The 142,976-nt window shown below is 42.4% G+C and overlaps 4 protein-coding genes across 7 annotated transcripts in view; 3 read left to right on the top strand and 1 right to left on the bottom strand.

The window, feature by feature from the left end:
• Window positions 1–5,245, top strand: part of SLC25A33 (solute carrier family 25 member 33) — an 18,619-nt gene extending 13,374 nt beyond the window's left edge. Inside the window, exons 5-7 of the mRNA XM_062593509.1 lie at window positions 2,185–2,251; window positions 3,556–3,839; window positions 4,657–5,245. Of these exons, the coding sequence (XP_062449493.1) occupies window positions 2,185–2,251; window positions 3,556–3,839; window positions 4,657–4,859 (554 nt within the window). The 3' untranslated portion in view covers window positions 4,860–5,245. The remainder of the gene's footprint in view (window positions 1–2,184; window positions 2,252–3,555; window positions 3,840–4,656) is intronic.
• Window positions 5,246–9,695: 4,450 nt separating this feature from the next.
• Window positions 9,696–40,061, top strand: TMEM201 (transmembrane protein 201). 2 transcript variants are annotated; one of them, XM_062593321.1, is made up of 11 exons: window positions 9,696–9,796; window positions 16,634–16,754; window positions 17,388–17,582; window positions 19,561–19,737; window positions 20,350–20,741; window positions 21,238–21,441; window positions 32,085–32,302; window positions 33,365–33,436; window positions 34,328–34,615; window positions 35,118–35,249; window positions 35,693–40,061. In XM_062593321.1, exons 1-11 carry the CDS (start codon window positions 9,696–9,698, stop codon window positions 35,788–35,790), a joined length of 1,998 nt encoding a protein of 665 aa, XP_062449305.1. In that variant the 3' UTR covers window positions 35,791–40,061. The 2 variants fall into 2 exon arrangements, with proteins under 2 accessions (XP_062449305.1, XP_062449306.1); XM_062593322.1 differs by lacking the exons at window positions 32,085–32,302; window positions 33,365–33,436; window positions 34,328–34,615; window positions 35,118–35,249; window positions 35,693–40,061 and adding an exon at window positions 28,657–28,780.
• A 27,779-nt stretch (window positions 40,062–67,840) lies between these two features.
• PIK3CD (phosphatidylinositol-4,5-bisphosphate 3-kinase catalytic subunit delta) lies at window positions 67,841–101,569 on the top strand. Of its 3 annotated transcripts, none has more exons than XM_062593350.1 (23): window positions 67,841–67,915; window positions 74,984–75,147; window positions 76,680–76,908; window positions 77,319–77,548; window positions 78,386–78,565; window positions 79,000–79,149; window positions 79,868–79,957; window positions 81,108–81,329; window positions 84,400–84,496; window positions 84,911–85,041; window positions 85,952–86,011; window positions 86,237–86,404; window positions 87,381–87,484; window positions 87,646–87,789; window positions 88,563–88,662; window positions 89,598–89,776; window positions 89,972–90,081; window positions 90,774–90,852; window positions 91,734–91,901; window positions 92,744–92,867; window positions 94,475–94,620; window positions 95,709–95,841; window positions 96,397–101,569. In XM_062593350.1, the coding sequence occupies exons 2-23, from the start codon at window positions 75,007–75,009 to the stop codon at window positions 96,532–96,534; spliced, it is 3,123 nt and encodes a 1,040-aa protein (XP_062449334.1). In that variant the 5' UTR covers window positions 67,841–67,915; window positions 74,984–75,006; the 3' UTR covers window positions 96,535–101,569. The 3 variants fall into 3 exon arrangements, with proteins under 3 accessions (XP_062449334.1, XP_062449333.1, XP_062449335.1); XM_062593349.1 differs by having other exon boundaries at window positions 87,363–87,484; XM_062593351.1 differs by lacking the exon at window positions 79,000–79,149 and having other exon boundaries at window positions 87,363–87,484.
• A 167-nt stretch (window positions 101,570–101,736) lies between these two features.
• CLSTN1 (calsyntenin 1) lies at window positions 101,737–142,675 on the bottom strand. The gene is made up of 19 exons (XM_062593384.1): window positions 142,602–142,675; window positions 132,457–132,579; window positions 125,289–125,318; window positions 123,593–123,788; window positions 121,028–121,236; window positions 119,965–120,114; window positions 119,674–119,859; window positions 118,270–118,518; window positions 116,414–116,535; window positions 114,704–114,866; window positions 112,416–112,466; window positions 110,521–110,678; window positions 109,703–109,851; window positions 108,964–109,190; window positions 108,368–108,538; window positions 107,604–107,749; window positions 105,928–106,063; window positions 105,049–105,233; window positions 101,737–104,331 (listed from the first exon to the last, which is right to left on the bottom strand). Exons 1-19 carry the CDS (start codon window positions 142,672–142,674, stop codon window positions 104,140–104,142), a joined length of 2,916 nt encoding a protein of 971 aa, XP_062449368.1. The 5' UTR covers window position 142,675; the 3' UTR covers window positions 101,737–104,139.
• Between the last annotated feature and the right edge of the window lie 301 nt (window positions 142,676–142,976).

Here is a 142,976-nt window from a genome sequence, read left to right as displayed (position 1 = left end):
AAAGCTGTTATTGTTGCAAGAGTTGTTCTCTTCCTCTCAGTAGTTGAAAAATTAGTAGAATAAGGCAGATACTGGATTTTTGGTCAGTCTATAAAGGACCTAGCCTAATAGGCCAGTCTACTCTGAGAGTTCAGGATAATTTTAGTATATGAATGAGTTCAGAGGCCAGTATTTAGCTTATTCTGGGAATGTATACTTGGTTTTGTATGTGCCAGGAGCTATTAGAATCTATTGCAAGGTACAGAAAGAATTTCTTTCTAAAAAATATATTTAACAATGGTCCCTATAAAAAGGTAAGATCAGGAGAGGTGATTGAGTTCACAAAACAATATGTAAAAAACACTCCTAAGGAGCCAAAGTTCAGAGACTATTTAAAAACAATCTACTAGGCTGGAAACAGCTATTCCTTTCAAACAAACAAAATGGGAGTACTTGGCAAGCTTGTTTAGGGACTGTTAAGGAATGCTCCTCTGAAGAACTGAAGTTGGTGTTTCATAGCATTACTAAAAAAAGTAAATCTGCTTTTCTGTAATACCTGAACAACCAAGTATCAGTGCAATCCAAAGAGAAGTTTATACGAAAAGGTTTTGCATGTGTGTTATGTAATGTAGTTGTAGAAAGCCTTCAGTATCTCGTCAAAAAGTCATTCAGAAGTATTTGAGGGGCAAAGGGAAGGCATGTACAAACTTTGCAGAAGAGCCTGACACCATATATATGTGTGTGTATATATATGTGTATATGAATGTGTATATATATATACACACACACACACATACATATATACATACATATACATACACGTGTGTGTATGTATATAGATATATAAAATATATACCATTTGGTGAACTCAGTACTTAATTGCTGACAATTGCGTGCCTTGTAGCTTTTGCAAGCCTATGGTCCCTAATTTCTGAGCCTTGCTGGATGTGAACATTGCCTGAAGTAATAAGGCAGTTTGACTAAAGACATATTGGTGGAGTTGGAAATCTGCTTAGTTTGGTCTTAGCAGAGATTTGTGCCAGCATACCCAACAGATTATACAGAGATACTCTGCTGGCTCACTACTTTTTATGGGTCTAATAGTACCACTGCGCATGAGTTATAGCAATCTTATATCTCTTGTATGGGAACAGACTTCACATTTCTACACTGTGTCCACATTGAATACTGCAGAGCAGCTGAAACTATAATCACATTAGGTGGGGGGTTTTTAATAGATTTTTTTTTTTGATAAGAGTAACATGAACCTATAGACAAAGTATTGCAGCTACAGAACATTGACTAGCAATGTGTCCTTTTGCCTGCCTGTCTAAAGGACAGTGACCCTTTGAGTGTTACTGGAAGTATATTAAAATCAACTTTTGGAGGAGGCCAAAGGCAGATTTCACACAGAGATCAATCCCAGGTCTTTACTAACTCCTAACTTACCTTGTTTAGAAAAACTGTTTTAGTGTTCAGCACTTTAAAAATGTATTTAAGTTGTTGGGTTTTTCTAATTTGGAGTAAGCTTTTTTCCAGCTGAAATGTTACAGTAATATTTCTCTAACCAGTAAGAAAATACTGATAGACACCAGCAAAACTTTGATATTGTTTTAGCCAAATTGTTCTAGTTCATTGTATTTTTTTTTCTCTCAGTAAGGGGAAAGTTTGTTGTGGGAAAATTATTGTAGGAGACTTCTTCTAGTTCAAGCTTCAGTCTTGAACTGTAATCATTAAAAACAATCTCTCCAATGGCTGGGTTTTGTTAGTGAGATGGCTCAGTGGCACCACCTAGAGCCTTTGGAGGGAGGAAACTAATGCACATGTATTTTCTTCATTGATTTCATTTCATCTCTTACTGTAAAACCCAGTCACTAAATAAGATACCTGGTCTACAGCAGTCTTCAGGTACATGAAGTACATATCAATACCAGACACAAACATGAAGCATCCTATAAGAAATTACAGGGCAAGTGGTCACTGCCTTCTGAAGTTCTGTGTAACATCATTCTGTAGAAAGAAAGGAGTTGTAAGCTACAAACCTGCATGTCTTTTGAAACTTATGGATAGAACTGGTAAATTGAACTATGCAGTGGAGGTTCATATTGGTTCATATTTTTTATATATTTCCTAAGATTCATATTTGCCACTGCAGTACATCAGCCTAGATTCAGCTATATTTTGTTTTTCCTTTCTGTCTTTTAGCTTTTATCACAAATTCCCTGATGAATCCCATATGGATGGTGAAAACCAGAATGCAGCTAGAACGGAAGTAAGTAATTGATTGAAAGAGACTGGATGGCTAAAGGAGAGTCTGGAAAGCTAGACTTTGTCCTTTCTACTCATGGCTCTTTGGTCTGTGGTAGAATTTGCTCTGTTGTTTCCCTGACAATCAATCTACCTTTCAAACCAACATCCTTTTACCTGTCCAGACTAAGGATTACAATTCTGGGTGTTGTACCTTAATTTGAGGCAGAGTTAGTATGGAGAAGAAAGTATAAATTGCCTTGAGTGCTGGGTTCAGTTTTTGTTTTCACCATAGATCTTAAGCCAATTGGGGCATAGCATTAATTTATTTATCCTCAGATCCCTGCTTACAAAATCTTCTGTACCTCATGGATTGATGTGGATGATAAATACATCAAGAACTGTGAGGTGCTTTGATACAGCAATAATAGAGACTATGGAAGTGTCAAATTAGCTCATTTGAGAGCCCTGAGCATGAGGTTGCAGTCTCCTTGACAACACAACTAGCACTGGTCCTAGATCATACAGATGTGTATTACTGCAACAAACCATGGTTATTAAGACACAGCTAGCTAACTGAACAGAAAGGGTGATGTTTTTAAAATTCTAATGAAGCAGGATTAGTTTTGTTTCATAAAACATTCTAGAGGCTGCAAGAATCTGTTGCAGTGGTTTAATGTTCTCTTGTATCCTTCAGAATTTTGTTACTGTTAACCATACATCCTGGAGGCAGAGAGGGAATTTGACAGTAATAGATTTTTGGTCCAGTGATCCATGGTCGCTGGCGGATATTGAAGCAATGAGGGACTCTTTTATCAATGGAGATTCCTTTCTGCAAGGTCATGTCAGATGAGATAAGAAGGATCCTTTAAGACACTACAATCTATAAATAATTTATAAGTGTTAATTCTGGCACTTTACAGGGTAGTACATTTGAACTGAATGCGGCCCCTTAAGCCAAAGGATCATTTCTCATGTAGGAGACCTGTGTCTTGGCCTACTGAAGATGGCCTTAAAGGGAATTGCCAGCTAATAGAAAGCAGTGTCTCTTCAGTGCTCGTTTTTTAAAGCAGTGGTGAACTGTGACTAGATAGGACTGGAGTTCTAAGAATTATTTTAAGTATGTATTAGTGGATTAGAAAAGCCAAGGGTGTGCTCTTAGTGTGATGGTCCTGCTCTATACACCAGATTTTTGGACTAAAACTAAGCAGAGAACCATTTGTGTAGTTACAAAAGCTATACTGAAAGCCATGAGGTTTTTTTTTTTATCTTAATTCTAAATCTGGATTCATCATGTGTTCTGTTTTGTTCTTATATTTGTTTTTTTAGAGTCAGAGGTTCAAAGCCTATGAATGCTTTGCAGTGTGCTAGATACGTTTACCAGACGGAAGGTATCCGTGGCTTTTATAGAGGCTTGACCGCCTCCTATGCTGGGATTTCTGAGACCATTATCTGCTTTGCTATTTACGAAAGCTTAAAAAAACACTTAAAGGAAGTCCAGCTGCCCCCTTCTTCTACTAATGGGACCGAAAGGAACTCCACAAACTTTTTTGGACTGATGTTTGCTGCTGCTGTTTCCAAGGGCTGTGCTTCTTGCATTGCTTATCCACACGGTATGTTAACTTTTCCACTTATGAGTGCAGTAGAACAGCTGTTGCTTCTAGTTTGAGTTGAATGATGATCTGTAGAGTTCTTCGTTTCAATGGCCAAGTGCATATTATAGAGGTATATGTATATACCTTTTTATTTTCAGTATTGGTCCCGTTATTCTTGATAAGCCATGTTGTTAGTGATTAGAACTTCCTGATCAAAAACAGCTCAAAAAATAAAAGAAATTGGATGCCTTTGACATCACTTCTCATTAGTAACCTCTAGCTGTGTCTCTACTGTGCTTGGGACTCTGCAAGCATGTATATATTTCTGTTTTTAGAAGGGCTGAAGAATAGTGCTGTATAGTGTGTGAAAGTAAGGGTTTTTTGCAGAAGAAATCGGTGAAGGTTTGTGTTCTGAAGATCTTGCTATCTGAATTCACATATGAGACAATGAGAACACAAAAAGGGTGCATGCAAAGTGGTGGCTCACACTTCTGGTATGAGCAGATTATTGTGTTTGGATAGGTGTAAAGATAGTCATGGTTATATAGAAGGACATTAGCAGTATGAGCAAATTTAGTTGTATAGATACTTGAGTGAGCAAATAATCTATTCATTCCCCATGAAAGGGAACTCATCTTTAACTTTCAGTCCTGCCTAAAGGGTGATGTATACAGGATTTCATAGTTTAAAATACTGCCTGGCAGACAGACATACTTTCTGGTCAAGAAGGTTTTGATAACCTTGGGCTGTGCATACTTTTTCCTGGTCTTGGTGTGTTTCTCAATAGGAAGATTTAAGTTGTATTAACTTTGGGCTCTTTTTCATTTTTCTGCAGAGGTCATACGGACACGGCTGCGAGAAGAAGGTACTAAATACAAGACTTTCATTCAGACAACACGTCTGGTAGCACGTGAGGAAGGCTATCTTGCTTTCTATAGAGGACTCTTTGCCCAACTCATCCGGCAGATACCAAACACAGCCATTGTGTTGTCCACTTATGAGTTAATTGTGTATTTGTTAGAAGACCATGCAAAGTAGCAGAACCAAGACTACTGTTATGGACTGTAGACCAATTTCTTCATTGAACAAATAGTCCTTTAAGACTGATGCTGGTGGCAGCACTGGCGAAAACCTATGAATCTCTGATTACCTGCTGGATATTTTCCTTTTGGAGTCATGCTTTCTGAAAGGTCTCAACTCATTAACGTTAATAGTTAATTATAACTTTTTTTTTTAACTTAATGATAAAAATTAAACAGCTACTAAATTAAATTACACTATTTAATTTAAGTATATGTTTGTCCTTTTCCTTAAGCACAGCCATATGTGGTCAAGGAATGTACCTTGTACTATCAAGTGATCTCTTGGACTGATGTTCATTAAAACTATTAAAACGGAAGAGAAACTGGTTTGGAAATTTGAAACTCGGGCTTCCTACCACTGGTGTCCTGTTGCTTTTTAGCACTATAATAGCATAATGCCCAAATAATTTCGAGAGTTACTCAGTGTTTACGTAAGGTGCACCATACCCATTACTGTAGGAACTTCTTGTGGTATCCAAGTGGGACAACTTTGTTACACTTCTAGTTTGAAGTGTTCACACCAGAATCTCTGGTACCTGCAGTGGCAATGTCACTGAAATGTAATTGTGGGAGGCTCTTCAGTAAAACTTAATCACTTACAGTACTGTGTACCTATGGACTTGGATACATGTTTGAGTTACTGTGTGTAAATTGATCTCTCCTGACTGATCACTCTTATACATTGCGTTTGTGAAGGGCTGAGAGCATAAGGACAGTCGGTGCTTGTGGCCTAGCAGTAATGAAGAAATTCTATGAGATGCAGTAAGTTGGTCATGTATCCTGACCCTAGCTTTTTACTGTTTTGAGTTCGTCTGCATTACATTTTCATTAAAACGTAAGGGGGACAGAGAGGCAGAATCATATAGGACCCAAATTTTGAGTATGAATCCGGTTTTGGAGTCTGCTTTACAGTATGTTGAGAGTGATTGAGAATAATCATTCTTGATTTGATATCCTTTTGTGGAGCAGTGCTTCAGGTGGGATTGAGTTACCCCATTGACGTGCCACTGGAGTCAAGACAAAAAAAAGTACACATCTTACGTAAATAGTTTCCTTTCATCATTACTGGCTTCAGTACTGAAGGAAAGAAGAACGATCTGCTGGTCTAGTGGAGAATAATTCCTGTATTTGTTTATCACAGATGCAACATCTGCCTTCTCCTCCACAGACTCAGTATCAAAGGAGTATTCTTCTACAGTAGTTTCCTTTACAACTCCTATTGCAACAGTACTTTGTGATGGAAGTATTGTCTACGTATAATTCCTGATAGTGCTGGAGTAAAATACTTTAGAACTTAAATGGTTAGATTTTTGCTTTGCTTTGGCCATGCTATGTGTATGTATTCATTAGTGTCATTTGCTTTGACAGCTGAGACATGCTACAACATCTGAGCCCAGTTTCAGTCTTCCCTGCTGTTGAACTGAACAATAAGCTTCTCATGACTTGAGCAGGTGTTGAGTTCTTGAGCATAAACAAGTGTTTATGGACATCTTTGACTTCAAGACACATACACAGCGGAGGTGTTGTTTGGACCTGGAAGGATCATGCAAAGCATTAGGAAGCAGCCTAGTAGTGAGTAGGGCTTTCTTTGACAAGAGAAAATTTTCAGGCTATTATTTTGTTGTAGAAATGTAATGGGTTGATAACTCGATTCAAACCTTCATGTTCGTTCTCATTAGAACCTAGCTGTGACTGGTACTTGGTGTCAGATATGACATCATATCAGGAGCACAGTGCAAAGAGGGAGTAGAGAGTGTGTGTATTTACCTCATAATGAGGCAAAAAAGTGCAAAAAATAACTGATTTCTACAATGCCTCACTGAAAAGAGAACATAACACTTTACCCTTAAGCTAAAATAAGAAACAGTTGAGTAACTAAAAATGAGCATGATTTTTTTTAAATAAAGACGATGAGCAGCAAAGGCTTTAAAGTCTCTTTATAGGAGTCAGAAACTGTCATACAGTGCTGTTTCTATTTTTGAGAACCAGGCCACTTGTGCTGCTGCTTTGTAACTTTTTCTGAGATTTGCTTTCTTAAATTAGCATTTCCCTTGTACTTGAAGTACTGTGGCTTGCTTTTACAGCATTAGTCAAATGTGTGGACTACTGATACTTTTTGAGAATGAGGGAAGGGAACTGAAGGACTCTTTTGAAGAGTTTGGGACTTGGTAAGAGAGAAAGCAAACAGATTTTTGCACCTGTGGAATCTGGCAGAAATTCAAGAATTCAGATGTATTTTTTAATACTCTTTGAGCTTTGTTACCAGCCTTGACAATCTTAATTTGATGGGGATTTGACATGCTATATTGAGAGCAAAGAGCATTTTTGAATTAGTGTAATTTATTCCTCTCTCCTCCTCTCTATTAGAATCCTAAAAATTCACTAAATCTTAATTCCTTAACCCTGTAAAGTTAACACATTTAGTTGATGTTCTGTGAGTTGTCCCACTGATGTCACTGAGTATGGAATAAGTGTGCTAATAGTGAGAAGGTTTGGGAAGTTTTTTCAAAGGGATATCTGAATTTAAAAATGTCCAACCTTTGGTTTTGAAAAATTTTGAAAAAAAATTCAAGCATTTTTCACTGTCCATGCCATTTATACAACTTCCCCAGAAAGTCAGTTTCATGGAAAGTAGATTGACTGGTCATTTGTTAGGTTTTCCTGGACATTTGCCCTCCAGGCTTGAGCTTCACTTCCAGCTTCTGTGTAACCCAGTTCTCAGGTGATGAAACCTTGGTCTAATCTGAAGCGATCACAAAGTTTCCATTAACTTTAACAGGACCAAGTCTGCTCCTGTTCAGAAACGAATGTTTAAATTCAAATTACAAATCATTGTTACAGTATTTTGAGCTATTCATGTTGACTAATTTAGCTTTGGAAGTATTTCTTAGTACTATTTCCTATTTGAAGATACAGGTATTAGTCTTGTGGGGTCCTTTCACTATAAAACTTTACAGTGTTGCTTTGGTATCCATGATTGCCTTGATACCCCTCAAAATTACCTGCATCTGCTGATTGCTGTGATACTTACTGTGTTGTAATTGTGCCCCTCATCAGGGTTTACAGTTGTTTTATACAAGTTCATCATTGGTTCCTTTAAGCCAGAAACTTTGGGTTAACAATAATGCATCTATGGTTGGTCTGATAGTACAGGCACAGTTGGGAAGAGGAGTGACTATGTAGGTAGAACAGACAAGCTTCCAGATACATGAGTTTTAGAGGCTCTGCAGAAGGGCTTGATGGGCCCAATGACACAATAATCACTGTTACTCTGTGTTACTCTTTTCCACAGTTAAATCTGTGGAGCTAGATATAAAACAGTTAGGACCCCACCCATATTTGGAGACAAGTTTAAAAATACAGCTTACTTCCAGTATAAATACTTGTCTATGAAGAGCTTTTTGCCACAGCTTAAACAGGATTCCTTAGTCAGTTTGAGCTTTTTAAAACACGATGATGAGACAACTTGGTTCCCCTCAATTTTAAACCATTTCTGTCCATAGTGCTGAGGATTTTTTTTGTTACTGTTTTTTTAATCAGGAAAACAGCTGTGCAATTTGAGGCAGAGCGAGTCTTATTTTTTGGAGAGGGCTTACCACTTACCTTCATGCAGAAAAGGGGCATGCATGTGAAACTACAAGCAGCTTCCACTTCTGTCAGAGCAGCGAATCGCATCAGCGTGTGCGGAGTGGTGAGGCACGAACAGGTAAGCATTGCTTTGTTTTCTTGGGGAGAGCTTCTGAACAAGCCCAGCCTGGGAATTACTCGCTCTGGAGACTTGAGAGCTTTCTGCAAAACTGTATTGTTCATCTACGTGACTGGGGAGAGTGGAAGTCTAGAGCAGCAGCCCTTGAGGCCTGGCTCACAGGTAGCAGACTGCTGGAAAGCCCTCCACTTTAATTCAGGCTCCACTGGATGTAACTACCCCTCAGCTGAGGTGAGATGTCTGCAGCACACGCCTTACTGGGTAAAGCTGCTCGGGGACACAGAAGGGTGGTAACCCCTGCTCAAAAACCACTGGGAAGGCTCCTGTCACGTCCGTGGAAGGGCTTTCTGCAGTTTGCTAGGTGGTACTAGTGTCACTGAAGTGCTGCTAGGAAATGACATCCAGCTGAAGCATCTCTTCTCTTGGAACGGCCTCAGATTTTGCTGCCGCCTCCTCGAGCTTTGCTGCCTTGCACTTCTGTAATCCTCTGACCAGGGCCTTGTTTTGCCCCCCCCCCCCACCACCACCACCACCCTTGCTTAAAAATTTGCATTCAGTTTAGTTGCCAGTCTGCTGCCTTCTCGCAGATCGTGTCTTTTCTCGTGTCCAGAGCCCACCTCCATTCGTAAAAGCGGTATTTTAAGCAGGCTCTCCCCCGGAGCGGGGCCCGCGGCGCTGTGAGTCGACGGTCGTGCAGCCGCCCTCCGTGCCTCGTCGTGCCGCCGCCCTCGCCGGGGAAGCGCTTCTGCCGCGCCGGGAGCGAGCGCGCAGCAGGGCCGCGCTCCGCTCGGAGTAACGCGAAGGGTCGGTCCCCCCCGGCCGTCCGCCCGCCCCGTGCGCGGCCCCGGGCAGGGCGCTCCCGGCGCCGCCCCCGCCCGCCGCGCCGCGCTGACTCACGGCGCCGCCCTCCCGCACGACCGCGGCCTTTCACGCCGCGCAGCCTGCGCGCCGCGCCGTGACTCACGGCGCCGCCCGCGCCGCCGCGCAGGGCCGGGGCGGGCCGGGGCGGCGGGGGCGCCCGCGCCGCGTACAAAGCGCCGCCGCCGCCGCCGCTGAGGTGCGCGCGGCGGCCCGCGGGCCCGCGGCATGGAGCGAGCCGGCGCGCTGCTGGCGCGCTGCCCCGCCGGCGCGCTGGGCGTCACCGTGTGCGCCGCCGCCGCGCTGCTGCTCTACCGCATCGCGCGGAGGTACGGGCCGAGGGGCCGCGCGGCTGCCTGCGCGGGGTCTGGGTGCCTGCCTGCCTGCCTGCGCGGGGTCCGGGCGGCTGCCTGCGCGGGGTCTCGGCTGCCGCCTGCCTGCCTGCCTGCGCGGGGTCTCGGCTGCCTGCGCGGGGTCCGGGTGCCTGCCTGCGCGGGGTCTCGGCTGCCTGCGCGGGGTCTGGGTGCCTGCCTGCCTGCCTGCGCGGGGTCTCGGCGGCTGCCTGCCTGCGCGGGGTCCGGGTGCCTGCCTGCGCGGGGTCCGGGCGGCTGCCTGCGCGGGGTCTCGGCTGCCTGCCTGCCTGCCTGCGCGGGGTCCGGGCGGCTGCCTGCGCGGGGTCTCGGCTGCCTGCCTGCCTGCCTGCCTGCGCGGGGTCTCGGCTGCCTGCCTGCCTGCCTGCCTGCGCGGGGTCCGGGCGGCTGCCTGCGCGGGGTCTCGGCTGCCTGCCTGCCTGCCTGCGCGGGGTCCGGGCGGCTGCCTGCGCGGGGTCTCGGCTGCCTGCCTGCCTGCCTGCGCGGGGTCCGGGCGGCTGCCTGCGCGGGGTCTCGGCTGCCTGCCTGCCTGCGCGGGGTCTCGGCTGCCTGCCTGCCTGCCTGCGCGGGGTCCGGGCGGCTGCCTGCGCGGGGTCTCGGCTGCCTGCCTGCCTGCCTGCGCGGGGTCCGGGCGCGGGCCGCGCTTCCCGCCGGGCTTGGGCGGCGCGGGGCGGGCGCTTTCCGCCCGCGGGAAGGCGCGGTCGCGGGGAACGGCGCAGCAGGGCCGCGGAGATTGCCTTAGTGTCCGGGGGCGCGTTGCTGAAATTCGGGAAGGTCGAACAGAAGTTGACGCTGCAAACACCAAAGTTGCTGTTTACCGACGAAAATTCTTCGGTCGTTTGGTTCTTCATTGGTTGGAACATTTATGATCTCAGGCAAACTTACACAGATCAGTTAAAAAAAAAAAAAAAAAGTTTAAAACGTGCCTGGAGAAAAGTCAGCATATAGGTTTCATGGAAAGAGTAGAACTCTGTTTGAAGGGCTTCAGTCTAGCATACCTTGAAGAGAATAGAGAAAAGCGTTTATGGAATAAGAGGCACTTTCAGGCTCTGTGGCAAAGCAGACTTCAGCAGTCTGCTCTTCTATGAAGTGTTTCTGCTGGAGTAAAACGCGGCCCCAAGGGCCAGTTGTGATGAGGTTCACTTACAGTTTGTGCTTTGAAATAGAAGCAAGGCATCTGCAATGAAATACTTCAAGTTCGCTGTAAAATGCTTGCAGTTTATACAATCATATAAATAGGCTGCTGGTGTAGTAGCCTATGTTCAATACTTGGTGTTTCAAATGCATGTTTTGAGCAGCTGAGAAATATTAGAGGCCTAAAGCAGTCCTCAGTGAAGCAGGCAGTGTTTCTTTGACCCTCGTGCCTTTTGAGGCAAGAGATTGAACTTTTTTTTTTTTTTTTTTTTTTTTGCTTGAGTTCATCAAATAGAAGGTCTCTGTGGAATGGAAAGAATTTCTTCCCAAGTCCTTGAAAAATACTGGTGAATTGTAAATATTCCCCGGAGGTGACCTTAATAGCTGTTTGGGGTTACATATTTGTGCTGCTCAATACTATTCTGACATTACCTAATTTCTTACTTTGCCTTAGTAAATGAATCTCTCGAAGTCATCAAGGGGCATGGATTTATAAGGGCCTGGTACAAATGCAGACATGATATTACTATTTTATTTGGTATTAATGTTGTGGTATGCCCCTGCTCTGCTCTGTTTTCAGAGTGAACGTGCTTATGTATCTGCAGCCCCTGTAGAAAAGAAAATATATCAGAATAACAACCTAGTGGAAAGTAGTCCTGCAGTAACTGTCAACATATGAAATTATATTACTTTAATAATGCCAGTGTACAAGACTGTGCTCTTTGTACCAGGGAGAAAAAAAACATATGATGTATGCCCAAAGCTCTTTAAACCTTATGAGTCCTTAAAACTAATGAGTTTTAAGGAAAACCTTAAAACGTTGATGGTCTTGCTCTTGAACTGCTGTGTTTATTGCATGTTGTTGGAAGTCTGGTTGCTGCATTCAGACCAGCAATTATAGCCACTTTGTCTTTTGTGTCCATCCTGATTTTTAGCTACTGACTTATTGCTAATACTAATATAAAATACCCTGTGAGGATCTCTTGCTTGGAATCTTTGGGTCGGTGGTAGCACAGGCCATTCATAAGAGTCTTTGTCATCTTCGACAGAGTCAGGATAAGGCATCACCCATTCTAAAAGAGGTTTGTAGGAATTTGGGAAATTGCCCTAGTGCTAGGTCCCTCACTTAGGTGAGCAGCCTGTCACAGAGATGAGAGAAAGGGGCATCCCTTCTGGAGGGTCCTCTCGTGATGCCTGGTCAACTTCAGTGTACTCTTGAGTATGAAAAGTTGTTGCCTCCTTTGCCCCTCAAAGCTGTAGTTTCACAAACGACGATATTTGAGATGGATAGCACTACCGCAGGTTGTGGCTGCAAGCCTGTGTCCTGCCTAGGTCCACTGAACACCTTTTTGCATGTTAAGAGGACAGTAGGCATGATTTTTAAGGAAGGCTGTGCTGCAAGGGAGGACGCTATTTGACTAGAGCTAGGAACCTGGCTGCGCAGCTAAATCTTCAGCCCTGTCTACAACCACTAGTTTGGGCAAGTGTGTCTGTGATAACATTTGCCTGCTGGTGTCTGGACAGCTGAGATGCTTTCTTCTCATGCTGGGAAGTGGAGTCTAGCATTGATTCTGCACTGGAAGACCCCTCTGTTGACAGGTGGTGGACCTCAGAACAGCATGGATTTGCAGCAGCTTAGTGAGTTGCCACCTAAGAGCTGAGCTTCGCTAACTGTGAGGTGAACACAGTGTCAGGTTCCTTGAACTGGTGTCAGTCAGTCGCACTGGACTGCGTGACCGTGCTGTGGACTTGGTCTGGCCTAGGAGCTTTGGCAGCTTGGTTATGTCAAGCTGCCATTGGATGTTCTGATCACAGCTGGTCTGTGCAAAGATCTCTTCACGGTTGTTTTTTCTTCAGATTTACTAACATAGCTGTTTGTGTAATTGCTTTGTGATCCAGTTGCGCCAGAATTAAGTGTTTGGCTTTAAATACTTTTGATGGAGAATTGCTGCTTGTTTTAATCCTTGGCAGAATATGAGGCTAACCCAGCTAAGACCTGCATATTCCCCTGTGAGCACCTTTAGGAATATGGAAAACCTCACATTCTCATCTTCTGGACATAGCAGTGACGGGGGGGGGGGGGAAAGCATAGACAAAAATATTTCTGAAACCTCTTTTTTGTTTTTGTTTTTTTGAAGGTAACTCATTTGGCCTGTGCTGATAATTAAATTGTATTTTGTTGTAATTCTGATGTTGTTCTGGCAGTCCCTTTAAGGTAGGGGCTTAAGGGTGACCTTAAATGTATGTGCCAAGGGGGAATGAGGGAGAGGTTTTGGGGGTCCTGAAGGCAACATTTTCCGTGAAGCTTGCCTTCTTATGTTACATGAGAGAGAAACTTGTCTGTGGCTGCAGTCTGATTTTGCAGGAACTGTATGCAGAACAGAAAACTTGTTAGCACAAATGAAGGAGTCCGTCCCTCACAAACATACATTTAGCATATTGTCTGAGCAGGATCAGACTTCTAGGTGTTGATCTCTTAATCAGGTTTATTCCAGGTATGGCCCCTAGTTGTTATCTTCAAGCGAAGACCTTCTGCTTGCAAAACCATTAATCCAAAGCTGGCAATTCTTCTAGCCTGATGGGATGTGCAGGCTACGTTTTGTGTTAGCTCAGCTAGTCAGCTGATGGAATCCCTCTGTGCAGTGATTTAATCACTGCTTGCCACTCAGGTTTTGTTTTGCAGGGTGGCTTTTTCTCCAATGAAGTTAATTCAAGTTAATACAGTGTTAGATTATAAAGTCCTTACAGATGGTCCACCTAGTGTTTTTGTAAGAGATTGAGCACATGGTAGATGCTTATATAGAGTTTGTCATGAAGGAGGAAATTCCAGTGTATTTTTTTAAACTTAATACAGATAAAAGCTAATTCATCACAACATTAAAATCAGTCTGGGATTTTTTTTTTTTTTTTTTTTTTTTTTTTTTTTTTGGTGCTCCTTGTATCAGCTGCCTTGAAGGATGGTTAGATTAGCAATAGGAAGAGCATTTTTAATGTGAATAGTGAATTATTGCCCAAAAGTTAGCGTTATCAAACTCCTCATAACAGAATTTCTGACTCTGGAAACAATGTATTTCCTAGCTTATAATGTTTAACCACTGCTTGAATTCAGTCAAGGTATGCATAGTTCCAAAGTCTCAGTTCTTGGAGTCCAGTATTTGAGAGTCTCTCCAAGTTAGGATTTGTTTTTGTTTTATTTTTTTAACTCCTACTGCGTTACTAGAGTATTAGCCTCTTACCTACATGTTCTTGCCACAAATGACCTTCTTTTCTTCTTGCCTTTTTGTATCCAGCAGGTTAGGAACTTCTGATTTTCCCAGCTGTTTCTATGGCAACAGATTATAGGCTCACAAAAGGGAGGATTATTGTTTTTTATCCTAAATAATCCAGGAGTTAAAGATTCCTTTTGCATACATTGTCAGAATGAAGGGCTGCTATTTAAACCTTAGTAGCACTTCCTTAACCACAAGAATGAGAGGTGGAATGCTATTTGGAAGAGTGGGAAAGGTCTTGAGTATACTAGCAATTCAATCTTTGATATTAGCAAATTCTCAGATAGGTTTGGTATTGGTTCTTTTCTTGTTTCACAGCATACATGCTTTGCTACTTTTCTGGCTTTCTGGTTCTATGTCATCCGTGAAATTAGTGCTTCTGTCTGCAGTGTTGTGTCATGAACGAGAGGGTAGATACGGATTCAGGTTTAGCATGTCTCATTTTCATAGATGCTAGAGGACAGCTCCACAGCAGCGTGAAGGTAGGGCTGTAGCACTTGGTATAGTACCCGTATGAGTTCAGGGACAGCTGGGCGTGTTATTGTGCAGTAACATACATCAGAGAGCAGAATTGAGGTGGTTCTTCCTATCGAATTGTGTGATCAAGATGTCAGGAGGATTTATATCCTGATGGTTAACATGCTGAAGCCTATGCATTACATTTTCATCGCTTTTGTACCCATGATAGTGAGATGAAACAAGCATTAGTAGATGTTACAGCCATTCCTTCATATTGCTGTGTTGACACATGGTCTACTTGGCTCTTTGACAGTGGTAGCTCATGGGTAGTTTAGACTAGCCACTTAGTTTCTTCTGTGATTTGGATTTTTTTTTCTGGTCTGCTTTAATGGTGATATTTTTAACTCAGATCAGCTACTGCTTTGAGCCTTCTTGGCAATGAACCAAAGAGCTGAGCAGAGAATATTCATCTCGAGAGGAGTGTGGGTGTATACATCTATTTAGAGAAGGGAATCTGTCACCCCAGTAGCTTTAGCCATTTCCCTTCAGCATCTGGCAGAGAGTCCTTTGTGTACTTTGGCTTTTAGGCTTCTGTTTGGTGCTTCATTTTAAACTTATCCGTGTCATTGGCGCTTAAACAGGAGGCGCAAGCACCCCTTGAGGATTAGATGTTTCAGGAACTGATTTTGTAATGGAAATGGGAGTGGGGAAGAATCTTAATTGTAGGCATCCAGCTGCAAAGGTGGTGGCTGAGAAAGATGTAAACTTAGCTAAGAGTAGGACCACCTGCCTGTTTGTTTGTAGTGTGCTGAATGATGTTTCTGTAGCATTCAGAAGATGTCTCCTTACAGAATATTGTAGTAGCAGAGAACATTTCCTAGAGCAGGAAGCAGATAAGTTGCTACCAAATTGTGTGTGCTTAAGCTGCTGTTATTTGCTTTCCATGCCCTCAGTGAGCCTTGCTGCTGAGTTATTTCAGTGCTGCTTTAGATGTGCCTGATGTTTGTCAAGCAGCTCTGTTTCTCCAGACATAAATCAGTGTCTGGGGTCCTGTTTTATCTGCTGGGCCAGCCTGGCTGCATTGCTTGACCTGCCAGCAAACTTTCTTTCAGTTATTACTGCTAGATTTAAGACAAATGCAGATGTTCCTTAGCAGACAGGGCCCAAGGCCAAATGGAGCCATATCACAAGTGTTTCTCTTGCAGTGATTGCTGTTTTAATGGGATTATTTTAAAAAACAAGGGGCTCATGGATTCAAGCATGAGTCTTTGTCCCCCTCATTTTTTTTGCCTAAAAATTAGGGAAGATATGTTGATTCCTCAATTCCTTCTTATTTATCTAGAGCTCTGTGAAGAAACCTCTTCTTACAGTGTCTGAACCTGGGCTAATTTGATTTGCCCTTGTCCTTTACAAATTCTGTAACAAACAGGGCAGACAGCATTGTGGCCGTGAGGTCACTTCCTAGATTTCTGAATATCATCATATGCAGTTCTTACAGAATAAGACTTCCATTTCCCATTGAAACTGTGGCAATCAAGAATGGATGCCAGAATTCTGTATCATAAGCTGCTGTCCTGTTGCACCTTTGATCTTTCACCTGCACTAATACTCGTGATCATGGAAATGATTTGCTCTGAAAAGCAGTGAAGTGAGTTATTCATGAGGTTGTTATTAAAGTTCTGGCATGTCCAGGTACTAGCACAGAGAAATGTTAGCATCAGGCAAAAATTTGTTTCTACTTCAGTAATTTTCCTTCTCATGCCTAAAATGATTCCTGTGAGTCGTGCTATTAAAGATGCTGAATGGGAAGTTTGATGCTGAACTGGTGATTGTTATTCTAGGCTCTCTTGCTTTTCCCTGTTTGAAAGCCATTTCTTTCCTTTAGATCAGGTAGATTCAGTGCTGATGTCTAACATGTTTCTGTTTCTAACAGGAAGAAGCCCACACATGTGACTGTGAACTGCTGGTTCTGTAACCAGGACACAGTAGTGCCATATGGGAATCGCAACTGCTGGGATTGCCCCAACTGTGAGCAATACAACGGCTTCCAAGAGGTACTGTGGCAAGTGTTGCTTGAAGGGTGGCTAGAAAGGTGCATGGTCTGTGGAGCAGCACCTGTGGCAAAATCCTGCTCCTAATTTAAGAGGGTACAGACACAGTGCAGATAGAATATCCAGCAATTTGACAGCTGGCAGCTCTGTGCTGAGCGCTTGTGAACTCAGCAGCTGAGTACTTGCTTAAACTTGAGCAAGATTCTGCGTGCAGAGGGAAGTGCTGACGCAGAATGGTACTGACAGATTGTCCAGCCCTGTTTCAAAGAACAGAGAGGGCCTTGATGTTTTCACCAATATCTCATAAGAGTCTTTCTGTGGAACCATTTTTTTCTCTGAGTTTGTGTTTGGAAACAGCTGAATTACTGTATTTAGACTATTAAATAGACAAAGTCTCTCTTAACCCAAAAACTAACAAGATTACCACTTGCAGTTGGTTTGCATAAGGGTGGATGAGGGGGGAAGACTTCCAGTGATTTGTCTTCTTTTCACTTATTTCTTCTGCTGTGAAAGTGTAGGCATGCAGTGCAGAGCTCTGGCAGAGCCTGCAGAATCTCTGCAGAGCCAGAGAAGACCTCGCTTTGATTTCATGAATTCACACTTGCTCCTTCCTCCCTCTCTTCTGCTTTTTGTCAGAATGGAGACTATAACAAGCCCATCCCTGCTCAGTACATGGAACACCTTAACCATGTTGTGTCAGGTGCTGCCACTTTCTGTGATCCTACCAAACCCCAACAATGGGTGAGCAGCCAAATTTTGCTTTGCAAGAAGTGCAACAACCATCAAACCACAAAGATCAAGCAGCTGGCATCATTCTCACCAAGGGAGGAGGTGAGTGTTGTTTAGGTCTTCTCATGACGTAATGTGCATGGAGGAGAGGGTGGTGGGGTCTCTCCTTCACAGTTCATGGCTTCCCACAGTTTCATGTGGGAATTCAGCATTTAGTGCTGTGGCCCTTAACTCTAAGGCTTGATCATAGCTGAAAGCTGTAAGGCTGCATTTTAGTGGGATGCATTCATTCTCTGGGTTGCCTAATCCTATCTGCTTTGTGTCATTGGAACATGTTTAATCAGGATGTCTCCCAGGAAACAGATTTAAATTTGATCATGCTTAGTGAGAACATCTTCTGGCCTCTTCCCTTCTCTCAGCTTTGTTTTGAATCCCTGCCTCTTGCCAGTCCTGTCCACTTGTTAGAGCAACAGCAGCCTTTGGGCTCTTTGTAGGTGTTCAGTGAACTGTTTCACCTCTGAAAGTGTGCAGTGTCAGCGCAGACTGACATGGGACCATGTTATCCAACATGGCAAGGACTGCGTGTTGGTGAAAGCAGTCACCTCTGCACAGCTGGCCTGTACAGTAACTGGTGAGCCTGCTGCTGCCAGTCTCTCCTGTGTGATTCTTTCTCAGTGCTGGCAGATGGAGCCCCTGCAACAGTGCTTCGGCAAGCTCTCAGATATCCGCAGTGCATCTTTCTGCTCTCCGTCTTCTAGAAGAAGCTGCTTATAACTGGCACAGAGAAGAATGCACACTGACCTGTTGCTTTTCCTTTGCACTCCCTCCTTTGCTAGTTCAGAGGCTGTGCAAGAGGCTCAATATTTGTCTATCCATGTGCCTGGAAAACGCTTTCTCAGTCAGAGCAGGAGGGGAGCACTTTGTTCTCTATGCTGTTACCAGCTGCAGCCTCACACAGAGCCTCCTCTGAAGGTCCAAGCTGCGAGATGTGAGGAAAGGACAGGGATGGGGTGTGCAAAACAGAAGTGTTCTCAAGAAATTTAGTTAGCATAACTGGAGCTCTGATGGTCTTCTGACACAGACACTTACCAGCGTGTGTGCTACAGTCGGCTCAATAACCTTTACTTCCTAGTGGCTTTGGAGAACATAGCTTTGAGAACACTTTCATGGCTAGTGCTGGCATTTTTGACTGGTGGTTTGGGAAGTCTTGGTCATAGCAGCAACTGCAAAAACTTCTCCCCTTTGTTACCCTGCTATCCCACCTCCACAGTAATAGGGGTGAGTGAGGAAGAGCCCCTATGGAAACCATTTAAAACTTGAAGTGGGGAGATGAGTACTTGTTGTGACCTTGCCTTGTCAAGCTCCTCTTCAGTGAAACAAGAGGGAAGCTGAGGGGAAGCAGCCCTTTCAGCTTGGCACAGGCTGGGAGTGGAGACTGTCCTGGAAGAGTCCTAAGAGCCTCTGTGATAAGCCATACATCCACTGTTGTGACAGTGATAAAAGTACTTACTGCCCTCCTCACTGGCTGTTTTGACAAATGCTAACAGTAATTTATGGAGCTCATCTCAGATGGACATTCGGGTTAGTGACAGCCTTTGAGACTGGAGGTGAGTTTTGGAAGGAGCTTGTCTATCCTCTTTCTAACAGGGTGATGTGGAGGGGCAACAGATCTGTTGAGGCCCCTCATGTTGAGGAGTGGAAAGGCAAATCTAGGTGGTGGATTTGGGGGTTTCGTTTTGTTTTTGTTTTGTTTTGTGTCCTCCTCACAGTGTTGAGTTCATAAGATCTGGACAATGACAGCAAAATTGGGCCACAAAAATTCAACATTCTTGAAAGAGCCACAACAGTCTCCTACAGGGGTTTCCATGGATTTTATTTGTCTCTTCTAGGACATGGAGGCTGGGTCAGCTGTATGGGAAGTTGGTTGGTTGGCTGGCCTCCAGCTTAGTCACTGTTCAGGCCTGGTGTCAGGAGCCTGTGAGTCTTTGGAGACTGGGACCATGACTCACTTGCACGTCAGCAGCATGGTAACTGGTGATGAACCTGCAGTTCTCACCTTCTCTTCCTTCTCTTTCACCAGGGAAAATATGATGAGGAGATAGAGGTGTATAAGCACCATTTGGAGCAGACCTACAAGCTGTGCCGTCCATGCCAGGCTGCTGTAGAGTATTACATAAAGCATCAGAATCGGCAGCTCCGGGCACTGCTGCTCAGCCACCACTTCAAACGTCGTGAGACTGACAAGACCTTTACTCAGGTATGCTGAGGGAGAGGTGAGGGGATGTAGGAAGAAGCTCAGTGAACTAGTTACCTCTGCACCTGGATTTGGTGCTAAGAAAGAGAAGCATTGCTGTTGGCAGCTATCAAACACTGGGAGTTTGGGTGCACAGCAGAAGTTGAGGGAAACGGAGTAGTTGCCATGGTTACTTCTTGGGATACCTTGAAGTTTTCCTCTCGCTGGTGTCATTTAGTGCAGTTTCCAGAAAGTAACTCTACTGTAAGGACAAGAGCAGAGTGGAAGAATGGTGGGACAGGCAGAGAAGGGGAAATAGGGAAGCTAGTTTATGAGGAAAGTACAGGAAGCTACAGAGTACAAATAAGAGGGAGTAAGTATGATAAGGAGGTGATTTATTCCTTCTCTTTGCTTTACCTTGACATGCCTGACCTTGGCTTCTGGTCACAGCTCTGCTGTTGCTTTTTGCTCCTTTACAACTTGTGTAGTCTCAGTCCTGTATAGATACTAACAAGGACTTGCACAAAGTTGTTCAGTAAATGATACAATCTAAAAATGTTTCATAAAGCACCATTCCAAGACCATATCACAGTTTATTCAGCGATGACAAGAGATGTTTCTCTATCTTCTTTGCAGAACTTGTGTTCATCCTCTTCTTCCACTTCCATAACCATCCCATCTCAGGTGATATTTTTGCGGTTCTTGGCCTTCCTCAGCTGTGCATTCCTGGTCCTGATGGCCTTGTATGGGTCAGGCAACCCCTTCTCACTTAGTGCTGAAGTCCTTGCTCCTGTTTCCTCTGGTCTGGCATCTATTCAGAACAGGACTGGCACAAGCTCACAAGCAGATTTGGGAAAGGATGCTTCCCTGACAGTGGCAGGATGGCAAGAGCTGCTCCACCTCCTCCCAGAACAGATGGTGCAGAACCTGAGTGTAGCGTGGACTTACGGGAAGAATCATCAGTTGGCAGTTGCTGTCCTTGGGCTGTTCACCTGCCTCTTGGCTATGATTTTGGCTGGGCGGATCAGGTAGGTGTGCTCTTGTTTCCTTCTGTTCCACTTTACTGGTTTATGGTGGGAAGCCTTTGGCCCTGATTTGACTCAATGAGCCAAGGGGCAATCCCAGAATGGGGAATGTAGTACTGAACAGCAATTTTCCTTGTTACTGTTTGGATTGCTAGCGAGCTGGATGGAGACAGCAGAGCTTGTTCCGACTCTGTCATGTTTCACTCAATCTAAGCTTGAATTACTGGGAATGAAAAGCTCCCCCTACAGCTCAGTGATCTAGCGGACAGTGGAACTATTCCACTTGGGTACTTAACGTAGCAGTGGGAAAAGCTGCAGATGGTATAACCATAGCGAGAGGTATTACAAAACTTGCCCCAGGCTATGTTCACAGAAACCTCCCCATCTTCAAACTGCCTTTTGCTCCTTTTCCCTTCTCTCTCTTCCCCCAGAATCAAAAGTTATGTTGTTATTTAAACTCTTACCTTGTGTCTTTTGGGGTTTCTTTTTGGCATTGCAGGCTCCGAAGAATTGATGCATTTGCTTCCATCTTGTGGTTCGTAGTGATGGGTCTGCATTTGGCTGAGAAGTACTTGAAGACAGACACACCCAGCTGGCTGGATACAGCCAAATTTGGCACCACATCCTTGTGCTGCTTGGTGGGCTTCACCGCAGCAGTGGCAACGCGGAAATCAACGGGCCATCGGAGATACCGGCCCCGAAGGTCAGAGCCAGAGCAGTGACGCTGGGGGAAGGAGGAAAAAAGCCATGTGAACTCTGTGCGACTGGTGCTTCTCTCTCCTCTTTTTATTTTCCTTTTTTTTTTTTTTATTAGATGAGCAGTGAAGATCTTCCCCCCCCCCCCTCCTTCCCTTTTTTTTCTCCTTTCATCCTTGCTTCTCTCTGTAATAGATGCTTGGAGCATTCCTACTACTGGTGCTAGCCCAGGAAGCTGCTCCTGCTGCCTCTTTTCTCCCTTCTTCCTGAATCCTCTGTCAGCAGTGCAAATACTCAATTTCTAAAGCCAGTTCTTCCAGCAACTGCTTCACAGACTGCTCCATAAATGCAGCTTCCTCCCCATTCTGCTCCTCCAGCCAAAGAAATTCTGGCTTCTCCTGTCCGTCCGATTCTTCTCACTGCCTGTCCATCCCTACCCAATCCCAGATGAATCCTCTGCCTTGATTCTCCATGGGGCCTGGGCTGCGTTCAGTTTTCTAATGGTGCTGATCATTTTAATTTTATACTGATGGGAACTTGTCTCTGGATTCCTAGTTCTCCTGACGTGTGCCATAGTAACAACACACAGCATAAGGGCATATGAGGAGGGGAGACATGTAGTCTGGTTCTTTTTTGCCTTCCACTGAGGAGCATCACTTAACTGCATGTACCTTCGCTCTGTCATTCTGCTATGACTGCTATCTTAAATGGAGCACGTTAAGTGCTTTTGACTGGAACTTCAATAATTTATGTAAAGGATGCTTTTAAGGGTTATGTAGCTCAGTGTGTCTTGATTAGATATCTGAAAATATTTAACTATTTTAGTATAAATCTTCAAATCTGCCAATGGCTGTTGCTTTCTATGCTGTTTTAGAGGTGAGTGGTTTTTTTTGTTGTTGTTTTTGGTTTTTTTATAACTTCAAGGCGCATTTGTATACAAGTACAACTGGAAAAAAATCCCTATGTTCCTCCACTCCTGCAGCCTTAGAAAAGAAATATGAGACTGACAGTAGCATTGCTATGTTGTATGATCAGCTTTTGTTGTACATCACAATTTTTTTCAGTCAATGTTTTCCTTAGCATTGAGAACATAAGTCAGGAGGACATGCTGGAGGAAACGGTGGGAGCTTCTGCAGTGGGTGCACACAGAGCTAGACAATGTTTGTTACCTGGAAGGGTTCCTTTCGGAAGTTCTGCAATTGGTGCTAACCCTGCTGAAGAAGGGGGTCTGGAAACTGTGACTTAGAGAGCATGGCAGTCCTCCACTGAAAGCTTAGATGACGGGGTGTTAGCGTGGGAAGGAAGGAGCTGTCAACTGCTTAGGTTTGTGTAGGACTAACTTGCTGGAGCCTCTTGGAATAAGTAATCTGGCTCTTCTATACTGGTATTGTTTGTTTGTTTTTAAGTGATTCTGCTGAGTTTCTTACCTGAACTCAGGCCTTTTAGCTAGAAATAGGCTTTCAAGAGGAAACAACATAGTTACAAAAGATACATCATTCTCTTCTATTCAGAATAGTTCCGTGGGACCTGCCATTCTCATAGTCTGATGTCCTGCTCTTCCTGTATACAAATTCTAAAATAATCAGAATCAAGCTCTTACTGGGAGATGCAGATATTTCCTAGTGAAAGATTCAGACACTACTGGATGCTGCAGATGCTGGTGAAATGACAGGAACTTCTCTTAAGGAAACAAAAGACATTTCGTAGCTTTTCATTGTTGTTTTTCAAGCCAGTATTCACTGTGAAAGCAGAAATGTAGCACAGGCAGAAGCTCTGTGGAGATCCAATGACAATAAGCCAAGTAAGCTGAGTGCATCCTGAGGAAGATACACTCCTGGCTGAAGAGCTGTCTGCCTGTAGTTTAGCACCTGGCATGGAAAGTAGACCCAAGAATCTGCTTGCCTTATGTACTCCTCCTTGGAAAATTCTTTTAACTGGTGCCTTCAGATAATTACCGTAGCCACCTCCAAGCAAACGAACACCTTTCTCGGTTCTGGTGCTCATGAACGATGCTGCTCTGAGAACTGCTTACCTTATTTCCAGAGAAGGGAGCCAACATTTGCACAGTCTGGTTCCTCCCTTTTTGTGCCCCTGTTACTTACCAGCCCTGATCCGAAAGAATTGTCTTCCAGCTCTCAGTCCAAGTTTGTTTCTTGTTTCATTCTTGGACTTTGGAAATGCTAAATAATAACCACTATGTCCTGTTTTACACTAGACAATGTTTTTTGAATTGGAGATTTAAAACAAGTACTCCAGGGGGCCCGTTGAGTTCATCTAGGCAGAAAAAAAGGCCGAAGTGTGCAGAATCCTCAGCCCTGGGCTAAAGACTTACGCAATTAGTCTGGCTCCTCTCTCTTGTCCTTCCTTAGGAAATATAGTAGGAAATGCACCTTAAAAATCCCATGTTTGTTTCCTCTAGCTGACTGTAGACTCCTCTGTGCTGTCAGCCTGCTGGAACAGGGAGTCTGGGGGCAATGCTCAGGGCAGTAGTAGGCTGGTGAAAAGATGAGAAGTGGCATTAAATAAAACAGTTTGTGAGTAAATGCGTAGTTACTGCTGCCTGTTCAGCCTTCCTGCAGTGCGGTGATTGCTAGCATGTTTTCATTCTCCAGAGAACTCCCCACTGCAGCTGTCCTTCCAACACCATTTTTGCCTCAGCCCATCTGCTTTTAAAAGTGGCTTAGACAAAACCACCTAATGAAATGGACACAGGAAAAAATCCACTGCCAGCGCTGCCGTTCTCTGAACTCGCTGTACAAAAGGCCCAACTGACCGTAAGCCGTTACGTCCATTAAGCCTCCCCTCAGCTTCCCCTTTTGCCTTTTTTTCCTCCTTTGTTCCTGCTTGAGTGCTTTCTACTTTTCCCATAATGTTAATTGTAGGAAAAGGCTCATATTTCTATTCAGCTGTGATTGTCTTCTGCCCTGACTTGGACGGATAAGTGCCTTTTAGCATGTGAACTTGCAACTAGCTGGCCTTGCAGAGATGAGCTGTTTGCTGTTGCTGCTCTGCTCTTGGATATGTTTGAATGATGAGGGGAATCTCATGGTTAGAAAGGTGCATCGAGGCTACTGCAAGGAGGAGGGCTGCAGGGTTCTGACAGGCTGTTAAAGTGTGTGGGGCTGGTCATGGTAACCTCATGCCATGATACGTGTTTTTAAAATAGTAATGTGCCTGATTTCTAATGGCAATGCGCTTTCTTTTTCTAACAAGAACTTTTAAAAAATCTGTCCAACTTTCCTGCCTCGCGGCAAGGAAACTCTCAGTGGCAGCTCAAAGGTGCCTGCCAGTTCATCAGACATTTTGCTTTCCAGAACTGGTAGTCAAGACTGTATCAGGTTTCCCTGGTCCCATTTCAAGTGCTCACATGGCTGTTCTGCGCAGCTGTTTTTCTCCCATCTTCTGTTTCTTTTAATTTAGGCATGACCCATCTTTGAGCCCTGGGGTCTAGCCCTTCATATGCTGTTTTGCTGTGAAGTGTCAGATAGTTCTATGTCTGATCTCTTCTCCTGTTCTGTTTTTTACTATGCACTGCTGTGGTGGATGGGATGTGGAGGATGCACCCTAGATACCAGAAGTGGGCAGTTGATAATCCTTCCCACAGGGGTGGGTTTATGCTGCAAAGTGAATAATACTGCTCAGAAGTACTTTAATTCTGTTTGCACAGCAAGTGCAAATCTATACTTAGAGTTTAAAATTGCTTCATCTGGAAGATCTGTTACAATCTACATGCAAGCAAGAAATCCATTTGTCTTTTGCGTTATGCAAATTAATACAAATGAAGTATATTTACAAGTCACAATTATGTTACATATCAGAACTTTAGAAAGCTACTTGTGTTATGGCCAAGCGATATTATTGAAGCCATGGTGCTTTGTTGAGGATCTTTTAGCTGAAGACCTTTTCAACTGCTTAATTGTAAAAAAATCAAATGGAAAACAAGATAATAAACAAATATTGGTGTGTGGCTGACTTCTGATGCCAAAGAAGCTGTTGTTTTTGCTCAGGTGTCAACTTGTTCTTCCACTCCTTGGTGCCTCAGCATGCCTATGCTGCCTCTTCCAAAAACAACAGACAAAATTCAGTCTCTCGAAAACCGGCTTGTAGCAACTGAAATTTTGGAGTTTAGTGACTCTGATGCTGACAGTCTTCTCGCTGTTTGCCTTTCTCTCATGCTTTGCCAGGCTGATGGTAGAGGATGCTAGGCCTTTTGGAAGGGGGGAAGTTAGGAAGGAAGGGATGGTTCCTCCAGAGGCACTCTGATTTATAAGCTGCTAGTATCAAATATATACCTGTTGTGTCTGCAGAACCACTTCTTGGATAATTTGGCCTGAAGGAGGTTGATTATCAGTTATCGGGATTTTACTGTTGAATGTTTCTGGAAAAGAGTTTTCTAGTTAAGTAAACCACGCCTTCCTCTACTGCGGCTGTTCCTGCAATACACGATTTCAGTGCCAGCTGGACTATTCTAAATGGGCTGTGCTGTGTAACTTCTGTAAGTAAGGTGCTTTGCCAACTTGACATTTTTGACTTGAAGTTCAGTTAGGAAATAGCCTAACAGTTAGATATACCATCTCTCTGTGCCTGTCGCCTCCTCTGCAGTAGGTTCAGCAGAAAAAAATGTATGCTTGCAGCTCAGTTGTTCTGGTGCAAGCCCAGAGCCAATATCCCCCTGAAGCTGAGGTGCTAAGTTTTGTGACACGTGAGTACATATTTCTTTCTGCTGAGGGTGACGGCTGACAAAGGGCTGGTAACATACTAAAAGTACTGCCACAAAAATGGCCCACTTGGTCATTGCTTTGAGCTTCTCATTTTCACTTAGCTGGACTCTCTATTTCAGACCGCAGAGGAACGTGTAGTAACCTGTGGTCACGAAGTGCAGCTCTATCATTTGAGGAGTCTTGACCCTGCAGGCCAGAGCGTACAAACACCTTAATTCAGCAGAACTGGAGAATTTTAGCCTAAAAGCCTCCTATTTCAGGTGCTTCTTTTTCACACTGGCCTCGTGCTAGTGTTTGGACCAGGGAACAGGACTACAGAATGGGGCAGGGAAAAATCGCACTGTGTAGCTGTGGTGCTCTGAGCAAGCTGAGGTGGTGAGGGATTGTTAGTGGGTTTGTGTGTCTTTTGAAATCAAATCTACTCCAGCCCAACATGGCTGGCTCTGATCTTTGCTCTCACCGTGGCTTTGGCTAGTCTGCCTGCTCAAGGCCACACTGGTAGTCTGCTCAGCAGAATTGGACGTAGTCTGAAGGGGCCTAGGTGGGTCCATTAAGTGCCTTTCCCTGGACAAGCTAACTTTTTGACAACACTATATTGCTCTGCTTCAGTGGAAATGATGCAGCTGCAAACTGAGACGCATGTATGTGCCTGTATGTCTACCAGGACATTGCTTTTGTCCTTTATTTGCCACTGCTGAGGTGGCTGGGAATGAGAAGACACTCAGACTGCACTCTTACATTTCTGACTCTGCAGACCCTTCTAGGGATGAGAAAGAACCCAGGGCTAGCAACTGAGTAAGCATCTCTGCTGCTGCTGCCCCTGGTCTCCCTGAAACCCTCACTGACGTCTCTGCATGCAGACCAACCCCTTTGTGGCCCTTTGTATTCTTAAATACGTTATATCCCATCCTTTCCTTCCTATTGACTGCTACTTGCTATGTCTGTGCTTTGCATGCCCTCGTGAACTTAGCTTGGGTGTGTCAAAGGATGAGAACAGGAGGGGAATGTAACAATGACATAGTGATGTTTTATTTTAGCTTTTATATTATTATTAATGTTATTTTTCAAGTAAGCTTGAATTTTGTGTGAAGCTAATAATCATGCTTAGCTACTGTAGCAGATTTATCTAGATGTATTGTAGAAGAATTATTTATGCTCTTATTATATAAATTAATATAATTAATAGCTGATTTAATTGCTCTAGATTGATTCCGCTCACAAAAGCGGGCAGGTGAGGTACATGGTTTTGTTCAGTTTTAAAAGAGGTGCCATTGGACTTCTGTGCTCTTGTGTATAACCTGCAAGTTCATCCCAGGTGTATCACCACCTGCAAGTACACCTGAGGCCTCTGTGGGCAATAGCCGATTCTCCCTTGTGAAAGGGGCAGTACTCAGTCCTGAAGTATACCTTAAGTTATTCCCTGTAAAGCATCATTTGGGACCAAAGGTATCAAGCACACAGACGGGAGAGAGGTCCTCTGAACAGTTCCATCATGCCAGCCAGTATGCCTTTTGTAGACATGGGAGGTGCACGCTTGCATATCTTTGTGCTACCTGTCAAGTGGGAAACCAAAACTGATGTCAAACATCCACCTGTACTCCAGAAGGTGTTAAGGGCAAGACCTAGCAACTGGAGCCTTTTCAGCTATATTTTACTGCTCCTTTTTCACCCAAAACAGGGTGACTTGTAGGAGAAAAGAATTCTAGGTCTGGCAACTAAACTTTCTAACTCTGTAAGACATATATCAAAATCTTAGTATGTTTGAGACCTGTGTCCTTTTATAACACTGCTCCTTCCATCCCTGTGCCAGTTATTTGCCATATTCTTCTTTACTCCTGATTCCTTCACCCTTGACCAGAAGCAGAAGTTATGGCACTGACTAATGGCTGGCTCCAGGCACTATACATGATGCAGCAAAGCAGACAGAGTTTAGAGACTTTTATATCAGGCCAAGTGACTACTTGTCAGCTCAGAGAAACTTGCTCACTTTGTTTCCACGCTCATTGCTAGCTGCAGTGAGCTGCTGCTGCAGTCTGGGCAGCATTACTACAACCCATGCAGCTCTGATAAATTGTGATGGGACCTTAAGTTCAGAGGAAACATTTTACCTTGTGACTGAGAAGATCCCTTGCTGCTTCCAGACACGCAAGCCTGGATGCATGCAGCAAGCTGCCTGACTGTGATTGCGTGTTACCTTCTTAGTCCGTGTACTGAGTTACCTGCTCTCAAGAAATGGGTCCTTTTATAGCCCAGCAAGCTGATCTCACCCATGTTCTCTCACATTTCTCTCTCTATCCCAGGGGTGATGCATCATCTCTGTGGTTAAAATGTGAATTAAAAAGGCACATGCTTACCATCTTGGCTTTGAATAAGAGGGAGATACTGGAACAGAGGAGGCTTTGCTGGCAGGAGGTGTTTCTTCAGGGTGATGTACTGTCCCATACTATGTGATACTTTTCTTTAACTTTCTATTTATTTATTTTTAAATATCTGTGTAGCAGAATTGTGCCCAACTGTCCAGTGATGCTGTGATCATTGTAAACACTAATCAAGATGCCCAATTTTTGATGTTCATAATACCAAGTTCTGAAATAAACGGCTTCCGGGCCCTGACTATTTCCACAAGCTGTCTGACTCCAGAGCCTTTTTCTTTTTCTTTTTTTTTTTCTTTTCTTTCTTTTTTTTTTTTTTTTTTGGTTACTTTTTTAACTGTTGCCAGGCCTGCATTAATCTCTGTGTCTAGCTACCTACATGCACACATGGCTTGGAGCATCACAGTAATCTAGGAGCAAAGACAGAGCTGTCCTGCTCTGTTTCATGGCTTCTATGCGGCTGTTTATGCCCCTCTTGATCATCTCACTTTTTTGCATCTGCTTCTGAAAGAAGTTTTGGTTCAGCTTACAGTCTTAGGTGTGAAACACATTCCCACAGCAGGGCCCCTGCTTTACCTTTAGCAGCATCTAGATCTCTTGACATGGCAGTGGCAAACATCACAGATAAGAGTGCATAGAAAAGAAATAGGATTTTGCACATGTAGCAGTGGAATAAATATTTAAGCCATACTTTGGTCAGCCTCAATTCTAAGGCATTGATAAGCTATGCTCAAACTTCTCTGGCTCTTCTTTGCTAATTAGAAAAATTCCTTTTCTGGATGGTGTAAAGCAAATGGTTCGTCTACTGCCCAGAGGATCAGACTCTTTAATTTGACAAGGTTGAAAGGCGGTGGGATTATTGAGCAGCAGAGCCTATGGAAGTCCAATCCAAAAAAAGTTAAAATCCCAGGAAAGTCATTATGAGTGATAAATAATTGTAATATCTTCTAATTTTTGAAGTGGAAAACTGCAAAAAGCCAGTAAGCTAGACATACTATTTTCCAGTGCAACAAGTTGCTGTGTAAAACTGGATGCTCTAGCCCAAAACATCAAAAGGGTGCAAAGTTAGGAGGAGAAAAAAGAAAAAAAAAAAAAAAGTTGTTCGCAGGTGCCCTATTTTGATGCTGTGGTTTGGTCCTGCACAGATACAGCACAGTGGGTGCTAGGTCTCGCTCCAAGATGATTACTATCATGGTCCTGAGCCACCTTTTCATTTCCTTTCCAATTCATTTTGTCTTATGGAGTTGAGATGGACACATCACCATTTACGTCTGTGTGTGGTTGGGGAAATGTGTGTACGTATGTGCACTGAAAGACTCCCTGTTTGCGAAGCATGACACCCTTCCCAGGTCCTCTGGAACCTGAAGAGGTTGGGCGCTTTCTGCTGCAAGATTGACGAGTTCCTTGCTGCTGTTAAAGGCATGTCCTGCTTGCAAGCACCAGGAAGTTGGTTGGCTCAGATGTTGTTCAGCCTGGTAAAGCTGATTGGGATTGTTGATGTCTGCCTCATACTAGCAGATAAGTAGTTTTATAAGATATTTTAGATTATGATCTTAAATCTAGATTGCTGCTTCTGGACATACTAGCACTGCATAATATTGCTGCATCACCTTTTTAATCTCCAAGAGAGGATGACACACGCATAAATCACTACGAGCACAGCACAAGATTGAGATATGCGTATTCCTCCACTCTGATTTACTACTGGCTTTTTTCTGACAGAAGAAAAGCCACGTTACTCTTACCTGTCTGACTTTTTTTATCAGAAGTGAGATTAATATTTAACCTCCAAATGTCACAGCTACAAAGTCCAATATCCCTGTTTAAAAAAAAATAAAAAGAAGTGTGTATTTTGTACAGTTCCTCCTAAGGTTAGTGTCACTTCATGACTTACTTGACAAAAGGATTACATGTTTCTAACTGAACAAATACCTTGGAGGAGATCACAAAATATCTTGTATCTTATTCAAGTTTTAGATTCTTTCGTGCATTTCATTCAACTATATTAAAAATAATACAAAATTTTCATGCTCACAGTGTTGTAACCTTCTCAGAGCACTCATTTTGATCTTGTGAGAACACAAGGGAGAGCCCACAGCAGATTCTGTATTTCTGATGCAATGTAGTCAATTAAACTGCACACACAAATGTACCCCAAGGTTAAGATCAGTACATGATTGCAAAGAGGAGTGGAACAAAGGTAGAAATGGGAGTTACTTTTTGATAGGTTGTTCAGTTAGATTAAACTGTGAACCACTGCAAAGGTAGGTGATAATATGAAAATTAATTGCATAGTTTATTTGTTTATAGTAATCAAGCGTTTAAAATACTAAGCCCTCATACAGTTATTTCACCAGTGGAATGAAGTCTGCTTATATGTTGAGCCAGCTGGTACAGGTATCCTCAGTATGTTTTGTCTGTTATCTTTCATCCTGTGTTCTTGAATTGGAAATGCTGTTCTGCATCTCCCTTATTTCACCTGGAGGGAACCCTTTGGAAACGATTCAGAGACCTAGAAATACAGTTGCTGTGTATTCTTGACAATTTAAAACTTTTCCAGAAACCGTAATATTGTCTTTTTGCTATAAAGCAAGATACTGCCTGGGGCTTATGCTACAGGAGCACAGTTCCTCCTGAATGACTGCTAGCATGCATTTGTGGCTAAGTACAGTATGCAGAGAAAGGAAAATTTAACGGTTTAGGCTTCAGCTTTGTATTAGGAAACCCAAGCCTATGTCTGTGTTCTGTCATAGACTTTTTATGTGACCCTTGGCAAGTCACTTAGCTTCTTTTTGCTTCTGTTTCTCATCTACATCTATAAGGATAGTGAGACTTCCTTACCTCACAGAAGCATTGTAAGGGTAAATGCCATAAAGAAGCTTGAATGTCCATTTAAAAACGGAGGTCTCTTGCCTAAGTTTCTATCCAGGTACCCGTAAAAATACTTTTCTCTGTACTGACATGGGAGTTTAGATGTCAATTCTGGTTTGTAAAGACAAAAAGATAGTAAATAGCCACTTGCTTCCCATAACCACAACATTTTCAAGCATGTTTGCATGTGCACATAACAAACCAAACATGTACCCCACTCTTGGTCCTGTGTATATTTGGATTTGTAAAACATTCTGGTGGTCTCTGGGTAATGTTCTTAGGCAGTGAGAAAACCAAAGGACTATGCTTATTTGCACCTGAACTATTAAACTGCCCCACCAGTTCTTATATCCTGCATTGCAGGACAGGTTGGTGCAGAATCATTTAAGTAAGACTGAGCAGTTCTTCGCTCTCCCAGTTTCAAAGGCACAGGAACAGTCCCATAAATTCTACACCATCCTGCATCTTGCGCTCTCCTGTGCTGAAAAATCACTACAAACCTGATAATGAAACAAGCCTTCATATACAAGAAGTTCAACCATCATTGTAGTTCTGTCTCAAAAGAAACACAAATTCTTCTCTGTTCTGTTGTGGTTGTTTTATTCTGAATCCCTTAGTTAGAATTGAGAGAGGGTGTTATTGGAATGTACTTATTGCTAAATGTATGTCCTGCCTCTCATTTGCAGATACCTTTCTGGGGATTCACTTACTCTGTTTCCCAATGGCACTGGGACTGGCTTCCCTCCTTCTGCTTCGTCTCTCTTTATCCCAACACCACCTAGTATTCTCCACCTGACGAACCAGCAGCTCTTCAGATCCCCACGTAGGACTTCTTCCTCCTCTCTTCCTGGGCGTCTGAACAGGGCACTCTCACTGGGTACCATCCCCTCCTTGGCCAGAGCAGGTAAGGTGGGCGTGAAGCTTCTCGACCCAATGGAAATGACTATGCAGAGATACAACGCTTCAGAGGGGAGTGGGCTGCGAGGCACCCATGTGGTACAGTCCTGGGCAGGGATTGCTGATGCGGACTTGGGGCTGGAATGAGCACTAGCTGCATGCAAACAGCCTGGCAGTAGGTAGTGCTAACTGAGCACGTGTTGCTTTCTGTCATGGGTTGTCCTTATACAGACTCTGTAGCAAGGACAAAGTTAATCTAGTTCCCAAGGGAGTTGTTAAGCCTGATGCTGTGTTACTATTGATTATATATCTCAATTGTTTTTAATCACTTGTAAACAAATTCCTAATGCTTCTGCAACAGCTCAGCTATGAACTGTGTCTAAATTGGTTAAAATAAGCAATGCCTGAAGCTCCTGTGTTGCAGATGAGTGTCCAGCATTGGTCATTTGTTTTGTAGCATTTAGAAATTAGTGCATCTTTGCCATCTTGGTGAGGCACGAATCTCGCTGTGCGCTTACCTGTTGTAGATTTACTGAAATCCAAAGGCTTCTCCAGGCATCTATGGCAGTATCACACAAGCTGCAAAGCTATACATGGGGCAGCATGCTATTACGATCCCTTGAAGGCAAAGAGTAATTCAGAGCAGGATAAAGATCTTGGTGAGCTGTGTCAGATGTCCCAAGTTTATAAGGCTTAACAACAGATCAGAGAAACAGTGGAGTTCTGGACCTGCAGAGCCTTTTGGTCTCAGGGTGTAGGTCAGGGAAGGAAAGGGCACACTAAGAAGATGTAGATTCTTTTCTTTCCAGATGGGGGAGGGTGGATTATTTTATTTTTAGAGCTTACTGGCCAGATCTGTTTCCATGCAGCTGGGAAGAGTGGATTACTCTCTCTGCCATAAAGCCTACTTAGGAAAATAGGGGTATTTTTCTTGCCTCCATTTACCACTGCTCCCCTTCTGAGACTGATGACAAGATCATCAGTCAAGATGTTGCAGCTGTCTTTCTGAAAGACAGACACTTAGTAGCTGAACTAGCTGGGTTCAAACTGCTTCATGTTTGCTTTTCAGATTCAGGCTACTTGTTCAGTGGAAGCCGCCCAGCCTCACAGTCGTCTCTGTCCAAGGAATCCCCTACAGCAGGTAATGCACCAGGGTGTCCAGACCAAATGTTTTTGCAGGATTTGCAGTGTATGGGTTGGAACACATGGTTGGAGTTTAATTCTTTCCTCCCTGCCTGCATCCCAATGAAAAATTCAGTTCTGTTGTTAGAAATACTTCAGAGATAGCTCAAACTAAGAGTGGGATTGCATTAAAATAAGGTGCTGTATGTAGTGGATATCCCTTTCCCTGGAAGAGCTCACAGTGAAATCAGTGAGGCAAAACAAGAATCACTTCCCTACTGTACAAAGGAGTTGAGATTGCTTTATTAGGAGACTTTGAACTATTCCTAGTGCAGCTCTTTTGTTTTGTTCTCCTTCACCAGCCCAAGAACTGCTAATTTACCTGTTCTATCTGCTCTACCCTTTTGCTCCCATGTCCTCCAGTGACCTGTCTGTTGAACTGCTGACACCAAATGGATCATTTGGCTGTTCCTGCTGCAGAAGTGTTAACTGCTGGAAAAGTAGCCACAGCCTGGGCTAATGCCATCATGCACTCCTGACTTGCGTAATATAAATTCCCAGCAAACAGCCTTCAACAGACATGCCAGAACTATTAATTTAAGTGCAAACAGTACATGTAATGCAGGCTCTCCTGAATGGTTGCACTGAGCAGAGAGAAAGCTCACACAGCTCTTGATAAACTCATCTCTAGTCTAAGTCATCCATGAGTGTACCAAAGTGTGTGCAGAATTTCTCTATGTATTGCAGTGTAGAACCAGAGTGAAAAAAGAACTTTAGTACAAGATATATTGGACATTTGTAATGCCTGTTTCCTGTTCTTGTAGAATTGCTAAAGAAAACTATGCCCCTTGAATTAGATTATAATCTCTCTTTTTTTTTTCCTCTCTCTTTGGGGATATTTCTGTTTCAGAGCACTTCTTGCTGTCAGGCAGCTGTGCTCCCTCTCGCATCCCCTCTCCAGCACCATCTGTGGCTGGCTCTGTCACTTCTAGCTCAGGTTCCTTGCGGTACCGCCGACCACTCATCAGCCCTGCCCGCCTGAACCTGAAAGGACAGAAGCTGCTACTTTTCCCATCCCAGAATGAGGCCCTGCTCACCCCAACCAGCTCTGAGGAGCGCACACACTCGGAGAGCAACATCTTTGGCACTGAGCTGTCCTCCTTTCCAAAGAAGAACCTCAGCGAGCAAGGAATGCATGGTATGCTCTTAGCCTGCTGCACTCCTGAAAATTTGCTTCCGGGAAGGAGTTGGCTTGCAAGCGAAGCTATGCATCATTTAGGCCAAGCAATAGATGGGAAACCTTCAGGAAAAAGGTGTGGTGATGACTGCTCAGCCACCAAATCTCCCTTATGAATCCAGTGGCCTGGAGAGCAGCCTCTGTTCTGCCAAAGCAGATGTCCTTTTCCCACTGAGTGAAGTTGCAGGGATATTACTGCCACCGCCCTCGCCCTTGTTTGAGTAACTCCTCTAACCACTGAGGTGGTGATGTTGATGTGGACAATATGTAAGAGACAAACATGAAGGCATCTTCTGCTGCAGAGCAGTAAAATTTGCCTTATGTTTCCAGGTTCCATCCTCAATCCTTGCATGATTTTACCAGGCAACTGTTCGTCACTCATGCCTAGCTTTAAGCTGGTAACTTCTGCTGCATTTGGCTTCCACTAGTACCTTCTGAATGTTCATATCTTTTCTCCTTGTAGATATGAGATCTGCCATGGAAGGAGGGAGCATTTGCAGTGATAATTCTATCAAAAAGGAAGATCAATCATCACACTCATCTACCTGTGTGGTAGATACAACTACCAAAGGGGAAGATTTGGCAGGCTGGAAAGGTAGGTGCAACTCTTGTGAATGCTTTATGTGTGCATGAGCATCTCCGTGAGGGCAAAAGAGATCATTCCTGCCTTGGGGTAGTGATTTTATTTTGAGATCAATGAAATAAGTAGCAGCAAAATGGGTCTTCCCTCTGCTAGCATAAGACCTTAATAAGTTTATTCCTGTTCTTTAGGCTATCTGAAAAATACTGACAGCTAGAGTGCTAAACTGAGACAGAAGGAAAGGGGTGAGGATGTGGGTGTTGAGAAGATTAGTAAGAGGAAAATAGAACCAAGGAGTGCAGTGGAATCTTTCCTAACAGGAAAAGTGCTTCAGCAATTTCTGCTCAAGGTGAAAACTTTGGGCAAAGGAAGAGAGCAACACATGTTCACTGTTATCTCATCAGTTCTTTAATATTTCTGGTATCTCGTCTTTCTTTTTCTTCTCCTCGTCCACTAAGGTCATTTGGGTAACTCTGCTCTCCGAGGTCTGCTAGCCGTGAGTCTGACTCTCAATGCTATCTTCACATCAGCCTATGTCTACCGGAACCTACGCTGATTTGTGCCAACACTCTCTTTCTTCCTGGTCCCACCTGCTTCTGAGAAGACTCTCTGAAAAAAAAGAGTTCAGCTACAGCTTCACGTCTAATGGCTGTGCCACTGGTGCATGCTGGGGTTTGTTTGTTTGTTTGTTTGTTTGGTTTTTTTTTGTTTGTTTTTTCCAACTACTGTACGCTCAACTGTTGCGACAAGGAACCCAGGCAGCTGCTACTGTCACTTCCAGGTAGAATGTATCACAGGATCATCTCTGGAGGTGGTAGGCAGAACTCCCACAGAGCTCCAGTTCAAAGCAAGAGGCCAGTCAAATGGCCCATGCACTTTCTTTCATGGGAATTGATCTGAGACAGAAGCCTGAAAAGGTACAAGCTGCATTTTTAGGAACCTCCTCCCAGCTCTTCTTGCTGACATTTTAACCTCATGCTGACGGTGCTGATAAAATGAGGAGAATTATAACAAATTAGCTAGAGAAGAGGGATGGCTTAGTTGTTGGTGCTAGGCTTGGGGTAGTTTAACAGCTTTCCCAGCCTCCTAGCCCAATGGTTCCTCTTCTGTCTTCTCTTTGACACTCTCCTCTTAATTATCGGTGAACTTTTCTTTGATTGCCTTAAGCTTGCCGGAGCAGGTGGATGTCCTTGGCTGCTCTGTGATATTCTCTTGCATCTTGCATGTCCTTGTGCTTCCACCTGGCCTGTGCCCTAAGGCCATTCTCACCAGTTGCCATTCTGGTCTTGCTGGTTATCAGAAACTGCTCTCTGTGCATACCTCCAACCAGAACTGTTGCTCTAGGGATGCGCAAACCTAAAGCAGACATCCTTGTGTGATTTGCGTTAGAAAGATGAAGCCTGGGCTTTACTTTGCCCAGGAGGCATTAATTCTATTTTAATAAGAAAGGATCCCCATGTGATTTGCACCATACTCCAACAACTTTCAACTCACAAATCTAACTGCTGGGGTTTTCACTGAAGTGAGGAGTAGCATAGCTTGTTCTGTGGTGCAAATTGCACAAATCTGTTAAATTGGAAAGCATGCGAGGAACTGTCTGATTGTATAAATTTCTCCAGAAACCTGGCTCCTCAGTCTAATATAGGGATTTACTAAGTAACTATTTAAAAATTTCTGTATTTAGTTAAATGCAGAGACCTGAGAGGTTCTTTCATTTAGAGATGCCAGACCTGCTCCTGGACAATTCTGTCTTCTGAGTAGATAACTCTTTTAGATAACCCAAAGGAAATAGCCCTAGCTTTTCAAAAGCAGTTTATAATTTGGGCACTTTGACTTTTGGTTGAATCTTTGATGTTGCTTAGAAATCAGGTGCTATTTAGAGACAGTATTGTGCTGAACTCTCAAAATCATTCAGTGCATCTTAGAAAATATATATTTTTTTTTTACTTTAATGTCACGATTCCTACATCCCAAGTGCAGAGAGGAGATTTACTAATGTGCCAAGGATACCTGGTGAAAAGAGAGCCGGCTGATACTAGCTATGTATTTTCTGAAGCAGGATTGACTCTGATAAGAGTTTTCTTTTCCTTTGGGCATCTTTACGTCAAACTTCTTTTCTCTTTCCTCTCCCCTCATCCCAGTGTCCTGTCTTGGAAAAATTATAGTATTATGCTTGCTGTGTCTTCTCCTCTTTTTCAGCCCTGCTGCTGTTCCTTCTGTTGTACTCTTGCACGTGCACAAAAACACAGCGTCTCTCTGCTGGTGAACCTGAAATTCACATGTCACAATGATCATCACCCCTCCTTTCACTTCACTTTTTCATGCATGTTTTTATCAAGTTCTTACCACAGGCTCACATCAAGTGATAGCCCAAATACTCTAAGTAGCATGTTATATAGCAGAATAAGTGGGGCTTTACTGCTAGTGATTCAAGCTCTGAAAAATTAAGTTTCCCCTTCTTTGTTTGTTGCATTTCTTCCTGCACTGTTTCAGCGACCACTTCCAGCCACTGCTCCCAATCCTCACTTGTCAGTGAGGCCTTCTCATTTCCTACTCTGCTCCTTGCATTCAGAGGATAGACCTCTGGCCACACGCACTGACACGAGAGACTGTGGAGATGTGATTCCTGACTCTGCATCTTTGTCTCAGTTTCTCAGGAGTGTTGGTAAAGGGCTGCACAGTCAGCGCCTCATGTACAAGGTCTAGATTCAGGATAGATACCCGCAGCAGAAACAGCTGAATGTGCTGCAGGTTGATGGTTAATTCTTTTGTAACTTGCATGAACTGTTTCTCATGGCTTAGCCTATTCCACAATCTTGCTGTTAGATCTTTTGTCTCCTTTATAGACTGCTTCAGGTTAACTTGAGCATGTGTAGAGGCAAAATGCTAGCAGACTGATTTACAAGCTCACCCTAGAGCTGTGCTGTTTGAGTTTGGTGTTGTCCTGATACAGCATGTGACATCCCATTCATGGATCCTTGTCCTGACTTCCAGCCTCCTATGCAGAGACAAGCCTGCCAGAGAATACGGTGGGTTTGCTTGTCTTTATTATGCCAACAGATGTGCACTGTGACTTCATGTATGCAAACTTTCCACTTTCACCTCCCAGTCTGCACTGAGTTCACTTACCATCGCACTTACCTGGGGCCCAGTTTAGTCTCTGCCTCTGCCAGATTGCAATACAGAATTTCCCCCTCCTTTCCAGCAACCAGGGAGCTGCAGCCTCTCCACACGCCTCTTCTGGCCCATATTTCAATGCAGGAACACTTTAACCTGTCACTGCACTTCTGAATCTGCTCACTGCAACTGTTCTTGGATGGGCATTTGGTGACCTTGTCCAGTCCAAAGCAATATTAAGACTTTGGATGTTATTGCTGAAGAGGGAAGACGACCAACTTTTTCATTGTGGTGCTAGAACACTCTCCAGTGGTGCTTTCACGGGTGTAAAACCTGTAGTTGGATTAGTATACAAGAGTTCACATGTATATGTTTGTGTGTGTGCCTGCATGCATATGTATAAAAACATTTGGAGAGCTTCTTCATTTCAAAAGATCTGAGCCCAGATTTGTCTTTATATTGTTGGCCTTAATCTAGCTCCTAGGTACTTTGTCTATCTTGCTGCTGTTTTCTATATGAAGCTGGTTGGGAGGAAACAAAAGATTATCTGGTCCCCCAGTAAAAACCCATGTGACAGGTGATGTTGGTCTTCATACAGTGTTGTTCAGGGGTGAAATTTTATTTTTCTAATATTTTTCCTACTGTAAAAACTATTAGAGTGTATGGAATGGAAAACGTCTTTACAAAATGATCTGCTTGCTAAAGATTTGAGCGTTACTTAATAATAGCCACAATTATGGATGGAGTTGGACATAAATAAGCTCCATTTCTACAGCTTTTTCTGTTCCCTCCCTTCCCTTGAAAATGCCCGAGTACTTTTTCTTTGGAAATGGGCTTGTGAGGTATGTTCTGAGACCTTGTAGAGGTCATCTTCTGAGACCTTGCTGTTCTGAATTAGGAAGAACTTGGATTCCAGCATCTGGTTCCGGTTCCAGCACTATGGGTAGCTTGGCAGATGATAAATACATGTGTATTTGACGGGATAGAGAGAACTGATAGGACAAGTTATTGAGTTCTGAAAGTCATGGTAACTTCTGGTAAAAGATCAAACGTGGAATTGGTCACTGTTGCAATGTGGAAAAAAACTCACTGCTGGCATGCCTAGGCCAGATTCACTGGAATTTAGCCTGTCTGCTCAAAAAACAGATTTGGCCTGTGAATGTTTTATTCCCGCTCCATTTTCCTGGGTGATGGGAATATCTGTAAAACACTGCTGAACTGGCTGGGTTCCTTACAATGGAGCAGCTGGAATGAAGGGCTGGTGTTGCCTCTAGATGCTGCTATAATTCTTCTTCCAAGCACCATTCCTGGAAATAACTATGGTCTTAACCTCTCTTGCAGACATTTTTAAGAAGGCTAGAAAGGGCCAATTTGGCCAATACAATGATGTTTTGCATTTTTTTCCTCATGTATTTTGCTTCCAGAAGTGATCATCACTATGTCCTGTGGTGGGGCAAGGGGCAGAGTACTTCTGGATGGAGTGGGTGTCAAGAGAGGACAATTCTGAGAGTCCTAAACCTTATTTCCTGTGAAAGAAATATTGTACATCGTGTATGTATACTTGTTTGGCGAGCTCTAACACTGTACAGTTTAGTTAAATTGTGCTCCAGGGAAGGAGAAACTGTTCCTCGGAGGTTTTTAGTTCATGCTTTGTGTTCAAAGAGGAATATTTTTCTTTAAAAAATAAAAGCAGAAAAATTTTACATTTCACCCTAGTATGTTTTTTATTTCTTGGGTACCTGAATATTTTGGGGGGAACGGGAGACAGTATGTGTGCTTGAGCATGTGTATGGTCAAATGAACTTTGTTTTTTCACTCTTGTAAAGCTAGTGAGAGCTGAGAGGAAATACAAGGCTTTGTGAGCTTCCTTGAAACAAGGGAAAGCTCGTAACTATGAGTTGGAAATTGAAGTACAGAGGTTATGCTTTGAAGGCTTTTCCTTCAGTTAAGAGGAACATCATTTCCTGCCATTAATTAATGTTCTGGACTTTTCCCCAGCTGTAGCTGCACATCATAGAGACTTTGCTGTCTTGAACTTCTAGTCCTTTACGTACCTGGTTCCTTGGAGCCCTGGCCTCACTTGGTGACAGTAAGGTAGCATGGTAACACCAGCATGAGTTCACTTGGTTGGGATTTTCAGTCCATCTCTGTTCATGGCAGGCAGGGAAGTGAAAAGAGGTACTGAATGCAGATGCTTTGGTCCTAATCCACTCATCCTCCAAAAAGGCCTATGTGAGCAAGAAAGCCAAAAGGATCACTCGTGTGGGCAAGGACTGGGCACACGTGAGGGACGTTCCACCGAGCCCCAGAATTTGTTCCGTGATGTGCACAGCTGAGTGTTGGGGCGCTTCGGCTATGTACACCCCCTACGATTTCTGTTCATTTGGCACTTACAGGATTGTTTTCCTCTGAGAGGTGGAGGCCAAGAGTCTTGTCAAGGTTTTGCCTTTATGTGTTATTTTATCATCTTTAATTCATGTTTTCATTGTTTAATGTAAATTAATACTGTGGAAGAGCTGAGTGCCATAAGCTTACAGACATGCTTTTTAGACTATAGGCCTGAAAGGCCACACTTTTCCTCCGTTTATATTTTTATGATCAATGTTTTACCTCTCTGAAATATGCTGCTAATTTGTTGTAAGACCCAGCAATATATTCTCTCTGATTTTAAATACCTGGAAAAGTTCTTTTTATTGCTATGCAGGAGGGAATGTACTTCTCAAACGCTCTTTTCTTCTTTCGATGTTGAAGACTTCTTTGGTTCTGCAATCTGTTTTTTTATTTTCAACAGTGGTACAGCGGCACCAACAGAAAAAGAACTAAACTGAGCTCACACGGGTAAGTCTTTCTGTGTTCCTAAAAGAGCTTCCTTCTCCTGCCGTTGGCAGATCTGTCATAACCAGTGGGGATATTTCATCCTGCTAAGTTTAGATATTTCCATCCAATTCAGTGAGAGTTTTCTGTTCAAAAAGACTAGTGCAATATTTTGAATTAAATGTCACACAATAGCTTTGTTTGACCCACCACGATCAAGCTATGGCTGACACTTTTTGTCAACTAAGGAAAACAGAATGATGTTCACTAATTCATTCCTTCTCTTTCTTAGCTCTGTACAACAGCTTTTAGAAGTGAGGAACCAGTATCTTCAGGATGAGTGAGTTATGTTTTTTTTTTATTATTATTAATTAAGGGTGATCAAAGAAGCACTTTTAAAGGAGGACATGTGTTTTGATTACATTAATGGCAAGGGTAGGTAATCTGTTGACGTAATTAAGACAGCTGTAGATCTGGGGTGAGATGTGATTTAAAGCAGGTACAGTGATGTCTTGCAGATCTGAGGAGCGAAACATGGTGTATTTGGAAGTAGCCATCACCCCACTAACAATTCTTTATACAGAGATGCATTTTGGAGCGGTGCTTGCAGGTATGTGACTGATAAAAGCAAGACAGCTGCAGCACAGAGCCCCGCTCTTCTGCCATTCCTCCGTGGTATCTGCAGAGGTCTTTTAAGCTAATACTTCCCTTGCTGCCGAGATGTTGGGGTACCAGACGGGGCAGTGCTGATGGTGTGTGGTACACAGATGCCAGGTGCATTTGAATCTGTAAATAGTAGGTGTGCAGCTGAACACCGTATAGCTGAACTCCCTCGTAGCGAGACGTGGTGAGGTGCAATGCTTGGCTGGTTTTACTGCAGGCAGCGCCTTGCCAATGCTGCGGCCGGCTCTGGCTCTGCCAGGGATGTGCCCAGTGCAGCCGCTCGGGCTGGGTGCAGCGGTCCTGCCGGGCCCTGCTCCCCGCGGTGCCTGTGACCCGCTCGTCTCCGTTTTGGTTCGCGAAGCGAAAGCGACCTCAAGACCCGGTCATGGCCCAGCCATGAGGCTGAAAACCCTGGGGCCGGGAGAGGTAGGGAGGGGACGCGGAGCTGCAGCTGCGGGGCCGGGGGCGCCCGGGCACCGTGGCAGCGTGCAGCGCCGGGGGCGCCCGGGCACCGTGGCAGCGCGCAGCGCCGGGGCGCCCGGGCACCGTGGCAGCGTGCAGCGCCGGGGGGAGCGTGCAGCGCCGGGGCGCCCGGGCACCGTGGCAGCGCGCAGCGCCGGGGGGAGCGCGCAGCGCCGGGGGCGCCTGGGCACCGTGGCAGCGCGCAGCGCCGGGGGGAGCGCGCAGCGCCGGGGGCGCCCGGGCACCGTGGGAGCGTGCAGCGCCGGGGGCGCCTGGGCACCGTGGGAGCGCGCAGCGCCGGGGGCAGCGCGCAGCGCCGGGGGCGCCTGGGCACCGTGGGAGCGCGCAGCGCCGGGGGAAGCGCGCAGCGCCGGGGGCGCCCGGGCACCGTGGGAGCGTGCAGCGCCGGGGGCGCCTGGGCACCGTGGGAGCACGCAGCGCCGGGGGCAGCGCGCAGCGCCGGGGGCGCCTGGGCACCGTGGGAGCGCGCAGCGCCGGGGGCAGCGCGCAGCGCCGGGGGCGCCCGGGCACCGTGGCAGCGCGCAGCGCCGGGGGAAGCGCGCAGCGCCGGGGGCGCCCGGGCACCGCGGCAGCGCGCAGCGCCGGGGGGAGCGCGCAGCGCCGGGGGCGCCCGGGCACCGTGGGAGCGCGCAGCGCCGGGGGCAGCGCGCAGCGCCGGGGGCGCCCGGGCACCGTGGCAGCGCGCAGCGCCGGGGGCAGCGCGCAGCGCCGGGGGCGCCCGGGCACCGTGGCAGCGCGCAGCTCCCCCCGCTCTCGGGCCGCGGCAGGAGCGCGGCACAACGGCCGCCGCCGCCGCCCCCAGCCCGGCCGCCGCCGCCGCCGCCGCCGCCTCCTCCTTCCCTCCGGGACGTGCTGCGCCGCCGCCCCGGTGCCTGCGCGGGGCCGCCGCCCGGCGGTCCCGGTGCTGCTTCGCCTTGACCGCTTTTGTGCGACAGCGGCTTTTCTTTTTTTTTTTTTTTTTTTTGTCTTATTTTTTCATGATGCTCCTAACAATCTTGTACACTTGCTCACTGTGGTTTGGAGCACGTGTGAACAATAACTGCATGTGAAACTACAGATGTTGCATCTGGGTATTAAGTTTACCCTCTGCACCCTCATTGATTCCACAACGCATAACAATTACTAAAAGAGGGACAGAGTTTCTGAAAGTGTGGCTTTTCATGTGTGTGCTTCTTGCAGACTTTTGTCAGTAAAGCAGCATACCCAGGCTATTGAATCTAATGTTGCAGCTGGGAACTGTATTTTGCTTAAAAGACCTTGCTCTTAGGAGCTTGAGAAAGCAATGCCTGTTATCTTCTGAAGAACTCCCATTTTATGCTAAAATGATGTATGAAAGCATGCACATGAAGCACAAATTACTCTCTTTCCTTGGCTAATCATTGTAGTTCAAATAGATTTGCCTTCGGAGTATCGTATAGCTACTGTTAGTGAGATAGACCCAGTACTACTAATTCTGGTATTTCTTCTTCTTCCTATTCCCTTGCAGATAATGTGTAAAGAGTGAAAATGTCTGCACTCATGCTTGAGCTGACTGTGTGCTCATGCAGAGACTAAGTGCGTCCAAGTGTAATCTAATTGTGCGCCCATGCACAAACCAGTCGTGCACTCCTGCCTCCAGAGCATGGTTTAGCCAATAGTGTAGTAACATTAGTAATAGAGACCCAGACACCTGATGTTATCCTCTTTCTATTCTAGTCTATAAATAACTTGTAAAGCAAGAAAATATCTGCTGGAGTTTTTTGTGTGTTTTCATACATGTATCTCCGGAGCTGGAAATAGAAAGGAAAAGAAGCCTTGGAGGAGATTTTTCAGAAAATTATGGCCAAAGTTGTGAAAATTATGAATGAGTAGAGCATTAATGGATATGAGCTATACAGTATACATGGTATGTATTTTTTCACAATATGTATAAAGAATATAGGGAGTATGTATGACCGTGTGGATAGGAGAAAAATAAATCTTTATAAAATTACAACAGTAGAAGGAGATGATCAGTCCTGTCTGTCAGTACAGCTGTTGGAACTTGTTCATGTGCTAACTGTATTTTCCTTTTGTCAGAAGACTCTTAAATGAGGGGAAAAAATTGTGTGGGGACTGGAGTTGTGGATGGGCAGCCACGTCTGTAATCTGCAGCTTCGACTCTGAGAGGTTTAACTGGCCAGCAACCAGTTCTCACTAGCTCCCACCGAAAGCAGGCACTTGCTTGGCGTAGATCAGACACAATTTGGGAAAGAGCAGCGAACACTCTTCTCCTGCCTCTTTCCTATCATCTCTCCTGTTTCTGGTGTCTCGCTGCTTGGGTGAGGTGTCGGGCAGCACGGGAGGTTGGGGCCACGTGCACAGCGGGTTCTGTCTGCTGCTCCGTTTGCTTCTTGCTGGTTTTCCTTCGCCCACAGGCCGCGATCCCTCGGGGTGTCCCTGCCCCGCACAGGTCACCCTGTTTGTGCTAACTGTGCGTGAGTGCAGTAAACCCTCCCGTTTCTGCCCAGTACAGGCCTCTTCTGCAGCAGCTGCTCGAGTTTGGCCTGTTGATGATTTATTGCAGGTGTTACCTGAATGCCCAGGCTCAGCCTGGGGCTAGGGAGGTGCAGCAGCTTCTCACAGCTGGGCCAGACGGGACCAGGGCCACAGCTGCAGCTCCTCCATGCTAACGAGGCCCTGCAGCCGCTCGGCCGGCGCTGCGGAGGGGTTCGACCTGCACCGTGCGCCTGGCCTTGCCTGGGTCCTGGCCTCAGCAGCGCGGCGAGCGTGCTTTGCCTGGGGTTGTACTTGCGCCTGGACAGCGGGCCGGTACCTGCGACTGCTTTTGGAGCATGGCCAGCTGCAACAACCCTCGTAGTTGCGTGATGGGGTCTGCTGGGTGGATCAGGGTAAGTGATGGTGATTTCTTACCTCCCTGAAGGCCTGTTTTCTGGTTGTCCAGGCCCTTCTGGGCCAGGGTGCTGTTGTGTATGTACCTACCAAATGCATAGATAAGGTTGTTGTTACATTCCCTTTGCATAAAGCTCACTTCTCTGGGTTATCCTTCTTGAAACAAGAGATAGCAAGCACACAAAATGAGTATTACAGGCCAGAGGAAACTGGCCAGCTCGGTTTCTGGGAGGCTGTGTGCCAAGGCTCGTAAGGTGCTCAGCAGTGTTTGGCTTTGCATGTTGTTTTTTGGTATCTGGCAACTGAATATCCTGGAGATTCTCAGATCAGGCTGCAAGCTCAAGTTGTGCATGTCTGCTGTGCAAATACTGCTTTTTGTGTCAGAATCTGGCCGAGCTGAACAAGCTGCGTGCTGCTCTCGTTCCTGCTAGCAGGCCATCAGCAGAGGGAGGCAGGGTGATTTCATACCATGCCAGCGCATGCATTAACTTCAAAAGCAGAAAATGTCAGTGAGTGATGCTTCCCTCTTACAGAAAACAGACCAGACTTCCTGCTCCGATGTCAAAGGCCACTGGAATTGCTCAGCTGTCTTGTAAATCAGACCATCAGCCTTATACCTGTGCTCCCGTGGTGAATCTTGAGTGTTACGCAGGAGAAGTGTAGTCTGGCAGGCAGATTGTGCAGCTGCTGGTGCCGCAGACCGTGTATCTTGTGCCTTTGTGCCGGTATCCGACTGCTTGTTGCTGTATGCCCGAGCGTGCGGGTGTCTTTCTACATGACCTTGGGAGTGTTGATGGTGCTTACTGCCAACTGTTTTGTAATAAATACTGCTTGGACTGTGGTGCCAAATGGATTAATAAAGCAAAGGCAAAATCTGTTGGCCAAAATACAAATACGTGTTTTTAAACCCTTCTGTGGATAAAGGGACATGTTGTCTGTGGCCTTTGGGCAGCGCGGCATCTGATTAGGGCAGTTGTTCGATCCATGTTGGCTTGTGCATATGTATAACTGGTGGAAGTAAATAGTACATTTTGTTTAAATTCATAGTGTATTTCATGCAAGGAAATGATAAAATTCCCGTGGGGATGGCTGCACTGTGATATAGCCCCAGAGTGCTAGATGCTCACTGGTGTAATGTCGCTGGCTGTTTTACCAATGCACACCCTGCAGTTGGGGCGTGGAGGAGGGTTTTTTAATATCACTGATTTTGTTCAGGCATGAAGTAACTGAAAGAAATGAGGATTGTTTAGTCTGCAGATGAATCAAAGTATTTTAGTAAAGTAGTAGCTCTACAGAGGGAGGTATGTGTTGCGGATTACTACCTGTAATGTACGCTGGGGTAGCAGCTGTAGGCTTCAGTCCTCTCCCAGGACCCAGCTGAGATAGGTGCTATATAAAAACAGAACAAAAAGATGACTTATATTTGCAACCATTTATGACCAACATAAACGTTCTGCTACAAGTGTTAACAAGCCCATGTAATAGTGCATGTAGCAAGGGATAGGCATGTTCATATTCAAAAGCGGGCCTTTAGTGTGGCGTTTTCTGGCTTTTTTGTTTGCTGTTGCTTCCTGTTTTAACTTTCAGTTTAAGTCTCTGTGGCTGTAGTGTCCGATGCATCCATTCTCATACAAGAGGTGATGAGTACAGGGGAAATTGTTAGCTGTCTCTGGTCCAAAGTTTTCAAGTCTCATCTAGTGAACTTTGGTCCTGGATAGGTGATACTGTAAAGGTTTTTGTATGTCAAGTAGTTAGAATAGTTTCAGTTTGGACTTCTGCAGTCACATTTAAAAATATGGGAACATTTGATTTATTGTAAATCCTCTCTGTGCTGATTCAGAAGCAGGAAGTACTTTTGTACGTCTGAAAGGCCTCAAAGACTTGCTGATCTGTCATCTCTGTGTGTGATTCTTTGAGTAAATGAATGATCCTGCCAAAAAAACATTGCCTTCTCAAGGGCTTGGGTTATTTTAAGTCTTTGGGGTTTCAGGGCAACAGTTCTAGCTTTCAGCTTTCTGGGTGTGTTTAATGCTTCTGCTCATCATGGAAAACTTATAATGTTGCCAAACTATACCTGTTAATTTTGAATGTGGGATTTTTATTTAGGTTCAGCTCTTGATTTTTGTTTTCATCTCTTAAAACATGAGAAGAAATGATTTAAAAGTTTGAGCATATAGAAGAGTGAAGAGTTTTGTCTTCACTTTCCAGTGGATTCTTGTGTCGTGCTGGTGCTTAATTGCTTTTAGCAGCCTGCCTGAACTGGTAAAAATAATGTATTTGCCTGCACTTTGCTGCTTCCACAGTGTTTCCATTTATGATTGCCACTAGATGGTGCATTTGTACCAGAATATCAAGGTGAAGGATTGTTCTTAATGAGGCTGAAATTACCCTTTAGTGGAAAAACCTCTGTCTCGCCATCCCTTCTGGAAAATGAGACACTAAGTCTCACAGTAAGTATAAATAAGAGCAATATCGAAGAGAGTGTGAGTCTGCAAGCGGAGACGGGAAGATGAGTTCAGTGCCCCTTGCAACCGTAGTTGCTCCCTTCCAGGGAGCATCCCACACTGCTTGGCTCAATTAATTTTTCAGATCATGGGGACCTATGGAGAGGTCCAAAGAGTTGTAGGTGGAATTCATTGTATTCCTTGTAGGAACAGTGATGAACATACATGGCTAATGCATTCGGGTATTTGGGTTGCAGACTGCGCTGTAAGGGGCTTTGCGCTTTCCCCTCTCATGCTCTGTACGTTATCTGCTTTGTCTCATCTTTTATCTGCACTTGCCCCAAAAGAGCCACAGCCCCATTAGCAGATAGCTAGGTACAGATGTCCTGATGTGGTTGCCATAGAGAGAGTCAGTTTTAATCATCTCTTCTAGCTGGCTCCCTTCTCCGTAGGCTCCTGCTTTTGCCAGCAGAGAATGATGGTCTCTTTGAGAGAGTGATTCAGAGCATTTAGACAAGGAAGGCCATGCTCTGAGTCACTCTCTGTAGGACCATCTCTTGGCGTCAATTATTTAAAAAGACAAAGAAGAAAAACGAGAGCCAAGGAAGCCTAGCTGGCTAACTCTGCCAGCCAGGGGAGGTGCTGGGAATCCCCTCAGTCTCATTCAGGCACTCTCACACACCCCCTCTCCTTTCTGTGGCTGGAATAGAAAACTGCAGTGCTGGCTGCATTTAAACCAGGGAGATTGTTCCTGGTTTGCATGGTTTTTCTAGCAGCTCAGAAGTATTGAGGCCTTTCCTGGGTTTTATATCCTTCCAGCAGCAGAGGCTCTTACATTGGTAAGTCTTTCTCTTGGGTTTGTGACTCTGTTTAAAAAACTTGATCTCTATTTATTTTTCTTCAAGTTATAGCCCTCAGTCAATATTATTATATGTAGTATAAATAAACCACAGCAGAGCCTTTGTAAGCAATATGGAGACTTTGAAAATGGCGAAGGAACTATTACGTTCCCCTTTCCCACCACCAAGTATCAGCCTGTTTTATTATTTTCCATTGTGTTGACTTGCATCTGTCTCCACTCCTTCCCCTTTTTGGTTTTAACCATTGAAATAATACGTTTATGTGTTTATTAACAGTGGAAAAGAATAACAATTAAATTCACTAGTGCGCAGTGCTGAACTAGTACAGATGCAAGAAACTTTTGATTGTCAAAATCCAAGCTAGAAACACTGCGGAGAGATGCCGTACTGATACCTGAACGTGTTACGGCCTCTGCTGATCCTGGGCTGCTAGCCAGTCATTACGGGATGTGCTAGGTCTCTTTCTGGCTTCATGTTATGAATTGCTGCCCACTATGGATCAGACTGTGCGTGCTAATTCCGCCCGGATCCACACTAAAATGTCTCCAGAAGCACGAGGCAAGCTGGGTTTTCTGTATGTGCTTAGGTTTTTTTTTCCTTACTTTCAACATCATTAGGATTCCTGTGACATTGCTGCTTTTCTTGTTTTATCCAGTTAATGGTTTGACATAAAAATAGAAACAGTTGCTTGTAGAGATAAAGATGGAAATGCTTATATGAAACAGGAGCTTAGTATTTGCTTGTTTGACAGGAGTTTGCTTGGCCTTTTTGTCCCCTGCTAGTGTTTTTGCCCCTAATTGCTGTTTCCTCATCCCCACACTTTTAATCTCAGCCTCCTATACAAGACTTCAAAGATAATGGTGTGAGCACTGAAGATTTCTGCAAAATAGGGACATTTTTCTTGGAAGTTGCTGAGTGAGGGTTGGAAGAGCTGTGAGTGCTGAGAGTCATAAACAAGATGATCCACCTTCCCTCTTCAGCAGATGGATGTGATTTGGGCTCATTATACCTTGAACAATCAGGTTATGTGGGCATGAAAACAGCACTAAGAGATGTTCAGACAAAGTAGATCATAGCACCAATCTGAAGTAGTCTGTGGAAGGGTCCTCAGTCGACAGTTGAAGCTGCAAATCTGAAACCTTTAAGAAAGTTTTCCTTGGCGATAGTTCTTCCTGAAGTTTACAACTTAAAATGCATGCACAGCTGCCTGTGGAGCAGAGTCTGTTTTGACTCGTTCCTTTTGCTCTGTGGTCGTGAGACCTTCTGAGCAAGAATGTGTTACCTCCCAAAGCCAGTCTAGCTTGAGGACTTAGCCTGTGCGCAAGGGACCAAGAACATCTTATTCCAGCTACAGAGACCAGTGCTTTAAGAAGCAGTCTGATAGCAGCGTGTGACCTGCTGCAAAAGGTGCAATAGGGACCAATGGCCGACAAGGGAGTACCCACTCCCTTCGCAAACCCAGCCTGTAAGAACTGCGGTAACGTTTCCCGGACGTTTTGGACCTAGTGTGCTCAAGGCAGTGGCTGGCAGCGGACAGGCCAGCTGCCCTAGCAAGGAGCAGGTAACACAGGAGATGATAAGGGGAGCCAAGGAACAACCCCAGCTCCCAGGGAGAGCAAAAACAGCGAGGGAGCTCTGGGAGGGGGGCGTCTGGGAAGTGCTGCTTCGGGGCTTTGCCCAGAGGGGGGTACAGCTACTGTTCCTCAAGATGCTCTGGGGCTGCACCCTCTCTAGTCTTTTTTTCTCTGCCTGAATCCATTAGTTGTCATGGCCTGTACTGAAGGACAGTTGCTGGGTAGACTTTGGCCCCATGCTGAGCACAGCAGGGAGGCTCAGAGCCCAGCACAGGTCTGGGGCAGGGACTCTGCTCGCCTTGCTCCTGTGGCGTTTCCAGAGTCGGGCCACAAGATGCACGACCACTGTGCAGGCAGGTCAGACCCAGCCATCCTCATCAGTGCAGCCCTCGAAAGAGCAGGGTGCAAAAACCGGAGCTCTCCATGCTCACTCCTGCCTCTTCTGCTGTGCTGTAGTGGACAGCATGTGCTGAGACTCATGTCGATAGCAAAGCATAGCAGAGAAACCAGGAACCTCCGATACACCGCAACCGGGGGGTTTGTTCTGGCGCTCTTGATCTCAGCTACACTGCCACCTCCTTTCCCCCCAAGACCAGCAGAGTCTAGTGAGAAGCGTTCCCCTTCCTGCTGCTGGATTTCCCCTCCCTCAGTGGCTCTCTGGCCATGCAACTCCGTAACCAGTTTCCCGTCAAGAGCGAGTGCGGCGTATCTCACCGAGAACGTGGCCTGTGGTGAGGGGGTGGGAAGGGAAGAGGGGGTGGGGTGCATGTGGGGGGAGCTGGCGTACTGCAGTTTCATGCTTCAATCTGTATTCTCTCTCTTCTCTGCATGGCTTCCTGTTTTTTCACACCACTGCTCTTTGAAACAACAAGCTGCAAGCAGCAAGGAGGACGGGGTGGAGGTTAGCAGGCTGGGAGAAGCCTCTGGCTTGCAAAAGGTCCAGGTGCTGGCTCTGGAAAAGGCATTACATGCGTCTGTATTTGCCTGGGTGAGCTCTTGCCACTGCGTACCACAGAAAAGCCTGTGTGAGGAGGTGGTACTGTGCCGTGCACGTGCTCCTCAGAAGTGCACGGCTCAGCGCTGCGTGCTCACAGCAGGGCTCTCCGTTAATTTTCCCCTTTGGCATTATTACGGTTGACTTCCTGAGATGCTCTTGAATGGACAAAGCTAGAATTTGCCCTGTACTTGGGGCTTTTGTGATAATCACTCAGATGTAGTCAGCGTCAGCATGATGTTGAATGACGAACAGCCAGTGTTGATTCCTGCAGCGCTTGGGTTTTTCTGCTTAAAAAATACTCAATCCAAGGTTGCCTAGGTTGTGAGATGAGCAAGCTCCTAGGCTGAAGTGGAGCAGTTATGAATTGCCCTACCTTACCACGGGCTGCTGACAGCTTATACAAAGGCTGGACAACGATGAGCTGCTCAGGGAAGTGTTTTCTAGACTGTGAGCCAGACAGCAACTGCTAGTGATTTGCAGAGAACTGAAAATTTTCATGAGCACTGACTTTTCCTGGGGTTTAGATGCCTGGCAGCATTCATAGAACACAAAATTGCATTACGAACTCTTCCATCAATGTAATTTCTGTGCTTACTGCTGCATCTTCTTCTTTAAGAGAAGGGGAAATGAACTGTTAGGTCATCAGTGAAGACAAAACATGAAGAAAGTCATTTCTAGGATACAGCCTAGATGAGAGAGCAGCACCATGAGGTGTCCTGCCCCAGCTGGACCTGTAGCAGAGTCCTCTCCCAAACCGGACTTCTTACCAGCCCTGTATGGAAACGTTTTTCCAGCTTTCCTCAGCTTGAACATGAGTGAATCTCTAGTCACCCTAGCTAAATCCATGATTTGCCTTTGGTAGATGAATAGCCTGTAGGATGGAGGGAGCTGCTCCAGCACTAAGACCTATGTTGCGTTCATTTCTGATCTGTGCTCGTGCTCAATGCCATGCACTTTAGAGAAAGGCCCAGGGAGTCCTCTGATAGCTTTGGTCAATATGATTACTGGAGAGCGGAAGATGATTTTTCATCAGAAACAATTACTGTGTTGCTGCTTTGTCTGCTACTGAGTCAAAAGAGAAATTCTTTAGAGGCAAACTTTTTTTGAGGAATGGAGCTAGATGGCTGCAGATAACTTTGGTTCGAGGCACAACACAAATGGCTATTTCTGAGATGCTATTTTTAATCTGTGACATCAAATCTTTGGTTTGCTACATGTTGCTAAGTGTCCTTGACTTCAAAAGCAGCTCCTCTGGGTGACAGTTGCATAGTCCAGAGAAAGGTAAATAGAGGATTAAGTCGTAAAAGCTTGTTCTGGCAACGATTCCTCTCCACAGGAGGCGGATGGGCAGCCAACAGAGCACAGCTGCTTGTGGAGTTCCTTGCTTGCCAGACGGTAGGAAGGAGATGAAAAATGGGAAAAATTGCATCAATTATTGAGCCTTGTAAAAATAATTACCAAGGCAACAGCAGGCAAACGGGCAAAGAGAAGGAGAAGAACATCTGCCAAAGCATGGGAAGATAGGACCCAACTTGAGATAGAAAAGGAAGCGAAATGGGTAAGATGCCTCTTTAATCATCTGCTGGGGAGAGATGGAAAACTAACATATGAGCTTTGTGTGCATGTTAGAGCGGAGTAAAGTGTGAAGGGATATCTCCTTGTTTAAATTGTCCGTTCTCAGCTTCCACCAAAGGCTTCTGCAGATAAAATGCCATTTTATGGCTTGTTTGTCTACAGATGTTACCATAGTGGGGAGAGGCAAGAACAGCTTGGGCAAATGTTTGCTAAGAAGGAGACTGATTGCCTGACTTTTCCCATCTTAATTGGGCTATAAGGGAACTGGTCAGAATGCTGGTCACTTCTGGTTTCCAAATGACAGCAACAGATTTCCATTAGGATTTAATTTTCTCCTTTTACGCTTCCCTCCAGAGCTGCCACTTAGCATATGGGTGTTTTCTTGCACTGAAATGCTGTGGTCTCTGATTCGTGGGCAGAGCTGTCTGCTGCGATACAAGAATATCGTTAATAAGATTTAACAGTAAACCTCTGCTGGATGTTGAATGCAACCTTGGTGGTGGTGGTGATTTCATAGTGATGCCTGTTCATGTTTTTCAGTCTTCCAGATTAATTCCTGGAGTTATTTCTTACCAAGCGTTTCTGTCCAGAGTAGCAGGAGGTCTTTTATCCTCCTGGAGACCTGTATCTGACTGCTCTCTCACCTGGCTCTCTGCAGTCTCTTCCAAAGATCTTTTTCTATATCACCCAAACAATTTTTTCCTGTAAATTCTGTGTAATGCATGCAGACAGCATGAAAGTTAGGGTTGTCTTGAGCGTTGAAGGAAATAGCTGTCAGCTGGCAATTCCCGTTCCTCCCAGCAGAATTTTGTCCTTCACTTAGGATAGCCAACTGTAAGGGGTGGAAAAGTACTGCGGGGTGAAGCCCCGCTGCAGCCTGGTGTCTAGCCATGACTCTTAAGCATTTGCAATCTGGAGAATTGCTGATGTGCCCCTTCCTTTCAGAGGCAGTCAACTACACATATATAGTAGAGGGTGATTCAGTCACGCCTGATAAGATCTAACAGATATCTTCAATGAAGTAAATAAACAAGTATCAGCATAAATTTAATGGTTGTCTTTACTAGAGCGCTGTTGCCTCTCTGTAATGGAACATTTGAGGGAAACTTCTGGGGAATTTTCACACGTGCAATCAGAGCTGCTGACTCCTCACTCGGAACAGAGAAAAATGTCATGTTCAGAAGCAGTTCTGATGCTATTTTTTTCTTTTTTAATGGCCTCTTTGTCTATTTTTCTGAAGCACAAGAAGCAGCAGTGCAGCTGGTTTTAATTTTCTGCTATAAGACTGAGGCAAAGGGAATAAATGGGGAGTTCTGCTGGACAGTTCATGCTCAGTATCTTCTCCTGATGCTGCCAGCATGGAAGAAGACAGCTTTCCCCTGCACCAGGACAGTGGGATCACAGTTTACTGGGCTCTGCTCAGTCTTCACTGATTCAGTTGTGGGCAGTGCTGCCAGGACATGTAGCTACATACTAGCGTGGAAGAACACCAGGGGCCAAAGTACAGCGAGAACTTTCTGCTGGTAAGCGGGGGGCACTGACCACAAGAAGGTAACTTATATGAACACTGCTCTGTGAGGTCTCTTGTGTGTGCAAGTTTGTCAGGTGCCCACAACTCCACTTTTTGGCAACGTAGCAGGATTTCACATGCGATGCTTTGTCATTTGTTAACTGAGCAGACTTTGGACTGCCTTTCCTCCTTTGGTCAGCCAGACCTCACAAAATAAGTTCAGGAAGGAGCAGGGAGAAACGCTGCAATGCTCCGGACTGAGAGACTTCACGGTGCTGAGTAGTCTGACATTGCTGAACACGCGGTTGGCGTCCGACGCCGAAGATGGGGGAAGACAGGGGTCCAGCAAGGAAGGGAGCCGCAGCGGCCAGGCCTCAGCTGTTCTAGGAAATGTGCACGTACTTGCGCATCTCTCCACTTGCAAAATGTGCTGCAAATCTTTCCAGGCCTTTGCTAGTACTTATTTAGCAGCCAGTGAAAGAAAGATCAGGTTCAGGGTCTTTTAGATTTGTTTGTTTGTTTGTTTCTGTTATTTGCTAATCTTCTAAAGGAACTGTTCTTATCTTAAAATTGATTATGTGGATATATGTGAGGCCATTAGAAAAAGACTGCCGTATGTTTTAAGCACAGGAACAAAAAGTAGTGCTAGTCTCCAGTCCTGGCGCTGCTGGATATGACCTCCTAACCCAGGGAAATCACAAGTGCATGGGATTAAGCAGCAACAATCAATAAAGCACTGAAGAAAAAGAAGAATGGTAAATAAATAATGTGCATGGAGGAATAGTCAGGGCACGACCTGTTAGCACTGAATGGTCCGTGAGTGCTAGGGCTAGAACTGTAATGGCATGACCTCGAAAGCCCATATGGCATCATCAGGAGCTTTACATTATGAGAGGGCATTCACCTGGCTCCAGGGTGGGAGCTAGTGAAAGAGGCAAGTGTGACTGGCTGGGAAATGGCACAGAAAGAGAAAAGCTTCTGTAAAAAGAGAAGTCTGAGGAGGAGGAAGGATATATTTTTAGCGTCAAAGGGCTTGTGAATTTCTTTTCTTTTGCCACAGAAGCAATCACGTGTTGTAGCTAGATGTATTTTTGTTGGGGGCTTTTGCAGATGAGGGGGCAGAATGTCTCTAAATGCCCCTTTTCTTTGCAAACTTTTCTTTAGAGTTGAGTGAGCATCTGGGTTCCTCAGAGCGTCCCAAAGGAACCCGACAGACGAGCAGGTGGGTGGCTGCATGGTCGCTGCAGAGGCAGGCAGGAAACGTTCCCATTAGGGGCTCCTCAGGGTGCCATGCTATAAGTCTACAGGAGACTTGCAAATATTTTGAGGGTCTGACTGGTGAGCTACACATCCAGCAAGCAGATAACTTTTGACGAGAGGCGTTGTCGGTCCTATTTTACTTTCATCCTGCTTCATTAGCCTGCATTGCCTGAGACAGTCTTTGATAAAGTTTGCAGTATTGCGAACCATGGCCATCTGCACCGTAGGGGCAACATTGGGATTGCCAGCTTGCAAAGCATGGCAGTCTTTCTGCTTTGTGCAGTTCAACAACCATAAGCTCTTTAGTCAGGGTTGGAGGTAGTGCTCCCCAACAAAACAGCTACCTCAAGATCTGGCATCTTCCAACCTGTCAGCGAAGAAAATGGAGATCCCCACTGATCCCCAGAGTAAGAGAGCTGCTCTCTGGTTGAGAAGATAACAGGCTAGCATGGGATGGTGAAGATAGACACTGCTGACACAAACAGTTCCCTTTTTTGGTACTATGTTCCTTGTTGCTAATTCTTTCAAAACTCTCATTCTAGAAGTATAGTTTTATGCTCAATGGAAATGAGCCACACTGCCTATTGCAGTACTCACCCGTCTACAAATGGCCGTATTTTGGTCTAAGTCAGCAAATGGCTTCCACATATCTTTGATATCTTCACTGGGAATCCCAGATCATTTCATTCTCCAAGTCATGCAAAGCAATGTGGCTTGGCAATGTGCTTGCTAATATTACCATGCTGCATATCATATGTATGTATCTGAAGCTGGTGCTCATGAAAAGAGGCTGCACAAATTTAACTAAATTTTTCCACTAAATTTCCAAGTCTGACTCTGCAAGCCTCGCCTAAACAGCTTGCCAAAGCTGTGCAGGAGCTCAGCTTCATTTCACAGTGGCATGCCCCTGGTTCCCTCTTCTCAGCAGCCCAGCATAATGCCTCGTGCTGCCTGGGACCTCTGCTACCTTCATGTGCCTGGTACTGTCCACTCCTTACCTATATCATTTTCCCATATTATCCAGGAGACTTTGCGCTGTATCTTTTTACTTACAGCTTTTAGAAGAAGAGCAAATAGAAAATTTGCTGTACTACTGACTGTAGCTCATTTACACCAGGCCCTCAAAACACTAAACAGAAAGTGGATAGCAGGAGGGAAATGAGAGGCTGATTTTTTTTCCCTATTGCAGGAAACAAGGAAATAAAATAAGAAATGCAGCTCAAAATTGTCCTCTTGCTAAGCCCTACATAGACTGCTGATATGTCACTGTTGTTTCCATTTGATACTTTGCTTCTCTCTGGTGTCAGGCTAAAGCTGGACTTGAGACCTTCGTGATGTTGCGGAATAGGCTTGCAACAGAGATGGGTTGAGAAGGAACTTCCAGGCAGTCTAGATAAGACCAAAATTTTATCTTGACATTTTTTCAGTTTAAAGTAGATGGGGAGGGGAGGTGGAGTCAGTGTGGTTTTGCCATATTAGCTCAGAAGCTGGCTATTGACGAACCAGTGGGGATAGTTGTTATATTCAGTCTCAAAACTTTACAATTTTCCAACCAAGTGATGAATCAGATGGATATGCAAAGGTGTATGAGCTGGAGCAATCTGTGTTATGTTACTGTCCTGTTAAAATGGAAAAATCACTTAGGTGAAGACCTGTTACTCAGAACTGCACAATATACAAACATGAAGATTCTTACCAGAAGAGTTCACAGTCTAAGACTTGGTCCACACATAGAAACTACCATCATTCAATTGATTAAATAATTGATTTACTGCTTCAAATTAGGCCTTGACAAACATGATCATCTTGGAAACTTGGATGAAAAATTGTCACTTTCTCATGGGCATTGAGGGAAGAAGAGTTACGAGGAGTGATTGAATGAAGAGAGCATAGTACTTTGGAGTTGGAAGGCAGTCCTTGGGATGAGGGTCTGGGTAGTGTGTTGAGAAAGTAGTGGCAAATTCTGCATGAGCAGCACATAGCCTGCAAAACAGTGATGCACGATTCTCATAGAAGATTTTGCCTTTTTTTACTGAATTGAGTCCCAGAGAAAAGAAGCAAACTCTGCAACTATTGATGATAAAAATTCCAGATGACCCAAAAGGATGTGGTACAAGATACACATGTGGGAGTAAGTTGAGTTTTTTGTCAATAGCTTAGATACGATACTTATCTAAAATGCACCTTCTCTGTGGCTTGCTTTGCTGTTTTGCATGCTGCTCATCTCATTTCACATGTGTATGTAATCTGTGTGTAATATGCATGCTCACACACAGCACCTTTCCACTGAACCCTGGCAGAGTAATGCTAGTTGGTATCTACTGCGGGGAGTATGTATGACTTACCTGAGAAAGAAAGCGATTGTGGGGGATATGCTTATCTTAAGCTTTCTAATAGGAAGAAGGCTCATTCCCAAAGGTGTTGCTGAAGGAGTGTATCCAGACTTAGCTGAACTTGCAAAGCACCTTGGCTTTGCTGGAGTGGTCCCTTCCTACCCATGTGTAACTACGCGGGAGGCTGCTGTGCGCCAGCCTGGCGCTGACCACACCGTGTCCTTGGGGACCCTTCCCAAGAGCTGGTGGGAATTACTCCTCAGGCTGCGACTTGTTGCTGGTTCCTGTGCTGGGATGGGTGGGTTTCATTTCTGGCTGGTGGAGACCTTGTGTGAAGACTCTTCCTTACCAGAGTCCCCCGTCTCTCTGGTTTTAGGTGATTGATTTTAAAGACTTTGCTAGTTCACAGTACTGTTTTTTACTTTTTGTGGAGATAGCAGAAAAGCCATCAACAAAGAGAGTAAAAGAATTGTTCGTGCTAAGAAAAGGAGAAAATACTCTCTTACAATTTTTTTTCTGTGTTGGGCTATCCCAAATAGTGGCTTTTAATAATAAAACATGACAGGGATTTTAAAACTTCTTAGAAAGAGCCTGAGGGCCCCAGGGCTCTGGAACATCCATTGCAAGGACGGCCCCTGTGTTGGCAAGTCGCTTGGTCTTTCTGGGTCTGCGTTCAGCAGTCGGGGAGGAAAAAACAGCACCCTCCTGTGAGGGGAAAAAATGCAGAAGACTCTAAAATTCCACTGTAACAAGCTGCCCAAGTCATTTGGAGAGAAAATGTTACTGTGACTCTGTTTTTTACCAACCCCAATTAATAATATCAGTCTTTGCATCACTGGGTAAAAGAGCTGCACATACAGTATGAAACAGTTTGGTATGGTATCAGTTGTTGTAATTTGCAAATCACGTCACAAACACTGAGCTGTTAACCGCTCCCATGGTACACGTTGCTGTTCCCGCTCTCCCGAAAGGGAAAGCAGGGCAGTGAGCTTGCAGCGTGGCCAGGGACAGGGCGAGACCTGCAAAAATCCTTCGAGGCCGCGAACTTAGCTGCGTGCGGATATTCTGCTCATGTGAGGGGAGCCCCAGCCTGATTCAAATCCTAGCTGCTGCCACATTATAAGTGATAATACTGTAGTAACATTTAGTTTCCCGTATTTTATTTTGAGAGGCACACTTGCCCTTGTAGTATATAGTGAAAGTGATTAATGTAGTTAATACTTACTTAATACAGTTCCCCAGTTCCTGTTCTTTTAGGCTGCTGGAACATTTGCGTCTGTGAAATGCATCTCTCTCTTTTTTTTTTTATTTTTTTAAATATTTTTAAAGACATAATAAAAACAAGTATTATTTATTTTTGGACCAAAATTTAAGGGCAAAATCTTTGCACTTTCCCGCTACTAAAGAGTTTTCCCTTCAATACTGTTCCTAAGGTAAAAGTTGCAGTTTTACCTCCTGCTATGTAAATGATTCTTCATCATTTTGCCTCAGGTGGAAATTCCCCTATTTCACAAATGGAAATTTTACTCTGCTAACAGTAAAAATAATTTTCTTTCTACCAAAATCATCTCTCATTTTTTTTTGGAGGGGGAAAAAACCCCTTCCTTCACATTCCTTTTCTCCTTGTTGTCGTTGATGACTCATGCAATGGCCTTTGCTACTTATTTCTGACTCTAAGTGATTTTTCAGGTGGCTGAAAAATTCTTAAAGCATTTGTCACTGGTATCTGTCTCCATCTGTAAAATGATACATACATTTACTCTGTTTATTATGTGTGAGAGTTTGTTTGGGTTCTGAATGCTGCTTAATTTGGCATACATTCTTTAAACATCAAATAAAACTAAACAAACAAAAAAAACACTCAAACATAAACTCATAAGTTTCTGCAAAATATTTAGGGCAGGCAGGCACCTGCATCTGTGTGACTTCAGTGTGCAGACAGCCACCCACACAGAAGTTAGTGAGATCCGGTCTTACTGGAAACAATTAATAAGGATCCCCAAATTTCCCAAAGTAGGAAGACCAAAGACTTTTTTTTTTTTTTTTTTTTTTAAAAAAAAAAGCTCTGGCTTTATCCCTGAGGTCTATTTTTTGCATTTTTGTGCGTCAGCCAGTCATGTGAACGTAAACTGGACTTGTGAACGTGAGAAGATTGGGTGCTGCTTTTCTACTGATAGAGAAGAAAGGAATCCAGAATCCCCCAACAGTAATTTCAAGATTAAATAGCGTGGTTTAGTAAGGCAGTTATAACTCATAATAGAAATTTGTGGTTTTATAGATCATTACTTTCTGCAAAAAGAAATGTTCCCAATAAATTATGTTGCAGAAAAAGAGAAGAAAGTTTGTCTTTCCCTCCTGATGAACAGGTAGTCAGAAATGGGATGTAGCCTCTGTCAGTTTAACTCCTGTTTCATCTTTGTATCCAAAAACATTTCAAAAAAGTTTGAGTTGCATTCCTTGAGTGTGTGTGAGAAAATGCTGTGTGCACGTACGCAATTATATTTGAAGTGATAAAGAAAAAAAATAGTATTTTGTGTTGACACTCTGATGCTTTGTAGTTCTGTCGCACCACCAGCTAAAGACCTCAGATAACCTGTACAACAGCAATGCTTCACAAAATGCCCTGCAAAACACGGAAGTAATATTATCTGTATTCTGCATGTAGAGAAAAAGGTGAAGCAACTTGTTGAAGACCACAGCATCAGTGCCAGTGTGAGGAGTAGGCTTGAATGCATTACTCCAGGTCCTGTCCTGGAAAACATTGAGTCTTGGGGTTTTGGAGTTGTGCAGTGCTTTTTTGTTGTTGGGTTTTGTTTTTATTCCTGAACCATTCTGTGTCTTAAGTTTTCGCTGTTAGTTACTCAGACTGCATCTCCGACATAGCCGGAGCCTCGCGTACCTCGCAGAACTGGGTCGTAGCGTCTCCTCCGTGTAGCGTTTGACTAATACCTTCCACTGCGTTCTCTGGGATGTTGTGCTGCTTGCACCATCCCAATGAAGTGAACTTGCTTCTTTCTTAACGCAATACTTTGGCATGTGCAGAGGCTATTTCTTCATCAGAATTTCAAAGTTGCAGCCAAGGAGGTATCAAACGAAGCCTCGTGGTTCATTTCAGTAACCTCCTAAGGGGAACTGCCTCTGGGGATTTTTCTTCTTTAGAAGCTGTGTGCTGTTGCTGATGATTGAGATAGGAATTTTGGCTGCTGTCTGCAGCTAACTCAGGTCAGTTCTTGTTGCTTGTTTCTTTATGCAAATGTTTATGGGGAAATCATGGAGGAGTGCATTGTTCTTAAGTCCGCAATGTGCTTCATTTAAATGCACAGTCACACAAATCAAACGGTATTTTCACCTGGGCAAGGACACCACCATATGCCATTCTGTCCTTGAACCAGAGAGTCAAGTATCTGGGGTGGTGGTCTTCCTCTCCCTGTCGTTCAGGAGCGGTTTCATTTCGAGGATGGTCTTTTGAAGAGTCCAGATCTAACCAGGACTGAAGCTCGGTTTCACTGTGTGATCTTGGGACTTGCTGTTCTTGCAGGGCTCCTAGGCTTGACCCTATTTAAAGTTGCTTTGAACAAAAAGGCTGCTCAAGTCCTTGAATCCCACCCTCTCATAATTCACTGTCAGCTCCTGTACTGGTATATTGATGCTCCTGTAAATTCCATAGAAAGATTTCACTTAGTGGGTTTTTCATTTGAAAACGTGTCTAGTGAAAGATGAGAAAAACATGCCAAGATTTTGTTACAGTTTTCTTCTCTGAAAAAAATCTCTTTTGTGAATGTATATACAAGCAGATTGTAAGATTGTTCTTAAAAGAAAAATAAGTAGTATAAAAACCGCTGTGTGCACTCAGCTGACTGAAAGTCTAGGCTATGAAATAACTGCTGCGTTCTTCATCAGAGCCACCTCCTCCTCCTGGGAAGGTTGCTTGAGAATAGTTGAATGGGAGAAAACAAGCACCTGTTTCAGTGCTGCGTGACGAGGTCCAGCTCCAGGATGGGGCACCTTAGCAGCACAAATCGGTGGTCAGCCCAGGGCAGCAAAGAGACCGTGCTCGGCGAGACCCTCATCCCTGTCCACGGAGTCCCCCGGGTTAATGCGGCTGGTGCCTTACGTAGAGCTGGTGCGTGTGCTTGTGATTCCCCCACCGGCATCCTCGCCTGGCGTTCGCCCCCTTCCTCAGCATCCCTAGCAGGGATGTGCTGTTTGGTGGGGCTTGCGCTGGGGGCAAAGTGGAAGGTGACATGTGTGACAGTGACCTCTGGAGAGAGGCTGCAACTCTAGCCATTGCTTTGGAGAAGGACCTGTGGTGAAGCTCTCATTCATCACAGTCTCTCATTAGTTTCTGCCTTTTCTGAAGAGACCCAAGTGAAGAGCTACTGCCCTGCCATCCCCATGCCTCCTGCTGTGGCAAACCCGCGTCCCCAGCTGTGCTGCCCTTCCTTGGGAAATTGTCCACCCTCCCAGTGCTAGAGCAGAGTTCAGTTTCCCTGGGGCAAGCATTTGCTCAGATTTGCTTCTGGCTAGCTGAGTAATCTGTGGGTGTTTTCGCAGACTTGACATTAAATTGTGAATTCAGATCTGAATTTCTTCTACAAAAATTAGGAGTATCTGGATCTGCGGTTGGTTTAGACTAATTAACACGCGCTTTAAAGCACTAGCACTGATTTTGGAAAGACTGTCAGGTGTGACTGGTTCTTCCTCCCATCTTTTTACCTTGTGTCCTGCCTGAAAGAACATCTGTAAAATACAGCAACATTAAGCTGTTCATGAAGTCCTTTGTAATCAGCCAGGCTGTGGCTGCTCTGGGTGTTTGAAGGGGGAATGAGAACTTTGTAGAGATCAGAATGAATCTGTACAGCAGCAGGAGGCTGCAAGGTGCAATTGCAACATTTGGTACAATTTCTCCTAATATCTGCGTGGGGAAGCACGCTGAAGTCCCGGATGCATGCAGCAGGCACCGAGCTCTCTTCCCTTCAATTCAGAGTAGTGCATTTGTAGCTTGCGAGAGACCTCAAGCACCAAAAATATATATGTATTAAAAGAAAATCCCCAGAAAGAATAAAAAGCATACAATAGTGCAGGATCAGGCTATAGCAGAGAGACCCTTCGTGTGAGGTACAAAAAGGAATAGTGATCCTCAAAACCTGGAGTTTAGGCTGTAGGCTTTTCTCAGCAAGGAATATATCCTGTGGTTGTGCTTCCATAGGTGAGCTCTGCTGCTCACCTCCGGCAGCCCGCGCGGATCGGTGTTGTACACCTCGTGTGGCTGCGGTCCTATTTCAGAACTTGTGGCCAAAAAAAACTCTTTTGACTTTTAAACAAAGCAAGTTACCAGCTGTATTTGCAGACCAACTGCATAGCTGGTGCAAAAATGCGGTTGCCCGCCTGTTTGGTAGCGTTAACCACATGGAGCAAATAGTTTCAACTCTCCTAAAACTGCTCTGGCTTCCTGTTTGCTTTGTGGTGCAATTAAATGTGGCTTTTTTTCCTCTTGAGCAAGGGGAGGAAAAGGGAGGGTATTCTAGGCCTGTCTGTAGAGTGGTGAGTACAGTTTCATAAATGTTACTATTTACTGAAATGGCCAATGTTTGTGCGATGAGGACCCAGGAGGGCAGGCATGGTGTTTTTCTTTCCAGATGCCCCTTCCGCAGTCGAAAGCGTTCCTGCTAGGCGATCCTTGAAATAAAGGCGCTGTGAGGACAGTATTTGCTTGTCTTCCTCCTCTTCCTCCCTCTGTTCCCTTTTCCTCCCAAAGATGACCAGCTGCCCCAGCAAGGCTATGAACGTTGCCTAGATCTCTCGTGCCGTGGAGAGGGGGTTTTGGAAGGGAGCTGGTTGGCATTTGTACAGCTCGTGCCTTTAGGCATGTCCGTTGTGCAAAGGGGTGCAAGAACAGTGTACCTGGGGTAAAGAAAGATAGGGAACAACCTGAAAAACGAAGTGAGGATAAATGCCAAGTGATGGAGCTGTGAACATCTCTGGCAGTAGAGACTGAAGGTTTGAAAAGATTTTGTTGAAGGGAAGGGGCTTTAAAAAAGAAGGTATTTACATGAGTAATCATTGTAACTTGGGGATGGTCAAAAGATGAGTGGAGAAATTTGCTCTGGCTGTGGTAACTGCGCAGCGCACAGCAGCCCCTCGCCCTGGTCGGCTCTTTTCGAGCCGGCATGCACAACTTAACGCCTGCCGCAGGGTACTGCTAGCCCTTCTGCGCAGCGCTTTCTTCAAACCTCTAAGTACTGCTTTGCTCTCAACAGCGCAGAGGAAATACAACCAACTTACCATTCCCTTCTGCTCCTCCTGGAGGTCTTGGGCCCTTAATCTAGTGGGTTGCAACTATTTTTTCTGATTTTCAGTTCCTTCTCCTCTTTCCTACAGTTCCTGTTGTCCAATTTCTCACAAGCCATGCGGGCAAATGTTCTTTAAGTGTTCAGTGCAATCTTACGTGTGAGACTTGAAATAATGAATAGAAAAGCTGTTGAAAAGGGGGAAAAAATAGCAGAACAGAAACCAGAATTCCAGTAAACAGTCTGTTAAAAATATCTTCAACGCATGTCAGTTCCCATGATTTAAAATAGACAGAATCTCATCTTTAAAAGGTCACATTAAAACGTGATAGTGGATTCAAAGAGAGTCGAGGAACAAATGTTTCAACAGTCACATTTTGTACTGATTGTAAGATATCTGTGTTGCCAATCTGTAATGTTCAGGGGGAAAAAAATCATCAGATTGCCAGAATAATGAGCTCTTCTCGGATTATAGCGTGGAATGTATACCCTGATCGCACGCTGCCCGCGGCGGACGCTTTAGGAAAAATGGTGACTTGGGGACTCGTAAAATTGGAGGACCGCTTGGGGCCACGCGCTAACACTGTGTCGGAGAGAGAGGGTGTTCGTTTCCACGTGCGGGGAGGGAAAGAGTTAAAAACACAAATCCAGGTTCTCATTTGTGACCCAAATTGTGGTAGGCACTTCTCAAGTGCAAGAGGATGTGTGTGAAAAGGGAGAGACTGTTTTCAAATGAGCAAATGGTCTTTGGATATCTAATTGCTGCTGAAAATTTAAGGAGATGGACGAGAGCAATTGGTCTTCGAGCGCTGAAAGAGTTTCTCACCTCCGTGTGCCGCTCCTTCAGGAGTGGCTCTTTTCCCACAACCAGCCCAGAAACGCGAGGAGCACCCGGCGCCGCTTGCAGGGCGACTGCTGTGCGGGCCCAGCGTGCGGCGCAGGGCCACGTGCCTGTGGTTACTGGTGCGCGGCGCACGCTGGGCAGTTACTGCTGCGCAATGCCCAGTTGTGCGCTGGCGTGCAGCGCGCAGCCACTGGTGCATGGCGGGCGGCGTGCACCGCACGGTTACTGCTGCACGGTGAGCGGCCATTGGCGCGCAGCTCAGGGTGCGCGGGGCAGAGCGGCTGGTGCCCAGCGCAGGGTTACTGGTGCGTGACGCGCAGTTACTGGCACAGGGGCTGCGGGTGTGCGGCGCACCGCTGCTGGAGCGCGTGCTGCGGGTGCGCGTGCTGCGGGGGCGCGTGCTGCGGGGGCGCGCGCGCCGCACAGTTGCGGGCGCCGCACAGTAGTGGGCGCGCGGGTTGCGCGCGCGCTGCACAGCCCGTGCCTGTGCCTGCGGCCGGGCCGCGGCCGCCCTTTGCGGACGGTGCCGCGGGGCGGGGCGGCGGCGCCCCCACCCCCTTCCGTCCCTCCCCCGTCCCTGCTCCCTCCCGCCTCCCCTCGGCTCCCGCCGGCCGGCGCCGGGGCCGCGCCGCGGGTGCCGCGAGGGGCCGCGCGGGAGCCCGCCGCGGGGGCCGGCGGCGCAGGTGAGCGGCGCGCGGGGCCGTCGGCCCGTCAGGAGCGGCCGTTGGCGGCGGGGGCGCGGCGCCGTCGGCCCGTCAGGAGCGGCCGTTGGCGCGGCCGTTGGCGGCACGGGGCCGTTGGTCCCTCAGGAGCGGCCGTTGGCGGCGGGCGCGCGGGGCGCTGTTGGCGGCGCGGGGCCGTCGGCCCGTCAGGAGCGGCCGTTGGCGGCGCGGGGCCGTTGGTCCCTCAGGAGCGGCCGTTGGCGGCGGGGGCGCGGCGCCGTCGGCCCGTCAGGAGCGGCCGTTGGCGGCGGGGGCGCGGCGCCGTCGGCCCGTCAGGAGCGGCCGTTGGCGCGGCCGTTGGCGGCACGGGGCCGTTGGTCCCTCAGGAGCGGCCGTTGGCGGCGGGCGCGCGGGGCGCTGTTGGCGGCGCGGGGCCGTCGGCCCGTCAGGAGCGGCCGTTGGCGGCGCGGGGCCGTTGGTCCCTCAGGAGCGGCCGTTGGCGGCGGGGGCGCGGCGCCGTCGGCCCGTCAGGAGCGGCCGTTGGCGGCGCGGGGCCGTCGGCCCGTCAGGAGCGGCCGTTGGCGGCGCGGGGCCGTCGGCCCGTCAGGAGCGGCCGTTGGCGCGGCCGTTGGCGGCGCGGCGCCTTCGGCCCGTCAGGAGCGGCCGTTGGCGCGGCCGTTGGCGGCGCGGCGCCTTCGGCCCGTCAGGAGCGGCCGTTGGCGCGGCCGGTTGGCCCGTCAGGAGCGGCCGTTGGCGCGGCCGTTGGCGGCGCGGCGCCGTCGGCCCGTCAGGAGCGGCCGTTGGCCAGTCAGCAGCAGCCGCGGCGCGACCGCCCAGCGCCGAGCCGGGCCCGGGGGCGGCGGTTCGGTGGCGGCTGTGCCGCCCCGACCTGCGCGCTGTGTAACTGAAGCCCCAGCGAGCTCTGGTGTCACAGCGTGTCCCCCTTGCTCTTCAGGCTGCTTCGACAAGCTGCAGGCTTCCTGGGGAGAGCCACCTCTGCTTTGGGAAAGCGATGGTGTGCGCAGCCCCCACGGTCTGCGGGTTTCAGCTCTTGCTGTGCTGTCCCGCTCGCAGCAGCAGGCGGGCGGCAGTAACGCTCCCCCTCGGTGTTTCTGGTGCACAGGTGGCTGCGGTCTTCCTCTTCACCGGCGAGCTGGATGGAGACCTCTCATAGAGCATCCCACCCCGTGTTTGCCCACAGCACTGGATGGAAGGGTTTTGGCCCACTAGGATTTCTTGCTGCTCTTTATCCGCAAGGTCTGGTGTTCGACATGTTTTTCTCCATTATTCAGAGTCGCTCAGAGATTCATGTGTGCTGGGCAATACCTAACGAGCCTTACCTTCTCTGATGTTGAAGTTAGGCTGCCCCAGCTAGTTGTTAGTAGTGATGGATGCTTCTGCTGTGCTTTTAGCTTTGGACTGTGTCCTTTGGCAAGGCATAAGGACTTTTTAGGAGTTCTAAGAGTCCCTTAACAGCTGAGCATAGTGTGCTCTATGTACTTGAGACAGGAACCTGAAAGTAGAGAAAGCTGAATGCAGTCAGGTGTCATTAGAAAGTCCTACCTTATTTTTATTTTCATCAGCAAGATGCATTTGTTTCTGGTATTGTCGGCTAACTAGTAAGAGTTAAAAGACTAATTTCAGCAATGGTGTCTTAAGCGAGAAGCTTTCGTTAATCACAGTCTCCTCCAGCTTCAAGACGATGCCTGTGTTAGCAGTAATTACCAGCACACAAAGATCCCAAACCATTTTGTTAGCATCAAAGAGTTGCAGAATCCTTCATGAAGTATACTTGTGAGGAAGCCATCTATGCAAAGTATACAGCAGGAAGCTGAAAGGTGGAGGAGTTAGCTGTTTGACACACCAAGACACTGTCGGGGTTGGGAATAGAACTTTGCAGATTGTCGTTTATCCAGCTCTTGCTTTAACCACTAAATACACTGTTTCTCACTAGATGCTTCCTCAAAGCACTGAAACCATGGTTTAATGACTGTGAACTTGCCTAACAGGCTGCTTCAAAGTTTCCATCAGGACAAGGCTGTCAAGTCCTCCTGTCAGATGCTTTTCTTATTCTCTGATGTTCCTCTGCCTCTCTCTAGTGATGCCATTTTACTTCCGGAATGAGGTATGGCCTTACACTTACATTTCTCTTCAGTTGCTTTACCTGAGCTGCTCTTTCTCTTCCTCTAGCTATTACTTGTGGTTGGATCTGAAGTCCTGCTTAGCTTGAATGATGGTATGTTACTTTGCTCTTTTTCTAGTTGCACTGAAGCTGGAAGCCCTGTAGTACTGCAGCTTGTCGTTACCACCACACATACATTCTGCTTTCCTATCTCCTTCCTTGCTGACAACTCCTTTACTCATCAGCGCTGCACACAAACAAGGTTAGCTGCAGTCGAGATTACATTAGTGTAGTTCTGATTCCCATTACTTTTCTCTGAGCCTGTTTTATGGGGGTTTACGTGTGTAAGGCAGGCACTGAGCACTGTAACCTCTCAGAAGGGAGTTTTTGTTTCAGAAAGGGAAAGGCACAAGCCAAAGGGATTCTTTGGATCCAGTGGCTGTTCTCAGCCTGATCCTTGTAGTCATCACAGCTAGAACACCTCCTTACAAGTGGCAGAATCCATGGTGAATACGTTGGTGGTTCTCTGTCAACATCTTGATGCATTGAAGATGCTGATTTTGCCGCATAAAAACCAATTTGTACCAGCCTTTCTGATAGGGAAAGGGATGCTCTGTGGTGTTTTAAAGGCCTGAAGCGGTGAGTGTGTGCATTATCGTCCCTTACCCAGTTATCCTGAGCAAATTGTATTGTACCTCTGCTTTAGGCTAATGGGTTGTATAAGCAAAGTAATGAGTAAAGGTGGGGGCTTAGAAATCTCTAATAAAAGGCATCATAGAAACAATATAACTGAGTGCCCACTGTGCAGACGTTGAAAGAACAGTAGACAGCTATTGGAAGAATGAATGGATCAGTGTAGGGAATTGTGTGGCAGGATATGAGATATCAGTGTACAAAACGGAAAGCTGATGATGTGCAGAAACCTTTATTTGATTTTTATATTTATTAGAAGTTAAAGTCTTATTATGTAAACTAAATAAAGTAGGTTAGAGTATTTAACCTAAGGTTTGAGGAAATTAATGTTGAGCATACCAGAGCATTAATTTGGGGGGATGTGCAGTACTTGAATGCTTCTCAACCTTACAAGGGGTCTTAGATTTCTCCTACTACTTCAGCCAAGTTTTATACTTCTATGTACATTTTGGAGGAGGAACCAGAGACATTTAGAGCTCTTAGGTTTGTGCTGAAGGTGCAATACTCTCCCAAGAAATAAAGGACAGCAGAGAGGGCCTGTAGTGTGGCTGGGCTCCTCATCTGCATTTTATGTAGAGAGATGAATGGAAATTATAAAGGAAGCACCTTTTTGACACGTGAGAGTAAAACCTATCCTATTAATACTTTCTCCAAAATTAGTGATGCAAGCAGATATTTGAGAAAGCATCAAAGCCACTCCTGTGATGTAGAAGGTTGCTGCTGCTTGGCCAGGCTCAGAGTCATTCTCAGTGGCAGCCTGCAGAAGATGGCTATGAGGTCTCAGTCCAGTTCACTCTGGGCCACCTGGGCTGGCCCTGCTCTCTGGCTGTCTCCACAGATGTTTAGAAAGGAGTCAGCATCAAGTCAACATCTGCTGCCTCGAGGGTGCTCACTCAGCTGGGGTGAATGGGGCAGCACAACAGACCCTTGCACCTCTGTAGACAGGCAAACTCCGAACTCCGGTGCCTGGGGCTGTGTTTCTAGCATCTTTCTCCAGCCTGTGTTCCTTATTCCTAAATGAATAAATAGGTTGTCAAGACTTGTCAACAATTAGAGCTGCAAAAGCCAGTCTTGCTTTGAGCTTCTGCTAGTTTTATCCACCTTGGGGGAATGGAGCTTGAAACAGGGATTCTTACATTGTGCCACGAGGGAGGCAGAAACAGCTTGTTCACTCTGCATAGTAAGGTTGAGTGAGCTGGGACCTAGGTGTGAGTATCCAGCTAGCCCTGCAAGAGGAGACCCCCTACAAAACTCCTACCCATGGTCACAGTTTGACTTGCTTATGTTTTTCTAGAGGCCTGTGTTTACGTGCTCTAAGAGTTTTCCAATTCAGTCTGTTCTTTGAGGGAAATTTAGGGGTTAATTTTGTGGTCTTTCACTGCTCAACTGGCTGGTCTTTGCCCTCAACGTTCTGTAAACAGCTTCTATCAAGCACTACAGCCTGGGGGTCTGTTTTACCCCTTGACCTTCTCTTAAAAAAAAAAAAAAAAAAAAAAAGTGAGCACAAACTTGAAACATCTACAGAACACTCTGTGACCTAGGTCTGTGTCTGTGAAAGCTTAGGGTTGGTTAAAATCTGCTAAGTGTATTGGTTGTGTGGTAAAGATATGCCATGTGTATGTGTACATAAAAATTCCCGTGGTCTCCTCCCCCAGCTAAGTTGATGCCTGCAATGAAAGTGACTTCCTGCTGTCTCCCACGCTACATGCATCACCTGAGAGCTCTGTGCCACTCACTTCTTATAAACTTGAAAGGTATTTTTGTAGTCCTACGGTTTAGTAATTTTGTAATCTCTTTGTAGGCGTTAGAGCTTCCGTGTCTGTCTAAGGCAGTAGCCTCACAGAGGTTTGTGGAACACTACTCCGGGTGTGCTAGCTAGCTCGCTGTCTTTTTTTTTTTTTTTTTTTTCATTCTCAATAGCAGTTTTGTTGTAAACACCAGAGCTGTGGTTGATAAACTTTATAGGAGGAGATGGTGTTTGTGCTTTCTATGTTGACTGATGGTTTAAATACTGACTGGGTAATTTTAAATGCATCTCTTACATCCTGCATAAAAACAGTCTTTACGTACAGCTATGCAATCTTCAAGGTGTGTTATGAACTCAAAACATACGTTACATCCTACTGCTGATGTTGTGCCTACATGCACTATGTGGCATCCAGTAATGTTGGGCTTTTATGTTCTGTCTCCACAGGTGAACGAATGGACTAGCCCTGTGTAAATGTCAACTTTGTCCTAGTCCTTTCTCCTCTTTAGGAAAGCTGTACATTTCTTGCCTTTGTTCTAATTAATGCAAGATGAAACCTTAAGGAGGGCAAAGCAATCTGCAGCTTTGTTGCAGAATAATGAACTAAAGCTAAGGGGAGAGAGGAAGCTGAGGACTTACCTTCACTGGAAAGCTGGAATTTTTGTCTAGTGATTTTTTTTTCCTTTCTTTTTCTGTTTTTTCCTTCTTTTTCTACCCAGTGAGAAAGAGGTCTGGGCATTCTGAGACAGATATATGGCCCATAAGGCTCTCAGCAAGGAAGTGGTTAGCACCAGTGGATGCAGCTTTCCAGATTGCTCTTCTAGGAAATGGATTGAATCGACATCTCAAAATTAGAAAGTTAAGGAGCAGCTGTCCTCTACTAATAGCTTTTGCTGGACAGATTTTGAACCAGAGATGGGGTCACTGTGCCCGTCTGTATTTTCATTCCTACTCTCCTGAGAAAGTTGTTCTTGCACAGATTTTTGTTTTTCTCTTGTATTAATATTCCACAGTGCAGGAGTTCCCATGAAAAGGGAATTACACTTGAGTTCTCTGGGAGCTGTCCACAGTCAGGGTGGAATAGCTTTCTGTTTGGACCCATGGAAATCTGTTGTTGAGTACCTACTAGGTACTTTGGAGTCTCTGTGACAGCATTAATTTCTCTTCCTCTTCTGTTCTCTGAGAAGTCCGAAGTGATACCAAGCTCTGCAGTTTGAGAGCTTGTTTATCTGCCAACTGAAAGAAGCAGCTGTGGCAGCCCTACACTTGACAGTACTCCCAGCCTGCGCTTTGCATCAGTCGGCCGATGGCACTGTCTGTCCCCTGCTGAGTGAGGGTCTCCCTCTGAGATGTGGCTGGTCACTTCTCACATTTGGTTAGCAACATCTGAGGTTCCCATCAAGTGTGCATGCTTCTTTCAGCAGAGGAACTGGAGCCCTGCCAATCTCAGGGAAATAACAGAATAATATTTTGAGTAAACTACATCTTATTTTCGTATCTGCAGCCATGTCTGCAGTGTTGCCAATGGGACACTGCCTTAGTGACTACTCCGTATGCAGTACTTTTTCCTGGTGCTATGTGATTGCAATTTGGTAGATAGCCTTTCACTTGTGGTTTTTATGGTTGTGACCTGCCCAGGCAAACACACCTGTACACACGATGGGGTCATCTGTAGAGCAGGATTCTGTACAAATGGGCCCACGAGGGAATTGCTCCCTGAGAGAAATGAAGAGGTATCTGAGATCCTGCAGGTTCTTCAGATGTTCTGTGCATGACCTACAGTTCAGGGCTGCATGAAGTCCACACAGCAATCTGTTTGGCCTGCATGAGGGCCAGGCCTTTAGCCTGGACATGTGCATTGCTCTGACTTGTTTGGCCACCCAAATGAAATGACTGTCTGGCCAGTCTTGGATGGGAGGGTATGTGAGTGCTAGTAGAGCTCTGTGCGTTCTGGTTGTTCACACTGCTTCTTTGCTCCTGGGGGCCAAATGTCGCATGCATCCTGGCTTGCTAAACCTTCTGAGATGGTTGTAGTCAGAAGCAAGCAGCCTACAAACAGCCTACAGCCTTACAAACAAGTATTTAGGAGTTGAGGGGAGATGTGGCTTGTGGTGGAACAGTAAGTATTCTAGGAAGATGTAGATGGGGGAATGTGGAGGTATTTTAGCAAGAGGAGGATGTTTTGGGGTATATTACATAGGAAGAGCAAGAATTGGGGGTGTCCTGTGGTTGGAAGGGGGTGATTACAGGACAGTATTGATAAACAGGAGTCTTTGATAGCCTGTGTGCTCTCTTGAGATGGATTGCATCCTAGTAAAATACAGATTTCTGTCTCAGCCTTGCTTGCCTGAGCTTTGAGTAATATGCAAGTTGCACAGTAAGCTAACTTGTCAAGTGTGGATTGAGTAACTTGAACCTCAAGCTACCAAACCTGCATGTCAGAATCCTACCACAATGTGGGATTTAAAACAGGAGTTTGTATATCCACCAGAGTAAGAGTCTGAGATGAAGTCAGGACTTTTAAAAGTTGACACCTACAATAGGGAATCCTTTTGTTTTATTACTTTTTTTTTTTTTTTTTTTTTTTTTTAGGCAGCTACAATGAAAGGCAAAGAATGTATCTCAAACAACTTCAGTAGTTAAATCCTGACAAAGAGGGGTGCTACTGGTTTTGGCTACTCATAAGTTTTGGCAGAGTTATCTAGAGAAAAGGGAATTGTGATTGCTATTACTTGTAAGGTCAAGATAGTGCAAACAAGGCCACAGCCTGGAGAATTCTATTCCAATTTCTCAAGGCAAAAAGGAGGATGAAAGTGGGATAGATGCCTTATCCTGTCCTGGATTGGTGCAATATGATCAGTCTGTGCTGAGCTTTGCTTAGCAAAACTATGAGAGATGGCAAGTCCAGAGTGATTCTTCCTTTTGCATATCCACCTCAACTTTTCTTGGAAAAGTCCTTGTGCATCATAAGATAATGTGTGTGTTGTCTTTGGGAAGATAAGGGATTGAGCGATTGAAACTTGATGTTGTAGTGCTAAGATACGGTATTTTGTATCTGATGGGACATGGCATCAGGTAGAAATCTTCAGCTGAAGGCAGCAATATAGCCATTGCCATCTCTTCTGTCTTTGCTGGTCAGGAGTGTCATGGTAGTTTGTTGCTTTTGTTGCCACTAGGAAGGGCTGAGGTAGCTAGCAGGTATTCTAGAAACTTACTCATTTTATTGTTAATGAACATAAGGCAAGGCAAGCTTGTTTTGCTTTATTCAAACTTGTAAACCCTGCCTTCTCCCCATTTTACTTTCCTTCCTCTTAAGGCACATGGGTGGTTTTGTGGTCTCTGTATCCGGTCTCTGTGTGATACAGCATGTGCACTGAGGAAGCAGGACAGATAAAACATAGCTCATATTTCTGGGAATCCTTACTTCACTGCTGATGGGGAAGTGTCGTGCTCCCAGGCACTGGTAGATAAGATGCTAGGCTGCTTGTCTACTGAAGCATGGGGCTGGCTTACAAGTAGGTGCTTGCAGGACTTCATGAATTGGAGAATGTAGATCTTCAGCAGCATGCTGCTAGGTTTCTTTCTAAATTTGTACACTGTGTGAGAGCTGCAAGACATATAAGTTGTGAATTGAACAAATTTTACACTGAATTTGCAAACTGAGAATAAGTGACACTGTTAGAATTGCTCAAGGCATATGCAGAGTGAATTTAGAACTTGCAAAGAGCAAGTCTGGCAGAAAACTGAGGCCTTGGTTTCTATATCCAGCAGCTAGATACGCACCCTCCAAGCTATGCTACTGACACATGTCTCTGCTGACCTGGTAGGAAAACTCCCCTGTAAATGAGGGGGAATTTAGTCAGGTGAGCTGGTTTCTCTGCTGAGGTAGTTGAACAGGGTTATTTAGAGCCAGGTATAATACAAGGGACTGTGTTGTAGGAACTAATGCCAACATTAGCTCTTCCTGCACCTGAGGGCAGCACTCTGCTGCCTGTAAACTGTGGAGGAAACTATAATAATCTTATACTACTGTAGTGTTTTGCTTATGAGCAAATGGACGGAGCTCAAGGGTGTTTCTGAGTTTGGTGTTCATGCTTTTAAGAAAGCAACCATACAATGGGCTTCTGCTGAATGCCTTTTATTTTAGCTATTCATGTGTGCATTTATCCAGTGCTTGAAAGCAACAATTTGTACCCCATAGCATCCAGATTCTTTTTCTGTCTTGTGTTCTTTGGAGATACTGGGAATAAACTGTAGAGCTCTGCAAAATAAAGGGATAAAGATAGATAAACGAACTCCTTTTGATTGCCTCGGGCTTAGACTTGTTTTTTCGTGGACTTTTAAGGGAGGGAACTATAGTGGAGTATTATTTGTGTGTGTAAAAATGCATGCATACTCAGAACCAGCAATAGCTATTTCTCTTACTGCAGTCTGGAACTTGGCTCTGGAAAAACAAAATGCAGCTTGGGGAATGTACTCTGAGGATTATGTTACAGAGCCATGGGCAGAGCCTCATTGTTTCTGTTGGCTGCTTAGTCCTAGATGAGCTATCAGGACAAGTGTCTTTGTTCTCTAGTGAAGATAATTCATTAACATCTTTGACAAACACAGGGTGTAGATACAAAGACCAATCCAAAAGAGATTAAGAAAGGTTTGCTTTGAATTGGAAGCAAATTCTGTAGTGAGAGCACCTTGGTGGTTTAAGGTACTGGCCTGGAAATTTGTTTCAGGTGCCAGTTTTCCTGAGGTATGAAGATATGCTAGTCTTCCTTTGTTTGGCTTCTTTTCCACGCTACCTTTGTACAATGCTCAGCACAGATTTGAGTTGTGCTCTGAGGAGTTACTATGTAACGAATAGCAACAGACTCGTTTTCCCCCTTTTTCTTGCAGGTTGTAGCTAAGAAGTGAGCAGAATGCCCCCAGGCATTTACTGCCCTATGGAATTCTGGTCCAAAGGGGAAAACCAAAACATCCAGGTGGACTTTCTGCTGCCCACAGGCATATATTTAAACCTCTCTGTGTCCTGTAATGCCAGCTTGGGCACCATCAAGCAGGTAACAGCCTTGTTCTCTGCTCTGATCTGCAGTCTCCTGGAACTAGGAGTCTGTTCTTGGGAGTATGTGGGGAATTGTGCTTGGTCTTAACTCAGCACCAGTTTGGTTTCTTCTGCATTGCTTTAGACAGTTCCTTGTAATTGACTCTCTGAGAGCCCCTCCTTCATGACACAGCCTCTGCAACCCACTAAACTCATGCCTAGTTGCTGAGCAATGGGGGGCTGATGGTGCCAGTGGTACAGAGGTCAATCTACTGGATGTCTGACCAATGTTGAGATGCTAGTTAGTTTTTGAGTAACTGTGGAATGAGGCCAGATTTGAGTTGTTAGCATGGGGCAGATGGACTATATGTTCAAATACTGCTCACCTGAGCCAATCAGACCCCAGAATGGACTTTTTGTTACAAATGCCCTTGGGTATGCAGATACAAGGAAGAGAAGCCACTCCTAAGTAATCAAAAACCAGTGCTGGACTATCTCAGAATATTCAGGCAGTTCAGCCTAGCTGCTTCTTGCCTCACAGAAGCTGAATCCTAAAAACTGAGACTGTAATGAGAGAGAATTTTTTTCTTAGTGTTTTATTTGAGGAATAAAATGCTGTAGTGAAACTGTGTAAAAGAAATGAAACTACTTTCTTGTTTCCTTGAACAGGAAGTAGGGGTAGTGGAGAGTGAAGGAAAGCAGAATGGAAAAGGTTTTCTTTGCAGCAGCAACCTGGCCTAGATGAGTCACAGATCACAAGGGACAGAAGCACAGTGCCAGATTATTCCAAGTTTTCTCATGCTACAGTTTTCGGATCCCCCCCAAAAAAAAAAAAACCCAAAACAACAACAACAACAACAACAAAAAAAAACAAATTGCAAGCAGAGCTGATTGGTTTAAGCTGTTAAGGTCTGTGTTTTTCAGCCAGCACGTTCAGTGGGTCACATCAAAGGCCTGTCTACCTCAGGATTTTGTCTCTTACAGTAGGTACTTGGAGAGTATATGAATAGGATACGAACAGTCATATGTAAATGTAATTTGCTGAGAGGGAAGGGTGGTAGAGGATTGGACAGAATTCAGAAGATTTAAGAAAAATTCTGAGCTTTGTCACAAATTTCATGTTACTAGGGGAAGTTACTTGATCCACTCCAAGTTACTTCCAGTGGGAATAACACCTTTATTTCACAAGGCTAGCAGTCAGCAGATACTTACTGTGAGGCATTCAGGTGGGAGTTACTTAAATATGAAGGCAGAGGGATTTACTTTGCCTGAAACAAATGGCAAGTGCAGAAAAGGAAGTCAGTTAAAGTCTCTTGCAAATAAATCTAAAAGCAGTTTAGCAAGAGTTGCAGCCACCAAGCTTGGCTGAAAAGCAGCCTATGATTACAGATCAGGAATGCTGTGAGAAGGTTTTATTCTCCCTTCCCTTTTTGGAATGGCGTATCTGGGTTTAGCAAGGTTGTGAGGTTGACTTTAAGAGGACGTTAAGAGGAAGATGAAGTCCTGGCAGCATGATAGTAACTGTTTCATTGTGCTGTTGGTCTGTCCCAGGTGGTGTGGCAGCATGCGCAGTATGAGCCACTGTACCATATGCTCAATGATCCTGAGGCCTATGTGTTCACATGCATCAACCAGACAGCAGAACAGCAAGAGCTGGAAGATGAGCAACGGCGACTTTGTGACATCCAGCCCTTCCTACCAGTACTGCGGCTTGTGGCTCGAGAAGGCGACAGGGTCAAGAAGCTTATTAACTCCCAAATCAGCCTACTCATTGGGAAAGGTCAGTTTTCCCCCATCACTGGTCACACCAGCAGTGTGGCAGGTGTGTTGGCTATAGGTGAAACATGCTGCTGTTCCAGATGGCATTCCAGCTATAGAATGATGACAGAGCTGTGCTGATGTAGTAGGTGGACCTAGCAAGTCAGGTCCCTAGTGGATTTGGTAGGGGAACAGTGTGTGTGCAGACCCGAGAAGGGTGATCTTCCCTGCTGGTAGAGGGCTATAATAACTGAGTCAGTGCAGTTGTGCAGAATAAATAAGCAATTATTAGCAGCTTGGCTGACTTTTCTTCTTTTGGCTAGGTGTTAAGCATGTGTTTAGGAATCCTTTTTCACAGTTGATTACCAAAGGCTAATCACCCCTTTTAGGTGCAGATGCTTATTTTACCTTTCTTTCTTACTCTTCACATAGGTTTACATGAGTTTGATTCTGTGCAGGACCCAGAGGTGAATGATTTCCGCATCAAAATGCGCCAGTTCTGTGAGGAGAGAGCAGCAAAGCGGCAGCAGCTTAGCTGGGCAGCTTGGATGGAGTACAGCTTTCCTTTGCAGCTGGAGCCGTTGGCCAAAGGCCTTGGGACTGGCCCCCTACAAACCCCCACCAAGAACATTTTTGTCAACGTCAGGTTTCAGTCTGGCGGGGTAAAGCACAAACTTTTCGGTGACAGTGTGTGACTGGTTTGTGCTTTCCTTTCAGGCATTCAGAGACAGAATAACGTGTGTGGACAGGGTTTTCATGCATTCAATGTTTGTCTTCATTCTCCAGACCCTGTTCCCTGTGGATATGGTTGAGAGGGAGTGTTTGAGCCTCCAACCGAGGAACTCCAAGGGAGCTGTTCCCTTTCTTGAACATGTTACATGTCCTGGTTAGCTAGCAGCTAGTGTGCACATGTGGTGGCAACTTTTTATTTATGAGTGGGAAAAGAGTATAGAATCCAATATATATCTTTCCTTTCAAAGCTTAAGAGTCTGCTCAGTTCATGTTCAGCATGCACTACTTGCAGGAATTGGTCTGTGTTGCCCATGGGCCCCTGTTCTTCCTACTACCCTTGGTTAATGCTGTTTCTTGCATGTTGAGCCTGGACATGAAGCTGGAATCACCCCTGGGGAGGAGATGGGCCTTTGAGTGGTGTATTTGAACACAGCAACCCTAGTCACTATCTGCTTTGCTGGTAGAAAAGCAGTAAGAATACTTAGGACAACTTGCAGCCACACATATTAGTCATAGTGCTTATACTATGCTTGAAGTTTCTGATTTCCAGCCGTGTGCTTGCACTGCTGAAGCATGCTGTTGCCCAGTTTGGCAATCATCACTGTGTGTGTGTGTGTGTTTAGAGCGTAATTCTGTCTTCCTAGCCCTCTTTACTGTGTCAGCAACAGGAATGTTGTTATTTTCCAGCTGACCTTTTGTTGCTCCTTGTGGTGATTTCAGCCCTTTACTGATATATGACAGCATATGCTGTGTTGTTGGGATTGCAGGAGAGCTTCACTTTCCAGATCTCCCCAAAGGAGTTCCCCATCACATTAATGAGCTATGCTATCAAGAAGCAGGCTACTGTCTTCCGCCACGAGACTATGGAGAGCCCAGAGGATTACACCCTCCAAGTGAATGGAAAATGTGAATATCTCTATGGGAACTACCCTCTGTACCAGTTTCAGGTGAGCCTTTTCTCTTGCTTTGCCAGTGAGTCTGTTCCCCTGTGCCCCTCCTCTTGCTGAGAGGATAGGGTGAGATGTGTTATCCTGCATTAAGGAGATGGTGCTGTTTGCAGGAATGCAGCCCTGGTAGGGCAAACAGCTGTCAGGAATGCTGAGTCCTCAGCAGTTTACCGTAGTGTAGCTATTTGAGTGGGTGAGTCAGCTGATGAAATACCAGGTGTAATGCACATCCCATTCTTGGTATTATCAACACGTGTCCAGTGGGATGTGGGTTTATAAAGTAGAGGATGTAATTTAAAACTGAATTTTGATGGCTGCTGGGTCCTTTCCATATGCTATCCACCTGTTCCGGCTTCAGCCCGTTCTGCTTTGCTTCACTGCCTTTGCCTGCTTCGTGCTGTTTCATCCATGCTGACTCTGTCCTGTCTTTGCAGTATATCCGCAGCTGCCTGCACCGAGGCCTAACACCCCACCTGACCATGGTACACTCCTCCGCTATCATTGCTATGAGAGATGAGCAAACCAACTGCATTGCCAACCCCCCAAAGATGGCTACCAAGCCTCCCCCGCTCCCTAAGAAGAAGGTAAAGGACGTAGTGACCCAGCCTGGTCACCCTCAACGCATCTGTTGATGGAGAAGCTAATGTAGTCTGGGAACAGCTACTGTAGAAGTTGGTTCTCCCTGACTCTCTCAGGACAGGTTTCTAGCAAGGTCCCAAGAGCTGGGGATTCCCAGTCTTCCTGCTTCCTCCTGCAGTATGACGTATTTTTTTTCTGTTGGGGCCAAAAGCATGTAATGAGAGGTGAATTCTGGGAGTAGCAGGCCTAGGACCCAGGAAAACTGATGTCTTGCTCTCAGCTGCTCTTCAGAGTAGTTTTTCAGCTTTCCCCCTTGCAGCCTCATTCAGCCTGGGTGCTAGCGGGAGTGGCATTGGCTGGCTGTGGCAGTGGGTGGATGCAGAGCATATCTGGGTCCCATGCTGTCCCTGACATAGAAACAACATGCGGCCTTGTTGCTGTCTCAGAACCCACATCTGTAAAATGGAGCTTTCTTTGTAGAACACCTTTTGGATTGACAGTGCTGTTTAAGAACTCTCTCTCAGCTAGTGTCCACAGTGCCTCTCCTGAACTGGATCCTTGGGTGTGCATTACCTGTGTAGGTGCAATAACCCCACCTAATTCCATCTCAAGGGAACAGAGGAGTTAACAACATGGAAATAAGAGGTAGTCCTGCTGTTTTGGGAGGCACTGGGTTGAAAAGTTTTTGAGCTGCTTCTGATCTGAGCTGTTCTTTCTCTCTAGCCAAACTATAGTTCTCTCTGGTCCCTAGAGCAGACCTTCTACATTGAGCTGGTGCAAGGCAGCAAGGTCAATGCAGATGAGAGAATGAAGGTAGGTGTCAATTCAGGGCTTTTTTAAGGGGAGGAGGGAGGCAGCTTCTAAGCTGCAGGGCAACAGGAAGGGGAAGGGACCTTGCTAGCCAGCAGCCCAGCAACGCAGCAGTGCATTCTTAGAAACATCACTCTGCAAGAGAGGGATGCACCACAGAGCTACTGCTCTGTGGTGATGTTTGCTTGACAGTGGTGTGGAGGGGCAGAGAAGTCTGCAGGAGAGCATAGGAGAGGAAGTTCAGCTCTTAGAGACTGATGGGAGAGGTGACTGATAAAGTTAGGGCAGAAGTTAGGCTACAGCAAAACCCTGGGATATACAAAGGGGGCAGGTCAGTGAGATGAAGGGGAATGGCCACCCTTCAAGAAAGGAAGAAAACAGGACTAAAGTATATGAGATGTGTAGGGGTCTCCAGGGCAAAGTTTTATGAAGAAACAGGCAATGAAATAGTTATTGCTTCTGTACAGAGCCCCAGCATTTGTGAGGAGTTCCTCCTGGGAAGGACTCCTTGGAGTGCAAGGGCTGTGATTCAGGCTAGCCAGCAATGCTGTAACAAGAAGCAGAGCTGAAGGTAGGCTTGACCTATCAGCTATACAGAGAGACCTAGCAAACTGCGGAAGCGATGCAGATTTGCAGGCAAACGTGCCCAGAGACAACACGCTGTTGGCACTATGCTGCAGGGTTGGGCCCAGACATTTCCACAGGCCATTCCCCTTTGCTATCAGTTCGCTTGCTGTTTGGCATAGACACTTGCCTAGCTCGTGGTGTCCACTCCTGCTTTTCAGCATCACTGAAGTTCCTGAGTTTTCACAGCAACTTAGTGGGCAGGGTTTGCTGAATATTTATATTGCCTGTTTTTTACAGGATAAAACTTGTAATACTCTTAGCAGTGGGTTACCTGTGCATTTTGCAATGATCAAGCAGCTCTTGCAATCTCTACATGAAATAAAAAGATAACAATGCCTTCGCTGAAGTTGAGTAGAGGGAGATTAAACTACTTTTTAATGCTTCAGTAAATCAGAGAAAGAGATGGGAGTAAGATGTCCTATTTCCAGGAGTGGACTGACTCTCCGATTCTTCTAATCAGGCGTTCTTGGCAAACAGATTGTGTCCCTATGGATTCATGATGTTCTCTTATTTCTCCTTCCCTTAGCTGGTGGTGCAAGCAGGTCTTTTCCATGGCAATGAGATGCTGTGCAAGATGGTGTCAAGCTCTGAAGTGAATGTATGCTCAGAGCCAGTGTGGAAGCAGAGGCTGGATTTTGATATTAACATCTGTGATCTTCCCCGTATGGCACGGCTCTGCTTTGCCCTCTATGCTGTCATCGAGAAGGCAAAGAAGGCACGTTCCACCAAGAAGAAGTCTAAGAAAGCTGTAAGTAAAGCCCGTAAGGGTTTGGTCAGGCTTGCCAAGGCTGGAGGTACAGGATGCCATTTTGAGACAAATGCCTTTTGCTTTCAGAAGATTTACTAATAAAAGAACTCACAGAATGATGGTCTGTAACTTCCTCAACAGGAACAGGAAACTGAGGAGTGGCTGCCTTTAGGAAATGATGTTTTAACTGTAATTCTTTCTCCAGAAAGACCATTAGGAAACATACCCAGCACATAAATGCATATAAAGTGGAATCATATGTGTTGGTTTCTCTGTTTTGCTTTTCCGCAACTTCCTCGTTTTATAGCTGAGGTTAAAACCATCTTGTATATTGCATCTTCTTTCTAGTAAAGTCTTGTCCTTCACCGGGCAAATCAACAACTAAGAAAGGGGAGGAAAATGAGGAATGTAAATGCTGGTTACAGCAAAGCTTTAGGTGAGGTAAAATTTTAAGTGCAGAATCTTCAAGGTTACTGCTTAGATGCTGCAAACTGAGTATGGCTAGTGTTAAATTCACTTTGGAAACTTGGTTTATGCTTCTGACTCAGAGATGTGGTGATTTTTCTCCTCTGTCCCCAGACTTCTAAATCATTAATAATAATTCAATAACTAAGAGTAAATCTAAATGCAATCTGTAATTGAATACTGGTTTCCTGGTGCTGTAACTTCAATAAATGTGATGCCACCAGCTCTTTGCATTTGGAGACTTTTGTTTGTGAGGAAAAAACATCCCTCTTTCTCTGTAAATGATCGTTTCTGCAGCCATAAAAATGCTATCACTATGCTTTAAACAGGGAATTAGTCATGCTGCTTTTACTAGAGTGCAAATAAAATTGAAAGATTGACAAATGCTGTCATAGAAGATTTTAGTAAGCCTCAGTTCTACTAGCTTCTCTGTATTGCTGGTAGGTTCATTGAGCTTTACTGCCTTGGCATCAATAAGGCTCTCAGGTTTACAGTGCATTAATATCTGGGGACTTCAATGCAGTCCATGAGTCCTATTTGTATGGACTGTTTCCCAGGTTGGAGATTTCAGAGTGGAAACATTTTGAGGCAGGGAGCAGGATCAAGCTTTTATTGTTATTTTCGTTCTTAAGAAAAACAGAGCTCAATTCCTGCTAGAGGATTTTGTTGAATAGAATATCTGATTCATCCACAGGCTGCATTTTTTGGTTGCCACACAGGAACAATTTTCAGTTTTGAAGCAGTCAGAAGGAAATTCTGCTGTTTTAATTGACAAAACAAAGCCAGCTTGGTTGGCTGAGTTGATAGGATCTTGTTTGCTTGTGTTCCAGCAATGGGTAAAGGTGCCTGCATTCTAATAGACATTTAATGCAAAATTTGCAGTGTTTGCTGGACCTGAACTCTGCAGAAATGGATTTGTCTGTAGCATTGTAGCTCTGAGTGATCTTGTTTAAAATAGTTGGTGGCTGGAGGTTCCAGTCAAGCTGCACTCTGATTTTCATTACTGATTAATAACTTTTTTATTACTGCTCAGTATTCGGAGGTTAACTACATGCATATTTTCTGTGCAGACAGTCCAGATCAGGAAGGTGGGACTAAATCATTTACTTCCATAAAAACAGGCAAGCCTGCAGACTGACTGGGATGAGTCAGAGGGTTAATGTCACTGATTGGCTTTCAGTGTGTCTTAAGTCATGCAGGAGATATTTCTGTCCTTGTGATGCTGAATTGTTGCTCTGCTGGACCTTGTCCACCAAAATCCTGTCTTGCATTTTGGCAGGCTCTGTGCTGTGGTTTGATGGCATTTAGTTTGATGGAAAGGGTCACTGCTAGTGGTGGTATTGTTTGACTTCTCCCCATGGTCTGGAAGTTGATGTCTCAAATGGGATCTTGCTGGAGATACTTAGTCTAATCAAATCAATTAAAAGATTTATGAGAGGCCATTTGGAAAGGAGTCATTTTGTTGTATAAAGGGAAAAAGCTGATATTGCTAGCTCCCCCCAAGTCCTTTGACGTGCCTTCCGAGGAAGGATGATTTATGCTCTGAAATGTTACAATGGAATAAGTATCCTTACTGTATAATTGTGCCCACATCCTCACTGTGGATCTCTTCAAATACAATACTGTTTGTGGGTGCATCTCACTAGAATTTTGCCTCTCAACCTCTTGGCAAGTCAATTTTTGTGCTAGAGCACACTTAAGCCTCAGTGTTTTTGAGCAACTTGGTAAAATGCTGATGTGGCTGTAACTGTTATGTGAAGCAACTGTTCCATTTGGGGAACCTGAGTGCAGGAAAACTGTTGCTCAAGTGGCAGAGAACTGGGTTGGAGTGGGGAGATGGATTGTCTTTTTTGGCCATGTCCCGGTCATTTTGCTTGCTGGAGTCTTCTACCTCAAAGGTGAGCCTGGCTTGTGCTATTGAGTTTTGGGTGTGTGGGTAGGGTTTTTTTTTTTTTTTTTTTTTTCCCTTTTTTTTCAATTTTTGGGAGGGGGGCTGAGGGGAGCATGAAGTTTGAGTTCTATAGAAAGATAGTGCTTATTGTACTATTATCTGATATACTTAGGATTCTTTGTCTAGTTTTCTGAACTCATGTCTACTGCCACATTCTCTGTTTCAAAGTTAAGGTAGTTCTCCTTTACCTCAAGATGTGAAATATATGAAACATTTAAGTTTTAGCACCTTCAAATATGATTGACTGTAGAGTCGCAATGCCTTACTGAAAACCTAGAGATTCTTCAGATGTGTGAAATGGTGGGGGTGGGAGAGTGGGTCAAACATGAGACTTGTTTGTGGGGAGTTTTGATGCCATTCAGCACTACAGAAAAGACTCCAGCTTCTGTTAAGTACCAAGTCTTATGCCATCTTGTATTCTGATTTTAGGTGAACTTAGAAGGTAGTCAGTCAGACATGGCCAGTACGTGGGGTGGTGTAACTTTTACAGCAACTCTTTGTGATGAAGGGGTGACTACATACTCTCGAATATGAAGTTAACGGCTTACAGCATTCTGCGTAGGGGTTTGCTTTGCATAGGTTAGTTCCTCTCTTCCTTTCATCCAGCTTTTGCAGTCACAGCACCCAGACCAACTTCTTCCTTTTGCCTTGCAGGACTGCCCAATTGCCTGGGTAAATGTCATGCTTTTTGACTATAAGGACCAGCTGAAAACAGGAGAGTGCTGCTTGCACATGTGGTCCTCCTTTCCAGGTATGTCAGGAGCTAGAGCTGTTGTATTGTTCTGTGTCTTTAATCCTCACCACAAAGATAGGCTATGTCCAGTGCTCTGTACTGCTTGCTGTCCAGTAGGTGGTAGCAGGGGCCAGAATAGCTCGGCTCAGAATAATAATGTTACAGTAACACACTGTGCTTACAGTCCCACTACAATTACTACTCTGTATTGCAAGAGCCCTGCCAAGATGAAGGCCTTATTTGGTTTGGCATTGCACACGTGACGTAAGAGGTAGCTGCTCTCCTAAAGATATCACATGTTCTTGTGTTGTTATGCCAGGAAAAGTGACCTGCTCAGGCCAGTGACAGAGCTGGAAAGAGTTCTGTGCCCTGCTTTCTGTGTCAAATCTTCAGAAGATTAGAGTTTATGAGTTTATATATTTTGCTTTTCAGATGAGAAAGGAGAACTTCTGAACCCCATGGGTACAGTACAGTGCAACCCTAACACAGAAAGTGCAGCAGCCTTGGTCATCTGTTTCCCCAGCATTGCATCGCATCCTGTGTATTACCCATCATTTGAACAGGTAGGGAACACAGATGCTTTTTGAGGAGATTCAGAAATCTCCCTGCCCTTGCTGGGTGCAGGAGTGTACAGCACCACTGTGTCTTGGGCAGCCATTGACAAAGGATCAGGTACAAACAAACCTCATGAATGGGTATTTTTAACCAAAAATGTGTCTCTTTCTCTTAATCTAATACACCTTTGGGCAAATAATTTTCAAAGTGTGAACTACTGAAGTAAAGTTACTCTCATCTGTGAGCTTTTGTTTACACATAGATTTAACCAAGCTGCCTTTAAATTGCAGGCAGCATTATTGGGCTCAATAGGAAGAGGAATAAGGAGAAATGAGCGTAAGGAGACAGCTTCCTCCTTTTTGGCATAGCGTGCTAGCATGCCGCATGGTACAGGAATTTTCCATCTGTCACTGCAACTAGCCAAATATTAAAAAAAGAAGAAATGTGCCTGCTTCAGGAAGGGCAGGAGTTCTGCTCTGCCAGGGACATACACTTACTCTCCTGTGATGCATGCTCTGGCTCAGAAGCTTTAACAGATTATGCCAGTGTGCAAGATGGCTTGGGCAGTGCTGTCTGTTTGGCAAACACACATCAGTTCCAGGAACCTGGAATGGCTTGCATTAGCCTGGAGTTCAGTGATCAAAGCCTCCCTTCACTGGCCGTATGAGTGTGAATGTGCCCTTCTTAAGGGGAGGACTCATTCCTTGATTCTTGGTACTACTGGGAAAAAGGCCCATGGGCAGTTAGGTTCCCCGCAGAGCACATTATCTGCACCTGGGCTATCAGAGAAGTGTGACTCCCTTCTCCAGAGGTGGCAAGGGACTGGCCTCTTAATGTAGCGTAAACAGCTGAAGCTATGATGAGCTAGGATACAGAGGAAATGAGGAGCCTTTCTCAGACTCTGTATTTGTGTACCAGCTGCTGGAGTTGGGGAGAAATGGAGAACAACCCCGCACTGCACTGGAAGACCCTGAGGAGGTGAGTCTCTGGCATCAACAGTTCTGCAGTTGGCTACTGTGCAAGCCTGGTTTCTTAGATCAAGTCATATGTTGCCATCTTACCCCCAGCCAGCCTTTTTTCATTAAACTGGGCCATGCAACCTTGTGGCCCCAGTCCTATAGTGTCTCCTTGGGCTGAGCAATCCCTCTGGGTTGAGACTAAGCCCACTTGTGTATGCTCTTTCCTGTGATTTTTCATGAGCAGAAATTGCAACTGAAAGAGATACTGGAACGGAGGAGCCACACTGAGCTCTATGAGCATGAGAAAGACCTGGTCTGGAAGATGAGATACGATATCCGAGACCAGTATCCACAAGCTTTGGCAAAGCTCCTTATCATCACCAAATGGAACAAGCATGAAGATGTTGCCCAGGTGAGGATGCTGGGGCAGGAGAAAGCAAGAAGTCTCAGTACTGCAGGGAGGGGTTGGCAGCCAATCCCCCCTATTTGACAGGTCTTGTATGTATATGTCACTGCACTGTGTCTGAGAGGCCAGCTCAGCAGGGGATGTTTGGCACAGTCCCTACGTAGGCAGCAAGGGCAGTAAGGTTTGGTGTTGGCATTGCTGAAGCTGAGGAGAATTTTCTGTTCTGCTGCTGCTGTGTGCTGCGTAGTATCCCAGTGCCTCAGTGGTGAGTCAGTCCTTCTGACTCTGTGCTGTACCAGACTCAACCCTCTGACCAGCAAGGGGAGTATTTAGGAAGCAAGAAATTGAAGACAAGAAGAAATTGGCTAAATTCACAGCAAAAAAAAAAAAAAAAAAGGGAGCTGGACTGGATATTCATAACTAATAGTGAGAAACCAGCACAGACTACCTCAGGGGTGGGGGTCAGTGGATTTCTTTCACTGAGAGTGTTAGGTGTCAGATAGGGATGGTCTCTGTGCTGTTCATTCCTCCTTATTTCAAGAGCTTTGGTAGGACCTTCTAAAGGTCCTTGTCCAGCCTCATTGTTATGCTGAAGAATGAGGCTTTCCCCAAGGAGCTTGTTCCGCTCACTACTCACACCACAGCAAATGTAGCCCTGCCGTGGACTTGGAGAATGACCTCTCCTGTCAATCTAAAAAAAAAAAAAAAAAAATTTAGACAAATGGATTTTGACCTGGCATCAGGAAACTGGCCCTGTAAGATCTATAAATAGTGGCTAAGAGTGAGAAATTTTTCTTAGGGGTCTGTTTCTTCCTCACTAGCATCTTAGGGGCATGTAGACCATTGTCTACATTTGTCACACACACTCTCTCTCTCTGACACACACACACACACACACACACACACACACACACACACACACACACACACACACACACACACACACACGCCTCTGCCTTTACAGATGATTTCCCTGCTTCAGACCTGGCCAGAGCTGCCTGTCCTGAATGCCTTGGAGCTGCTGGATTTCAGCTTCCCTGACCGTTACGTTGGCTCCTTCGCTATCAACTCATTAAAAAAGCTGACGTAAGTGTTCACAAAGGGCATGGGAAGCCCCTTTCTAATTACATTTAGGGCTGCTGAAGGGGACTGTGGACGAGATTGCTAGTCTTTTAAATATTTTTTTCAAATACTGTTGATGAAATAAAGATGATTTTTTTTCTTTTTTTTTTCCTTTCTGTCCTCAGAGATGGTGAATTGTTCCAATATCTGCTACAGCTTGTCCAGGTGCTTAAGTACGAATCCTACTTAGACTGTGAATTAACCAAGTTCCTACTGGACAGGGCATTATCCAACCGCAAAATAGGCCACTTCCTATTCTGGCATCTAAGGTGAGGAGCAAAGGTCTTAGGCCTTTCTCCATTTTCAAGTGAAACCCCCATTTACTGGATTCTTGATTGCACTGTGAAGTGAGAGAAGCAGCTTGTGTGTATGCTGGTGTAACTATTTAAAGGCTGTTGGCTCTCACTTAGCTGGTATCTTTCACTGAAGTATTCGTGGGATTTCCTTGCTGTGATTGTCAAAATCCAGGAACCATCAAAGCTGCCATTTTTGTAGTCATTTTCAGTTAAGGCCATCGCTGTGTCCCCATTGCTCATTCAGCAGATGTGAACTGCTGCTTTTTCCTTGGGAAACTGATTGAGGATTATTTCAGAAGGACAAAAAAAAAAGAAAAAAATCTTTTTTCTTTTTTTTTTTTGGGGGGGGCAGGGCTGCAGGCCTGTTGTTTTCAGTGTGTATGTGTGTCTATATCTATATATAAATATACATACATATAAAAGATATGCATGCCTGCAATTGAAATTTACTTTGGATATTCATGACCAGCTGCCAGTTCTGAATCATAGGCTCTGAACTGTCCTTGCTCCCTGAGTGGTTTTTCAAAGGCATAGTTATCAATTTAGTCATCCAAAAAGCTTTGTCATCAGTTCAGGCAGTGGATTTTTCAACAGGACATTCTGGGGTAGATGTTTTCTCTCTACAGTACATAGATGAAATCTAAACAGCAAAGTTAATTTCCCCTCAGTGTATGCTGGCCTGAATGGGAAAATTAGTCATTCACTGCAGTGAGTCAGGTTTGCTTTAACCTCCCTCCTTTCTCTAGGTCAGAAATGCATGTACCGGCAGTCGCCTTGAGGTTTGGCCTGATCCTGGAGGCATATTGCAGAGGCAGCACCCACCACATGAAAGTCTTAATGAAACAAGTAAGAATTGCTTTTAGCCATAAGCAATGATTTTGCTCATGCTTGGAGCTGGATCTCAGCTGTTAGCTTTTGCATTTGTTAGCTTGTTAATATTAGTCAGTAATAATAATAATAAAAAAAAATCCTTGTAACTGCTACCTATATATTTTTTTTGGCATGTCCTATTAAGAGCCTGGAGTTTCCCTATCATGTGACTTTTTTCATCTCTTACTTGCGCAAAATCCAAACAACAAGATGCATCTAGAATGGTTTGAAATGTTTGAAGACCAGCACTGTTACTAGTTCAGTTGTAATGATACCTCATTATGTAGGCACTGTTCACAGTTGGCTGGCTGGCTGCTTCAGGTAGTACACTCTTTTCTTCAGTTGTCTTTTGGGGGGCAGGGAGTAATCCTGTTAATTACCCACTCTCTAAAAGTTTTCTGTTGGTTATCAAGGATCACTGTACCTACCTCAGAGGTGAGAGACACCTCTTTCTTTATATGAGGTCATACTTAAGATGTGCCCCCAAACCAGTGCTACTTGTATTTTCAAGACTGAGTAGAGCTTTTGCATAACCAGAACTCCCGAACTGCACTGCAGGACAGGGGCAATAGGGCTCCAAGGCAATGGGTTTCCTCACTTTTCTAGCCAGTGCACTTCATCTTTCTCCTGTGATGCTTGATAACCTGCATTACTCCTGGAGTATTTAGGACTGCACTCATTACCTAGCAACATATTTTTTGTGCAGCAGACTCCACAGAGTTCATTATAGATTTCCTTTAAGCAGAGACTAGATATTTGTTTGGTTGCAAAGCACAAAAATCTCTGTGAGAAGACAAGACAAGCGATACAACCAGTCTTTTCATTTCACAGTAGACTTTTAATAGTTTTAAACTTCTTTAACTTTCTGCATTTCCTGCTTTAACATTCTTCCATCCCTGCCACTTTTGCAGGGAGAAGCACTCAACAAGATGAAAGCCTTGAATGACTTCGTCAAAGTGAGTTCTCAGAAGGCCACAAAGCCTCAAACCAAGGAGATGATGCATATGTGCATGAAGCAGGAAACTTACCTTGAAGCACTTTCCCACCTCCAGTCCCCCCTGAACCCCAACATTATCCTCGCTGAAGTTTGGTAAGGAAGATAGCTGCATTTCCTCCTCAGCTGTGCCACAGGCTCTGTTCAGCAGAAAGCCAGGCTTCTGGTAACCCTTGAGGCCCTCTTCCCTCATGGTAGTTACGTGTCCATCAGCAGTTGTTGATGCTGTTGAATTTGCAGATTCTCTGGCCATTTTCTGTTACCATGATACTATTTTATTTATTTATTTAGTGTGGAGCAGTGCACTTTTATGGACTCCAAGATGAAACCTTTATGGATTGTGTTTAATAATGAAGAGACAGATGGAGGTGGAGTGGGTATCATTTTTAAAAATGGAGATGGTAAGTCTTTGATAGAAATGTTATGTATCAGAGGTATCAGTTTCAATATTTATTGTGGTGAATGGGCCCAAATATAGACCATTAAGATACTCTGTACATTCAGACTGTCAAGGTATGCATTTGTTTTTTTTTTTTTTTTTTTTTTTTTTTTTTTTTTTTTTTGACAGTAATAGGGAGATACAGTAAACTCTATACTTCACCTACTGTCCTCTTCAGTAAGAGGGTACAGTAACCCCAATTACTTCTAGCCAGAAACCCTTGCCCTGTAAAAGGAACAGTGAAGGGAGGTCTGGAAGAGCTATTAAATACAGCAGCCCAAGCTTTTTCTAATGGACGTGCACGTAGGAGTGATGTGGCTGCTGCTTGACTGTGTGTCTGACATTTTCTGATGTGTTACATTGACTGCTATGGGAACAGAGTCTTTGCCAAAGTTAAGTAACAGATGCATCCATTAGTATAATCATGTTTCTCTTAAGGTATGTAGTAAGGTGACTTCACACTGTTACTGCCATAGGAAAAAACATTGCTCTTTGCTGGTGTTCTTTATTAGCTAGACATACAGACACAAACATTGCCAAGGCCTCTTCCCGGCAAGCAGCTTCCTGGGTAGAACAAGCTGTCCTTGTAGGAGAAGAAGAGGGGGGAGAAGGGGAGGCACTTACAACCCGTTCTTCCTTTGCAATGGTGTACAGATCTTCGACAGGACATGCTGACGCTGCAGATGATACAGCTGATGGACATTCTCTGGAAGCAAGAGGGCCTGGACCTGAGGTGAGTCATGAGCATGCAGTTGTCATGCTGCAGTGATAGATCATGTGGTGGGACCATTTTGCCTGCAAGCTTGTTTTGTCCCAGATAGGAAGAGACCCTCACTAACCAAATGTATCTAGTATTCTGTGAGCAGCTAGTCACATTTTATAGTATCCAGAGATAGAAACGTAATGAAAGGAGGGAGAAAGCATTGGGATGTCATAGATGACTCCCAACTGAACGCACTGTGAAAGAGAGGGCATACAGTTTTATTCTTATCTCTGCAGCTGTTCCCAAGCAGCAAGGTTTGGGAAGGATGGTGGGGCAAAGCATCAGTATTGCATCAGTACAGAAACAGAGACTGAGCAAGCAGGAGTTAGTGATGCCTAGTGTTACTACACTTGAAGCTCAGGCTGGTGCTAGAGACAGAATTGCACAACTATTGAATTAGAATCTAAATAGTACTGGGCTTAAATCGGGCTCTTTTAGCAATTTCGTATAAACTATCAGTTAGGCCCCCCATCAATAGTGACCAGCCTTCCAGGTACTCTCATAGCTATCTGGGAAGAACAAATCAGTACTTGACAGTTGACTTAGCTAAACCTTCAGCTAGATTATACTATACTCTGTTCTTTGTGCACTGCCCTAAGTGCAAGCACCTTGGAAACACGGGGAGCTGAGAAGTACCTGGGCCCTCAGCAATATGGATCCTTCTGCTGGCTGTGCAGTCTGGAAAAACTGCAGTGTTTTCTTCAAGTCCAAAGGTGAAATGGGCACAAAGCCCCTCCTGGGCTTTTCTTTAGCAATTTTCCCTTGATACGGCAGACAAAGGAAATCTTGAAAGTCAAGACAACTCAATGCTGGGCAAGATTTCAGTGCAAGGGTTTCTTTCATCTTTGCAGGATGACCCCTTACGGCTGCCTTTCCACAGGCGACAAGACTGGACTGATAGAAGTAGTCATGCATTCAGATACCATTGCCAACATCCAGCTGAACAAGAGCAACATGGTGGCCACTGCAGCCTTCAACAAAGATGCACTGCTGAACTGGCTAAAATCCAAGAACCCAGGGTAGGTGCAGCTTACCTTTCACTCAGTGCTGCTTTACTGCTGCCTTCCAGCTGGAGACATTTCTTCTTCTTTGCTTAATTTTCCTTTGTTATAAGTATTTCTAAGCTGTCCAGTAATACCTGAACAAATAGAGCAGCATTATTTGTTTGCCTTTCCTCTTCTTCCTGCCTGACGAACTGGAAGGCGTCTTGTGGCTGTGTATGGGTCTTGAAGAGAAACTGAGGCACCTGGGGTACTGTTTGCAAACTTTTTTGATCTTTGACAGCTTAAGGTAGCACTGTCCACAGGCTGGATCTAACTCTTGGCCTTCTCATCAGTCCTGTTGCCTTCTCCAGAAATAAGCAGTCAGTGTTGTGGCAGTCAGAAATGGGGTGGAAGGGATTATGTGAGGTGAAAGAATAAAGCAGCACAAGAGCTCTGCAGCTAGGCATTTCACTAGGTACAACAACAGGCAGCAGCAATACATCAGTCCTACCCTGCTTAAATTTGGAAGATCACAACAGAAATCATTCTGGCAGCCCACTTGATCTTTGAATCTGGAAAGACTTAAAAATAAGTAGACACCAACCATTTTGCTTGAGATTGGGGACAGAGCCTTATCCAGACCTCTCTGATTATGGACAGTTGTTACTGCAGCTAGTTCTTGTAGTCCCTCTCGTGACAACACAGAAGGTTAAAAAAAAAAAAAAAGAAGAAGAAGAAGAAAAAAAAGCCATATAATTCCCTTACAGCTTCTGCAGGTCTGCATGGGGGAGGTGATATAGACAAGAACCTTCCCAGCAGTGACATATCGGAGCTCAAAGTAAAATTCCCTCTCAATCTCCTTTTCTTATCCTCTTTAGTGAAGCATTAGAACAAGCTATAGAGGAGTTCACTCTATCCTGCGCTGGGTACTGCGTGGCAACATATGTACTGGGAATAGGGGATCGGCACAGCGATAACATCATGATCCGGGAAACTGGCCAGGTATGGGGATCCACTGCTGCTCTTGAAGTATTGGAACTGGGGCATGAACACTACTTAGGCAGGTACAGAGACATCCCAGTGCAGTCCTCCTGTTAAGGAGCGTACCTCTTTCTTACCTTCCAGCCAAGGGGCAGACCAGACAAATATTCTCCAAAGCTTTTGTCAGTGAGAGGGTATATAAAGTTTTATGATTTGAATACTCTTCTTCTCTAAGTTCCATTGCCTTCAGCTTCCAGTGTACTGTCTTACCAGGCTGCTGTTAATACCCACTTTGAAATTTCAGTGGAGCAGTTCACACCTCTCAGCTCTGAAATTGTCTGCAGACTTAGCAGATGCAAACTCAAGTGCTGCACTTACCAGTATGAAGATTTACTTGGATTTAGCAGAGTTACAAATTCCATTTAGCTTCTAGCTGAAGCTGAAATTCTTATAATCTTCCTCCTAGAAAAAGTATATGGGTTTTTAAATGACTGCAAGTAATCAGCATGGTTTTAATCTCACATTGGTAGCTATCTTGATTCCTTTACTTGTCTTTTCCACAAGATCAGCTGCTTGAGTTTATATCTTCTCTTATATTGTGTGAGAGACAAAGGACAAAAGTAGAAAAAAGAAAATCCCTTTGCTAACAGGACAGATACTAAACCTAAGCTATGTCAGTAATATTCTGGTAAAGGAGGAAAGGTAAAGTACATTTCTTGTTGCAAGTTCTCCAAAGCCTAAAACAACCCTGTGTTATATTCTGTGAGGTTAGTCTCCTTCAGGTCCACTAGGTCTCTAGGTCAGCCAGTTCATACTTGTATATTAGAAATTTGCTGCTGATGTTTTGAGGATCATCTCTCTCTGATACAGGCAACTGCCTGCACTGTTTGTGTAGCATCCCGCTCTTCTACATCTTACTCCCCTAAAATGTAGTCAGAGTTACAGAAACATGCTCAGCATGTGCTGAGCAGCAGCCCTTATCCAGGATCACCTGTTCTCATGATAGAAATGAAATGGTGGGCAGGGAGCCCACAAAGCTGCTTTTACTGAGCAGGGGCCACTCAGTTATTTGTCCGCTTGGGGGAGCTGATGCCCTGCAGTATACAGCATTGGTTCTGTTTATACTCTAAGGCTTAGAGCAGCTCTGCAGAATTGTCATTGTGTACAACAGTCAGGACATGATTCTCCTGCACATCATTGCAGTACTGAGGAGACAGCTTTGCTCTGCTTGCTAACAGGAAAGAAAGCCTTACCTGAGCAAGTAATGTTTTGTAACAACTTCAAAACAGGACATCTTATTTCCACATAGTCTGGAACTGCAAACTGCACTGGTAGAGTAGGACACCAGCCCATTTTAGTTCTTTCTGCTTCTACTAGTGATACGCTAAGGCTTTAGAAAAAATACAGACATTTCTTCAGGTATACCAAGTACTGAAGAGATAAGCACCTTTTCTGTCCTAACTAATGCTCAAATTATGCTACAGGGGACTATCAATATGTTACCAAGTAAACATTGCCTCTTTCTCCCTCCCAAAATCCTATGGTTAGTGTTTTTTTGAAGAGAAATCAACTCTGATCAACTATAAATTGTACTGTTTTGCTAACAGTTACTTCTTGCTTATTTTTAGCTCTTCCATATTGATTTTGGTCACTTTTTGGGGAACTTCAAGACCAAATTTGGTATTAATAGAGAACGCGTTCCTTTCATCTTAACCTATGACTTTGTGCATGTCATCCAACAAGGGAAAACTAACAACAATGAGAAATTTGAAAGGTAAGTGTTAACAGTTAAATTTGACTTAAGCTTTTTTCAAGCTCTGAGTTTTTAGTAGTTTCTTTCACCAAGTGACATGTAGCCTATAGCTGCTTGTGGAAAAGCATAACTATTCTGGAGTACAGAAGGCAGCATAAAAGAGAGAACAGAGAATGTAATTACTTGATAGGAAGCATTTGGGACATGGTATTGCTGTGGTACCAAGTCCCTTGGTAGTCTTATTATCATTGCAGTTCCTTGCCTTTTAATGCTGAGTACGTGGGGTACTTAGTAAGTTCTAAATTCCCATGCCGTAAGTAGCTAGTAACCTACATCATTGAGAGTCAGCTCTGCTGTCTGTAGCTTCACTAGCCTCTTCCTGTCTGCTTGTAGGCCTCGTCTGACAGCAGTTTCTAGAGCACATCCAGTCTTTACCATCTGAGACTATCTCCTGTCCAGTGAGGGACAAGGGCTCACAGCCTTGCTCCAAAATAGAGCAAGGGCTGAAAGCAAGTACTCCATCACTTCAGTGAGGGCTTCAGCCTGGGGGTGTAATGTGGTAGTATCTGCTCTGCCACCCAAGGAGTCTAACTGAAACAGAGGTAAAGTTGCACAGGGAGGCTCAAACGTGACCCCCTTCCCTTTGCGAAGATTAGATGGCTCTCTTGAACTGGCTGTTTTCTACAAAATCTCTTCATCAAGTGACTGTTTATGTGAGGAGTGCAGCTGTTTACCTTGCAACTGCAGAAACTCACTGCAGCAGAATGCCTAAAAGAGAGGCACTGCAACAGTTGAATCCATGGATGTTGTAACCTGTGGAGCGTGTGCTCAGACTCAGGTTTGCAGCTGTGCAGGTGCATCGCTGAACTAAATAATCCAGTGCAGTCAAGATGTTTCTAGCTAAGCTGTATCACTGAGTAACTTGCTTTTGCTAAATTCTATCAGTGACTTAGAAACAGCAAGAGGGAGAGCAAGTAAACGACTACTTACCTGTAAGAGAAGGTGTTATCAGCACAGGTAGCATGGTTCCAAGTAATACCTAGTCTCGCTGTATAAAACAGTACAGCTTACATGCTCTGTTCCTTTGCCTCACCTTCCTTTCTGAACAGATTCAGGGGTTACTGTGAAAAAGCCTATATGATTCTGCGGCGCCATGGTCTTCTCTTTCTGCATTTGTTTGCACTGATGAAAGCTGCTGGCTTGCCAGAACTCAGCTGCTCTAAAGACATTCAGTATCTAAAGGTAAGAGTAGTGGTGCATGGATAGGCTTAAAACTTAATACCTGATCTTATAACTCAATGAGGAATAATAGTTCAGTGTGGAAGGCCATATTCCTTAAAGCAACTGAACTGCAAAAACCAGGAGCATCGGATGGCCAGCATCCAGGAGCAGGATGTCAGAAACGCTAAAGCCACCTGACTGGTGCTCAGGGAGTAACTTCAGCAGGTTCTTGAGCACAAAAGCTGTGGGTACTTCATAGAACCAGCTTGCAGGGAAGGAGACAGAGCTCCTCTTTGGATATCACTGCCTGTTCCCAGCTTGCCTCTTAAATTATAAAAGCCTAGCCCTGTCCTCTTTTCTGTGCTCCCAACTTTAGAGTAAGATGCATTTATCTGAATGAAGAAAATGGCGCAACTACAGTTAACTATTTAAAACAATTCATGACCACTTGTTTTCTAGTCAGTGTCCTTTTCAATGAAGTAATTTCTTAACTGCTCAACCACTAAAATATTTACTTGCCAACTGTTTAGTTGCACTTTCAGTGAGGCTGCACTGATTTCTGCCTCTTTCCTTCAGGATTCTCTAGCTCTAGCAAAAACAGATGAAGAAGCACTGAAGCACTTCAGACTAAAGTTTAATGAAGCCCTTCGAGAGAGCTGGAAAACCAAAGTGAACTGGCTGGCACACAACGTATCCAAAGATAACAGACAGTAGAGCAACCAAGTCAGCCTGTGCACCTGCTCCAGGAGAATGTAGTACCACTTGCACTGAGCTCAGAAATTGAGACAGGTTTTTAAAGAATGATGACTGTTGCCATGTTAAAGATCCCTCACTTGCATACCTAAAGATCAGACATTTCTGCATGACTGAAAATGGCTGGACTGTCAACAGCTGCATAATCGTGTCTGCTCTAGATCATTGGGGACGAGGGGAAGACTTAAGGCAATAACATTACTGCATACAGAGAAAGGTAGGTAGATGTACTGTATCCTTAAGAACGTGTTACTTCAAATACATCCTTTAATGGAAGAGTTTAGACAGTTGTAATATCCTTTAAAATGGGTGAGTGTATTAATGTGTGTATTCCTATTTTGTTGAAAATTTAGCTGAACACTGAGAATGTGCTATCTGTAGCTGTTGCACAGTAGCCTTTGCTCTAGGTACGCACCCTTACAGTTCAGAGGCATTAACTCACCATGAGATCACTCCTGCTACCCTGTGTCAATGTATAGCAAAATCACACTGAAGCAGACTTGGACAAAGTGTTTTGCTCTGCAGTGTGACAGGGTAAAAATTCCTATATCCTCTCTCTGCTAGAGAGGCCAAAGTGTTCTTAAACCGAACTGGACTCCATCTGTTGCTGTCAAAACTGATGCCAGCAGAACGGGTTCTGGTTGGCCAGTGGATTAGGTATTTTTGTTTCCTTTCCTAAGCCAGGCTTTATTTCAGCCTCAAGCAACTCCTAGGTTTCTGCATTTATTTTTTTTTTTAGCCTGTTAATAAGTAAGTAAGTCTTGCATTTTCAAAACTCCTGTGTAGCATTGGTTGCTACATGTACCTCCTGCAGGGGTGCATTAGGTGCATTCCCTGTAATGCACGCATGCAGGGCCCTGGCCTACATCTGCATACTCACTGGGGCACAACGCTGCGGTTCCCATGCCATTCCGTGGCCAGCCTGCTTCCTGTGTGAGGACAGAGAAATGCCAGAGGAATGGGTTTAACACTGAAAAATAACTGTGAGTATCAGGCAATTAGAATTACTAAGTAAGTTGCATCTGCACTCCACAGGGATATTCCCTGTTCCTTTCCCCCACTCCTCCTTCCCAGCTGGGGTGCAGAGACTGCTTGTCAGTGTCGGGTTCAGCCAGAGAGCAAGCTGCAGTTACCGGTGCCTGCGCCTACAGCTGGACATTCCCTTCCCAAGCAGAACCTCTCCCCTCGCCCTCCCCACACGGTGCTGTAGTTAATCATATATTTCTACTCCTGTGTCATATTCTTATCTCCAGCTAGTGTCCTCACCTGGTGGGCAGTTTTCAGCACGGGTGTTGCTCAGGAACAGATGGACAGGAGCCACTGCTACCACTCAGTGCCTCACGTGAGCATAGTGAGGGGTGTCAAGCAGGCTGCAGCCTGTGAGTCATGCTGGAAGATAAATGGAGCAGTGTGGTTAGTACCTGCTTCTTTTAGCAGTTCCCTGCAGTGCTTCCTTCCATCTTCCTATGTTCTCTACAGCAGTATGTTCCTGTGAGGGTGCTATCATTCCTGGCTTTTCAGGAATGGCATAGTCTAATCTTCAGTTTCAGACCTTTTTGCAAGGCCTCCCTAAAGCTAAATTGTACCATTGACTTGTACATCCGTAACTAGGTCGAGCAACTTTTTTTTTTCTTTTTTTACTCAATATGTGGGTAAAAAGAAATACAGGCATTCCACATATTGATTCTCAGCTGACGAGAGATGTATGCAGTATCAAATAATGAACTACTCTGTCATGATTAGCTTTAGCTTTCATACCTGGTTTGAATTATTTTTGTCTAAAATTCCCACAAAAAAAATGCAGGTTTAGGACAGAGACTGACTTGATAACTAAGTTTATTCTTAATAACTTTTCCCTGTCACAGGAAAAGATTGACAGTGTTTCTGCATTCAGCAGTTAAGTGCAACTCATTTCTGATTTCAGGTCTTTTTAATAACTTTAAATCAAGTACCCCTGTATTTGCAGCAGTGGGGGAGATGACTGCCTTATATTGCTGTACAGGTCCATCAGGGTTTTTTTCAGAGGACAAATTAAAATATAATTTTTTTCATCAATTGCTTGGCTATTGCCTTCAAAAAAAGAAAAAAGAAAAGAAAAAGTAACTTCTGTCCCAGAGTAGAAAGGAATAGTAGATAATAAGAATTTTGGTCAGTAAATGGAAATACAATATATTTTTAATACCTTTAATCAAACCTTGTCTCATTATCTTTCCATACAAATGTGCTAGTAGATCATGGTTTAGTGTTAAGTTGTAGCTAGTTCAATTATGATCTAAAAAGTATTTACTGTTTCTTTTTATGAAAGATTTTATGCTATGAAGTCTATTATAATATGGTAATAAAACCCATACTGTTTTATATATATTGATATAAACCAGGCTGCCTCTAATAGATCACTTGATCCTGTAAGAAGCAGTTAGATAACAGCAATTGTCAGAGATCCCCTTTTTTTCATACCTTTCAAATAACACTGAATGTGATGGAGATGTGGCCAGTACATTTCAAGACAGAACAGCTTGTGCCCTTTTAAACGTACCCAACAATTATTTATTACACATCCTTCTGTAATAGTTTTTCAGCATATCATTCAATAATAAGTAATAGTAAAAGCCTGTTTGCAGCTACAAAGAGCAGTTGTTTTTGTGTACTTTTTTTGTGCTTTACAGACCTTAGTTAGTTAGCTAGAGCTGAAAGCCTAGCTGCATGTCTTCCCGTAACTGTGGGTTTGACTAAAACACGGAGAAAACAACAGTGGATAAATGAGTACAATCAATCAGACCTGTGAGAAACAAAACAACATCTTGATTGGAGCCAGCACTTTAGAACTGCTGCTGCTTCTAGAACAAGACTGAACTAAAACAAACTTGTTAGGGTCTGAGCCCTGTCCTCTGCGAAAGACGAGCTTTCTGCAATGTACTGTAATTTACTTTCACTGATGTGGTTGCTCCGAGGCTGTACATTACTCGTGTTTTTCTTGAACTGAATAGCAGTTAGTGGCCTCAGCTTTCAAATTTAATCTTATAAAGCAATAAATCTGTAATTGTCATTAGCAAAATACTGTTATGAAACTGAGCTGGACAACAAATTATGAAAATAAATCACTGGACATGTTTTTTAGCTAACATTTTTAATACTAGAGGGATAACTTTACAGTGCCAATTATATAGCTTCATGCTTCACAGGCTAGGCAGCTTTCCAGGTGGCACAATTTAAAATAGGAGCAGTAGGATGCTTATATCTTTTACATCCATTAATATAAAAAAAAAAAGAAAAAACAGTACCATAAGGACTTGGACAAATGGAATGGTTTCCCCGGGGCAGCAAGTTACCATGTATCAGCAACTCACAGCAACTACGGCAGCTCACAGCAAGCCTGTTCTTTCGCAGGGAGATGCCGCTGTACACCATCTGACGCTACTTCCTGTTTAACGTGCAGGGCTAACGCATACTGACAACTCCTGCTCAGCACCTTGTTTGTGCATTAAAACTTTGTCACTTGCCCCTCTCTGGTGATGTTTGTATGAGGTCCCACCGTCATCCTCCTAACCAGCTGATGTAGTCTTTTCTAATTCTTGGGTTTTCTTAAAGGCCAGATTTGTGGAAACCAAGTGTTTTGCACTCCAGTTTAATGGAATGCACAGAAAAATTGCTGCCATCACAGAATACAGCAAGGCAGGCAGGGATCCTGCTGAGATTCTAAATAGGAAATACAAAAATGGAAAAAGAAAGGCCCACGCGCGCTCTTTTACAGCTGCTTTGATTTTAGAGGAAAATAATGCAGTGATTTAGATCTCTTTGCATGCTAATCAGACAACTAGAAAACAGGACTGCTACCCATTTAAATAACCACTCCCTTAGATGTTCATGGCCTCTTTGTTCTCCTTCTTCTGGGTTTGGAATGCCCTGAATTTGCTTATTTGTAGAATTGGCAATGGCTGCATAGCTTTGCCCTATATTAGAGAATGATAAACACTGCTATTTCCCTCCATATTCAGCTGATTCGTGGAGCAGAAAAGGAAAGTATGCAGAAATATCAGTCCACATACAAGTTGAGATGCACTGAAACCACAACAATCTGATCAGTGGTTTGTACATTCGCATGGGAAGGAAAAAATATACTACAGTTCTGTAAACATAAATGCAATTATCTGGCTTCACCACAGACTGAAAATCCAGGGTCCTGTCTTGTTCTGCAGCAGGGCGCTCTTACCTGATCGTCTCTGTAGTCACCTGTCAGCACGTGGTTTGCAGCCTCACAGCAGTTCGTACCTTCAGCTGCTGCTGTTCTGCGTTTCCAGAAACTCAGGCCCTAGTGTAGTTTTACAGAAGTACAAAGCAGCACTGGCTCATGTCATCTGTCCGTCAGTTTTGTAAGTGCAATAAACAAAGTTTTATCACCCTAAATTGCAAGAACTGAGCAATTCCAAAGGTGTTCATCAATCTAGCACAGATTACAAAAGGGTTACTTATTTCTGGAAAACTGACTTACCTACAAAAAGTAAGAACATCAGTGAGTCGAGTGGACCGCCTCCCTTGTACGGCACTGGACTAGCAACTGTATCTTGAATACAAGTCAGACGGTTGTACCAGGTCAGCAAAGATCCTTTTGCTCCAAAATTACAAAGCAGTATCTCATCTGATAGTCCCCAGCAAGCTAAATTGTAAAGAAGACTGAAACTTAAATCAGTTCAAAAAAAAAAAAAAAAAAAAAAAAAATTTCACTGTAAATAACTACCCTTCCTCTGTTATAAATATGCTCAAAGTGATACCTTTACTATTTCTATTTATTTAGAGAAGTTGTTGTGTTTTTTTTTTAATTCTTTCTTTTTACTCTGTACAAACTGATTGTGCTTATTCTGTTGCCTTTGAAAAAAGAAGTATTTTTTTTAAGTCAGGCCACGGCTCTATATAAAGAGAATGTTTACATGTTTAACTGTTCAGTTGCTTACAGTACGTGTTTTGTAAGTCTAAAAATAAAGATGATTAATAAATTATACACACAGGCTGGCAAGGTCTTTCTGTGCTTGAAATCAGTAAGCAAATCCTTCCCCCCAAAGCAAAAACACAACACTACCCCTGCCACCAGTAGAGAGAAACTAGCACCCAGTAGGTGCAACTTGATTCAACTCTGTTCCACTCAATGAGAAATAAATACAAAGAGCCTTTAGAACCAGAAATTTATTGTAGCTTATAGACTTTCCAAACCGACCTGTTACCAATATACACATCTGAAAAGTTATACCCACAGTGGCTACAAACTGCATCAGGACATTTACAACCTTTCAGTATTACCATTAAGTCATGATCAGTTTTGTCTAAAATACAGCAGCTACAGTGACAGTATATGGAAGGGTAAGTTTTCTACACATTAACACAGGACAACTGTCAGACATAAGTTAAAAGTTCCCCAGTTTACTTAAAACTAGCAGTTATATTACCACAGAAGTAGTCAAAACCATTTCCCCATTTTAGAAATCTAAAATTTTACATTAAAAAAAAAATAGAGTAAGCTAGAGTTGTGTGGGTTTCTCCCCTGCTTCCAGATCCATCTGTTATAGTAAAAGGCACGCCACAGAGTCAAGTTTTACCCCAGATAAAACCCACCGCTCAATCCCATTACACACATCAGGAGTCAAGATGTGCACTAGGTAAGAATAGGTCTGCTGTGAAAAATCAAATAAAAACTTGAGAAACACTTGGATCAATTTCACCTTTTATCTCTTTCTTTGAATTACGACCCTCTCTTTTCCCACCATTTGGCTTGCTTATTGCTTCTTTAGCAGGTTTACCCAGTGCAGTATTTCCCGTCATGTGTACTGTCAGCAATTGGCCTGCTATGAGACATGTCCTGGGCACCTCGAACAGCGGCAGACTACGCACGAGATCAAACACTGGAACTTTGCTTACCGTGCTGAGCAGTGAACAAGTCCTAGTTTCCTGTTGCACGTAAAACAAGTTAATCTTTAATCCACCTCCAAATGTAAAAAACAAGCAGATATTCAAGGCTCTGCACGAGACCAAACGAAGTTAAACGAACAAGCCCTGCCTTACAAAAAAATCTAGCACTCTCCACCAAGGGGTCATAACTTACTTACTTTTTGTACCTCTCTACCACTTCTTTAAAAACAGTCCTTCACAAGTCCAAGTTAGACTGCTGATCAGGAACAACCAGAATCAGCTGTAATGTTGAATAATATTAACAAGAATCCCAAAGTTTTCTGGTTGGATAGTTTATGCTGTAGTTTCACCAGCAGGAAAACACAATAACTAAGTGTAAACAAAGGCTTAATACACCAACAGTCCAAGTTACTGTACAAGGAGCTACAGGGAATGAGTGGAAGTGTGTTCAACAGGAATGATACAAGCTATGTCCCTAGCCCTCCCACTCCCAAATTAGAAAAATCGAAACACCAATAAAATAAAATACCTATCTGTGGAGACTGGTAGCCAAGGTGCGCGGGTACACAGGTCTCAGGCTTTCCAGCTTCAGTTACCAGTGTAACAATCAACTGAATAATCTGCCCTGCCAGCAACATGAACAGATCATCACTGTCATTGTAATTAACAGGAGCTGTGGCAACACCCCACAGCAACAGCAGACTCATTTGCCCAACATCCACGTAGTGTTTTTCTCCCAATAACTTAAAAGTCCTTATACCAAAATTTAACTGGAAAATAAAACCGCTAAACCAAAACAAGCTGTATTAGGCAGGGCAGTTGAACCTCTGCAGAGATTCCTAAAAGCCTTTACAGTTTATCACAAGCTTGTCTGTCCCCTCTGCAAAAATAAAGGAGGGGGAAAAAAATGGAGCAGGGCATGAGTGAACATGGCAGTCAAGGCCAATGACACCATTACTGAAACATCTACACTAGATAACTGTGCCCGTGCTCCTGCTGCAGTAGTATGAGACTTGTATTATTTCATGCTTCATGATTTTTTTTACTTTAGCATGTTTTAAAGTTTTAAACCCCAATCCCTGTTTTCACTACCACAAATGACGTAATTACATAATTCCAATATATTTACAAAATATTAAAAAGTCAGTTAATCTTCTACATATTAACCTCATTCTGCCACTTTACACATGCACTAATTTGGGAAAAAAAATCAACAGGCTGAAAGGAGCAACTTGACCCTTTGTCAACAAGCAATCTTTGCATCTTTCAGAAAGAGTAAAAGGAACAAAGCCAAAGTTGTTTCACTGAGCAAAAAAAAGTTCAGAAATTCATGTGCAATGGCTACAGATCTGTAGAGTCACTTAGCTGAGATGACATGAAGAAAAAAGTGCAAGGTGGTTCCTCACATAGCATTAAAAAAATCCAGTCACTGAGGCATGGCTGAGGGAAAAGAGGTGCTAACTACAATTCTAGAAACAGCATCAGGAACTAGCCAATACAACACAAACACTGGGATGTGTGTTGGTTGACTCTACTGGCCAGAATGACTTTTTTTTTTCTTTTTTTTTTTTCTTTTTTTTTTTGTACACCATGAATCCTTGGGAACAATGGAGTGGATTACAGTGGAGTCTTCTAGAGCAGAAACAAAGACAAAGGGAACAGCTAGAATCAATAACTGAGGGTAGAGTCATCCCATTCCAGCTGTTGCTGTCTATTGACATTCTGTTGGTCCTCTTGCTCTCCTTCCTCTTCCTCACTGCTTTCAGACTCTGCACTAGTGATATCATCTTCTTCTCCATCTTCACTTTCTTCCTCCTCCTCCTCCTCCTCTTCCTCACTGCTGTGTTGATCTTCATAAGTCTGTTAAGACAGAAATTAGCTGTTGATACCATACTGGCCTAAATTATTCTTTTTTTCTTTTGAATTTGGATACAAGGTACAATACTGAGAAAAAGCTGTTAGACTCCTTACTGTTTCTAGATGCTCAGCACTAACTAGGGAACTATAAAAAGAAGTGGCTCTCTTGAAATAGTTCTCTGCTTTTGTAACATTGCTACCAATCCTGTTGCTCTAAACAAACAAAATCTTAAATGTTACCCAGTACTTCGAAGAATATTGAAAAGGATCCTCCAGTGAGAGCACACAAAGAACATTAAGGTTGCATGTCTTACTAGTTCCTAATTTTTTAAAAATTTGTACATCAACCATAGCAGAAGGAAACATCGTAACACAGTTATTCAAAATTATATTTTTCCAACTTTGGAAAAAAAAGCTGATTGAGGTTAAGGTACTATGCGACATACTAAACACTAGTGTTAGACACTGACCCCTAAAACCTGATATTAGATTCAAGTGCTTCTTGACCAATTAGATATCACAAAGCTACAACCCATGCAAGACCCCAGACATAACTCCTCTTGGGATTTGTCACTAAGGGGCATTTACTGAAAACTCAAAGCATCTGTATCTGTACTCCGCATTCTGTGGTTGTTTTTGCTCTACTCCCCTCTCTGAGGGTCACACCCATTACTTACGGAAGAGGGCACGTGTTGGGAAGTGCTGAAACACCAGCCTTACCTCCATAGGGTTCACAGTGATAGTCAAGGCAGAGTCATCCCAGTCCATCTCATTTTCCTTCCCAGTATCCTGGTCACGCATTGTTCTCTGATGTGCAGCTCGGATTCGGAACACTCCCAGAATAATCATAAAAACCAGGAAACTGACACAAACGACAATTACAACAGTGGCTGTACTTGGAACAACTGCAAGAAGAAAAATAAAGGAATTTCTTAGATTATACTGGTAAGTAACTCTTACATATTGCTAATAACTAACTCTTCACTCCCATTACCTGCAAGAGGGAAATGGCATTATACAAGTACTAGAGGTAGGTAAACAAAGACAGCAGAACATATAAGGTCACTGAACAACAACTAAAATTTAGTTCCTATACAGAATCAAACTGAAAGACTGACACCATGTTGAAAGCAGGTTCTAGTATGTAATATCTTATCTATCTAAAACGTCTATTTTTCTCCCTCGCATCCTAACTCATGCCAAATTTGTATCCTAAAATAGAAAGGGTAGATACCACAATTCATGAAGGGAGTAACGGTTCTTTCTTAATACCATTCACAAAAAATACTGTCCCAGTTCCTCACAGTCCTTTATCTAGGTCTTAAGAGTTCCCTCTGAGAGCAGTATACCTCTCATTATCCCAAGTACACATTGGAGAGAGATCTTTCCTGTTGGCAGGAGAAGATATTTCATAGATCTCTAGTCATCTGCTCTTCCTTGTTTGGGCAACAGCAGAATAGGACTGAGTGGCTGCTTAGATTAGTCTAACACACAGCTTTAGCCTCTGGGGAAAAAAAAACCTCTCTGCAGCAAGAAGCCTCTGTGAAAATTTAACACAAGCAAAAAAACAGCTGAACTTTAGGAACTGAGAATTCTTACCTGAAAATGGATGAGGGTTAGCTAAGTTGTGACCAGAGAGATCAACAAACGTATGATGCACTGGATGAACAAACTGTGGTTGTGCGGCTATGTGATTAGCATGTTCTACTGGGTTAGCTGTGTGGATAACATTCACCTAAGAGCAAGAGGAAAATATTGAAATCCAGAAATACACCAGCCTACCTCCAAAGAGACAGAGAAGACCTATTTCCCAGAATAAGTATCCAGTTCTCTCTCAAAATAGCAATAGTTGTCTCAGGGGCCCTAATTCCTTATTTCAACAATCTAGTAGCTCCTCACGTGGTGTAGCTTCTTATCACATAACCCTCTAAGTACTGCAGTTAACTGCACTCCTCAAAACTGTTTTAGTTAATCTGGCAAGTCTGTGTGCAAACATCAGTATTTCAGGATAAAAGGATAAAGCCAGTTCATTATCAAATTTGGTATCAAGCCATTTTGATTCTGCAATAACAATATACAGAAAGATATATGGCACATTAATTATTCTTTCTTCATTTCCATCTTTTATTATTCTGCTGTATATTGTCAGCTAAAAACAGTGAGAAAATTCAAATTAAAGATAGAGGGCTAAGGGGCTGAGAAAAAATTATGCATTAGCATAGCAGATTCTTAGGCACATCTACAAGCTCATCATTCACACAGCACATCTCATGTTTCCTTGCCAAACAAGTAGAGCTAAATATACCCCTGCTGTGGTATACACCTGACCAGCTGCACAACAGGAAGAGAGCAAGTTTCGTACAGAACAAGGAAAGCAATTGCGGTTCAATAGTTTGGCAAGACCCTGACTCAGGCACACAGAATTTCCTCAGGAAACAAACCACATCACTTAATAAAATAAAAACTGAAAAACAAACTTCTGTTCTGCAGTACAAGAGGCTCCCTAACTTTCCCAGCCCACCATATCCAACTAGTAGTGACAAATACAATTATTAACTTTACTGACATCTTCTTGATCAGCTTCATAATGTAGAAATTCAAGCTCATAGCTAAAAGATACAGAGATGCACAATTCCTTTCAAAATATATAACTTCATGTCCCAGCAGCTGAAATTGTACGTTATGTTATCTCTTTATCCCCTCCCTTTATGTTATCTCCTGCAGTACTTTCATATCTTTGGTACAAGTGCATCCTGTAGTCTACTGCAGGATACACTCTCTCACATCCCACACTAAACTTCTAGTTTATATCATACCTTTCTTTCTAGCATTTAGTGTCATTGTTTTAAGCACCACGTAAGCAAAATAATAAAAGGTCCAGCAAGTTCATTTACAGAATCCTAGAAGTCGTATATGAAGTTTGCTCAAGTCTTTGGTCAATATAATAACACTCCTAGTAGTCCATTCTCTATTTTTTTGCTAAATTTATTTGCTGCTTTTCAAATTCAACCTTTCCCCACACACATACACCTCGATTAACCGTATCATTTCTGCTACAAAACAAAACAGTCTCATCTCTGTTTAGGTCATTTTATTTAAAACTGAAATGTAGCATTAAGAACATACTAAAATATTATATACAACTTAAGATGCAGAAATTCACCAATATTTATAGGATAAAAATGTAAATTATCAATGTGCTGAGGCAACACCTTCCTTCTATACTGTCACCTAGACTCTAATAACTCTCAAAGTGATCAGATGAGCTCACATACCTCCACTTTAAATTCATTGCTGACATAGCGCCCATTAAGTTCAGAACAGACTAATTTGAACTTTCTGTCAAAGAGAGAAACAGTGTGCCAGTTTCTATAGCGTATCAAATGCAAAACCTCCTCATAACTGGCCATAGTATCAACTCCTGCAGAGGGAAAGAAACAAGTAAAACAGTTACTTCGCAGAAGACTAGTGAGGCGTTGCATGCTTCAAAAACATTACTGTCTTTCTTTTCCCAAGTTTTCTTGGCTGATATTTCTTTCCCTGATAACTGAAAATCTAAATATTGTTAAGCTACACATGTACATACATGTGGCTTCACTGAAATTCTGTGTTTTAACCTTGTGTTAAAATCCTAGACCTACTTAAAATTAGTATTTAAAGGAATCTTGGGATACTTTCTTTTGAACACATAGCAAATATATATTATAAATGCATAACAAAAAAAGAATGATGCATGCTCCAGGGCATTATCCGCGCAAGGAACAAGTCTTTTCTGGGGGCATAATGTACTTTGTTTCTGTAGTCCAATTGTAACCTGCAATTTGTGGCATGAGAGGAGAACACAGAGGAAGTTCTAGAACAGCGTATTTTCTAGAATCATAGTTTTCCACAAAAGAGTGTAAACACCTCTTAGTCTGAAATTCTAGTCAAAAAAGAAATATCTGTGATAAGGTGTTAGAAAACATCTATCAAGCAGGCAGTTCCATTTTTACTAGTTTCAGCCCCTTCCTCTGACAAGATCAGTAGTAGTTACACTTACCTGTGATGATCATACCAAGGTTGGAACTACTCATCTCAATGCCTTTCTGCTGTAATCGTGTCATATCAACCTCCAGGCTTTCTTGTTCCTGATTTAGTTCATCTCCTAGCACTGTTACCTCACACGTATCCAAGTTATGCATAATCTCTTCAGATACCAAAGACTCTTGTACTAAGAAGCAGAGAAAAAATCAGGAGATAAGCAGAAACAAATGTGAAATAGGCAAGAGCCCAGGAACTATAAAACTTCACATGCAAACGCAACTCCTCCTCTCGGAACACATACTGAGATCTGAGCCTGAAGTAAAGAGATCAAATACTCAAAAAATAATGATGATAAGGAAAAAGAAAAAAAAACAAAAACAACAAAGGGACATTTACCTTAAGATAACAGCCAAAGCTTACTACTACTTCTAGGAAAGTTTCTGTAGGCCCAGAAGAGTACCAACCCTTTCTCACAGGAGATATACCTTCTGTCATCCTACTAGATTCTGCATTAACAGAGAAATCCCTGTTTCATAGCAGAAGGAAGATCCTCCAAAGTGATCTTTGAAAGGGGTAAGGGTAGGCAACAATCTTATCCAGAAAGGATTTTACCTGTAGGATCCTCATCTCCATCTCCTTCTGGCTCTACCTCCCGTGTAATGGTACTTATTATGCGAAGCTCTGGGAAGAGGGAAACACCCTCAGAACTTTCAAACTCAGAAGCAGAGCGAGCAAAATGGTTGATGCCACTGAGACTGATTTTTGGTTCCTCTGGTTGCAAGACCATTACATACCCCTCCACAGAAGGAATGGAGATGCATGCCTCCTCATTGAAACATCTGTAAGATACAGAGGCAGTTTTGCACAGTCAAAGAGGTTATTTGAAGGGGAGGCACAATTACACAGAGTAAAGTTGCTATTACATAATTAAAACATGAAGAATCTCAATGATTTAATTGGTTTATATATAAAAAAAAAAACACTCTATCTGAGACCCAAGATAAATTCATCAACAGGTTGGAAATATAGGTAAGAATTCCCCGCTAAGGGAATAACATTAGAAGTATTTGTTACTCACAGTTAACATTTTGCCCCATTTTCTATGCTATGACTACCAGCCACACACAATACCTGCAATAAAGGCTGTGATCCCGGGGATGGCCTCAAAGTAAACCCTTGCAATAATCAGTTCCCTATCTTAGGCATTTCTTGTTACATTTCAGGAAGAAAACAGACCACTGATGTAGAAAATACTAGCCATAGCCATCAGTCACAGCAAGACCCTTCTGTGCATCACAGCTGAGATAAACTATCAGCATATAGAGACATGTATTTAAGTATTAGGACATACTTGACAACACTGGTGATTTTAAGCCTCCGGATCCCAGGTGTTGGGAACTGGCGAGAATTCAAATAGGAAATGTGTTGCATGGCCTTATCAACTCTGTCAATATCATCTCCCTCTAAGGTCAGCGTTGATTGACTAGGGTTCATATGGATCTGAAACAATAGAGGAGAGAGAAAAAGAATATCCAAGTAGTAACATGACTGGCTAATTAAAACTAGACATTCAGCACTGCTTAGCCTGGTGAGTGCTAAGATAACCACATCAGTATTAAAAGTAATGAGGCCACCATTTACTGGCCTGATAATTCACAGTTTAACTTCCCTGCTCACATCCCTACTCTAGTCAAATATACTTAGTATTTCATTCTTCAAGAAAAAAAAAAATCTAGGTGCTTATCACAATGCTGATGTGCAGATTATACTAATATGAAAGAAAGACAACTAATATGTAAGAGAAAATCAGCTTTCTTCATACAACTTTGCTATTAAAAAAGATGTGCCAGTCAAGTCATTAAGCTGCTTGTTAAGAAACTCTACCTTTTATTAGACAACACTGCACAGCTAGTAAAACAGGAAGGCTTTGAAATATCAAGATTTCTCTTTAAGACTTAAAGATAATGAAGTAATTTTGACCCTCAAAGTCCACTAAGACCTTATCTATACACAGAAGACTTGCTAATTTTAATGGAATTTTTATATAAAATATCAGAACAGATTAGCTTATTTTTATCTGGAAAACCCTTTCTAGCTCTAACAGCCAAACTTGTATCTATTACTAGGAAAGCAGTATACATGTTTTCTTTTATTCAAATGCAATTTTACCTTCATGCCTTTGCCAACACCATCAGCAATCTGTAAATCCAGTCCCTCTTTGCAAGTATACAGGCAATCTATCACTTTCTTGTTTTCTAATTTACCAGAACGAATCATCAAGCCTGCCAGATTGCCTCGGAAAAACTGGGCCATGTGGAGTTCACCACCTTCAATAAAGGGAGAAGGGAAAAAGTCTTTTAAAGGTCTTCACTATTTCTTGTATTTTTTACTTAAAAAAAAAAAGAACAACAAAACAACAACAAAAACAGAAACTAAATACCTCTTCTGGTGCCACAATGTATACACATGCAAGTTAGTTTTTATCCATTCTGAGTGTTAACCTTGTGATAACGTTCAAGCAAAAAGAAAGAATTAAGCAGTTCACCATGCACATGGCCTTCAAAACACAGATGTGTGGCCATCCTGAACTGTGTAACTGGGGCTAACATTTCCATAACAAGTATTTCTTTTGCCCATACAGCGAGGTGGTGTTCTTAAGAAATGGAAGATAGAACCAATGAGATGATCTATGTAACCTCATGTTGAGAGTAACATCTCCTACCTGCTTGTCAGTTCTCTGTAAGATCAGCAATGTCTATCAGAATATAAGACAGTTTCAGTCCTCTAGATTTTAGTTATCTAAATCTAAACCAGTTATTTCTGGTTCTCTAGACTCAAAGGAGAGAAATAAACCTCACAAGGTGATTTAGCTCATCCCAAAAGGGATGTCTAAGATAGGAGAGGTTAATTCCTGGACTAACTGAAGTGAGTAGTTCAAATTTAGATCACTCATTTTTAAGACCTCTTATTTAGGTAGGATGAATCCCAAACCAATATGCATATGAAGCCTTCTTTAGATTTTAATGATGGAATCATGATGATCACCTCGTCCACCTTGCTAAATTAACGTGAGCCACAGAACACTACCCAGAAATTCGTAGTTCAAATTCATCACTTCTTAAGTCAACAAATTTTTAGAAATATGTCTAAGCATGTTTAAGTGATTCTAAGGAATGGCCTTTATAACTTAATAAAAGTTTTCAGTAGTTAATTATCCTGTTAAAAATCATACAATTTGCAGCTTAGATTTGTACAGCTCCAACTTCTAGCCCCTGGATTGTGTTATATCTTTGTCAGCTTGAAACATGATCTATAGCTATAATCTCTTCTTAATTATTTCTAGAACATTTTAGGAAATCTTAAACTTCACAGAAAGAATACATACCCTAAATGTATTGCTTGAGAAATATACAGTATTTCAAAACGTCTCAGTTTAAGCCACAAAATTCACTGAATCATCACTAAAACTGTCTAGAAAAATGAAACCCTATAGCAGCACCAACCAACCTGGAATACCTGGGAGTCAAAGGTTTTATACCCATCCACTGTAATTAGAATTTTATACCAGTTTCTGATCAAGTTAGTAACCGCTGTAAATTGCAGGTCTGTATTTGAGTTACATCTGAGCAAACTAATCATACTTTAAAATTGGTCTTGCTTTGGGGAGCTGGACTACCTGACTTCCAGAGGTCCCTCACAACCTCTTCAATAATTCCATGATACGCATACACCTATATGTAGGACAAAGTGCATTTATGTTTCAATAAAAACTATATCTAAGAAATTGTAGCTAGTATTTTGCGTTACCAACCTATTTTACACCACTTCACTGCAATCACAATGGTTGTAAATTTGTACATGGATGTGCATTTTGAGTGGAACAGAAAATAATCAGCTGGTGAAGCACTGGAAATAAAAGCACAATGAAGAAACAAGCCCAGGAGCAGATTATGTGAAGGTCAATGGCCCAAATGCAATGCCTGCATTTCATGCTATGTGTGAGATGAAGCAATGTTTTGGCTTAAAAATGAAATAAAAAACAGTAGGGATAAAACTCCAGCAACCTGCAGGGGTCTCAGGCACAGTTTCATTGTCATTTTCATTTCCTGTATACTCTGTAGAAAAGCAAGACAAAGAAAAGGGCAATAGGGAAGGGACTAAGTAGTTAAGAATTGGCAAATTTTCTCTTACATCACAGAAAAAATATACATAGCAATATTTCCCCCAAAAAAGTCTCCACCCAGCTTCTCAAGGATTATGAGCTCTTCAAAACACTAATAGCTGCAGATCAGGGAAGAAACACTACTGTGTTGTTACAAGGACATAACATTCATGACAAGACAATCCTGAGGAGCCCTCTATGCAAGCTGCAGTAAAAACAGTTACACTGGATAATATTTACAGATACCTAATCTCACATAAACCACAGTTAGTAGTGAGATTATCTATCAACTGGCATATTTTATTATCTCTTCTTCCAACTAATATTATCTCCTCTTCAACTACTAAAGTGTAAATTAAGGTATGATACAACCTGTATCAGTAGATCACCAAAAGGTATTAAAAATTTATCAAAAGGTGCCATCAGTGACACAGATTTCCTTTCAAATTAATGGTACAATATACAGAAAAGCAGTCAATGTATCAAATGGAAGTTTCCAAAGAAAAAAACAACCTCTTCTAATCTTTTTAAAGAAATATTAAAAAGACACTTTTTCAGAAGCATAACACTTCTCCATGCCTAGGGATGAACTGCATATATATCTTAGGGCAGCCCAATTTATTTAAAAAAAATCTTGGTAGGACAATGTCCTTAAGCACTAACTTCACCCCGACATACAGATACTTTTTCGTGTGTTCTAATTCTCTAAACTAATAACAAAAAAATCATGCTGCCAGTGGAATTTCTTGAAAGCTAAAGCCTAAAGTTCTTGTTATTCCAGAAATTTAATATCCCTATCTCAGTGCTGTTATTAAAAGGAAAATTCACATAAGAAGAAAATTAAGAATTATATTATGGTGCCAATGACCATCACTGTAAGGAATTACTGTGCATGACGAAGGAAGCACAGGAATTCACAAACTAGACGGATATGCTTTGGTTAGGACACAGCACATATAGAAGCCATAACACAATCGATACACCCAGCTAGAATATAGTTTCCAAGCTGCACTTCCTTGAAAACCAGCCACAATAGGTTATTTTTGAGCTAGAACAGATAGCTTCAAAGTCATATACAGAATAAGAGACCAATTACAGAGAAAATAAGTAATTTAAAGGAAGCAACAACAGAATGAATTTAGCACTGAAATAGCATTAATACTGAAAGGTAGTGAACTAATTACAAAACAGTAATTTTGGGAAAGAGGATATTTTGATAATTTGACGTTCATTCACATTTCAAAACCTTAAATCTCAAAGAAAAAAGAGACACTATAAAAAACTGCTAATTTCATGAAATTACTGCAAAGCTTTTCATTTATCATTCATTCTCAAGCTACTTCTATGTTTTATTCCAGACTGCAACTATCATCTATATTCTGAACAATAATGAAACATGAGTGATTTAACACTGTTCTTTCTCTGACCAAAATGATCAGCTATTTACAGTAATTTAGTTTTAAATTAAGATGTAATTTAACCAGTGAGCAAAACATTCCAGTTTATGACCATGATGTAACAGCTTCGTTACTGAGCTCCTTGGTAATGCTCCCTGTTCTGATGCATCCTTCTCCATTTTCTCAAGCTTTACAGAGCTGTCTTCACTAGTATTAGAGAGTACAAACAGCTTTTACAGCTTGCATAAAACTGTATGTTAAGCTATAGTCTGCATATATTAATGTAGATGCTTTCTATGTTTATTTTTATAAGCACAAATGGTAAAATATCCAAGAAACAGCATCATTTTTGCTTAGCTGAATTCTCTGTTGGTCATGCTTCCATTTATGAGAACATTTTTCCTAAAATATCCTTTTCAACCTACTTGAAATTAATGTTCTGTACAGTAACCTAAAGGATAAGATGTACTCTTACAACTGTTATTAAAAATAAGCTGTCTATAGTCCCATGCTTATCACAAAAATCACTTTGATGGAATGTTGCTTGGTGAGTAGTTTGGTATTTCGTACACACCTGTGACCAATAAGCAAAAAAACACTCAAGAAAAAAATGACTAAGAGAAGAAATATGTGATATTAGCCAGGAGCAGAAATAACATGCAAACAGTTTAACAAGTTATTTGCACTAAAAAGATTAGCTATACTTAGAAGTATAGCTACTTCTAAGCTATGTACTTCTAAGCTTTCTCATTAAAAAAAAAGAATTAGAAGTTGTAAAATTGTAAATATTTACCTTGCCAGCACGCTCCAACTACTAGCTGAGTTTCTATCTTTGAAGGATGAAGTGGGTAATCTTCAGTCACTGGGAAAGGATCATAGGAAACACCATCTACATAAAGCGTTACTGTTGGAAATTCAACACTGAGCACATAATGATGCCACTCTTTGTCACACACCTGAATAAAGGAAGTTTTTAAAGTTCTATTTTAGTTGTTTAAAAATTTGCAATCAAATAAACATATCTGACACATATTCTGTGTACATATACATGCACACATATATACAAACTATAAACTTGTATAAATGTTTTGTTTCACACATATGGAACACATCTGAAAGAAGCAAAGCAACTGTTGAACATGTTTATCCTTTTAAAGACCATAAATTGTTTCTTTTCTTCTATTGCCAATAAAGGAAGCTACATGTATTTCTGTTCCTTTACCTTTATAAGATCTAAATAATAACAGTATATATATAAATCAGAAAATACATGTCTGCAACCACAGATCACATTTGGAAATACTATTATTATGCAATACTATTTGAGAAATGATCCATCTTTGCTGAGAGAAACTGTTTAGAGCAAAACACGGCCATTTTCAATATAACAAGGCGCTCCACGACAAAATTAGTTACAGTGCAAGCTGATTAGTTTTTGGAAAGCAATGATCCTTCCATATGTACGTACATGGGAATTTTACCATCAAAACAGTATACATTGCTTTGTACAAAAACCAGCAGAATACAGGTAGTTACATTAGTATGTTACTCATCGCTTAAATAATTGGTAAACAGACCTGTAATAGTAATTTGAAGCAACTAAAAGAACTGTTATAAGTGACAGCTATGCATGGTTATTTTGTCACTCAGATCCAGTGGTCTGGGAAAACACAAAATATTTAGTCCATTCTATCTCATTCTTCATGATCATAAATGTCATGAATTCATAGAAATAACTGAGTTTTGCATATCTGAGTAAGACCAAAGTAAGTATTAGCTTTTATAGTCTTTTCTTTCATAAACTAAAATAATGAAAAACAAATGAACTGAGAGAATACAGACAGACAGTTCTTCTCTATGCCTGCTTCAAAATTCTCTTAAATAGAGAGCAGAAAGTACCTGCATCCCTCAGAGGCCTATTACTCTATTCTTGTGGAGTAAATGTCTAATTAATCAAACTGACTCACCACTATTTACAGTATCTGCGGCTACACCTGACAAGGTACAAAATGCCACAAATTTTATTTCAATGTGAAGAAGGATTTAAAAGTTTTTCTGTTATCCTATACTCAAATAAGTCATATGCTCACAAGTACTAACTGCTATAAACAAAATGGAATACTTTCATTTTTCCATATGAACTACCTTATATTGTATTCAGTGAAGATAACAGACATTACATCTAAAGACTGCCACTTTATTTTCATGCCTAAATCCATATTTTCCATCCTTCAAGACAATTACAAGATCTTTACTCCGTAAGTATCCCATTGGGTTTGAAGGCAACTGAAGGAGTAAGTTCAATTAAAGATTAATAGAGATAACTGAATATATCTCTGACATTTGATCACAAAAAAAATAAACAATGCTCTGTTCTATAAAACACAGTACCAGAAGTTTAGAGATGCAAAAATATTTATTAATAGGTATATCATCAGGCAGTTCAGGCTTCAGTGGTCCTTACTGCATTCTGACATCCTAGCAACTGTTTCTCCAAACTTACTTGGTTTAGTTTCCAATGAAATTCAGCAGGCTTGTATGTTTTTCCTTCCGAAGGATCTTGGCGAAAGAGGAAAACAAGTCGGCAGTTGTGTACGTAGAGAGCGTAGTGGTGCCGGTTCATATCTGCACAAGAATTTTAATTCATATTATTCTTTTCTGTAAAACTTTAAAACTCCTCAAAATACACTTCTTCATGCTGTGAAATTCTGTATGTAAATCCACAAGTAGTTAACAGGAAGAAACAAATACAGAAGCAGATCAAGTATGTTAAGAGGAATGGGAAACATTCATAGAAGTAGGTAGAACAGACGTTCTTGAACAGCCAAGGAATAATATTGGTAACAGCACAATCAATAGACATATCTCTGTTTCCAAATCCAATCTGAACCCAGGACTAGGACTTAAGACTCGGAAATAGGACTCTATCAGCAGGAGAGAAAGAAAAGGAACTCTGTTTGCAGACAGAAAGGATCTTTTGTTATGAATGAGTGGACTTGTAACTCATTTAATTACTGTTTTAGAACATATATAAATGATAGCAGGTGGATATGATTCTGTAGTATTAAACTGGGTAACCCTAGCTCTAAAGAACCTAACATTTAAAATAAACACAAAGCTGAGATGCTGAAGTAAAAATAAGAAAGAGACATTCAGACTTCTTCATCCATACCATGGCATAGGTAAGTCAAGAAAGGAAGGGGAAAAAAAACTGAAAAAAACACGTTAATCTTTCAGAGTAACAGCATTAAATCTAACCTTGTTGCTCCCGTCCCATATATTCACAATCAGCTCCCCTCAAAAAACTACTTCTAGTGTTTCAGTATTTCAATGATATATTATCCAACAAAGGCCAATGATATTTATAGCACTAGAAATTAAAATACTTTAAACCAGGAATAATGGTATTTAAAATTGCCTTTTTTCCTCCAATTCACTTGAATCCAAAGTTTTGGGTTTTGAGTAATAGGAATGGGCGAAGGTAGGGAAGAAAGGTGAAATCTTGTTCCTCTTCTGAGAATTAACGCATGAAAAAACGATAGCCAGCTTTCTCCTCTTCAAAGAAATGTGTTTACACTATTACAGATACTATTAAGCTTTTCTTATTTTTTTAATCAAATCTAATTAAGTTAACGATGAGGGCTACTGTGTTTCATCTGTATTCAGCCTGGTTTCATTTGAAAAACCTAGCTGTGTTTTAGCCAAAATTTCTTTCTAATACTTGGAGCAAAGCTACTGGTCCAGACAAAGACAAAAATTCTACCTCATTAGACAGCAATTACGGAAACAGGGTAATCAGATTTCCTTTTTTTTTTTTTTTTTTTAATCAACATCATCTTCAAAATGATTGTCTGCGGCATCCACACAGACTGAAACCACTCACAGAATGAGAAAAATTTCACCACTGGAGAGAGAGAAATTATTTCCTCCTAGGGAAAAAAAAGATCTAGTAGCGAACACTATCATTAAACCTGATGCATGTATCATAATGACTTTAGGTAGTATCAAGAATAACATTGTCCTTTGAGTTGCACAAAACGGACTGCATTATCAGAATAAATAATCTACCACAATGAAAAGAAACGCATTATGTATATTGAAATAGAGTTAAAACAAACAATATGTCTGCCTAACCTAAACTGAAGCTAAACAATCAAAGGGCATGTCTCCAAAGGTAAACACAATAAAAAGTGACTTTGGCACTCCACTTCCTTTCACATCCAAGAAAAACCTATATGCTGCCAGAATATATAGCAAAAAAAAAAAAGAGAGAGAGAGAGAGAGAGAGACCTCAAAAATTAGACTCTTCAAATTGATGATTACTTATAAATATAAGTAATGACAAATAGAATGACAAACCTGTCTTGTCTGAATTGCAGAGAATTGTCTCTTTCTCTTTGGTTCCAGGCCCATGTCTCATCCATACTGAAATCATGAAGGGCTCTTTCAGATTGACTGTGACAACACCATCTGGAATCTTCACAGCTTGTGTACCATTAAATTCAAAGACTTGGTCACTGTCATGACCATTATCTGTAGGAAGTCCTATTGTCCAGTTAGCAGCGCTACTTGGAGGGGGAAGTAGTTCAGCTGTGCCAGAAGAAGCACCTACAATAAAAACACTCAAATGAAAAAAGAGACAGAAACTAAAAAATTACAGCTTCTTTCAAATCAAACTATTTATTTGTCTGAATGTTCATTTTTCTGTACTAACTGCTAAGATTATGCCCTACTACTGTGCATCAAGTAATTGTACTTTTGAATATGCTGGCATTAACACTAGACACATCTAAGATGATGATGTCTTCCATAAATTTAACTGCTTGGCAGGTAACAAACCTAATTAAAAATGTTTTGCTTACTACCTTTACAGATGTAGAGCTTTGTTTTTGTCTTCATCTCAGAAACCATTATATTAAAGGCACTTTTCTCAGGCCCATACTAGTCGTAAGGCCCATATCCATCCAGCTGAAGCTGCGTAAGACTCTCATTCAGAACCTAGATATTCTCTCCCAGATCACTATGACGATATCATTGCCAGGAGTAATGATACTCTCAGCAGGAGCTCAGCTTGCTGCTTCCCCCCCCTTCAAGCCTGAAATATCAGCATCAAAGCGACGTAACTATTGGAATAGCTTGGGATCTCCCTTGGTTTCTAGGGGTGCACAGAAGTCATACTTCCCACTAACTTCAATTGAAATTGAAGATATTACACACCAGAGATAATTTGGCTTGTTATCTCAGCTCCTCCATTTTACCATTCATAAACTTTTCACAAGCCCTTTAACTTCAACATAAATGGATACCAAGATGATATTTATTCCCAGGGCAGATACAGCTTAAATATATCTACGCAATGTTTTCTCTGAACCATATTTTCTTGAATTTCTCATCTAATTTTTCCACCATGGGGTTCTTCTATGGCATCCTTTTTATCAATCATGCCTATGGAAAAACGGAGAAGCTATGCTCTTCTGCATATGTAACATGCTTTCAGTTCTTGAACACAAATTTCAAGTCAGAGAATTTATTACTCTATTTAAGCTTGTAGAGAGACAGAGGAAGAAGATTCTTCATTGCATTTGAAAACTACTTTAAAACATCATCTTCAGCTGGTTTCATGTTTTATTGTTTACAAGGCAAAAAGTTGGGGAAAATAGCATGCAAATAAAAAAAATGACCATCCGCTGATTTGCATTCTAATGCAATATTTTACAAAAGATAAATAAGAGAAACCAGTTTATTCTAACAAAGCATTCTTACCACAGAGTCTGTGAATGGACTTCTCAGAGTAGGTGTCTCTGTCACAGCCTTTGCCAATATGGTTGGTTTCTAGTTCAACTGTTGCTTGAATGGAGGTTATTGGCTCATCACAAGTCTCTAAATGCATACTGGGGAATAGAGCTAGAGAACCAGTACCAGGCTCATATTCTATTCTTTTGCTCCAACCTGCATATTTATCCAAAGAAATAAAAACATTAAAAATCTCTTGTGTTTAATTTAAGTAAGGAATTGGCAATTACTAAAAGTAGTTAGGAAATAGATCAAACTAACCTTGCCAGCCAGGCTTGCATGTAGGCTTAATGCTAATTTTAACCAACACATCCTCAGCAGCTCTCTTCTTCCCACAGTCATATGCTGTTACTGTGAGTTTATACTGATGCTCTTTGCCATAGTTTAACTTTTCTGTGTTTTTTATATAACCTGAAAAAATACAGTGATAATTATCAGTGAATATCTGTTTATTTCTCAAGCTGACTGCTGCATTAAATGCAGAGGTATCATACAAGTATTTCATAGAGGCACTTTCACACCGACTTGAATTAGCCCTTTGTTATTTGATGCTAGGCATCAAAGCAAGATCCTTACAAATTTTGTAAATCCAGAAGATTAGCACAAATACACAGAACAGTAGGTGTATTCCTATCAGTCCATAAATAGTGTGCTATGTTACTTAAATGAAATTGTTCATAGGTGACAAGTGGCAAATAATTCGTTTGACATGTGCTGAGGGTCCATTGGCAGCATGGACCTCCACTTCCCTGAATCAAAGTAAAGGCCATTAAAAACTGTCTTGCTTTAATCAGTCAGCTTCCTTGGACCCCTAAAAGTAGTCTGTAGATTTTGAAAGGTCCAAAAATCAGAGGCTGAAAGGAAATGACCTATACAAAGCACCGCACTTCAGATCCAATATCCATAACGGTGTAATTTCCAGAGCCACGTATGAGCATCTCAAATATGAAAAGCACACATATGAAATCCCATTTTTGAAAGCTAATTAGCAAGACCAATCCCAATATATATAAAAAAGAAGAAAAATTGTAAGAGCTGATTTAGAACATAACACAAGTATAATTTTATTTTGAAAAGCATTTTATAAGAAACTAAGAACATGCAGCAAACTACCTACTCCTTACATTACTAGATAGCACAGAGTATTGGCATTGAAAAACAAGTTATTTTTCACTATAAATTCAAACTGCTAAAAAGAACAAGTCCATTCAACCATACTGTAGAAAAGGATTAAAATAGGTTATTTTGGTTTTATGCTGACCAGTTTGAAATACTGTTCTTAAGGCAGTAGTGTTTCACACTGCATTTCTCACCCTAGTCTTACCGTCTTTATCAATAGCGAAAGGAACATCTGGAGTTACAATTTCATAGGTGCAGATCTGGCTGAACTGAGGTGAACAATCTGCATCCACTGCTTCCACTTTCAGGATGCTGTCATACCTTTTCCCTTCAATAACTGTTGCCTTGTAGGACTTCTCTTTGAATACAGGAGCATACTCATTAACATCATTTACCTGAATATGTACTGTTGCTCTGGAAGAAAGACAGAAAAGTGAGTTTTCTTTATATTGCAGAACACCCATTCAGGCAAAGAATTTGAAAAAAAGCTCACTCTTTTATAGATGAAGCTATTCAGAATTTAAGCTCCCTGAAGGGAGTAGCCACTAATACAACCAACGTTCTCAATTAACTTAACTAGGAAAGCAGTGTCCCAATATGTTACTATATAATTCCATAAAGTTCCTGGTTATTGTTTACTGTTGCTGTTTACTTGCAACTAAAACTTAAAACTTGGTATTGTAACTGTTAAATTATTGCCATTTTACAGAAATGCAACAAAACACATCTGTGACAAAACAGGCCTTTAGCTCTGTTATAAAAGTACAATCCCTTCAATTCTTTTCTGCTATCAGATTATTTGATATAAACACTCGATGTTAAATTTCATGTGAACAAGAATGATAATGAAGACTAGTTTTAGACAGAGAGCTCAGTCAAATGCATTTTATTAGCTTTCTTTTGGCAATAACATATTGAGTTAAGTCACTCAAAACTGGCTTATTCCTTGGATGAGAGATCAAAGGATCTAAATAGAACAATCACAGAAGCAGAAGGTGCACTTTAAAACATTATATAGCAAACTAAATAACCATAAACAGATTAGGTCTTGAATTCCTTCCTTTCGTATTTGTCACAGATTTATGGTATACATAGGAGAGGTAAATAAGCAGATTCTGTCACTGACCAAAAAGAAAAGGTGAATAATGAAAAGCATTTTGAATGCAAACTAATAAAATATTCAATCACTGCAGTTTTTCCATAAAGGCAAAGATTCTAATGCTTCAACCAAAAAAATCTTCAAGGTTTTATTTTATCCTAGATGTCCAATAAAAGCCGTGAAAAAGATTTTCTGTGCTAGAGTTCATATTTCTGACTTAAGGAACTATATGCCAACATGGCTAAAAGCCACAAGATACATAAAACAGCCAGCCATGGGGCATGGAAATTTCAAAAGTGTTTCATAGGTGCAGCTCTTGAAATCCTAGCATTTTGCTGTGTGAAAAGAGTTGTAGGGAAGGGTGCTGGGTCCCAGAGCAACACTGTAATGTTGGTTCCATGAACTGCTGCTGTCTTGGTCCATTACATAGCCACAAGTTTGGATTACCCTAACATACTTCAGCTTAAACCTGCGTATGATGCAATGCTATCATGGAAGCCATACTTGGATAGCTCAGAAGGACCAAAGATTGGCCAACTGTGCACTAGATAATTTAAGACTTTAAGATTCATGCACTTTGGTCAGGTGACTGCAACAAGGTGTTTCTGAACACTACTGAAGAGGTCTCAAAGCTGCCTTTTTCTTACAAACACTGCCAATTCCATTTGTGTTACCTTCTATCTACCTTATAGTATTTGGAAGCAACAGCATTTCATACTGATATGTTTGCTACTGGATCCATCAGAAGAAAGTTTGTACGTCAATTAACCTACAATGCATAGAAAAGATGTAGTTAAGTTCTAAAGTGTAGAGAAGGAACTGTATGAAATCAAGCTGAAGAATGTAATTCTGGCCAACTCAACAAGATGCTTGTTGCTATCCTTCTCTTTGAATTCTTTCTTCAAAAGTCAAACTGAATATAGCAGGTTTATGGGCCTACCTATTTTCCAGCAGTGTATCCCCTAAGGAAATACATCTCTGCTGCCCTTTTAAGGCATACAGCTAATAGAATAACAAGTTTGTATTAGTCATCAAGATGACTGCCACTAGCAGTCTTTCTTATATCCTCCTTTGCTTAGCACAACCGGTAACCTTCCACATGCACTGCAGATGTTTTTGCCAGGGTGTTACACAGTTATTTCTCAAATGAGTTTTCTAGAGAAACATTGTGGTTTTTTCTTTTGACACAGATCAGCTAAAGATTGCTTTGTTCCCGTCCTTTAATCTAGGCAGGGAGGAATCCTATGCTACTGATCTTGCTTTTTTTGGTGAGGTTGCCCAGGAATAAGCTTTTCCATTTTGTCAAGCTTAATACAATGACTTCTTGAGTTGGTTTTAGAAACTGAATTCTGAAACATTTTACCAAGCAAAATTTTTAGCAATTCGCACCAGATTTAAACTACCTCAGTAGATTTTCTGCCTCTATTTCACACTATTACATTTTCTAATGTAAATTCAGAGAGAACAAGGGATAAAGCGGTAACATCTAGAATGTAATTAAAGACATATCACAACAGCTCATTTCCATTTTGCTGCTATTTATTTTATATGAAAGCCTTTCAGTACTAACACTTGGTTTACATTCACTCTACATCTGCAGACTATAAATTGCCATGTGCAAGAGACCACTTGAAACCAAACTTCCCCACAGCCAACCACAGATTTACTTACTTGTGGGATTTTTTTGCATTTGCTCCATCTGGTCCTTTTCCACAGTCATAGGCCTGTATGGTGAATGTGTAGTCCTTCTGTAGTTCACAGTCAAGCTTTTCTTTAGAGCGTATTATTCCCTCACCAGTGGATTTATCCACTACCACTGCTTCAAAGGGGATATTTTGCCCATGAATTTTAAATCCACAAATCTCACCTAGAGATTCAAAGTAACAGAGGTTACAACTGGTCAAAACCACTACATATTTTTTAAAATATTTTGCAGCCAAGGGTTTGTGAGGGTCTGTGGATAAAGCAAGAGCATTGTGCTTTAAAATGGGCAAATTCTGGGAACTTTAGTAAAAAGAAGCATACATCTGCCTTCCAAGCAACTTGTTTACTTTGCATCCATTCATGCAGGAATATAAAATAGAAAGAGAAATGTAGACAGGCATTTCACAGGAGTACTTGAGATAACTCTAGGGTAAGAGTAGATCTTATATGAGAGCATACAGCCAAGGCCACTGGTAGTATCTTCCATGCCAAGCTACTGGGAATAGCTGGGCAGCTTGTTTATTTTGACCAGAGCAAAAGGTTAAAATGCACAGTTACAAGTCAAGAGATGAAAAAGCTTCAAGTAAAGGTTCAGCACCATAATTACAGAAATTCTGTCAACAGATCAAAGAACAAAGTCTTCCTGTGCAATGTACCTGGCTAAAATTAGGGAATCAAAATAAACTACTGAATGAGAATGGTAGAAATACCAACTTCTCAGGCATCCATTTCAACAACTATCTAATAATGCAGTCCAAAAATATTAATCAAGGAAGCTCTCATATGGAATGATTTATTAGGCTTTCATTTCTATTCAAATGCTTCATTCCAACAAACCTGAATGAGGAGTCTCTAGAACATCATTTTAAAATGCATCTAAGGCCAAGACTGGACTACAAAACACCTTGCTGGCATAGGTAGCTCAATCTGTCAGCCTGTAATGAGCAGTGAGCCTCTGCTGACCTAGCTGTGCTAACAAACACCATGCAATGAACTCTGTTTGATCAGCTACACTGTGTTTTTACCTGTGTAAGTTGTTCTTTTTTTTTTTTTTTTTTTTTTTTTTTTGAAGGTGATTTTCTTATACTAGTATAGAATGTTCTTTTGCTACTATAACTACAATGGTATCATCATACCAAAAATGTGCTCCTACTGTAAATATAGTCTAGGGCTATTTAAAAATACATATGATTCAGATTTTAAGATCAACAATGTACTCAATATAATAATGTACCCAAGTATAACAACATACTCAAGTACATACTCAAGCAAGCATACTGCAGGGAAGGTGCTATAATGCTTTGGCAGTTAATATTACTTTACTTTATAAAGCATACATAAAAATGTAAGATGTCCCAAAGAAGTAAGCTATCAGTGAAAGCATCAGAAAATGCTAGTTTTCCCCCAAAACTTCTTATAGTGTCCATGCAATATAAAACAATCCCAAATGGTTCAAATGGATGTCTGATTTACAGATATTTCTAACCAAGGGTTTAGTTACATAAAAATTTTTATCAATATATTTTAAAATAGAAAAAAACGGGTAGAATAAATGGGACAAAAGAACATGACAGGATCTTCTGTTTAAGTGCTGATTCCCCATTTCATAACCAAAGTTAGTGGGTTAATATTCATAAAAGGGATAGAAAGAACCCTTTATCACCTTCTTTGGTGACTGTCACCTCAAAACTCTCTAAAGGGAGAAAAGATAAACCCAAGTCAGTATTACAGGAAAGGCTGAAAGGGAGCAAATAAGGAAAAGGCAAAGATGCAGGCATTACACAGAAAAGCTTTGGATAAATTGTATTTAAAAATTCTGGTGGTGAATTACTGTAACTGTTATAATCCTAGACTTTCAGTTATTTTAAATCTGATTTAACCTTTTATCTCCAGGTTGTCATTTGTAGACTTAACAAAAAAACTTTTTTTTTTTTTTTGATAAAATACTGGATAACAAGTGCTAAATCAGAAGATATTTTTGAACTTCCATGCCATTGAAAAACTATCCACAGAACAGAATTTTCACAAGAACTTATTTCTACTGGTCTCCCCATTTAAGGAGCATGTTAAACAAATTTTTACCTTTTACTGTGGTTCACAGCAGAATCACGTTTCTAAAATTAAGAAACTACATATTCCCCTTCTGAGGTACAGAAAAAAAAATTTTTGAAACAGTGATTGGATTTTTCTATTTACAAATAAAATTTTACTGGTCTATGTTGCATATAGACCAGTGAATATATGCACCTAGCATTTGCAAAACTTAAATTCTATACCAAACTTCACTTGACAGTATTGTCATAATCCATAATTAAAAATATACATGTTAAATTACAATCCTAATGAACATTAACGCTTTATCTTAAATGGGGGGCAGGGAGGAAAGGCTGTATATTTTCCTAGCAGCATTATTTCTTTTCCAGATTAAATAAAAAAACTTCTTACATCTTCTACTCTGTTGCTGAAAGATCAGAATGCTGGACACAGAGATTCAGGTACCCCAATACAGTCATCTGCTACTATTGTAGATGCCCTCTGGTAGCCTGTTGTGCCCTCTTCAGTGTCTCCTAAAGAGTACAGGCCTTCTCAGTGTCCTGGATCATATCTTCCACCCTCATGAGGAGATCTCATAAACAACAGGGTTTTAAATGGTAGCTGATGTCTTTGTTTAAGCACTTGGAAAGCTTTCTCCATTTTAATGGAAAGACAGTCAACCTTGTTCTTTACCCCCCTGGAAATTATATTATTTCCTAGGGGGTGAAGAACATGGTTGGCTGTCTTTAGTCATTAAGTTACAACATCGTTAAAATCTCAAACTACCACCTTTTACATATCACTTATCAGTTATTTTTTTCCCAAATTACCATTATCTTTGACCTGAATTGCACTAAAACAAAGCAGACTTGTACCCTGAAAACATTCCCAGTAGATTTCCTGTCAGTTCTCGCATTTTTCAATAAACATGTAGTAACGCAGCTGTTCAAATCTCCATTCTATAGTGGCTTTAAAAAGAGATGAGGCACTAAAAGTTATGGAGAAATATTTTGTTCAAAAATAAAAGGCAAACTTCCAATTCAATACTGAAACACAAATATAATATATTCAATGAAAAATACCTTATAATGGACCATTATTAAACAGCAGCCCTTCATTTTAAAAGAAGCCAGTTTCTGAAATAGCTCTTACAAAAGTTCTCCCTGAAACCCACTTAAGGTAATCCCCAGGTTTATAACTAGTTCTTTATTTCAATGTACTAAGTAAACTGCCTATTATGGCATCCACTTAATTTATTCTGGTATATTTTAACATAAGATATAAATATGAACCTGGATTTTAATGTTTCAGTAACAGGTTAATACATGAAAATCTTACACTAAATTCCTGGCTGACACCACTGAACACCCAGAATTGACATTCCAGCTGCAGACTTTTAAATCGTCCACATCTCTCATTCCTTCATATCCACCTTCCTGCCCCCTTCCAACAACTCTAACATTGAGTCAAGCACTGGGTGTGAAACATTAAGATTACAGAGAGAAATGTACAGAGAACACTGAAGCATAAATCCTGATAACAGAGGGAGGAGGGAAAAGTTTATTAATACGGCAATTATCTATTTGGGAGAAGGGGGGGAACAGTTTAAAAGCTGATCAGTTCTTTATTATCCAAAGTGACCTCTAACTCTGGCATCAACACCAGCCTTGGCTGCAATAAAGTTCAGTAATTATATTCTTGGCTCCCAAGCATAAGACACAAATAATTTCTCTGATAAATATCCATGTGTCTCCAGATGCTTCTTAAAGCATTAAAGCTTCTGTTCAAGATGCATTATAGCTCAGTTCCTGCCAGATGCTTCTCAGAACAACAATTGACCTGGTACAATCATATTTTCCATTTCACATTAGTGAAAAGTATTTTTACTATTACACAGACAAGCACTCATGACTAAAAAAGTTACAGTGCATAAAAACTATGACGTTACCTATGATAAAACTGCTCTAAATAAGAAAAAGCACAGTTCCCAAACAGGCCTTTTAAGTCACATTAACTCCCTTCTTCAGTGTCTCTACCATGAAAAGAAGCAAAAAGGAATAATTTAATTCTCTAAAGTACCAAATATTTCAAAAATTAAAGCTCTCCCTCCTCTCTCCAAAATATATTAGATATTGTTGCAGAGCTGTTTCAAGGCAGATAAGACAATTTACAGATGAGTATTCCCACATATGGATGATATTCACTTTCATCTCAGTTATGAAATGCATATATTTATACAGTAAAGAAGCCATTACAGTAGCTTTCATACGATTATAGAGTTCTTCCTAGTGATTTTTTTCATTGCCATAAAGTAAGCTTAGTCCCAATATCATTTGGTGGCAAGTATGCTCCCTAAGGTGCCATGCTATGTCACAGAAGCACATTGCTTTTTCTCATTTCATTCTGAAGCTTGGAATCACTACCAAAATAAATTTCTACCACTTCTACTCCTAGAAGAGAAACAAATTCAATCTGTAAATTAGCTTATATTTGATATACTGTAATTTGTTCAGCTACATAAAATGTAACCTGCATAGAAGTTGGCAGCACTCTGACTCAGCAATACTTACAGCTGAAAAAAAATTCATTTTAAAGATAACATAGGTTTGTGCAGCTAGATTAGCCAGAAAACATAGCAATCCTGTCTCCTTGAAGCATTTTGCATTTCAGTAATTTCCCCTTCCTACTATAGCACAATGAAATGACACTGAGGATTTGTGGTAGTACTTTGGGGATTTTGCGCTATCCCACTGCATTTCACTCCACAAAAACAGAGCAAGTATATCATCCCAACTCTGGCCAAGCAGCATTCTCTCTGAGAAACTCATCCAGGAAAGCCTGCTATTACAATGTGTTTAGAATGTCTTCTAAAACAAGTATTTCTTAGCACCATACAAAACTGAGTGCTTATTAAAAAGTGATCCATGTTTAAAGTTCATAATTAGTGACAAGTGTGTTTGAATTTATATATGTATGTTTAATAGGTACAAAACGTCACTTCATGCATGTCTTTAATTAATTCCATGCAAAATTGGCTGAAAAACTACTGCAACAACATTTACTCTTAGGTTTGCCAAGGTGCCAACAAAGAATATTTCTGTATAATCACTGAATAACTCATTGAATTTTACAATACCAACACCCATATCTGTTTGATTACACAACGTCATTCATCTTCCGTACATATCATTTCTTTGTAACCATCCAGCTGAGAGCAGCATTACACAGTAGCCTTCTGTAGACAGGACGTCAGCAGAGCTCCCTGCCCTGAACAAACAAGGCTTGGCAGCGCAGTATAGAAACACGGCATCAGCAGTCACCCACCGGGACACGTGAACTGTGCACACCTCCAGGGAGAGGCTAACAGAAGGCCTGATGGGGTTTTGTTTTTTTAAAGAACAAACAGAGATTCTGCAAGATTATTTTCAAAGCTGTATGCATATTCATGTTCTAGACTCAAAAATTCCTAACTCCCACAAAAATACTTCTTGCATCTTTGCGTAATAAGGGGAAAGCAAAATATAGCTGAAAAGCAATCTTCTCTAGTGTTTGGAGGGCTTTTTAAAAACCTATTACCAATACATTAGCTATTACAATTCCAAAAAGGAAACAATTCAAACATTTTGTTACTGAAATCCTGATTATACTATCTTAATACATATTCAACTACATGAACATATCCAGATATAATACAGTTAGTTTCAAATACAACAAGATTTTTAACATAGTAAATGGAAGGAAATCCATACTAAGAGTTTCAGACATTAGACTGATTGTAGACACAGGTTACCCTAAAGTAGAAAATGCAGTTGTCTGATATTTTGTTTTTCAGTAAAACCATTTACAACCAAGTTCCAACATGACTGAATTTGTAATTAGAAAAGAACTTGAATGGTCATTGTCTCAAGCAGATCCCTAACAAACATCATAGCACAGAGGAGCAATTCCACAGATGTTTCTACAAATCAGGTACTAAGACACGCACTTTTGGCATGACTTAAACTTTGTCCTTAAAAGTGCATTGTTTTAGTTGTAAAAGATACAAATTACCTCAGAAAAAGGTCTGTATAATCCTACATATTTTTATATATATGAATTTGTTTCAAAGCATCAAAATTTCAGGATCCTATCCACTGCACAATGTGAGGAAAGGAATAAAATATTACCTTTCCCTGCCCCACAGTTCAAATGTTACAATACAATTAAATTAACTTGTTTTAAAATGTTTCGAGATGCTTAAAATTGAAACAAAAGAGCTCTACTTAAAAACTACAGACATTTCAGAAGTGCTCAGTTAGGGGGCCCAGTTAATTAAAATACCAACCTTTTGAAGCAAGAATAAATTTGATTTATAATAAGAATATACCACTTAGGGCTGAAACAGTCATTTAAGCCTGAAAGCACTTTGTTTTGCTGTGAAAACATTTTGTTGCTAATCTAACAGCCTTCTCACACTTCAACACCCACATAGATGCTGCTGGACAATAACAAGGCTATTCTCCATTCTAGGACATGACCACAGTACCACCAACCAGAAAAAGTTGCTAATGCTGATTCAACATCACTCCCACACTTGATAGCCTCCAAGACAGATTCAAGTATTCTTCCATTTAATGAAGGACAAATACTTTTACAGATTCTCATAATACATTTGTCATTCACAACTTATGCAATGCAGATCCAATATTCTCATATTTAGAGAAAAATTTCAGTACAATGTTAACATCCTATATTCAGGACTTAAGATGCTTATTTTTAATCCATCATTCTTCTACAGCTGCTTAAGAATTGTTGATTTTCGAAAGTAAAAACATATAATGTTTATTCAATCTTTTTATAGAATCAATTCACATTTGGTAGAAATGTTCATTAAAAGGAAAGCAGGTTTATAGAATTTGATCCAACCCAATGGAAAAGCTGTCTCACTTGAAATCATGTGATGCTTCGACACTGATCTTTCCTCTGAAAATTTGACAAACTATTTGAAAATATTCTCCAGGTACTTTCTTTAAGTTTCACGATATCCAACACCCAGGAAAGCTCTTTTCATCACTTCCTCCTTGAAGTGACTTACTAAGGTAAGTTCCCCAAAAGCAGATATAATCTAGGTATCTTACTAGAATTCTTTATTTTCTAAAATTTTACTTAACCAAATAAGCTTCTGCAAATATCTAATTTCAGCTTGTGTAAACCACTACAATTAATTAAAATACCTGGAGATGCCAGATGGTATTTTTCAAATACAATTCTCCAATATCTTGCCAAACCAAAGAAATATTTTCCATAAATACTGAACCCATTTAACAAATACAGTATAGTTAAATAATCGTTTCCAGAAATAGACTACTGCAGCAAGATTGTAAGAGAACTACCAAAACTGTCAGCTGTCAGTCCTATATCAAAGTGAAATTAGAATACATTTTGCAAATGGCTTATGCATCATTCTCTTTGTTAGAGGAGAAAAAAGGTCTAAGATAGTCCCAGAGCTAAGATATTAAGGTGCACAGAAGCTTAGGAGATCTGAATTCATTACAGACTCCCAAACAAATGATACAATGTCTGTGTTTTAGCTCTCCAACCTAAAATTAATGGAATATAACTCCTTTCCATCTAATTTCCTCTATTAAATCTATTTCAGCTGCAAATCTTTTAGTTCAGAGATGCTCTCTTCACGCAGCTGAACAACAACCTAGAAGAAAAAGTCTCAACTGTCCTCCCCTAACTTAAATAGAAGCTTGAAAGACTATTACAAAAAGGCATCTTACTTTTACATGTCATCATCAGTAAGCATTATGCTTGTACACCATACGAAAAGCTCTATTATCTGCAAAGATATTCTGCACACCAGTGAGACCAGATCATGCCTACTTATGCAACATTCACCCTCTTCCTAGATGCAGGAACTTCAGAGAATTCTTAGTTACACATTTAGAAAGATTTCAAAAGGGTCCACCCTACCCAAACAATTCTACAAGAAATTAAATGGAGATCATATTTCTAGAACTATCTCACAGTTAGATCTTCAACTATAAAATATATTGTATTAGGAAATAATACTCAAGTCTAATATTTATCATAGAAAAAAAGTATTGAAAATAATGTGTTCTCTTATGGTCTCTCTATTCTCCAATATAGATTAAACTACAAACCAATAGTGCATCTTGTGGTAGCAGTGTCTGTCAATTTCTAAAAATACGCCAAACTGTTATGCAAACTTATCACAGAAAGTCTGGATTTCTATAGAAATTCTCAGTCTAAATACTGCACAGAAGAAATGCAATCTTGATTCTACTAATAACTGTTTTCACTATGTTTGCATCTTTTTCTTAAGAGATTGAGAAAACCAAAAACACTACAAAAATCAAAAACTCTCACCAGGATAAGAAAACTAATTACTTCAGAACTCTTAGACAGGATGTGAAACATAGAATCCACAAGTTTTAGGAAAAAGTTGCATATTATGCAAGAGCAAGCATAATTTATATATATATATATATATATATATACATACATACACGAAATATAACTGTAATACATAGACATGAAATGACACACTGCAATATACTGCTCTCTGGTCTGAATCCTTGGCGTAGCCAGATATTTACACCTGTAAATATCAAATGAAACTGTAGTGCATGCACCAACATTTCTTGTGGTGCAAAAGCTATGAAATATTATGCTATGGTTAGGGAAAACACACAAACTAACACATAATATCGACCATGAAGGAAGCACTTCCAATTCTTTAAAAGGAAAAAAAAAAAAAAAGAAAAAAGAAAAACAGACAAATTTCTTACCTGCAAAACGCAGAGGTGCGTCTTTGTCTAGGGCTATTAGAGGGGGATCCAATAGTACGGTGTTGTCATTTTCTGTAACTATACCATGATACGTTGTTTCAATCCATGGCTTATGTTTGTTAACTAAATGGAAAACAAAATACAAGTTTAAGAAATAAGTTTGAAACTCATGACTTTTTAAACACACACTTTGAAATACTTAATTCAGTGTATTCCTCTTTCATTTTTCTGAATTTGAGCCAGCATTTTACTAAGCTCAAAAATTAGATAAAATCCTGGCTAAGTTAGTCAGTCAAGAGATCAGTGTCCCTTTCAAGTTTCCAAAAGTTACTTGCAAAATCTAAATTAGAAATTTAACTATGCTGGAAGTTAAAACGGCTCCAAAGGGCAATTCGAAAAAACAGCGATGGGGAGCCACTGTCATCAGCACCAAACACAATACTAAAAAATAATTATACTTGGCACCAGGCCAAGGGTGGGGGGGGGGGGGGGAGATCAGCCTACAGAAAACTCCAGGGTTTTTCTAAACTACAGCCTCTCCACAACTCAGAAAGCTTGGGATCCAGGTGGTGGACTACCCTTCAAAGAACAGGTACTAACAGTGAAAACTTTTTCTGGTTTCCAGGGGTTTTCAGTGTGCTCTATATTATTATTACTTAAAGAGAACAAACAGAGAAAACCATTGACTGACTTCTACACAAGGCCTAAGGACACTTCTTAGGAAATAAATAAGAGCTAGTTTTAGGCCTTTTTATCCCAGCATAGGATGTATAACCCCCAGTATCAGTTTTACTAGCCATTTATAAGGTATACCAGGCAAAGTAATACTCCAAAAGTTCTGCTGAAGCTGTGGTATTATGTAAAACGCCAAAAAGCAAGAGGTAGGAGAGACAACAGAAAAGGGTAACACACTAGCTCAGTGGTTCAGCATCCCAACTGCGGAGATGCAAAGCAAGTGTTCTAGGTGCTGCTGGTTTTGGAGGACTTTTATTTTTTTAATCCAACATATGTCTAGTGCATACTTTAAATACACCTAGAAGAAGGACCAAAGTTGCAGGTCTTTTCAGCCAATCAACAGAATGCCTAATAAACTGAGTAAAAATATTGATTCGTTTGTATATCACTTGTTTAGTAGTTGCTTTTAGGAGACAGAAAACTCCACTAAAACTTTAGTTATAAAAACATTCCTCAACTCTGCATGCAAGACTCTGTAAACTGACACCCAGAACATGCCTAAGATGACCGGTCTTCTGCTGCTAAAAAGCAGCCCAATAGCTTTCACAGTCAGCCTTTAAAAATAACTTTTTCTAATATATATGAAACATACAAGACAAAAATCATGTTATCTACTAGGTTATCATGTACTAGCTGACATTTCAATGTGAGAGGTGCCTAGATTATTAATTATTTTTATGTTATGCTCTCTAAAGACAAATACAACTTGTAGTCCACAGAAACAGTGTACATTGTGTAATAGTTAAATCCTTCTTGACAGTTGAATACATTTTTTCCCTTGGTCTAGCCCTCTTCATGTTGAGGTTCTACCAACAACAGTTTTACCCAAATTGTTTTGGATAAGGGTAACATATACACTTTATAAAACTTCTTAGGCTACCACATATCCTTGCTTCTTAAATTAATACTATTTTCCTAGATCTAATTCTGGAAAGTGGTATGTATCTAGCTGTTGAGAATTGATGGAAAACACTCCTTTTGAGGGTCTGAAAACTGCACTATACTATTCCAAAAAAAAAAAAAAAAAAAAAAAAAGTCATCTTCAGCAAATGCTGTATAATCAAGTATAAGAAAAGCTTTGCTAGAAGTTACAACAAATACAACAAACAACATACAACCACTGACACCATTTGGATTTGTGTCTTCATGAGATCAAGTACTTATAACTTCCAGAATAAATGCTTGTGTAATCACTATAAACTATACACAAATATGCTACTACACAGCTGAGTCCTGCTATTTCACTCAACTAAAGAATTATACAAGCAAATCACCGTTAAAATAGGCACAAATGTAAGGCTAACCTGGACTTTTTAATCCTGTATTTCCAACAAACTAAAATGGATTCAAGATGCTTGTCATATACTTGCACATGGGAATTCAAAAACCAGTGATAAAAGGACACTTCAACAAACGATTAAGCCTAGAGTTAGAGATCTCATATAAGAAATCATAACAGCCTCCCAATATGCTCTTATCTGCAATCTTTTACTGGTTAGTAGCAACAAACTGATAAACAGAGTATTACATCTTCATACATAAAAATGCAGCAAGAGAGAACTTGCAACAAACTATCTTAATGCAAGAACTGGTTAATTACTGCTATGTGGTTTTACTCAATATGGCAATACTATCTTTATCGCCTCAATACACTCAGATGGGCATATTTCCAATACTCAGCATAAAAAATAGCCAGTTAAATGTCAACCGCATTGTTCTATTTACCCAAAGTACACTGCTGCAATACTCTCCAAGGAGCTTGGTGTTTCAAAACAAACTTCATCATGTTCAAAAGGACTAACATATCATTCCACCCTCAGAGAGAAGACACCAATAATTGCCAAAGTGAGAGTCTCTAATTGAAACATTTCTCCTAATTCAAATCTAGTCTAGAGAGAAGTGTTTAATTAATTCAGCTATTGTAGTTACAAGCATAAGGAAAAGACAGTCGTGCACTTTCCTTTTGGCATTTCTATGGCAGTTTTACCTTAATTGAACATTTCAGAGACCTTCCATTCGCTCACCTTATTCTTTGCAGGAAATAGTATAAAGTAGCAAAACAGATTTCTTAGCATCTCCTTTCTAATGCTTCTGAACATAATTATAATTTTTTTAAGCACTGAGAAACTTTCCCCTGATTTAGCAGTCTATAGTAAACCCCATTACTGTAGCATACAGAGTTCCATAAAAGCTTGAAGTACCATAACCACATATGAACACAATAACGATGAGTATGATTAGCATCTGCAAAGTCTAATGAACCTTCAAAGATGACACACAGTTAAAAGCAAAGTCATACCGTTTTACAGTGCTGTAACTTAAAAAAACATAAAGCTTAAACCCCTTTGTGTTTAGCAAGGCTAAAACGTCCCCAGCTTTTAAAAAATAAACCTTAAATCCTTTTGTGTTTATGAAGGCTAAACATCACTGGATATTAAAACATTCACAAAACTTATTGCTGAATATCCAGGAAAAGCCAGTTATCCATATTGGTAATCTACTGACTTCATACTGTCAAAAATTTTCAAGTCATCATTTGAAACATTAGGTGCAGCTTATGAGCAATACGTTACGAAACAGGTGTACCTTACACCAGCTGTGGAATTGAATCAAGTATTATTCTGATCTCAGCTGGATTAAATAGCATTATATGTTAGACTGAAAACTGTTTTATTTTTCTCCTCTTTAAGCATTGCAAAATTCCTTAGGTCTGCAGAAACATTTGCCTAAAGACACACTGTCAATTTCAAACCAAAACAGTCAAACCATTCCAAGCTTGACACTAACAAAGTGCCCTGAGCTGTTAATCTCTTGGCATTTAACAGGGATAAACTACATTGGTTTCCTTGAAATACAATATTCACACTATCTCTAAGCGCCTCAGCAGGAATCTGTTGTAAATCTCAACCACACTTAATCTAGTCAAGGGGGGGGGGGAGCTTCCCTGAAACATTGCAGCAAGTGGACTTCTAGTTATTTTTTTAGTGGCCCTTGAAATACTTTTGATATCTACCCATACAAATTAAAGTTCTTATACCACCAAGATTTTTTTAAAAATAGCTAAGCATACTTCTTTTTCCTGGTAGCAAACTGAATTGTAAAGCTCATGCTAGAGCCTCTATTACTGCCAACCAATGAGTGAAGATGCATCTGCAAGGTCAGCACGTGCCACCTGTCCAACCTGGTTTATTCTGAAGATAACTGCTGATAAGTTAGAAGAGAAAAGGGAATTGGTGCCTGATGTGATGTGTACCTTGAACACAGGTTTCTAAAACAGCACTCACTCTAGGTAAATGTACTCAGTTTCTCATGAGAGTGAAGAGATCAGCTTTTACTAATATTAACTAGAATGGCTACTGACTATTCTGCAGAAAAGAAATGCATTTTAGAGGAAGGATGCTTCACCAAGAGCAGTGGCTGATGCTGTAGAGTGCAATCTGTCAGATAAACTACTAACAATTTTATTTTCACCTCTTTAGAAGAATTAATGAATATAAATTAACATGAAGGCAGGGCAGTAGGGTTTAAGGATAGTTTGGAAACCTTGTGCAGAAGTTACAATCTTAAGATAATGAGAATGAACTCAGTTCTAGTATTTGAATGTGAATATACTTGAAGTCAAATATGCCTTTAAGTCCCTTCTGAGGACTGCAGTTATCTTCTTACAACTGCTCAAAAGTTCACTTGATTTAAAATGGAATGGCATTCACATAACTGAAGATTTACACACACCTCAAACAGGACTGTAGTTGAAAATATTTCTTCTCCTACATTACTGTATATATTATTACTACTACTACTACTATATTATTATATAGTATTACTTCTAACATACAGTATTTATATTAGTATTATTAGCACAGAGTATACCATTTAGCCATGTTACATATCTTTAGAACTAGATCAAGATGTACGTGAAAAAATTCTTAACAATTAACTGGTAAAACATTTTGAATGAACTCAATATCAAGTATTAGAGAGTTTGTTAGCTAATTACTCAACCTAGTGACAGTAGATAAACATAAGATTATTTTTTAATCCACCTTTGAGACCTCATGAAAAAAACTAGAGATCTCATAAGAAGAGAATGATACTTGCTGTCAATTCAAATGAATTGAACTCAACGAACTGTGTAAACAGTTCTTGACTCATGCCCTGAAGTCAGGCACAAATTTTGATTATTGTGCATCTTCTGTCTATTGTCTTTCTCTTGATGTGAGAATACAAGCATGCTTTTCAGTGATAAGGTAAGGATTCTAAAATAAGGTCTTACCTTGAATATTCATAAGTTAGTACTATTCTGATGAAATTTCAAGCAATACCAGTAAGAGAAAAAAGAAAATCATGAAGCCACATAGTAGATAGCAGAAAAATACAGCTCAGCTGAGGCATAAAGCATCTATAGAATAAATTATGCCTTCTCCACCTTAAAAGCAAAGTTTATTAAGAAAGGGTGTAGCATGGTTTGATTATAATGTATGTTTTGTTCCTGACCTAGAGTCACGAGTATGTAATTCAGAGCTGTGCCTCTATTCTGTTAGAAGAAGGGGAAATTTTTTACTTTGCATGTGAACATCTGATAAAATACTTCATACATGTGACAACGAAAAGATACTTATATAACTTTCAGGGGTCTTCCCACATCCATAATTTTATCAAAAATCATTGCATTGTAGTTAGGTACAAGAAATAGGATAAAATTGAATGCAAGTTCTCCTCAGAGGCAGAGCTTCCTGATTGCATTTAACTTTTCTTATCAATAGAGTGCTTACCTAAGACAAACTAGAATTTCCATTACTGGGACGTGAAAATTGTAGATAACAGCAAGGTGTATAGCAGGATGAATATGCACTGAGAGAGAATCAGGAAAGGGAACGAGCATCTATAAACGTTGACCTCTAAGATTCTTAGACAAAGGAAAAAAGCAAGGAGGGTGATTGAATTTCACCCCACAATATCAGATCTCTATCTTGGAAACTCTACTACAATTAATAAACACCTGTAATTTGTGCTCTGGAAACTCAATTGTCATACACAGGGAGCTGAAGGTAATGTTTTATATATAACGTCATCAGAGCTTATAGTTTGAGCCCATATAATGAACACTAATTCTCTAAACATTATATTCAAACTAACAGCTGCAGGAATTCAACAAGTTTTGAATTCATTAAACCATATTCTTCCTAGGGAAAAATCTGGTTTATCACCACTTGCAGCGAGTTTCTTCTTCTACACTGAATCACTTCCTTAAATGTGATTTTACTAGTACAGACAGACAAAAGCTTTGTGCTGTAACGCTGAAGCTACAGTACATCCATAGGACTGATTAGTTGCAATTTTGTATAATCCATAACTTCAACAGAAGAAATGTCCAGAGCTCCAAAAATCTTTGTCTGAGGATATTCTGACCAAACTTTAATTTGGATAAAAAACTGACAGGGAAAAACAAAGCAAAACAAAAATATCTCACCACAAAACAATCTAAATAATATTTAGGCAACAAAGCCACAAATTTTTAAGTGAAATTCAAAATGTTTTAAACTAAACTTGAACATTACAATAGAAAACATAGGCTTCCAACTGTAAACAAACATTCACATAACAAATATTCTTTTAAGCATCGCTAGTTATAATGCAGGAGGGGAAAATCATTTCAAAGAGTTGTCATATTTATAAGTTTTACTGGAAGACAGAATCTTATTTACAAATAGAGCAAACATCATCTCAGTATAGACAGCACTACTATCTCTCTCTACTTGTTGACTCCTTCCATTTAAAGACAGGGAAATCAACTGGGAGTAGCAGCAGTAACTTGTTTTCAATCTGAATATAAAGCAGGTGAGAGGAGATCTAATACAATAAACAAAGGACGAACAGACAGTTCTTGAAAGGCACCAAAGTTTCTAATAAGCCTTTCTTAAAGTCTCCTGAGGAAGTTTAGTTCCTATTGAAGCCAGTAGAAACCAAGAATCGGTAACAAATTAACTGACATAGATGCAAAACAAGATTTAAATAAGACCAAGGCTTCCAACTTACTAAATTCTTTTGTGTTTTGAGGAAACATTTCCATCTTTGACAATAACGATAATGCTACAAGGTGGATGCCCTACAATATCAGCAATAAAATTTCATAGTGATTTCTCTGAATATAAGTAGATAGAAGAAATAACTGCACAACTGCAAGATAAGGCTCACAAAAAATCACAGAAAGTGTTTCTGCTCAGAAAGAGTCAATGACTATGCACCTTCTCCCCCAGCAGAATAGTTTCATAGCTATAAACTAGTAAACTATCAGATTACCATAGCAGAAAGTGTGGCTTTACCCAGAGTACTCAGAATTGACACTTAAACCCTTTGACATAAAATTCTCTCATTATGCTGTCCTGTGATTTGTTGTGAGTTTAACTTCAAGTTTAACTTTTAGTAGAAATCTGCGTAGCTTCTGTCCATTCTCCTTAAAAATTCATTCCAAGAATCTGAAACTCATGATTCAAGCCTGCAAGAATACTAAGCCCTCAGACCAAAGACACATTCAGGAGTCTAGAAAAGTTTTTATTGATACATTCCCCTGATTACTCAGCAAAGACAGCACAATCTGTCTTTAATGGTCTAATGGTCTAATAATATAGGGAAAGACAACTGGCATGATGATGTTGCAAACACAAAGGAAACTACACTTGCTCAGAACATCACCTCTCCTGCATTTCAATTTTCATGGCAGTATATTATTTTACCTATAATATGGATTACATATTATAGGTAACAGAAAACAGATTAATACTGTTCATTAGTTATTTGATCTGAACACATGACTTGATATTATGTTCTCCTAAGTATTATGCATCGTAGAAATGTCTGGCAAGGAAAGTTGACATTTAAGGCTTTTCATTCAGCTACTTGTGTCTCTTCTCTTCAGTCTCTTACCCACATAAATCCTTAGGAAAAAGAGAAAAGGAAAAAAAAGAGAGAGAACAGGACAAATTGTCTCTTTTGTAATACTTTAGAATAATCTAAGATTTCCTTCACTCTAAAAAAGAAATAGAAAATACCATGCCCTGACTATGAAGGCTCTTACAGTCTCAAATAAACATCTGCAATAAAATAGTGGTAGTGAGAAAGTGGTTTGTGGTTTGGAATTAAGACACTCATACCACCACCAAAGAACTTCCTGAAATTATCACAAATCAGAAAAGCTTCCTCAAGATACTATTATTCTGACCTATATTCTACCTAAATGACAATAAGGCAGAAATGGTCCGGTCCGAGGCAAAAAAAAAAAAAAAAATATAAAAAAAAAAAAAAAAAAAAAGAAAGAAAGAAAAGAAAAGTAGCTGTACCTGGACAGTAAGTATGGAAAAAACAGCCACTATAAGTACTGCCTTACCATCCTAAGTCACTCCATTTGACCTCTCATTCAGCTCTGTTGATAAACACCCAATTACTTCACTTTGACAAACACTCTTTCAATACTCCGCTAACTACTGCTCTTCCACTGTGACATGTCAAACAAGCTTAGAAATATTTTGTTCAGCCTGACCAATTACATGCTGAGTACAATTAAACTCAGATTTTTGCCTCAGTTCAACTGGAAAAGGAATATGTTTCTTCCGCACCTAAAACCACTCTTATGTTCACCTTAAAATAACTATAGAGAAGATAGGAGTATGAGACAGCAGTAGATAAGTTAGATCTCACCTAATATTTCTGTAAGATGATGCCCTTCAAAAGTTATTTTTATTTCTTTCCTTCACCACAAGATAAACCACTTTTCACTCCACCAGATCTAGCTATGGAAATGCTCTGGACTGGAGAATGAAACTGATCCCTCTGGTCCAAGCTTTCTAGTCCATTTCTACACATTACTGAACAAAGCACAATGCAGTTTTCACTACTTACATTACAACGCATCTTAGTGACCTTAGCAACAAAGATTTTTGAAGTCACAGATGAGAAAAACCCCAAAGCTTTACGTGAAAGAAATGGAACGGACAAAACAACACAAAAAGGAAAATTTGCTATAAAGGCTTCCAAACAAACATCTCTCATAACAACATGCAAATGAAAGCGAGTAGCTCTAGTAGCTTTCCCTAGTCAAGGTATTTGCCATCATCTATGTGGATATTAAATGCATCTTCAGGTAATATTATGAATGGGCCTTTCCACAGTAGCCAAAACATCCGGAGGACTAAGTTTACTGTACATAGCAAGCCAAACCAAACCTCAAACTGTAGCTCAGTTACATTTAATGAAGTTCAGCAAAACAGGACTTCCAGTCAGCAGCTCTGTCTGCATATTAGATTAAGAACAAGTACAGCTGCTAACAAATTGTGGGTGAATTAGCTGACTTACAGACCTGTCTGGTATAATGCTACATAAACTTGCCATTCACTTCCAGGCACATATTAGCTTTCTTCAAGAATGTTTATTGATCTCTGTTTTATTCACAATTTCAAATAAAAGTCTGTCAATTCAATGAGCTTCTGTTTCTGTACTGCTCTAGTAAGCATTAAATTACAAATCTTAGTTCCAATACTAATGAAAAGATTGTACTTGAAGAACCTTGTACAGGTAAATTATGGACTGTATCTACATAGCTAGCAGACTTCTTGATTACAGTAGTAGCATCCTAAACCTATGAAGGGAAAACACATCAAGATCTGTCCTTAACTCAATGAAATCATTTTTTAAGATCAAGAATTCCACCGTATTTGCAAGCCATTTTAAAATGACAGTTCTAATCTATGTTCAGATTAGATAGGAGACCACAAATCCTGTCATATGATCAACTAAACCTTGCAGAAACCGCATTCCCAATTCAAGGGGTAACCTTCAGGTAAGGAAGCGTGTGCCAGCCTCTACTGAGATCTGCTCAGGAGGAGACCTGCAATGCGTATGCTTTTACTCAGTGAGATCAATCAATAGCCACAAGGCCAGCATTTAAAAACACGGTACTGCTGAAGGTTTAGCACAGCTACGCGTCACCGTCCGCCACCGAACAAGTACTCGTTACACAAGCCGAAGGCTAGGATCCCCACGGGCTCTCTGAGGTGTTTTATCTCCCCTTCCCACCCAGCCTGCCATCCAAGCGCTCCCCGGAGCCGCAACCCCGTCACGGATTTAAGCGGCGCACACGGATGCCTTTCAGGAGGCGGCCTCCAGGGCGGGCGGGCGGCGGAGGGCACCGACGCTGCCGCCTTTCCCCAGCCCTCGCCCCCGCCGCAACAAGTGACGCCGCCGCCGCCCCTGCGCTCGCGGCCGCCCGCGGGGGCCGTTATGTAACGCGGCGGCGCGCGCGGCGGCGGCGGCGGCGGCCTGACCTTCGCGCGGGGCAGGTGTAACGGCCGCGGGCGCCGCGCGCCCCCCGCCCTCCCCGGGGCGCCGCGAGCCCGGGACGCGGCCCCCGCGCTTACCTCGAGCGGCCCCGGCCCCGGCGCAGAGCAGCGCGGCGAGCAGCAGGCGGGCGGCGGGCGGCGAGCGCGGCATCGCCGGGCGGCGCGGCGGCGGCATGGCAGCGCGGAGCGGGCAGGGCAGCGCCGAGCGCGGCTGGCGGCGCGGCTGCGGCGCCCCCGCTGGTCCGCGCTCCGCTCCGCTCCGCTCTGCGCCGCGCGCGGCGGTCGGCGCGGCTCCGCTCCGCTCCGCTCCGAGGCAGCGGCGGCGGGAGGGGAGGCGCTGCGCGGCCCCGCTCCGCTCGCCGCTTCTCTCCGCCTCCCGCCCCGCCCCGCGGCGCGGCGCCAGCGGCACCTAAGATGGCGGCGGCGCGGCGCGCTCCCTCCCGCAACGGTTAC

Source organism: Rhea pennata, chromosome 22 (genome assembly GCF_028389875.1).
Source record: "Rhea pennata isolate bPtePen1 chromosome 22, bPtePen1.pri, whole genome shotgun sequence".
Taxonomy (NCBI): domain Eukaryota; kingdom Metazoa; phylum Chordata; class Aves; order Rheiformes; family Rheidae; genus Rhea; species Rhea pennata.
This window is presented reverse-complemented; position numbering and strand designations above follow the sequence as displayed.

What these genes read in the sequence shown, in the direction of transcription:
- TMEM201 (XM_062593321.1), top strand. Translation starts at nt 9,696, where the DNA reads ATGGAGCGAGCCGGCGCGCTGCTGGCGCGCTGCCCCGCCGGCGCGCTG. An exon ending in CTGACAAGACCTTTACTCAG is followed by an intron (nt 19,738 to 20,349) that starts GTATGCTGAGGG and finishes TCTTCTTTGCAG; the next exon opens with AACTTGTGTTCATCCTCTTC. An exon ending in ATTTTGGCTGGGCGGATCAG is followed by an intron (nt 20,742 to 21,237) that starts GTAGGTGTGCTC and finishes TTGGCATTGCAG; the next exon opens with GCTCCGAAGAATTGATGCAT.
- PIK3CD (XM_062593349.1), top strand. Translation starts at nt 75,007, where the DNA reads ATGCCCCCAGGCATTTACTGCCCTATGGAATTCTGGTCCAAAGGGGAA. An exon ending in ATTACCCATCATTTGAACAG is followed by an intron (nt 85,042 to 85,951) that starts GTAGGGAACACA and finishes TTTGTGTACCAG; the next exon opens with CTGCTGGAGTTGGGGAGAAA. An exon ending in TGATCCGGGAAACTGGCCAG is followed by an intron (nt 92,868 to 94,474) that starts GTATGGGGATCC and finishes GCTTATTTTTAG; the next exon opens with CTCTTCCATATTGATTTTGG.
- CLSTN1 (XM_062593384.1), bottom strand. Translation starts at nt 142,674, where the DNA reads ATGCCGCGCTCGCCGCCCGCCGCCCGCCTGCTGCTCGCCGCGCTGCTC. An exon ending in GGTGACAGTCACCAAAGAAG is followed by an intron (nt 123,789 to 125,288) that starts GTGATAAAGGGT and finishes TTGAATCTCTAG; the next exon opens with GTGAGATTTGTGGATTTAAA. An exon ending in CCTTGGTATGATCATCACAG is followed by an intron (nt 107,750 to 108,367) that starts GTAAGTGTAACT and finishes TTCCCTCTGCAG; the next exon opens with GAGTTGATACTATGGCCAGT.